General features: G+C 34.6%; 3 protein-coding genes across 5 annotated transcripts; 1 reads left to right on the forward strand and 2 right to left on the reverse strand.

The window, feature by feature from the left end:
• Window positions 1–7,237: 7,237 nt before the first annotated feature.
• LOC127870779 (alpha-tectorin-like) lies at window positions 7,238–44,454 on the reverse strand. 3 transcript variants are annotated; one of them, XM_052413255.1, is made up of 7 exons: window positions 44,343–44,454; window positions 29,360–29,571; window positions 23,805–24,083; window positions 18,280–18,369; window positions 17,221–17,377; window positions 16,715–16,756; window positions 7,238–7,522 (listed from the first exon to the last, which is right to left on the reverse strand). In XM_052413255.1, the coding sequence occupies exons 2-7, from the start codon at window positions 29,552–29,554 to the stop codon at window positions 7,461–7,463; spliced, it is 825 nt and encodes a 274-aa protein (XP_052269215.1). In that variant the 5' UTR covers window positions 29,555–29,571; window positions 44,343–44,454; the 3' UTR covers window positions 7,238–7,460. The 3 variants fall into 3 exon arrangements, with proteins under 3 accessions (XP_052269215.1, XP_052269214.1, XP_052269213.1); XM_052413254.1 differs by lacking the exon at window positions 7,238–7,522 and adding an exon at window positions 8,876–9,158; XM_052413253.1 differs by lacking the exon at window positions 7,238–7,522 and adding an exon at window positions 15,787–16,486.
• A 15,945-nt stretch (window positions 44,455–60,399) lies between these two features.
• LOC127870780 (WD repeat and HMG-box DNA-binding protein 1-like) lies at window positions 60,400–121,039 on the reverse strand. Its single transcript, XM_052413256.1, has 26 exons — window positions 120,890–121,039; window positions 115,639–115,750; window positions 109,332–109,483; window positions 106,202–106,310; window positions 104,966–105,063; window positions 102,877–102,925; window positions 99,373–99,465; window positions 99,078–99,184; window positions 97,280–97,364; window positions 95,973–96,020; window positions 88,555–88,702; window positions 87,487–87,665; window positions 86,954–87,138; window positions 85,383–85,630; window positions 80,404–80,518; window positions 78,852–78,960; window positions 76,858–76,919; window positions 75,405–75,519; window positions 74,191–74,322; window positions 68,334–68,518; window positions 66,697–66,848; window positions 66,304–66,386; window positions 65,670–65,798; window positions 64,740–64,816; window positions 63,969–64,104; window positions 60,400–63,186 (listed from the first exon to the last, which is right to left on the reverse strand). The coding sequence occupies exons 1-26, from the start codon at window positions 120,961–120,963 to the stop codon at window positions 62,971–62,973; spliced, it is 3,198 nt and encodes a 1,065-aa protein (XP_052269216.1). The 5' UTR covers window positions 120,964–121,039; the 3' UTR covers window positions 60,400–62,970.
• Window positions 70,909–77,493, forward strand: LOC127870781 (uncharacterized). The gene is made up of 2 exons (XM_052413257.1): window positions 70,909–71,322; window positions 71,497–77,493. The coding sequence occupies exon 2, from the start codon at window positions 72,357–72,359 to the stop codon at window positions 73,170–73,172; it is 816 nt and encodes a 271-aa protein (XP_052269217.1). The 5' UTR covers window positions 70,909–71,322; window positions 71,497–72,356; the 3' UTR covers window positions 73,173–77,493.
• Window positions 121,040–121,896: the final 857 nt, after the last annotated feature.

The raw sequence follows: 121,896 nt of genomic DNA on the forward strand, positions 1-121,896 counted from the left end.
GAACAAACGTCCGCTCAAATACTCTTTATTGCAGAATGTAATTTTTAAATAATGTAATGATTACGTAAAATATACTTATGCGTTAACAATTGTTTTCGTCTGATATGGAAACAAAAGATTAGGTGTAATATGATTACATTTGAACAATTAACCAGTACATCAAATAAATGACGAAAATAGAAATATATATTCCGGTATGTTTATATCGCGAGGGCTAAATATTATTGAAAGCTGCATGTTTTAAGAGGCGGAAAAGGACACTACGTTCAAACTGCTACGGTGCAAACTGTGAGCGAGCCGAAGATTATAATACTATTAACGTAACTTTTGTATTACATTTTTACAGGAGTAGAACCCGACATTCATATTTATCTCCCTTGGCTGCTGTGCGATTTCATTGATCTTAATGGCGGTAAGCGCGTTCTCTTTTACATACCTGCTTGAGATGTACAAAATCAGCTTCGACAGCGCTGGGCTCTTGCTAGGTGAGTTATGATTCTTCAAGATGAGGTTAAGTATTTCAGTCATATCGTGGCGGTCTGTTCACTAATACTTTCTGTGCCTGCTGCTTTACCAGGCTGAGTGCATGACTCGGATTTTACCTGATTACTAACCGACTTGTATTAGAGGTAAGGTGAGGCCGCGGACATAATTTAAGACCAATAACCACTCAATAATCGAATACCCGGAATCCTCTTATTTGCAGTCCAGCAATTGACTGCATTTTAGCTGGTTGCAGGATGAGAGTTGCGAATACATTACACTGTTCGCACATTTGAAGATAACGATTTTATGCTCATGTGTTAGTTCGTTCGTTTTACTGTTGGAATTTGTCGTGTTTAAAATTATTTCAGTAATTAAAAAAATACACGAATACAAGTATACGAGCACATTCTTGTTCACCGTTCACCTCTACGTATTTCTGCACTCAAGGAGGCTTTATGGGAGTTACTGCAAGCACATTTTACGACAAGTCATTTTAGCCTAGTTAAATCGTACCTGCCCATCCGTGGCTTAAAAGCGCTAGTTAAACTTTGACATACTCAAATATGCATACATGTATATTATGTTTAACGCAAATCTGTCAGTTTTAGATGACAAATTCCAAAGGCAGTCGCTTGAATTAAATTTAAGCTATTGTATTAGACATTCCTCTTTCCTTATTGAGAGAAAAAAGTCATTGCACCATGTACAGTCGTTACACTTTTAGAAGTTTTTAGGAACTCCGAACCTGTAAAGTCGTTATTGGTTTGTACTATTGGTAAACATAATGCATTCTTGCGTGTTTGTATCACATATATAAATGTTGGAAAATATGACGAACAGGCAAATAGGAGTTTGAGTGTCTGAAAACATAGAGCAATTACGCTAATACTCATGGGTTCCATGAATGTGATGTTTAGTGCTGGTCTATTACAGTTCATGGGTTCCATGAATGTGATGTTTAGTGCTGGTCTATTACAGTTCATGGGTTCCATGAATGTGATGTTTAGTGCTGGTCTATTACAGTTATCTTCCGTAAATCTTCCAATTTTCATATTTTTATTCACTTAAAACAAAGCTTGAAATCTATGGAACGACATGTTAGTGTAATGTTCAATTGCTATGTTCTGATCCGAGTTACAGGATGCTTAAGTGGTATAATATGACACTAGTTTGACTTTATACGAGGTGTTTCCTATTTTAAGATCATTATATGATTCTCATTTTTCATTACATTGTTACATTGTGCTAGTTTAACATAAAACACTACTTATGTAAAAAAAACACACGATGCTTATGTTTATATAATGTTAGTTTTCCATTGCATAATGCTACTTGAATGTTATTCGCAGTTTGAAATTATACGCTGCTTGTTTGATACTTCATAATTCTAATTTTCTATCATATGATTCTAGTTTAACATTTTGCTTATGGCCATAAGTTGAAGTTAATTTTTCATAATAAGATGCTCGGTTTTCAGTCTGGTAATGTATCATATAATCACGCTCATTGTCCGCTATACTATATATATGTATGATGCTAGTTTTACATGATATTATTATTATTATATTTATCGTTACATGACCCATGTCTATTTTATGATGCATAGGTATCCATTTTATGATGCTCATTGTCCATTATATGACGCTCATTTTCCATTATATTATAAAAATTGACGCAATACCAACCAAATTATCGCCCTTCTATCTAAGATTGGACAAATTCCGCTCACAGAATAAACATGGTTTTTAGAATTGAATACATATGCGTGAATATCTGCGAGAAATTCGGCATATGACACATTTTCGCATTGCGGGCTCAACCAGAAATCATCTTTTCGACATTTTCTCATTTTTGTCCGTTCATGGCAGTTACGGTATATTTTACGATTTCGTCTGCTTATAAAAAATACATATCCATCCTTATCATTCTACCTGAATCACGCCAACACCAACACCAACCGGAGACATGTGTGTTCATTAATAATACCGTTTTTGAACTAAAATTTAACAAATGCTTATGTTATACATAACCATACAATTAATAAAGAACATTTCAATTTTACAATAGGTGCGTGGATGAAGACATCCGTCCGTTTGCCCTCGGTGTCGGTTAGATACTGCTACGCCTGCTCGGCGTGCTCGTCGGCACCGTATTCGACGGCGCGTGCAAGATGTGTAGCGGTTGGCGGTTATGGGGGCGCCACATTCTGTCTCCTGTACAACAAGAACAAGCTGGTCGTCGGCGTGCTCATCTTGTGGATGGTGTTTGAGGCGGTCGCTGCGCTTCTCTTCTTCATCGCGTCCATTTTCGCGTCGCGGCTCGACCGCGGAAATTATGACGTCAAGGACGATAAGCGGAAGGAAAAGGCGACGTAGTGGTCGAATACATAGGCCTACAGACGATTTCTACAGATTATTTTGATAACACTGGTTTATGTTGCAAACATTTCAATCAAAATTTACCCAATCTGTTATAATCAATCGTATATATTTTTTATCACAGCTCCTGTATTTATATATATATTATATTTATGTATTCCGATTCATTGTATCATTTTGAAAAGGGAATTTATTCAGTGTTTGTAAAGGGGCTTATATTTTCCGTAAAACAAACGCTGTGACGTTATGGATGAAATAAAACAGAGTTCATAACCGTGCATCATTTTTGAAGTGACAACTATTGTGTAGCTTCACTTTCGGGGGTTATCTTCTTATGTTTTCTTCTATTCGTCTCCAGTCGTTTTCCGACGTCCTGTCGACTAAGGCCAAAAATAAGTTTTGGTTCAGGGAACATGGCCAGAAAAATGTAGGAGGGTAGGTAGGTATTTTTTGTTAGTTTTTTTACCAGTCGACTGATTTCAGGGTGAAAAAGGGTCAGTTAATGCACCCATGATTGTTTAAACACTGACAAAATGATTAACATTGCACGTGTGGTGTTTAGTTGTTGTATATTATTCATCATTTCATCTTTATGCACCGTTTGCCTTTTGGTGATATTTGGAACACAGAACATTTAGATTTGACCACCATTGAAATTGTTAAAAGGCGAATTTTAGATAGTAATCACCAAACCTGGCATTTCGAGGTAAATTCATCTTCTAAATTAAAATGTTATTCTCTTGTTAAACAAGAACTCAAATTAGAGTCATATTTGCAAAAAAAATCATGAAAAGAAATAAAGATTTTCTCTGGCTAGATTCAGAACATCCTCGCATAAACTTGCTTTTGAAACCGGCAGATATACGAAAATGCCCGTGAATGAACGAACCTGTCGATCCTGTAACATGAATCAAATTGAAACAGAATACCATTTTTAAAGACTAAATATAAACTCACTTGGGGTACGACCAGATTTAAATTGTTAGGTGTTATTTTCTCGATGTAGATCTTAAACTCCTATCTGAATTAAATTTTTCTGAAAAATTGACTTAAACAAATACTGTTATTAATCAATGGAAAAAAAGAAAACTTACTCCTATTGGTAGAATTACCTTCATCAAATCACTAATTTTAACATTGTTTACGCACTGCTTTTTTTCAATACCCATTCCAAAAATAGACATCCTAGATAAATTAAAAAAAGTGTTGTTTGATTTCGTTTGGGAAAAGAAACCTTATAAAATTAAAAGTTCAACAATCATTCAAAGCTATGACAAGGGTGGACTTCAGATGGTAGATATTTATGCATACTGTAAAAAGATTAAGCTGTATTGGCTGAGAAAATTGTATGTATGTAGCGAAAGTAAATGAATTATTCTTATACGATCTATGATAGATGTCGGTAAACGTTTTAATACCGGAATACAGTATACTGTAAACATTAAAAACTCTATTAAAAATCAATTTTGGAGTGAAGTTTTCTCCTGTTATGAACAACTTTTAGGATCTGTTAACATGCATGATGTAGACAATATTCTTAATATGCCTTTGTTTTATAATGAAAACTTTAAAATAGGTAATGAACCATTCTTTTTGAAAACACTGTACGAAAGAGGTATACGATTTGTGAGGGATATAGCCATCGATTCAAAGTCCTTTTTGAATAAAACACAAATAGAAATGATCACTGGAAAAGCCATAATTTTTATCCTCTATGAAGGACTAGTAAAATCAGTAAAACACTGTTCAATAAATTAAATCTAAATTTTTATAAAAAAAGATGTGCTAATATCTTGTCCATCTCTGTCATGCTATGCAAAATTTATTGTATGCAATGATAGTAAGAACAAGTCGATTTATAACAAACTTATTAGGGATGTTGAGCCTATATGTAAAAGCAAATGGACCGACTTTGTCATTGCAGACGAAGAATGGAAACATATTTTTAGAACAGTATTCAGCATGACAAGGGACAGTTACATACAATGGTTTCAAGTTAGAATTATTTATAATATTCTAGGTACAAGCTCTTTAATGTTCAAAATGAAATTGTTAAATAATAGCAGCTGTACCTTTTGTAAACATTTCGAAGAAACTCGCATGCACCTGTTTTGGAACTGTCAAAAAGTAAAGAGCTTAATTGTTAAAATAAACGAAACATTGTTCACTAAAGGGCTTTCAAATTGTATATTGGAAATATAATGCAAAACATTTATGTTAGGTAGTACCAAACCAGAAAAACTAAGTCTTAACATGTTATGCCTTGAAGTGAAAAGATACATTTTTAAATGTAGAACAGATAATTGTATTCCAAATTACGACGGTCTTTTACACAGTTTAGCTTTCTCATACAAAGGATATAATTCATTTAACATATCGGAAATAATAGCAACATCGTGGTCACTAATACGAAACTTTTATGGACCAAATTTACTTATATAGGCAAGAAATCATAATGTTAGTTTTTTTATAAGTTATACATATCAGAATTCTTATGTATTCCAATTCAGGTCTATGTAACTCTAACTTAAAAAAAAACACTAACCGTATGCACTCTCTCTTATTTTTGTTTATTTTCTATTAATTCTAGTTCAATGTATAAACGTGTCTGTGAACATAATCTTTAAAGTCTCTTTAAAGTACTCAAAAACAGGTTTGTATACACTATATTTACCTACTTTTACTACATGTTTTGTATATGCTTCTTAGACAATAACAATGGAATTCCATTGAAAATTCGCAATATACTATAAGTGCATGTCCACATTGTATCATCCATGTATATGTCTCTGTCTACATATGTCATAATGCACTGCATTGTCCATGTATATTTGATTGATATATTGAAATAAAAAGTTTATACATTGAAAAAAATAAATAAATAATAATACCATTTTTTACTTGTTTGCCCAATATGTTAGGAGCTCAGAATTAAATATTGTTAACCTTATTACTGTCACTGGCCTACCCTAAATAAATTTGAATTGCTTCTAAAATCAACTTTTATTACCAGCTTATATAATATTGCCAAATTTATATATAATGCCGAGAAATTGAGATTAGGCACTGATTAATTATTAATTATAAAGACACCATTTATAAACTTTTTTCACTAGAATGAATCAACCTCACTTTTCATTTACAAATACTTTATGTATAATGCTTTACTTTATGTATAAGACTGAAATCTTCACGGAGTAAAGGGCATCTTCCCTACAAAGTTCATGTACCTCGATATCATAATTCAATAAAACGTATGAAAAAAACATTATTACCGTTCTTGTCGTTACATTATGCATCAAGACTAACTGTCAAGCGCCGTTTGAAACCTTTGTTTACATACATTTCAACTAACTGACATTTCAAACACACGAGTGATTTCATTGGTCCAATGCGGAGGTGTGTCTTTACAACTGGAGATTTCATTCATAAAGACTGCATGATCATTGTCAACTGGGTCATGCGAGTTGTGTATCGTGTTATTTCTTAAAAGTTGACCCAGCATGTGTAAAATATTGCAAGACATATACATTTCCAGAAAGGAAATTCATTTCTGCGTTGAATAAGACCGAGATCGTGAAAATCGCTGCACAATTGATGAAGATATGGCTGTTCAAAGCGATGCACCCCGTTTGGGGTGATTTTGAGTTGCATACCTTGTTATATATATATTTGATAGTGATTTTTTTTTCAGAAAAGTTAATTTTTCGTTATAATATGATTATTTATCATTCAAAATGATGTTTTCACTAATTAATATCATAGCCACACGCTAACCAACTGTGATCCGATCGGGAAATGAAACGTTTCTATCGATAATGTTAAAACGCGCCGGTGCAAAAGTAATTACTTTCGTGAACTATTAGGGCATGTTTGTATACAAACAAATATTGCTATAAACTTCTACCGTTAGGAATGTTAAAAAAGTGTGGTTACCTTCGTATGAAGTCTCCAAATTTGATCTTTTTTTTACAAAACAATTTTAAATAATCATTTACCGAGTTAGACATAAAATACCTTATCAGGAATCTGCCACAAAAATGAATATAATGGATATAACATGTGTTTTTTAAACTGCAATATTTTGAAGAAAGGTCATTTTGACTAGGGAACTACATGTGATGTTGTTTTGGAAATGGAGTCTTACATATTATATATTGTTTGAGTTTGAAATGCCAGTGAATTTTTTTTTGCTTGCCTGCTTCAAATAACAGACACCATTATTTGTGGAAAGAACATTTACATTCACTTGTGCCTATACTTGTATGAATTTTCAAAACAATATCTGAAAAGTAGACCAGTTTGAAAATACCGTGATAACGAGTGAACCACATGAACTTTTAATAAACAAGTAATTTACACAAGCATATTCAGCGCGATTTACTTTATTAAGTAAATTTATTACAATTGAGATAAACACAATACTACTAGACTGAAACAAATTAACAGGTGTTTTAAATGTCGAGAAGAACAAAAATCGAACAGTACAAATAATGTAATGAGCACAAAACAATAACTTAAAGAAAGCATCAACATAACAAGACACCGGTCCCTTACACACTGATTCGTATATGCTCACAAGTGTGGACATTGTTTTTACGCGATCCCTTTGCGTTGTTGGCGTCTTCTTGCGCATGCGCTAAGTCGAGTTGTGGTGGCTTCAAAGAAAACATGTAATAATAGCTTTCATGGCAACCAAGACAGCCATAACATGTTATCTAAGCACCCATCATAACATAGAATTTTAATTGTAGCTTTTGTTGTAAAGAAAACACTGAATAACATGTCATTTATATAGGATGTGTTGTGACAATAAGGCATACAAAATTATTATAAAAGAAGCATATACCCTATTAAATATATTAGCAGATAAATCGTTTGAAGTCTTCTGACAACGGTAAAACATGAAAGTGTCGTGCGTGTAGTTACTTGTACTAACATTGTTTTGTTTTATCTAAACGCATTTTTATTCAATCATTAACATAATGGATATTTTTATCATTTTGGTGTATAATTGAACGTTATATCACGAGTCGTTATAGAAAAAACCCTTTTCACGTGCGGTAGGACCACGAGTGAAAGTATAATTTTTGTAGGACAATGAGTTGAATACAAATTCGATAATTCAACGAAGCCATCATATTTCTTTTTATTTCATGATAAAGTACAATGTATAACAAATACTACGCGAGAAAAGCTTGAACGTCATACGTTGGTGTATTATAATAAATATATATGCCGTCAAATTGCTGTGTGAAATTACGTCATGAATGAATCGCGTATTTTTTAATAAGAATAGTGGAGAAAAGGTATGTGCGCCGTTGTTGCTTATTGTTGTATTGATGTTAATCATGGATATATGGTAAAAACGTGTTTGTGAATGTTCTAAACGCAATTTTTCATGCTGTCGATTACATAATGTAGCGATTATTTTTACAATTTCAAAGATGTGAAAAATATTAAATCTGATATTTTTCAAGGACCTCAGAATTGTCTACACCAATAAAATTCTATATTTCACTGAAAAAATATATAACTACGGCATATCGTTTACGACATATACACAAACATGAACTGAATTATATTTATAAAGAATCGTATTAGAACACATTGGAAAATGGTAGATTATTTTTCTGGTCGTCAAATAATTACCGGCATATACTACATATACACACACATGCACTGATTTTTATTCATAAAGAATCGTATTAGAACACATTGGTAAATAGTAGATTATTTTTCTGTTCGTCAAATAAGTACCAATCTTTAAATCATTAAATTATACATCATGTTTGACATTTTCTTTGAGACAGACACCAAACAACGGTGTTTCGGCTTTGCGAACATTGGGTTGAATTACTGAGGAAGACATAACAAATATGTATTGTAACATATATTTCACAAGCTGAGTTCAAGAACATCTAATATAAATGATAACTGCTGCTATGCTTGACTTAATATATGTATATATATATATATATATATATATATATATATATATATATATATATATATATATATATAGATTATATAAGCAGTTTATAATCTTTTAGTAAAATACATAGAAAGCCCTGACAAAATGAATGAAATTAAAATATACATGATACATATGTATATATATAAATATGGCATGAATACGCCATGCAAATTAACACAAACATCGATACAATAAGACACATATTTTAAGACCCTGATTCATATATATGTACAGCTCTACAAATAGTTTCTAATTCATCCCGCTGCGTTTTCGGCGTCTTCTTTTGCATGCACATGCGCTGAGTCGCGGTGTGGTAGCTTCAGAGAGACATTAAGAATGGTACACGACTATTATTATCCCCACTCATAAGGTTACAGTATACTAAATACTTTTTATGTTCAATGCTATACCCTCTAAAAAATGGAACGTCATTTATTTCAAGACACAAATCTTTGTATGGTCACTTGCCATGACTTTATGTTTGAATATTTCTGTGTGCATGTTGTAGGAAAAACATTGTTGTATACTACAAATGCAGTTTTTTGCTTTTAGGTTGGAGACTACATGAGACTTTGACAGATGGCGGACACCCTCATGGTCACATTACTCCAAAACGGAACTCCTGTTTTTAGGGTTACATGCAGTCAGTTTGATACTTAGCACGCATTGTTCATTGCAATGCTGCATAGGATTGGTAAAATACATTGCAAATGGTTGTTTTTGGTATCAATTTGAAGGTATATTTGTAAGCAATAAGAAAAAAAGCAATTTTTGTGCTCTACTTTTTCTTTTGATGGTTCCCGGCTTTGAAAGTAGGTCATACTATTTGAGCCCAAAATGGTCGCCTCCACATCTGTCAAAACTGGTTTGCCTATTCTGAGGTAAATATTTTGAGTTACAACACATAGAATTTGATGACATGCATTTTTTCAAAAGATTATGCATTTATCTTTCCAATGATGTATGATGATATAGTGCTGAAACGCTTGGTCATGGTAAAAATTGATATCGAACTTAAACTATTTTATATGTAATGCAGAAGGAAATTAATTGCGCATGCGTAACCTCATCAGCTGGAGAGAAGCCGGTAAAAAGTAGGCCTTAAAACAGTGACCTTTGATTCGCACCGAGTTCTTTCTTACATACTGCATGACCTATCTTTTGTATTGCTTAAATAAATTCGGCTTGGAATGCTCTTTAAGAAAAGGCATGGTTATGAGGGTGTCTACGCGCAAAACTTTGACTTTAATTTTTGTTAAAGTTATTGCTTTCACATTGAATTTGTAAAGGAAATCTTTAAGTATATTGTGACCATAATGGCCTCCCTGGGGACACTCCACCCAGACATTATCCCACTAAGACATACCACCCCTCCCACGTACAGTATTATGTAGACATACCCCCCTCCCAAGTATAGTATTATGTAATCTTAAACCAGCGAATTATTATAAAAATATTTTATATTTATATTTATCATCATTAACATATAAAAGCACAGTTCTGTCTCCACTTACAATATTTATCGTCATATGTAATTTATTCCAAATCATTATCAATATATTACAGAAAGTTACATGTCATCTTATATTTCATCGTATATATAATACAAAGTTTATCTAATTCAATTCATGGTTACTATCATATAGCATATACCATTGTTATCTTATTAAATATTAACTCACATTTTTTAACAGTATCCTGTGTGCCATTTTGAACAAGGGATGGGGGCAATTGTGTCCTGGGGAATAACGTTATCGGTACCAGGGTGGGAGACAAGTTCAGAGAGGGGGTATTGTCCGGAAGAGAATTAATTTCTTCATTTGAAGACAACACGTACAGAAAGAATATAAAAGAAGTTTAACTATACGAAATGCTATTATTAATACCACTTATTGACTTAATAGTTTATCAGTCTATGTATCACTTTTCAGTCATTTATACTATGTGAATCAAAAGTTTTTTTTGTAATTTGTGTTAATATTTAATCAAATATACCATAGTCAATCAAAAATAATAGTATATCCTTACTGCCTTTAAACTTAGTATATTACTTCTTCCCAAAATCGTTGTTTTTCTCTGCTATTACTTTGTTTTGAAATTCCAAATATTTCAATATATATTGTATTATTGATTTGGTTACAATTTATATATTCTGACACGTGACATTGCTTTATTTATAATTGTATGTATGAAAGACGATGTGCATATGTAAGTCCGAATAAACTGTCTGTTCTTTTCTGTTCGTAAAGCTCGCTAGCTGTCAATGCACAAATGAACCTGCCCATTCAGCATATAAAAGTAAACGTAATATTAATCTATCAGCCAGATGGGTTGGGGTGTACCACTCAGTGGGGCAAAACAACACCTATCTTACTTGATTGTATACTCAATATAAAGAAACAAAATGTGTGATAACAATCTCTGTTGGGCAGCTATAAGTTATTATTGAGCTGTTTCTATGGCAACCGTCAGGCTTTGACTAAATAGCTAGTTTGGCTAGTATAATTCTCAAATATTTCTTCAAAATTGGTTATAGAAAAAAAGTTTGGTGTTAAAATGAAGATTATGATTATTACCTAGTATGATCTGCAATTAAATATGCAAATTAGTACATTTGCATATCGATGAATATTAATCAGATTGCATGAAAAGTTCCTAAAAACTAGCGAGCCTCCAAAATAGTAGGGTCAATATATGAAAAAAAACCTTCAACCACCAAAAAATTGCTACAAAAGGTATTTTAACTGAACCTGGTAGGGTAGAAGCTTCTTTAAAACATATCAAAAGTTTATCACAATCGGACCTCCTGAGAGTTTTCTTTCAAAATGGCCGCCAATACCTATTAATGATCACAACTATGTAACTATACAATAAAATTTGATGAATTTCGTGTTTATTCCTAAGTTTCAAGAGGCAAAGAACACATAAAGATCATCAGACATTGTTAAAGTGTACAATAGTACTCACAAATCCAACATGGCGTCGAAAATGGCCGCCAATAGGGCCGCCAAAACCTATAAATGATCATAACTATAGAAATATCCACTCAAATTTGATTATTTTTATGGCTATATATGGGTTTCAAGGGGCAACTAACACATTTAGATCATCATACATTGTATAAGTTTATTATATTTCACCCAAATCCAAAATGGCGTCCAAAATGGTCGCCAAGATATCCACCAAAACCTATTAATGATCATAACTATGTTACTATCCACTCAACTAAAGGATTTGGTGTCTATACCTACGTTTCAAGGGGCAAAGAACACATAAAGATCATCAGACATTGTTTAAGCTAACAATAGTACACACAAATCTAACATGGCGTTTTTTGTGGATATGCATAGGTTTCAAAGGGCAAAGAACACATTAAGATTATCCGACATTGTTTAAGTTTACTATATTACACACAAATCCAACATGGCGTCCAAAATTGCCGCCAAGATGGCCACCAAAACCTATTAATGATCATTACTATGTAACTATCCACTCAGATTAGATGATTTTGTTGTTTATACCGAGGTTTCGAGGGGTAAAGAACACATTTCGATTGTCAGATATAGTTTAAGTTTATTATGTTACACAGAAATCTCACATGGCGTCCAATGACAAAATACGAAGGACCGCAAGTCCATTACTTTTAACGTGATGCTTGTTATGTGAAACGCCATAGTTTGGACATGTCGCAATATCTGGATTTTGACAAGAGGATCGATATTTTTCAGCTTCAGGCAACACTGAATTGGCAGGGAATAATGCGTATCTTGCATCAGCAAAGACAGTTCCTCGGCTTCTTGCCTATGATTAATATGTACAATGGGGACAAAGCGTGCATTCTGTCAACATAAGTCTTAGTTTGCAACCTTGCCACAACCTTCACACCATTGTAACGTTTGGCCAACCCTTGTATTGGAAAGCTGCCGAAATCATCATTGATGCGCCACAAAGTAGTTGAAAATGTTTTTCAGAATTTGGGATGTTTCATAAACGTATGAACTTGCGGGGGGGGGGGGGGGGGCAAAGGATCCCTCATGGAAGAAATCGCTCTCAAAACAGTCTGTCTATTGAGAAATGTAATTGTGCACATTGTGACACGAAAATCTGTCCAGAGGGCTTCACGGGACCATCTTATTATTGAAAAGTGCATACACAGCCAGCTTTCAGCAGAAATGACCAAGGAAGATCCAGACATTCAGATGCTGCTGGATCATGCCAAGGATTTGTACTCTTCCCTTTTGAGGGGCAAAACGACGCTAGCAGATGATATGTTATGCGATTTTGATCAAACTCGAGAGGGCTACAGAGAAGTAGACCCATGAAATTGTCCAGACCTCAAAGACAAGCATAGTATGGCTGAATTATTAGCTTGTGATTAACAATTCAAGGGTGTTGACTAAAGCATATCGTACTGGGTGTTGGTTGATGCATTAGGCATTGCCCAAATTGCTATCCATCTTTTCTGCTGCTGTATACATAACCTGCAATCTGCGTATTACTACATATATCTGCAGCAAATAAGCAACCTAGAGGAAACGCACCCGGACGTTTATCGAAAGTTCGGTATTGGTTTTCACGTTGTTTGTAGTAGCCATCAGTGCTGGGCTGGGCTAGGACTTGATCTTGTTATTGAGCAAACATTGATGATGTTTTTATATAGCACATGTGGTCTAACTCGCGACAGTGGAATGACTGAGGAAATGCACACCCCTTGGACCCTATCTGCAACATCCGAGCACAACAGTGCGATGCAGGATTTCACAGACCTGACCTATACTACAAGTCCACAACACAAAGACTCAACTGAAGCGTGCATCAAATGGGATTCTTCTGATCTAGAGAAAATGCAGACACAGATTACAACCTGATCACCATACACAGCTGACCCTACTCTCAGAAATACGGTCAATGAGATAGTGGCTGGGTCACATGTGAATGTTCATGCAATTGAGGCGGTTGGGAAAACGATCATAAGAGATATCATAGGAAAGTTTGTCTTTGCTTATAAATTCACAAGAAATACAGAGCCAAGTCTCTTATGAATATGAATAGTTTGGCTGTTAAGATCGCTTCTGACAGTGCTTTTGATCCTGCTCTTCTGTTCCAGCGTTTCCTGGTGGTGTCAAAATATTGAGATCCTTCCCTGGCAGTCGTATTGTCTTATGAACTGAGCTCCCATCCTGTTGCCTTCTTTGAAGCCAAGAACATACTTTGTACAGCAGATAAGCCTCAGATCGCTCAGGAAATTTGAGAGTTTGCTGTAGACACATCATGTGAGGCTGTGATGAACTGTATTCATGAAACAGATGCATGATGATGGCACTTTGCTGCATCGTTAACCATGGAGAAGAGCGACTCATATAACACAATAGCTGAGTCTTATGTAGATTCATTGAAAGGCATTACGGACAAGCGACAGTGGGGTTTGATGGCTACGAAGACGGTGATTATAACAAAGACAAAACGCACCGGAAACGTGAATCATATTGTGAGTTTCAGCAAAGAAACAGAATGCTCATGTAAAAAAGGAAGACTTTTTGTCGCATGACAGAAACAAGGCCGGCATGATTGCTCTGTCTTCAGAGGATGCAGACGTTCAAATTGTTAAATACATTATAACGATCCCGTCGTAGCACCACAACGTTGGTGGGCGAGGATACAGATTTGCTCATCTTGATCCTGCATTACTCCGAAAGGGACAATAAGACCATCTACTTCCGCTTGTATAAAAATAAATAGTCAAAGGAACGCAATGTGTATAATATTAACCTTTTGAAAGAACTCGTGCTTATTCAGGCTGTAATTAATCTTCAATGATTTTCAGCAACGGTAAAAAATCAAGTCTACAGAAGTTAGTAAAACCTGATCCTATCATGAAGTCATGTGCTGGTTCATTCTCTCTTCCAAATGTCGTAAATTGGATTTTATGATGATTTAATTCCTTAGTGATAACATCAATTCGATTAAAGTGTTTCTTGTCTCCTAAACTATGGCATTTTACATAACAACCATAACGTTTGAGTAACAAGTTATGGACCTGTGGTCCTTCGTATTGTGTTGATGGCCATTTTGGACGCCGTGTTGGATTTCTGTGTAACATAATTAGCTTACATTTTGTCTGATGATATAAATGTGATATTAATGTGTTGTTTGCTCTCTGTAACCTGGGTATATACACCAAATTTATCAAATTTGAGTGGATAGTTACATAGTTATATTTTATAATCATAAATATGTTTTGGTGGCCATCTTGGCGGCCATTTTGGATGCTGTGTTGGATTTGTGTGTAATATAATACACTTAAACAATGTCTGATGATCTAAATGGATTCTTTGCCCCCTGAAAACTATGTATAGACACCAAAATCGTCAAATTTTAGTGGATAGTAACATAGTTATGATGATTTTATAGGTTTTGGCGACCATCTTTGCGGCCATCTTGGCGGCCATTTAGGACGCCATGTTAAATTTCTGTGTGACATAATTAACTTACACTTTGTCTGATGATATTAATGTTTTCTTTGCCCCCTGAAACCTGGGTATAGACAACAAAATCATCAAATTTAAGTTGATATATACATAGTTATGATCATAAATAGGTTTTGGCGGCCATCTTGGCGGTCATTTTCGACGCCATGTTGAGTTTGTGTGTACTAAATTAAACTTTAACAATGTCTGATGATCTTTATGTGTTCTTTGCCCCTTGAAATCTAGGTATAAACACCAAATTCATCAAATCTGATTGGATAGTTACATAGTTATGATCGTTAATAGGTCCCGGCGGCCATCTTGGCGGCCATCTTAAAAAAAAACACTTTCCGGAGGTCCGATTGTGGTAAACTTTTAATATGTTTTTAAGGACCTTCTACCCTACCAGGATCAGTTAAAATACGTTTTGTAGCAATTTTTGGGGAGTCAAAGTGTATATTGACCCTAATTCGGTTCAATTTCTCCCAGTCAATTTATGAAAATTAAGCTGATTGAGGCCCCATCTTCAAAGGAGAAAAGAATAATACCAAAAGCTGCCAGTACCAGACTGTTATCAACCATTTTCATATGCTACTGGCATGCATCTTCCAAGATATATAGGTGTAGTTTTTCCCGCCTTACTGGTACACCCCACCTCAATTTTGGGTACTTGGCTGAAGGGCTATATGTCAGTATACGAAGAATAATATTTTTTGTTATTGCACCGTCACGAATAGAAGAACTCAAGTGTTCAACCGATATATGAATCGTTTAAAATAAGTTATAATAGACGACTGTGCGTTTTACAATAATATATAAATAGACATATGATCACAGATCTGGAAAAAAAACAACTTGTCATGTCTTCTCTTCTACACACACACTGTTTAGATTTGTTCATGCAAATCATTGAAGCATTACATGGGTGTGTATGTTTATACTTTCTTGCAGTATACACGTAAAATATCACGGAGCTCGGGGGGGGGGGTGGTGGGGGGTGGAGACCGCTTTTGTAGAGACCACCATAACTTTGGGTTATATAAGTGTTGTGTGCATGAGTCTGTTTGTTCATGTTAGTTGTCGCACTATAAGTATCAACAAGGCTCCACAAATCATGGTTGTTGCACACGAAGTAAAGGGCAATGTTTGTGAGTTTCTGTCACCACCACCAAGAATCCCTGTACCAAGAGAAAGGTGAAGACGAGGTTAAATAGCATAAAAATTACACAAAGCAAATGAAATATATTACAAATGCTTCAGACAGTTGTAGTTTTCGTGCGAGATCGTATTGTTTGAACGTTTAGTTTGAATAGGATGATGTCAGTCGATCGCTCCCAAGTGATTAGTGCAGGATACATACAATCATATAAACTAGTATATAGCGGAAAACGTGCACTGTAACGTACCCTGGGTGGTACACGCTTCTGGTTGACTCACAGTAACGCAATCTGAAAAATAAAACAACGTGTTAGATACTGATGTGATTCATAATGAAAAATAATTGTATAGGAATACGTTTCATACAAAGTGAGGACCAGTTCATACAATGTGGGGACCAGTGTTCGCGTCCATTCATTCGAACGGAAAACACGTGGTAGCTTTATTATTCAGAAGTTTCACATTAAGTTTATTTTTTATTATAACAATCAACGGGAACTCGATATTTTAGCCACTTTCAAATAGTTGATTTCAACTGCATAAATGAAAATCAATTTCGTGTTAAATCTGATATACAGTTTTAAAATGTTAGTGTACTACGTCATGGAACATTATGATCGACAATCGTCTCATCATTAATATCTTTATTTGAGAAGTCTCCTTTTTATCTCAAAAAAAGAGATGACTCATGAAAAGAACCGCATTTGCGTCGAGCATTTCGAAATTTTTATTAAAGTATGCTGACTTAGCCTACCTGGTCCCCAGATGCCGGTCTGGTCAATGCGGAGAACCACAACGCCGGGATCAACACCACAGGCTGCAATATTTGTCTTCTGCGGCAGCTGCTGCGCTGCTGCGGTATCCGTGTTACACACCCTCTGGACGTTACCATCTCCTGCATTGACACCAGTCTGTGGAGTACGGATATGTATTTAGTTGCCTTGAAAATAGTGAATTAAAAAGAACATATCGCTGAAATAAATCATTAAATCATCCATACTTATTTATTTATATATTTTATGGGACAATACTTAGAAGCATAACATTGAATGGATATGTTTGTTTGGTGTAATAACAGTATTATCATTACCGCCAAGTGGGGCAATGTTCACACAATAAATGTCGTACGTGCAATATTTATTGTCTCCCTTTGAATCATACTTAAACAGATATTGCAGCTACTTGTGTCAAAACGGACTCCCAGCGGTCACATGTTTTAAATAGATTTATACAAGGACAAAACTGTCAACAATCTTTGAAATCAAAATGCCCACAGCTTTTTTATTCGTTATGTGCCATCAGAAAGCGGTCGTCTATAAAGATTGTCCAACTCATGCACATGAGGTTCAAACTGGCACAGCGCATGACCCTATTATCTACATAGAATATTAACATATACCTTGAAATTATATCTTAAAAACTCAAGACTAATAGGTGGAATATTTTTCATGTAAAATCATATAGTGGTCATCTACTTAGCTTGCCTTTGTAATCAAATTCTCTGTGGTTTTGTTGCTTAATTAATTGTTATTGAATTATATTTCACACTTAATTGGAAAAAAAATCCTATGATAACACAAAGCAAACAATTTTGATATTTATTTTGTGACATCAGATAGTTTTTGTCTCAAAAGAATGTTCAAATAATGCTTATGCGTTCGGCATTGACCACGCCCCGTTTCAAAGTTAAAAAATCAATGACCCTATAGTTTTTGTTTTTAACAATCAAACTATCACTAATTCAAAAATAGTTTCAGTATTTTTAAATGTCAGTACACATGATATACATCTGAGTGCTATAGCACAAACTCACCACACCGGGATACCAGGAGATGACATCATATAGGAAAATTGCGTAGCTCTTTGTTCCATCAGTAGTAAGAGTTAGTTGAAAGGTATTTCCCTGAAAAATAAATATTCTTCTGAAACCGATTCTATAAGCTGGAGGACATCAGGGATCAATATTTTTTTAATTTATATAATACGCGTTTTTTAGCATTTATATTACATGTACACTACACGTATATCAGCTTCGCAGGCTCTGTATTCTATGCTTAATATCAATAGAAGATTTTCTATTGTATATCAAACATCAAACGGTTCGTGTTTCAGGGTCCACATAGATTGTAAATCCACTCGGTTAATGTTACGGGAAACAGCTCATATGCATATGAGAGATAATCACGTGACTATAAATAGCGTTGTCCGTGCCGAAACAGGTATTTTTCGCCGTTTTATAGAATTATTACCTTTTTTAAATTCCGCTAAATTTTTAGACATCATTTAAAAAAGATTCGCTTTTTATTTCGACTTTAATTGCTACGAATTTTCTTAACGGGAGCTGTAATTGTGGGCTTCCTCTAAGAAATTTCGTAGCGAGTGAAGTCGAGATAGAGAGCGAATAGAAGTACAAAATAAACTCTTATCACGTTTTTACTGATATGACTGGAAAGTGAGCGGCATTTCAAAAATTAATAAAGGGTATATACACGGAAAAAATACCTGTCTCGGCATGGACGTCGCCATGTTGATGTCACGTGATTACTCCCTCTGTTATACTGGACAGTGTAAATGCTAGTCAAAAATACAAGAGAGATTACTCTGATCGTCATGCCTTGTAATCCACCTGAAATTATCGTTATCTATAATCTTTGCTCTAGGTTGGTAAGTTCAAAAATAATAATGTTAAATAGTGATAAAGGCGCAAAAAATTAATATGACCATAGGTGCTACCCAATTTACGGGCAAAAACCCTTTTTTAAAACGTTTGGAGGGTAATACAAAAAAAAATATACCAAATTCTAAAAAAATGTGTTGTCTGGTACTTGTCAGTTTTTCTGGACAGCTGTCCGGAAGTTTTGGTCAGTTGTTAGCCGCATACCTTATTGTCAATTGTTTGCGACTGAGAGACATTTGTCTGAACGAAGGTTGTTTTCCACTGAGAGTCATTTTGCGTACATGAAATCCAAATTTCATTAAAAGATTTATCTTTACGAAACATGTGCCCAGTATAGACTAAGAAAGTATATTGTTTATTACATTTGTTTTGTAATGATTGAAAGCCTCATGTATTCGGCAACACCTTTTAATCATAATAATTATTTTATGTTTTGTTCATAATGCCAACAAAGTCAAACATTGTACATATATCTTGACTAAGAACAATAACTTTGCTCGTTTTTAAAACTATGTTTGGAAACATTATAGCTAAATTGATCTAACATGAGAGGCATTTTAATGTTGCAGAAAAAGATAGAATAAATAAAAAACACAAATGCATGTCTGCGATTTCGAAATATAATATTACAACCAAATATGCTAAAGTTTACCACATATCAAATTTTGCTATAAACTGGCTTCTATATAATTAAAATATACAAACATTATTGTATCCCTCAAGTGCTAAGATATCTGTAAATTGACAGACATAACCCTTAAACTAAAATATAGAATATGCGAGTATTATGTTAAAACTGAACGAACTGAACTCGCTTTTAAAAAAGATCTTCTCATCTCCGAGCCATTTTTTCTTAGAGCCGTTTCAGCTTCCTCATTAAATAATCATTTACTGGTTGTAACATCAAACAGGATTATATTTAAGGGAAATATATAGAAAATATCGGAGAATTAGGAGTGGACCAGTCTGTATGACTTCATTAAAAATGACAAAAGGAAGATGTGCGAGGTATTCAAATCGCTGTAGGGGGGAAAATGGCGACACAAAACTTTAAATAACATATTTGTATAAATATTTAGTGTAATTAGCACCAAAACAATGGAGTGCTATCAATAATTTTCGGTTTAAATATATATCATCACTTAAAACAGCATCTGCCGGAGTTTTATTTTAATGATATTCATGCATCGCGAAAATAGATGACTTGTGACGAAAAGATTTCTAGAGCGTAGGTTTGTCTTTTTTTATAGTTTTGTCACAAACTGATACAATTAAGCGGTCATCGCTCGCCGCTGCGCGATGGGCTTTTGCTCGTATGAAATGTACATGATAATATGCAACCAAGAAAAAAGAACTTGCTATGTATTGCACAAACTAATTTGTCATTTTGATAATAATGAAAATATGTTATATTTCAATACAAAAGAAAAGGATACTACTAAAACAGTAATGCAAATTTAGCTTAAATTGTCTATAACTGGTATTCAAATATTGGAAAGAATACTCCAAATTTAACATTTGGTACTTTTCATTCCATGTTTTCACATACTTCCTTCAAAAGTTAAATGTTTACATATTTATGTGTGTATTATGCCATTTGAAAGATTTATTAATGTCTAACCATGTTCAAAGCGAAAAAGAAACTAAACGAATTACTCAATAGTAAATACTTATTTTTGACACGTTATTTCGGAGTGTGTTCGTTTTTTCTTAGTATAACATGTTTGCATGTAGTTAATTGTCAGAATGTTTTGCATATTTTAGAAGAGAATTCAAGTATTTTTTACTAAATCGCCGCTCAACATCATATAGTTATCATGTGTTTACTTTTTGTGTGTTATGTGATTTATTGCGTTTCAGTCCAATGTGCACGAAAATCGACTCATTGTTAAGTCTTTAGCAGAAAGTCTGATAATGATATACCGTTGTTAAGTATAAACATGTTAATGTTTATTGTAGTAGGATTATCCTCAAAGTCCACTTTAAAAAGTAATGCAAGACATATCATAATACAAAGAATAGCTTATAAATAATTATCTTATTACGTTTTGTCATTACTACTCATTGGTATTTTATATGTGCTAAAATGTTTCGAAAGTTCTTTGCCTTACAAAATGTACTTATACCCACAAAAGTGATATGTCACTCCCATTCCTGGTTACTGAAATATATCAATTATTTTTATACAATATTTATGAACACATTGGATAACACTTTATCCAGCGGCGAAATAAATATAAGGGTTTCATGCATTGGGTCTTTGAGGTTTTTGTGATTGTTAATTCAAAAATAATCATACTTTGTACAAGGAATTCATATTTATATTGATAGTAGAAAAATATATGCATATTTTTCAAATGTTTTCACTTTCTCACAATAAGCAATGGTATTTCGTATTTCGAAGGATTTGATAAAGAAACATTTAAATATAAAAAAGGACCATGCTTACATATGCATGTATATCAATTAATTTAAGGGATCAACATTCCCAAAATTAGAAACAAGAGGGCCAGAAAGGCCCAAAGTCGCTCACCTGAGATAACAAGATATTATTGGGACAAATCTTCTGACCAAGTTTCACGAAGATCGGAGAATAAATGTGGCCTCTAGAGTGTTAACAAGGTTTAACTATAGCAATATAAGGAAAAATGCCCCGCCTCCTGGCAGCCATGTTTTTCAACCAACCGGCATCATTTTAACTCGTCCAAGATATTATCGGGATGAATCTTCTGACCAAGTTTCTTGAAGATCGGACAGTAAATGTGGCCTCTAGAGTGTTAACAAGTTTTTACTATAGCCATATTTGGAAAAATGCCCCGCCGATTGGAAGCCATTTTTTTCAAGCAAACATAATTATTTTCAAACTCATCCAAGATATCATTGAGACCAATCATCTGACCAAATTTCATGAAGATTGGACAATAAATGTGGCCTCTAGAGTGTTAACAAGGTTTTACTATAGCCATATATAGCCATATAAGGAAAAATGCCCCGCCCCTGGTGGCCATGTTTTTAAAGCAACCAAACCCATTTTTGAACTCATCCAAGATATCATTAGGACAAATCTTCTGACCAAGTTTCATGATGATCGGAAAATAAATGTGACCTCTAGAGTGTTAAAAAGTTTTTACTATATATATAGCCATATTAGGAAAATAGCCCCGTCCCTGGCGGCCATGTTTTTCAACCAACCGGCATCATTTTTGAACTCGTTCAAGATATTATTGGGATGAATCTTCTGAATGAGTTTCATGAAGATCGGACTATAAATGTGGCCTCTAGAGTGTTAACAAGATTTTAATATAGCCTTATATAGCCATATAAGGAAAAATGCCCCGTCCCTTGGCGGCCATGTTTTTCAAGAAAACGTAACTCATCCAAGATATCATTAAGACAAATCTTCTGACCATATTTCATCAAGATTGGACAATAAATGTGGCATCTAGAGTGTTAAAAAGGTTTTACTATATATAGCCATATAAGGAAAAATGCCCCGCCCCTGGCGGCCATGTTTTAACCAACCGGCATCATTTTCGAACTCGTCCAAGATACTATTGGGATGAATCTTCTGACCAGGTTTCATGAAGATTGGACAATAAATGTGGCCTCTAGAGTGTTAACAAGATTTTACTATAGCCATATATAGCCATATAAGGAAAAATACCCCGCCCCTTGGCAGCAATGTTTTTCAAGCAAAGGTTACCATTTTTTTTAACTCATACAAGATATCAGTAGGACAAATCTTCTGAGCAATTTTCATGAAGATTGGAAAATAAATGTGGCCTCTAGAGTGTTAACAAGGTTTTACTATAGCCATATAAGGAAAAATGCCCCGCCCCCTGACGGCCATGTTTTTTCAACCAACCGGCATCATTTTCGAAATCATCCAAGATATTATTGGGATGAATCTTCTAACCAAGTTTTATGAAGATCAGACAATAAATGTGGCCTTTAGAGTGTTAACAAGATTTTAATATAGCCATATATTTTAACCATATAAGGAAAAATGCCCCGCCCCTTGGCAGCCATGTTTTTCAAGCAAACGTAACCATTTTCAAACTCATCCAAGATATCATTAAAACCAATCTTTCGACCAAATTTCATGAAGATTGGACAGTAAATGTGGCCTCTAGAGAGTTAACAAGACAAATGTTGACGCCGCACAACGCACAACGGACGACGGACAAAAAAGGCGATCACAAAAGCTCACCATGAGCACGTTGTGCTCAGTTGAGCTAAAAAGCGTCTTAAGAATTTAGGGATAAAACAGCCAATACCAGTTTCCCTCAATAACGCACACACTCATAACGATTTTAATTATTTTCTTTAAAACAATGAGCTGTAAAATAGCTTGAAGATCATTTGGATCGTAACGTAAACCAATTCAAGCAGCATGTTTCGATGTTCAATTATGCAAAATGACACAAAACATAGTCTAAATGCCACCCACTAACCAGTACACGTGGGAATTTTACTATTATTTTTTGAAAGATTGTTAGAATTATGTGAAATTTGGAACATATATTTAATACCGAAATGCACATGATATGGGATTTAATCAAGTCTCATCATGTATGTCATGTTCGAGGCTTCATTAACTTACCCAGTTTACTTATTACAATGGCTTAAATTAGATAGTAAAGCTTTATTGAAACTCTTACCGTGAAAGAAGAGTCACCAATCATGTCCACATTCTCCCACGTGATCACGTAGGCAGATGTTGGCGAGAAATTTACATCCGGGTACACTTGATTGACGTGCACGTTCACGCCGCTAGGGGGTGGCGTTCCGGGCGCGAGATAGGTGGCGTGCTTGATCTTAGAATTTACGTCGGGAGCGACGTCACCGCCAAACGGAGCTATCCAGATCGAGTTGGTTTTGATTGCATCCGCGAACGTTTCCTTTGTTGCGTCCGTTGTTACTAGCCCGTTGTCTGATATCTTAAAATATAGTATAACTATGATTACGGAAGACAGTTTGATTAAAATCAATTATAAAATTATCTAAACATTATAGGGACTTGCTCACATATTGTCACCCGGTTATGCCTAGTGGACTCTCCCATCCTTCTACATTGGATCAATTTATTTCCAAAATTAAGATACATACATTTATTTCTATTTTTAGAAAATTTCTTACAGAAAGTCATTTAAGTAAAACAGCGTAGACCGTGATGAGACGCCGCATTATGCGGCGTCTCATCAGGGTTTACGCTGTTTGCCAAGGCCTATTTTGTAGACGCTAGGCATAACTAGGTTAAGTCAAAACAATATGAAATGCAATTCAAGTTTTACAACTCAGTATTTGAATACACTTTGCTTTTTCAAATGATTGATGAACATCTATATTATTGTATCGATTTCGATTAGTTATTATCATAGACGCAATTATATTGTAAATATTTGTTAATTCATTAATGTTGATTCGCTCTTTTAAATATAATGTACATTCGTCTTTAAATATATAACCATTTTTTAACTGTCTTTTTTTTAAATCCAACCAGCTTCTTTCATATAGGAAGATATATGAAGATGGCGAATTTAACAATTTTAAAATATGAAGAACCATATTTCCACCATGAAAGAGATTAAACCAGTTAGAATATACTATTAAACTCGACATATACTAAGAGTTCATAGACACTTATTTTTGCCAATTTAAATTTTGAATTTGGGAGTGCACAAGTATTGATGACTTTCAGCCGCCATATATTAACTCGCCCTTGAAACGTACAGGTAAACGGAGCACTTCTATAATTGACCAGTCGCCAACTCCGCCCACATTTTGTCGATCAGCCAATCAGATATCGATTTTTCACACACCCCTCAGCAACGCTTATCTGGCCGCCATTTTGTCCGACAAACAAAGCGTGTTGTACATATGGAATGGACGAATTTTTTAAGAGTTTACACAGATTTTATATCAAATGCATGATCATTACTGTTCGATCATTATTCAAAATTGTAGGTGCTATACATACTTTATAAAAGGTTAATATTTTTATCTTTATTTCTTGAACATAATTATGAACAAGTAATGAGAAAACAAACACAATAAATAGTTTAACCACACCAGGTGTGTGTTCTATAAAACGTGTTATACCGTTTGATGCACAATATTATTAAGCAGTTTGGGCAACATAATAATTGCCACACGTGCTTATTAATCTCAGCGTAATTGTCGATGATTAATAAATAACAGTATGTTGCGTGGATCTCAGAATGAAGGAACATTAAGGCATTGTTAGGTACTGTACACAAGAAAAGAAAACTATTTAATTACTTAAATGATTTCCAATTATATATTTATTTTCTGTGGATCATAAACAAGGGAAATCATTATAAATTGTTAACTTAAATATTGTTTTAACTAAAGTAAAAACAACAAAAAGGTGATTTCAACGCGGCTTAGCCAGCTTAAAGCGACTTCAAGTGTAAAATGTACGGCTTATATTACAACAACAACATTTCTTATACAACATATATTGATTGATACGGGGAGAAATGTGAAAATTGCAATTAACATATAAGGGCCATCTTGTTATAAATAAGCAAATGCATAATATGCTAAATGTATTCAATTCGAATGTTCGTGAACTGCACCGTAATACCAACATTTCATTTTTTGATAGTGAAATGTAACAGGTTCGCATTAAACATAAATGTAATAAAATGCATATTAGACTATCTGATAATGAAACCACGAAATCAGGCCTGTATTAAATTACGGTTACAATCAAAATTTAATTTATATCTAAATAAAAAAAATCGGTGTCTTTTTAAAAATAACACAATAAAACAAAGATCTAAACATTTTTAATAAACAAAAAACCCATCATGATATCGATATGTCATTTGAATTTAATAAAAATATTTTCAAAATTATATATGAATAGCCACCGGGTTCACTGTCAGACGGTTGAATACAAGTTCAAAATCAATATGAAATAAATGCTCATTTTTACAACGGATTTTTCATCACCTCCCTATATAATATGTATAAGAAACGTTTCTGATAGTCAGTCTGCCGTTAACTCATTTATTTTGATTACGCCATTTCTCTCTAAAGTTTTTATGATTGTATTCACGTTTTACAAAGCAGTTTAGTTTAGTGTGCGGCTTTAAAAATTTATTTTAAAGAAAAGAGCATAATACATCATTACAAATATAGAATTTCCCTCACGTAATCCGCTATAATTGCGATCTGCTTGTCGGAGTTTTCTAATCACTAGACCACGTGACTTTGTGGGCGGAGCGATCGATTATTTGGCGACTGGTCAATTAAAAGTCCGTGTTTCAATGACGGGACACAGCTGTTGCAGGCTTTAAATATAAAATCTAGGGATTTTAGTTTTCAGGTATTAAGTGTTTGGTTCCCAGATAATTTTCAGTTTAGTATCCATTGTGTTATTCGCTTCTTAGGTTTATTACATTAAAATAATCACAGATATAGATGTGTGTTTAATTCGCAATTAATGACTTTGTTAATATGTTGTGTGATGTTATTTTCTAAAAACACAACCAATTGCATTGTTATGTTACTGTCTATTCGATCATACAGAAATCTTACTATCCGTATTACTGGGGATGACACAAAATACCCAAATAGCTAATAATTCAGAATCGGTGCTACATATCATTTTGGAAAAATGATTATTTATCGATAAGTCAAAGTAATTAAAACATTTGAAAGAAGCACTATCCGCAGGTATAAACCTGCTAAATATACAATTTAAATGTGAAAAAAATAGTTGATGACATTTTAATTAGATTATTAACTCTTAGTACCGAGGGTAAAGTGTTCGTTATAAAGTTGAAGATTAGTTTCAGCTTCACCCATCATTACAATATACAAAGATATTGTCCCAATCAAGAGCAATATCGACCCAAGGACAAGCAAAGTACCATACTCATGTCACAGTTCATATTACAGCCCCAAAACATAAATATCGAACTTAGTGAGCAAAACCATTTTATGCTTCAATATATATATGAGAATGAAATCAGCCGATAATTGTTACTTATACACATTCTTATTGTTACGTGCACCGGTTTCGTTTACGTTCTTAATATTCGCGACTCGAAACGACTGACGCATGACCGTTGTTTTTAGTTCAAACTTCATGACTTTCGGAGTGAAATATACTGACCGTTGACCGTTATGGACAATTGACCGTTATTCTAAAGTATAATATAGAGTGATTTTCGTCAGGGGGAATCCAGACTGACCACTGTCCGCAATTGAGCGTTAAGATCAAGTAAGGTTTTGACTGTAGTCATAAATTCGCTGTATATTCATTCACATACATTAACAAATGTACATTCACAAAGATATACAAAAACGCTGGTTTGAGTGTTCAAAAGTGCTGTAAAGCTAGGATCTGTTTACAGTGCGCGTAATGACACGCGTTATGACACTTACGGTTTTGAATTTCAAAGACAACTGACACTCATTTAACCTCACGTTACACCTATTTACGCGTGTAGACTATACATAATAAAGCGGATAGTTCTAAATTCATGTTTGAAATAAAACTCTGCATTGTTGTAGAACTAAGATATGATAGCGTACCCCCTTATTTAACTATCTCGTCATCGCATTCCCATTTCAGATCATTTACATTTGGGATTTATAGTGTCGGGTAGAATTTGAATGAAAAATTACACAAATCAAAATCGCTATGGCGCGACAACTTATATTGAGTTTCATTTCAAACATTTTTTTCAATAACTGACATTATGCATTGCCATTTCCAATTTAATTAAATAACTTGAAGGATGTCGAAGAATAAGCTGTTTTGTGATATGCACTTAACCACGTGCTCATATTTGCTTAATATTGTGTGCAACGCCTCCTATAACGAACGTGCAAACATACAATTCACGATGCATGGTTAGATCAAGAAATTAGGCCGATTGACAGAAGAAAATATGATTTTTTGTTCATGCTAGATCGCGAGTCCCTTTAGGAACCTAGTGGCCCGTAAATTAAAGATCAAATCCGATTTATTATTAGAACACATTATATGAAAATATAAAAACGAGACACGCGTTCTTAATTTAAGATATGTTACATGTACAAAAGAGTGTCGAACTTCAGCACAATTATAATACTTCTTGTGTTAACGCCTATGATGTCGGCAGGTTTACAAAACACCAAGTCATTTGTGGGGTTGGTAAGATTCCACATTGAAACATGATGGGTAGCATCGTTTGTGTGTTTATGTTATTATTTGTTCACAGACAAATATGCTTGGCTGTTGATGAATATCATGAGTAATGTAATTATATTTTAATTTTCTTTAAAATACACTTTGCGAATAGTATTGATTGATTGATTGATTGATTGATTGATCGATTGATTGATTGATTGATCGATTGAGTCTGTGAGTGATTGATTGATCGTCCATGGTTTTATGACTAGTGGATTAATGTTAACAATAAGTTGACATATCAAAGCAGCGTCATGTTACTAGTACTGACAAAAGCAGAGGGTATCTATTCTTAAGTGATATAAATGCGATGTGTTGACTTGTAAGAAGGAGACGTACATTTTGAACTGTCTTTATATTTATATTTCTCTTAAATAAATTCAGCTTTACGATGTTCTTGCTAAACAATATAAACAAACAATGCACTGATGTGCAGAATAATTCAGTAAACCAAATGCCTCCGCCAAGAACCGAATGCTATGATATTGCTACTAACACATCGCAAGATGTAGAGAAAACATTTTGTCAAAAATCACACAGCATTTGTGAAACAAGCCTACAACATAGCGCGCATTGTCAATCAACACGTGTATACATTCACGTATAAATTAAAAAAAAAGTATATATATTAAGACAATATATTAAACGAGTTTAAAATCTATTTAATTTAAACTTCAAAGAAAAACACTGAAGTTAGAACATTATCACCCAACTAGATATCTTCACAAAGTAAAAACGAATTAATTTAATTAAAACGAATTTAATTAGATGCATTTAACTTATTTAATTTGAATAGTAAACATACTGGGCGGCTAAATAACATCGGGCTTGATAACATTTGCGCATAGGGTACACATCAAAGACACAAAAGACATCAAATCAGCAACGCAACAATCAAATCGAATAAATCAAACAAATCAAATCAACAATCAAATACTCGACCGTTCAATCACAAAGGGGCATTCAACTGTGACAAGAAAATCAAAACATTCGAAAATAACTTACATAGATGTTGTTGATATCCATGTCTCTAAATTTAATAGGAACAGGAAGATTCAATGGCGTCAACGTGTCGTCATTGATAGATATTACCGTTGCACTTGAATGGTCATATAGGGCTGCGTGCGCATACCTGGCCAAAAGCAATACAAACGACACGCTGGCGAGCCTTGTGGATTTGCAAGCTTTCATGACTTTCATTTTGTTGAAAGAATGACCTGAAGTACGAAGAAAGAAGAATAACTAGCACGATATATATTATAAACGATAATATCATAAGTATAAACAAAAGCTAAACGCGAAAAAATATCGTTTTGTGTATATGTGTATAGTCTTCACTTGGTAGCAAACATGCCTTTAGGTGTTTATATGTATACAGAACATAGCTTTATATTATATAAGAATACAAAAGTGCGTGTCACTTGAAAGAAATCATCCCCAAGCTGTGTATACAGTGCCGAACTATACCAAATGCTGACATGTGGATATTAGCGCCTGCCTGAGCATACTGCTTAACAAAATGGAGATTAGAAAAAAATCGCTTCACACGAAAAATCATTCATCAAAGGATAAAATAGGAATTAAAAATAATAATTAAAAAAAGGACACGATGATGATACTGAGGGTTTTTCTACTATTGATGTTGCTGCAGCTGCTGATTCTGTCCATCCATATACCTCCTTGAGAAATATTAAATGTATGGTTTAATAGATTATTTCACTCTCCACATATTACAGGGCACTTTTACTTTTGCACAGCGGTAAACAGTGGTGAGTTGGGATGGAACTATTGAGACTTACCGCGATACCGTATAGAGATATGGATAACTTGAATAGTTGGTACTGTTAATATAAAATGAAGTTTGTTCAAGATTTAAAATGTAATGTCTGCAGCCTGCAACGTCATTAGTGAAGAAACGTTAAAATGATGTGAAAATTATGCAACCTATTTCAACTTATTGAAATATTAGCCATGACGGCAAAAAGAAAAGCAGCGTTTTATGACTTTGCAATGACAGACATATTTCATTTGCTCGCTCATTGCGTATTGTGCATGCCAATAGGTTAAAATGGGTCAAATTAAGAAAACACATTTAGTTATTCATCTTGAAGAAATACATATAAGGTAATATATACATTAATCAAAGTTAATGTATTTGAGAGATGCTTTAAAGACGCAAAATGTCTGAAAATATAATTAAGATAAACACACGCTGCCGCAATTGTATGCGCAGAAACCATTTCTCAATAAAACATCAATCAACAAAGTTTTATAGCTCTATTTAAAAACTGGCATGTATTGAGCGTCTTAAATGTTTATAATAATTAATACGAGGACACAATTTAAAAATGTAAAATGTTTCAGTAAATAAGAAGACAAGTTGCTCTCCACTGGCCATCAGTGTCTCCTCTGATTTAAGTCACTACGGATGATAAAGATCATTTCGATTGTTTAAGTTATATAATAATTTAAATTAAAAAAACTCTTAAATGAAATAAAAGTGAGAACCTTAGACCATATGTCGCTTACCCGAGACACGAATGAACTGAAAAATACAAAATTTAGAGATCAGCGAGGGCAAATTGGGTAGCAAACCACCATGAGCCTACTATTGTACATGCCTTTTGGCCTGTTTTGTTGTATAATTATACGGAGAGGAGTAGGTTGTGAGCTCTATGGCATTATTTGCAAATACTTGGTAGAGAGCCCCCATGACACTGTACATGTATATAGTATTATCAAACATGCTCGCCTTACGGTTTAAGAGGTGAAGATGTCTCAAGTATATATTATATTTATATATTTGTATATAAATCTATATAAAACATGTGACCTCTGTTCCATTGCGACTGAAGGGGAATGATTCGCACAAACATAGAAGAGGACTTAAAGACGATTTTACTAACCTTAAATTACACTTGTGGTTCCAAGTGCGATTTGGTTAGTATTCATTTTAAACATCTTATTTAAGCTCGTGTGACCCGAATATGAAAAGGTCGTGAAGGAGCAATTTGAAGGATCTTCACCGGAGTATCATTCCTGTAAAATGTCGTCAAAATATGGCTAGAGATTCAGAAGAAGGAGTCGAAAGAAAACAAATTTCAGCGCAAAGACTGACGACCGACGGTAATCACGGCATATGCATGTGTATGTGATTTGGTATATTAAAATATAGACCACCAAGGCGTGGTAGCTTCAACACCATTCATTTTCGACGTGCATATACTACTTATCGTGTTGTATCGAAATTATAATAACTACCGCCTTGGATATGTTTTGAATATCAATATATGTATATAATTCAAGCTATGTAATACGGCGTTTTAAATTCTTCATAACGGCTTCTACCTCACATGCATGACTCAGATCTTGTATTATGTTTTTATAAAACAGCATAAAGCTGATTTCCGAAATTCTGTCAAAAAGAACGGATAAGGCTGACACGTGCAATACTGCAATTCGACGTTTCTCATAAAGGTGTACTTCGTATTTGTGCTACCTTCGAGCATACGAATCTTTGAACATTCCGCATTTATATTGCAATAAAAATATGCAGAATACAGAAATTCGATTTGAATTTGCCGCTAATGTTTTTACATGTATGCTTTGTGATTAATCTTGTGCTTCTTATAATGTTCAGTACGCCTTTGAAAAAGTTTAAATGTCCACTGGTTTGAATTAGCCGTTCATTTGCGGTGACCCAGCTGTAATTACTTATCAACTAAATGCTGTGTTATGGCCAGTATTTTTAAGGCAATCGGTCACGTGCCTTAAATAATATGAGTCTTGTTCTGAGAAAACTGAGCATAATGCATGTGCGTAAAGTGTCGTCCAAGATTAGCCTGTGTAGTCCGCACAGGCTTGGGACGACACTTTCCGCTTAAACTTGATATTCGGTAAGGAGGGACTTTCTTGAAACTAAAAATACCATAAAAGCGGAAAGTGTCGTTCCTGATTAGCCTGTGCGAACTGCACAGGCTAATGTGGGACGACACATTACGCACATGCATTAAGCCAAATATTCTCAGAACAAGACACATATTACTTAAATGAAATAAAGCGGATTGTAAAGAAAATTTATTTCCTAATAATGTTTGTGGAGTTTATTGTGCCTATATCTAGGCAGAAATATAATTATTTCTTACACCAAACGCAGTTATGAAACGAAAGCATAAGTATCATAAAATTATCAGGTATTTGAATACATATTTGAGTTATTTAAGTATTAAAGTATTTACAGATATTATTACACATAGTGAGTTTACTATTTATTTTATGTTCAAGTTTTTCATGATCAGACTCCAAAAATCGTGTCTTATTTTATAAATGAGAAATATCATTTGAGCATGTTTATATACATTTTAATAATACTCAATAATATATGCACACATTTGGTAATTTGCTCACTTGCTATAATTTCATACATAAACCTCACACAATTTCTTTCATTTAAATATTAAAATATAATTGTATTTAATTTTAATTAAAATCATAAAATATGCATCTTACCTACGCGATGTAGCCGAATTGATATGAAATAAATCCAAACACGCCTTACCCGCACTTTATCAACCTAATTATAACACATAAATCACACACGGGTATAACTTCAACTATATTAACACATATTACGTGTTGGAGAATAAAGGAATCCAGTATAAATACGTCCTTAACAATTAATTCACAACAAAACAGAGCTACCCCCAGTGCGAGATATTCTAATATTTAGTCGTACAATATGACACTTGAAAGTTTAAAAACGCTATTGAAACTAAATATCGGCTTGTAACACCCGTTTAGTTTAATTTGACAGAAAAGATGTTGCGGCTGGCTTGATGTTCTGTTCATTGAATAATCGATCAAAATAGTACTTGATCTGCTCAAAATGTAAAATCGTAAAATGTCAAAAATCGTGGGAACGCTTTCTCTTAAAAAGATATTCCATAATCATTTTCCAATTACACAATTGATGACGCTTTCTTGTGGGACCATGCACCAGAAAAATTGCTTGCAAAATATCATCGTGAATTATTCACGAGGATATTATTATTGAGGATCTTCAAAAATTACTTTCATATCTATATGAGATATGTCTTAGTTTAAACCTATTTATTTTAGCCCGATTGCATCGAAAGCCTAAGGCTTATTGGAAGCGCCCTCGGGTCCGTTTCTATGTTACTTGGTCTTAATAAGAGATCTAAATAACGCTCACACTGTCGGGATTCAGCCGTTACCTTTCGATCGCAATGCGCCACGCCACGCCGACATGTTATTGGTCTTAAAGTTACTCTTAAAAGCCTAATTAAATATATATTAACCAGGTTTCTATCCCTAAACGATCCAGTTAGTACCATTGAATATGTTTAAATTTCCGTAAAAGTGTCTAAATTATTCGTTTCATTTCGCAAAAGGGGATGGGGGCATAATTAGACGACACATTTTATAAATAGCTTAGAAACAACAATAACTTATACATGTACCCGTCAACGTGTAACAATTATTGTAAAGATGTAATTCGACCGTGACATATATCAAATAAATATTCTTGTAAGCAGCCTTTATGAAAAGCTGACGTTCATTCTTTACCCAAATTAAATCGTGTTCAAAACTGCCATTTCGTAATTCATTGCAAAATAATCACTATTTGTCAAAGAACAAATCATTATTTTAACGACTCCCCCCCCCCCCCCCCCCCCTGGTATAACTTAAGTTACTTAAATGACCGATTAATCGATCAAACCATGTTCTATATCAATTTGTGAAATTAAGATAACTTCCGTGAACGCGGATTAATGGTACAGTCATGACACCGCTGGTTAATGATATTGCAATCAGACACCTATTGACGGCAATTAAAAACGCATTTTTTAAAGCAGGAGGACGAGTGTGACCTTTATTCGTCCACATGGGTATGCGGGTTACTTTAAAGAAAACATATCGAGGTCAACCTGTCCGAGGTCAAACTTTTAGAGGTACGTAAAACTTAAATAAAAATGTGTTTCCAGGAAATGTGTAGAAAATATTTAAAATCAGTTTAAACGCTCTATGGGTACGTTTTGATGGTAAGAAGGGCCCTATCAATTTATTGTGAATGTATCAAGATAAAATAGGCACGTACAAATATTTCCACCGAGTAGTAGATACACCAATCTTAGAATTGCATAGTCCTGACACTAATTAGGACAATGCAATGGCATAATATCGAAGTCATGCGTCTAGTAAACTTAAGGCGCTCATTTCACAAAGTATTTAAAACCTGCATGATACGAAAAGTTTAATAACATCTGAAAAGGGAATAAATCGATAAACAATTGAATATACTGCAGACTGCTTTCTACTGCTTTCTGCAGACCATATTTGTATGTTAATATTGTCCCATGAAGGCGTCCTCAAAAGGTATTAGAGGAAATGAAGGTTGCATTTTTTTAAGTTTAAACTCTCTATGACATGTGTTTAGTGAAAATTGAGACTTGCATATTTCAAACGCTCGTTCCGCATTGACCACGATTATATATAGTATGAGGAGAAAATATCAAATACATATGAATGTTCAATAAAATACAAATGTGCAGTTCAATTTGTTCAGATTTGGCAAAATTAAATTTATTGTTCCATACTCTCAGCTGGTTAAAACAGTATAGTGCTAGAATTTAACATTTTATCAATGCGAGTAATTAAACACCCAATCGAACGTGTGAGAATTTTAATGAAACTTATCCGATTATTTGTCTGAAGTACAGCACGAGTTTCTCTCCCTGTGATGTCTATGTGGTACTTATTAGCATCTAGTCAACAGTTTTATGAACAAGAGGGCCATGATGGCCCTGTATCGCTCCACTTTTTTTTTATGCGAAAAAAAACGTGCAATGCGCATGGGTTGAAATGTACTCAAGCATGTGACTTTCTCTTTCTATCCCTCGTCCAACTGGGCGCTTAAAGTTGGAAGGGTGAGCATTTTTATATATGGAAAAAGTTTCTACCGTGTTAACTAAACAGACTAAAAAGCCTGGGAATTGTTGCACAGGTCCTTTGCTTATAACATAGGTACATTTATCTCTCCAAAAGATATTGTCGTTCTTTCTATTTCACATATTTTTAGATGCTGAAGATCAAATCTACGCATTTGATTTGAAACAGATTCACAAGACCCATATGAATAAAAAAGCCTTAACCCTTTACCAAACGACACAATTTGAACATTCCCAATTTGAAAGAGGTTGCAGACGACAATTTAATTGTAATGGAATCTAAAGGAAATGATCAGGTAGGGAAGAAATAATTGTGATAAAAGGAGAAATTGCTCATCTTGAGCAATTTCTCCTTTTATCACAATTATTTATAAAGTCGTCAGCTACAAACCTGTAAAATCCTGTTAGTGTTTGGCAAAGGGTTAATAATCTCTGGTTCCTTCTTAAGAGCCTTTCACACATTTATAACAAATACAATAGTAGCATCTTTCTTTGTAAAGAATCATCTCAAAATATAACAAGGGCTGTTTGTAAAACATGCATGCCCCCCATATGGGCTGTCAGTTGTAGTGGCAGCCATTGTATGAATACGTTATTTGGCACTGTGACCTTGACCTTTGACCAAGTGAGCTAAAAATCAATAGGGGTCATCTTAAGTCATGATCAATGTACCAATGAAGTTTCATGATCCTAGGCGTATTAGCTTTCTTGAGTTTTCATCCGGAAACCATTTTACTGTGTTAAGTCACCGTGACCTTGACCTTTGACCTAGTGACCTGAACGTCAATAGGGGTCATCTGCGAGTTATGATCAATGTACCTATTTAATTTCATGATCCTAGGTGTAAGCCTTCTTGAGTTATCATCCGGAAACCATTTTTCTAAGTTGAGTCACCGTGACCTTGACCTTTGACCTAGTGACCTGAAAATCAATAGGGGTCATCTGCGAGCTATGATCAATGTACCTATGAAGTTTCATGATCCAAGACATAAGCATTCTTGAGTTATCATCCAGAAATCATTTTACTATTTCGGGTCACCGTGACCTTGATTTTTGACCTAGTGACCTAAAAATCAATAGGGGTCATCTGCGAGTCATGATCAATGTACATATGAAGTTTCATGATCCTAGGCATAAGCGTTCTTGAGTTAACATCCGGAAACCATTTTACAATTTGGGTCACCGTGACCTTGACCTTTGACCTAGTGACCTGAAAATCAATAGGGGTCATCTGCGAGTTATGATCAATGTACCTATGAAGTTTCATGATCAAGCGTTCTTGAGATATCATCCGGAAACCATTTTACTATTTCGGGTCACCGTGACCTTGACCTTTGACCTAGTGACCTGAAAATCAATAGGGGGTCATCTGCGAGTCTTGATTTGGTAGAGGACTATTAAATATCACTACATACCAAATTTAATAGCCCTAGGCTCTATAATTATGAACAAGAAGATTTTTAAAGTTTGCACAAAATAGGCCTTATTTAAGCATAGTTTCATTTGTGTGACCCCCGGGGCAGGGTCATATTTGTCCCCAGGGGCATAATTTGAACAAACTAAGTAGAGATCTATTAGATGTCACTACATACCGAATTTGGTAGAAATGGACCCAATAGTTATGGACAAGAAGATTTTTAAAGTTTGCACAAAATGGACCCAATATAAGCATATGTTCAATTTTGTGACCACTAGGGAACGGTCAAATTTGATCCCAGGGGCTTAATTTGGACAAACTTGGTAGAGGACTATTAGATGTCATTACATACCAAATTTGGAAGCCCTATACCATACGGTTATGGACACGAAGATTTTTAAAGTTTGCACAAAACAGGCCTTATATAAGCAAATTTTCAATTTTTTGACCCCCCGGGGCAGGGTCAAATTTGACTCCAGGGGCATAATTTGAAGAAACTAGGTAGAGGACTATAAGATGTCACTACATACCAAATTTGGTAGCCCTAGGCCAAATGGTTATGGACAAGAAGATTTTTAAAGTTTTCACAAAATAGGCCTTATATAAGCAAATTTTCAACTTTTTGACCCCACAGGGCAGGGTCAAATTTGATCCCAGGGGAAAAATTTGAAGAAACTTGGAAGAGAACTATAAGATGTCACTACATACCAAATTTGGTAGCCCTAGGCCCTATGGTTATGGACAAAAAATTTCTAAAGTTTTCACAAAATAGGCCTTATATAAGCAAATTTTCAACTTTTTGACCCCCCGGGGCAGGGTCAAATTTGATCCCAGGGGCATAATTTGAAGAAACTAGGTAGAGGACTATAAGATGTCACTACATACCAAATTTGGTAGCCCTAGGCCCTAAGATTATGGACAAAAAGATTTCTAAAGTTTTCACAAAATAGGCCTTATATAAGCAAATTTTCAATTTTTTGACCCCCCGGGGCAGGGTCAAATTTGACTACAGGGGCATAATTTGAAGAAACTAGGTAGAGGACTATAAGATGTCACTACATACCAAATTTGGTAGCCCTAGGCCCAATGGTTATGGACAAGAAGATTTTTAAAGTTTTCACAAAATAGGCCCAATATAAGCAAATATTCAATTTTTTGACCCCCCGGGGCAGGGTCGAATTTGACCCCAGGGGCATAATTTGAAGAAACTTGGTAGAGAACTATAAGATGTCACTACATACCAAATTTGGTAGCCCTAGGCCCAATGGTTATGGACAAGAAGATTTTTAAAGTTTTCACAAAATAGGCCTTATATAAGCAAATTTTCAATTTTTTTACCCCCGGGGCAGGGTAAAATTTGAACCCAGGGGCAAATTTGAAGAAACATGGTAGACAACTATAAGATGTCACTACATACCAAATTTGGTAGCCCTAGGTTCAATGGTTATGGACGAGAAGATTTTTAAAGTTTTCACAAAATAGGCCTTATATAAGCAAATTTTCAATTTTTGACCCTCCAGGGCAGGGTCAAATTTGACCCCAGGAGCATAATTTGAATAATTTTTGGAAGAGGTTCACCCCAGGAACATTCCTGAGAAATTTCATCAGAATTGGACCAGTAGTTTAGGAGAAGAAGATGTTTAAAGAAAAAGTTAACGCACGGACGTACGTACACACACACACACACACGACGGACACAGGACCATGACATAAGCCCCGCTGGCCTCTGGCCAGTGGAGCTAAAAATGGGGGTTAAAGAACAATATTTGAAACGTGTTCATATATATTTGTTTATCATTAGCGATCACACTTTCGCAATATTTAAAACAAAATTAAATTACGTCGCTGTTAAGCTGAGATTGCATGACTCAACATTAAATAATTGAGTTTATTTGCGTATGTGGTTCTGATGAAATTGAAAACAAATATTGATAAAAAGATCAAGGTATCAGATCAAATATGAATTAAAATCTAAAGTCTCATTTTATGTACAACGCATTCATTAACAAATTCATGAAATAAATAGTGGATTTTCAATTAAAACGTTTAGATAAAAAATGGCAACATTTTTATATATGAGGAATTAAAATATGTAAATAAATTTCATGAACACTTTTTGGCTAATTCGTATGTAAATTGCCTTGCTGTAAAATCTTACACAGTTATGACATCATTCATTAACATTTTGTGAACATGTAAACTTACAAAATAATATAAAATATCACTTATTATTTATAACATATTAAATATTTAAAAACTTAAATTAATAAAAAAATAAATAATAGTTCCCGACTTTTGGAACCAAAGTGATTACTGAAAACCGGGCTTAAACAATATGTATCAACTCAATACTAATTTATACTTAATTAAATCATATAACGTTGCGGAGAAGTCATGTTAATCTGTCAAACATACTAATTTGCCACAAATTAAAGCTGCATCCAACGTGAGTCATTCAATCATTACGTGTGTACTTATTTTTGCTGCCGAAGTGAAGTGAAACTTATTAACGACCATCAACAACTGTGTATGATGTACTGATTGCACGTGTTTAGCTTTTTATCATAAGAGACGCGTGGGTTGTTTAATGTATTATATAAAATATTTGAGATTTAGATATGATCGCATCAATCTCTTGCACGACGGTCACATTGTATGTGATAGCAAGGAACGACAACTCTGCGTGGAGATTGATGATCGCATGCGTCAAAGCCTGCACCACCTAAACACTGTTTTTATAAAGAATTTAAAGCGACTTTTCCACAAATTAGGCTTTTTCTCCACCGGTATAGTTTTTTTTTCTCAATCGTTTGGATCATGTACAGAATATTTCCTTTAATGTATACACATAAAAACATCGGATTTCTTTATGTTAGTTTTTACGGAATAAGGCTAACAAGTTTAACCTATATATCAAACACATAAGAAATCTTTGACTTTTGTTTGATGGCCTTCTTTATTTGATTCCCAAACCCACACCCCAAACATCAGCGCCTAGCTGCTTAATGAGTTGGCATAAGCTAGATGGCCCTGTATAATTACAACTCATTAAGGCAAAACATGCATTGAAACTGAATTGTAGTCACCATACCCAAAGGGAAGCTTTTCATACCGAATTTTATATTTGTATTCAAAATATTTGTATCCTGAATATTTGTATTCTGAATATTCGTATTCAGTATTTGTGTTTTATGTATACAATCTGAGAACAAATCAACACTATATTGAACATGCAATTGTTTTGGTCGGTCTTCAATTAAGTAGGCTTCTTGTATTACATATATCAATATGTATATGTAAGGTATGAATTGAGAAGATCCGCTTATGACATATTACAATAGGTTCTAAACCCCAGATTTCTCTTGTTTTTAAAAAAAAGATAAATGTAAAAACAACAAAAGCTGTCACCATAGGATGACATATGCTCCACAAAAAAGCTTTTTCGAAACCTAAACGCAGATTTCGGAACCTAAACGCGGACCTTAAGTTCAAGTTCAAGGTCAAAGGGGTCAAACTTTGAATGCGTTTTGAAAAGGCCTTGTCCATATACACATGCATACGAAATATGAAGGTTACATCTGAATGACAAAGAAGTTATGAGCATTTTTCGAAACCTAAACGAAAAGTGTGGCGGACAGACAGACAGACAAACGGACGGACGGACAGACGGACAGACGGACGGACGGATGGACATGCGATCACTTATGCCCACCTTCGGGGGCATAAAAACACTATCATCAATGTTTTCAAAACACATCAGAACGCATTTTTTTGTTTATTTTACTTGAAAACATTCATTCATATTTTTTTCCTATATTCGTCTCAAATTTATATCAAGAAGAATACAACTATTCATTTTAGTGTGTTTCATGTAAAAATGTAAAATATGGGTCAAACGTTGAACATGTGTAAAATAATGAATGCCAATTTAAAATATATTTGTGACATTTTTTTCTGACAATATAAACTCTATGTTGTTAAGAACATTTAAGAGTATTTGTGAAGACAAAAGATGTACGGATTGTGGTTTAGACAAACACTCCAATGGCGTGAACAAAAAGTTATAAACTCGCTTCTGTGGGAAAAACAACGAAAACGTTCCATGTGTCTTTCCGCCCTTTTAAAACATGTACTGTTGTATAGACGCACTCAAACTACTCAATGAACGAAATAAATCTAATAATATACCCCCATCATGTAAAAATATCGAATTAACGCTAAACGACATTTAACAACATGTAAATTTCAAATTTTGATCGCATTTGAATAAGTTCTTTATATTAACATCAGAGTTTATTTTGTGGACATCCGTAATTTAGTAATATTACAAAAATGTTACCTCAAAAGTGTATTTAGTTTAACAACTAAGGTTTCGTAAACAGGGTAAACGATCAGGGAAGTCAACAAATGTATTCTTTACTAGAATGCATCATAAATAGAGTAATACAAACTTACCTTGAAAAAAATGAACAGACTGCTGCATACAGGGGGATTTATTTTGTTGTACAGTCAAATTGCGCAATGTCCGATGAACGTTTCCCCATATGGATATTAGTTTAATAAAAAATACACATAATCTATTAAGTAAATTCAAGTCTCAATGCATCTCGTAATGCTATTTGTACAATAAGAACAAAATGAAAAGTGATAATGAAACCAAAGAGCAGGGGCAGACCCAGAATTTCTGGTTAGGGGTGGGGCGGGATATTGAAAGATTTGCTATGAGTCTAGCGGGCCGCTATGGCCCCTGGTGGATGCATGGCAAAGCCCTGCTAGGGGTCCAGGGGGCGAAGCCCCCCGTAAGCTCCACGATTTTAGTGATTTTGAAGGCTTTAACAACCACTTCTCGAGCATGTCACGCCTTATATACTTTCATCAAAGTACCTTCTTATAATGCCAACAAAGTGCATAGTTTATCGTTTAGGGGGTCCAGGGGAGCGAAGCCCCCCGGAAGCGTCACGATTTTAATTATTTTGAAGGCTTTGACAACCACTTCTCGAGCATGTCACGTCTTATATACTTTCATCAATGTACTTTCTTAGAATGCCAAAAAAGTGCATAGTTTATAGTTTTGGGGGTTCAGGGGGGGGGCGTGAAGGCTTTGACAAGTTTAAATAGGTGATTTAGATCTAGTTAAGTGTAAAACATGAAATGAATTGACTTTACTTTGGCGATTTTAGGGGGCGTACGCCGCGTCCGCCCCCCCCCCCCACTCTCTGGATCCGCCTATGATAGAGGAGACTATATGAAACTCACACTAGATGTACCTTAGTTTGATAAACAACCTCATAAATTCAGAACATTAAACATGTAGTCAATCAAAATGAAAACATTAACATCGGAAATGGCACATTACAAGTAATTGTTCACACTGGACATTTTGGACGGAGTAAACTGGTTTTGAAACGGTATAAAAGTAAATATGACATTACTACATGAACCCGAATAAATGATCCATAACACATCAACAGCGTATCTCAGGACATAAACATGTCGTGTGATAGATTTTATCAATAAATATACGACAATTCAACTGAATACACATTGAACATTATATGTGCGGGGTCTTTGTTACACTATGTTACATTTAGATGATGAAAATTTATCATACGTATACATAAAAATGAAAAATACATTTATGTATTATGGATTTTATCCTATATGGAAATGGCATGATTTTAACAACTTGGTTGTGGACCATACCATGTTACATGAAAAATACTTAACCTCTGGACAAAATGATATCAAATTTTTTAAATTAAAGTTTCCTTGATATGCATGTCATGAAAACAAGAACCGGCGGGACAAAGTTGACTTCATGGATATGATTTATATTGTTTGGTAGTAGACTACTGTGTAATGATACAAACTAAATACCGAAGGTTTGATTCTTGTGATTTTAGATGAGAAGATTCTGTTAAGTGTTCAATTTATACATAGAGGGTCACATGTAACCCGTAGTGAGAGGCCACCTTTTTATAAGGGTCATGCTTTAAACAAACTTGTTAGTGAACCACAACACAATGTTTCATGCCAAATAAAGCCCCTCTGTGAATTCTTGTTTTAAAGAACGTTGTTGAGTACATTTGAAATATAAATCTATATAAAACACGTGACCTCTGTGTCGCAGTCAATTGCGACTGAAGGGGAATGAATTTCACATACATAGTTGAGGACCTAAAGACGATGTTACCAACCTTAAATTAAACTCGTTACACTTGTGTTTCCAAAGGAGCTTTGGTTAGTATTCATTTTTTTAACATCTTATTTAAGCTCTTGTGACACGAATATGCAAAGGTCACAATAGAGCAATTTTGAAGGATCCTCGCCCGATTATTATTCCTGTAAAATGTCGTCAAAATGTGGCTAGATATTCTGAAGAAAGGGTCAAAAGAAGACACGGTCAACGCACAGACTGACGGCCGACGGTCATCACGGCAACATGTATGTGTATGTGACTTTGTATATTGAAATAGAGACCACCAAGGCGTGGTAGATTCAACAACATTCATTTGCGACCTGCATATACTACTTATCGTGTTATATCGAAATTATAATAACTACGCATATTAATATTTATACATACATTCAAGCTATGTAATAAGGCATTTTAAATTCTTCATAACGGCTTCTTCCTCACATGCATGTCTCAGATCTTGTAGTATGTTTTAACAAAACCAGCATAACGCTGATTTCCGAAATTATGTCAACAAGAATGGATCTAGCTGGTATGCTGTAATTCGACGTTTCTCATAAAGGTGTTCTTTGTATTTGTGTTGCCTTCGAGCATACGAATCTGTGACCATCCCGCATTTGAATTGAAAAAATAATATGCAGAATAAAGAAATTCGATATTAATTTGAATTACAATGCTGTGTTGTTACTGTTTTTACAAGTATGTTTTGTGATTAATTCTGGACTTCTTATAATGTTCGGTCCGCCTTTGAGCCAGTTTAAATGTCCACTGGTTTGAATTAGCCGTTCATACGCGGTGACCACGCTTTAATTACTTTTCTATTGAATGCTGTGTTTTGTCCAGTATTGTTAATGCAATCGGTCACGTGCCTAAAATAATATTACTTAAATGAAATAAAGCGGATTGTAAAAAAAAGTTATGTCCTAATAACGTTTGTGGAGTTTATTGTGCCTATATCTAGGCAGAAATATAATTATTTGTTACACCAAACACTGCATGAAACGAAAGCATTAGTATCATAAAATTATCAGGTATTTGAATAAATATTTGAGTTATTTAAGTATTACAGTATTTACAGATATTTAAACACATAGTGAGTTGACTATTTATTTTATGTTCAAGTTTTTCATTAACAGATTCCGAAAATCGTGTCTTATTTTATAAATGAGAAATATCATTTGAACGTGCATATTTTAAATGTAATAATACGCAATAATATATGCACAGACTTGTAAATTTGCTCACTTGCAATATTTAATATAAATACCTCACACAATTTCTTTCATTTAAATATTAAAATATATTTGTATATATATATATATATATATATATATATATATATATATATATATATATATATATACATAATTTTAATTAAAATAATAAATTATGCAGCTTGCTTCTTACCTACGTGATGTGGCCGAACTGATATGAAATAAATCCAAGCACGCCTTATCCGCACTTTTTCAACCTAATTATAACACATAATTCACACACGGATATAACTTAAACTATATTAAAACATATTACGTTTTGAAGAATAAAGGAATCCAGTATAAATACGTCCTAAACAATTAATTCACGACAAAACAGAACTACCCCCAGTGCGAGATATTCTAATGTTTAGTCGTACAATATTACACTTGAAAGTTTAAATGCCCTATTGAAACTTAATATCGGCTTGTAACGCCCGTTAAGTTAAATTTGACAGAAAAGATGTTGCAGCTGGCTTGATGTTCTGTTCATTGAATAATCGATCATAATAGTACTTGATCTACTCAAAATGTTAAAGCGTAAAATGTCATAAATCATCGCTATGGGAACGCTTTCTCTAAAAAAAAGATATTTCAGAATCATTTTCCACTTTATTGTGAGACCATGAACCAGAAAAAATGCTAGCAAAATATCATCATGCATTATCAAGGATATTATTATTGATGATTTTCAAAAATTACTTGTTTAGCTTTATGAAATTAGTCTTAGTTTAAAATCTTTTTATTTTAGCTGGATTGCATCGAAAGCCTAAGGCTTATTGGAAACGCTCTCGAGTCCGTTTCCTGGTTACTTGTTCTCTGTGGGAGATCTAAAGAACGCTCACAAAGTCGGGATACGAACCCGTTACCTTTCGATCACTAAGCGGAAACAATATCCACTACGCCACGGTGACATGGTATTTGTCTTAAAGTTAATCTTAAAAGTCTTATTAAATATATATTTACCAGGTTTCTATTCCTAAACGATCCAGTTAGTACGATATTATAGTGTTTAAATTTTTGTAAATGTGATTAAACCATTCGTTTCATTTCGCAAAAGGGAATGGGGGCATAATTAAACGACAAATGTTATAAATAGCTTAGAACCAACAATAACGTATACATGTATCTTTCAACGTTTAACAATCATTGTAAAAATGTACTTGACCGTGAAATATATCAAATACATGTTCTTGTAACCAGCCTTTATGAAAAGCTCTCCTAAGGCTTATTGGAAACGCTCTCGAGTCCGTTTCCTGGTTACTTGTTCTCTGTGGGAGATCTAAAGAACGCTCACAAAGTCGGGATACGAACCCGTTACCTTTCGATCACTAAGCGGAGACAATATCCACTATGCCACGGTGACATGGTATATGTCTTAAAGTTAATCTTAAAAGTCTTATTAAATATATATTTACCAGGTTTCTATCCCTAAACGATCCAGTTAGTACGATATTATAGTGTTTACATTTTTGTAAATGTGATTAAACCATTCGTCTCATTTCGCAAAAGGGAATGGGGGCATAATTAAACGACAAATGTTATAAATAGCTTAGAACCAACAATAACGTATACATGCATCTTTCAACGTGTAACAATCATTGTAAAAATGTACTTGACCGTGAAATATATCAAATACATGTTCTTGTAACCAGCCTTTATGAAAAGCTCTTGTTCATCCTTTACCCAAATTAAACCGTGTTTAAAACTTTCATTTCGTAATTCACTATTTGTCAATGATCAAATCATTATTTTAACGACTCCCCCCTGGGTATAACGTAAGTTACTTAAATGACCGATTAATCGATCAAACCATGTTCTATATTAATTTGTGAAATTAAGATAACTTCCGTGAACGCGGATTAAAGGTACAGTCATGACACCGCTGGTAAATAATATTGAAATCAGACACCTATTGACGGCAATTAAAAACGCATTTTTTTTTTAAAGCAGGAGGACGAGTGTGACCTTATTTCGTCCACATGGGTATGCGGGATCTTTTAAGAAAACATATCGAGGTCAACCTGTCCGAGGTCAACCGTGTAAAGGTACATTAAACTTACAAAAACGTGTTTCAAGGAAATGTGTAAAAAAATATTTAAAATCAGTTTAAACGCTCTGTGGGTAAGTTTAAATGGTAAGCCCTATCAATTTATGATCAATAAATCAAGATAAAATAGTCACGTAAAATATTTCCACCGAATTCAGATACACCAATCTTAGATCTGCATAATATTGAAACTAAATAGAACAATGCAATGGCATAATATCGAAGTTATGCGTCTAGTACACATAACGCGTTCATTCCACAAAGTATTTAAAAACAACACGATACGAAAAGTTGAATAACATCTTAAAAGGGACTAAATCTATAAAGAATTGAATATACTGCAGCGCTTTCTGCAGACAATATTTGCATGTTTAAATTGTCCCATGAAGGCGTCCTCAAAAGGTATTAAAGGAAATGAAGGTTGCATTTTTTTTTAAGTTAAGAATCTCTATGACAAATGTGTAGTGAAAATTGGGTATTGCATATTTCAAACGCTCGTGACTCATTGACCACGATTATATATAGTATGAAGGAAAAATATAGAATACGAATTTGCAGTTCCATTCGTTCAGATTTGGCAAAATTGAATTTATTGTTCCATACTCTCAGCTGTTTAAAATAAGTATACTGCTAGCATGTAATATGTTATCAATACGAGTAATATAACACACAATCAAACGTGTAAGAATTTTAATGAAACTTATCTGATTATTTGTCTGAAGTTCAGCACGAGTTTCTCTCCCTGTGATGTCTATGTGGTACTTATTAGCATCTAGTCAACAGTTTTATGAAAAATGGGGATTAAAGAACAATATTTGAAACGTGTTCGTATATATTTGTTTATCGTTAGTGATCACACTTTCGCAATATTTAAAACAAAATTAAATTACGTCGCTGTTAAACTGAGATGACTCAACATTAAATAATTGAGTTTATTTGTGGTTCTGATGACATTGAAAACAAATATTGATAAAAAGATCAAGGATATCAGATTAAATATGAATTAAAATCTAAAGTCTCATTTTATGTACAAAGCATTCATTAACAAATTCATTAAATAAATAGTGGATTTTCAATAAAAACGTTTGGATAAAGAATGGCAATATTTTTCTACATAAGGAATAAAACTATGTAAATAAATTACATACACACTTTTTGTCTAATTTCGTATGTAAATTACCTTGCTGTAAAATCTTACAAAGATATGACAGCAATCATAAACATTTTGCGAACATGTAAACTTAAAAAAAATAATATAAAATGTCACTTATTATTTATTACATATTAAATGTTTAAAAAAATAAATAAATAATAGTTCGCGACTTTTTTAAATAAAGCAATTAATGAAAACCGGGCTAAAACAATATGTATCAACCCAATACTAATTTATACTTAATAAAATCATATAACGTTGCGGAGAAGTCAGGTAAATCTGTCAAACATATTAATATACAACAAACTAGAGCTGCACCCAACGTGAGTCGTTCAATCATTACGTGTGTTATTATTTTCGCTGCCGAAGAGAAGTGAAACTTATTACCGACCACCAACAACTGTGTATGATGTACTGAGTACAAGTGTTTAGCTTTTTATCATAAGAGATGCGTGGGTTGTTTAATGTATTTTATAAAATACTTTAGATTTAGATATGTTCTTATACGTCAAAGCCTTCACCACATAAAACACTGTTTTTATTAAGAATTTAAAGCGACTTTTCCACAAATCAGGCATTTTCTCCAACGGGATATTTTTTTTTCAATCGTTTGGATCGTGGTCTGAAATATTTCCAGTTAAGTATTCTCATACAAACATCAGATTTATTTATGTTAGTGTTTAAGGAATAAGGCTAATAAGTTTTACCTATATATTAACAACTTAAGACATCTTTGAAAATTGTTTAAAGGCCTTCTTAATTTGATTGCCAAACACAAACCCTCAAACATCAACGACAAGCGGCTTACTGAGTTGGCATTAGCTAGATGGCCCTGTATAATTACAACTCATAATGGCAAAACAAGCATTGAAATCGAATTGTAGTCAAAATACCCGAAGGGAAGCTTTTGATACCATTTTTATATTCGTATTCAAAATATTCGTATTCTGAATATTCGTATTATGAAAATTAGTTTTCAGTATTTATGTTTTATGCATAAAATCTGAAAACAAATCAACACTATATTTTACATGCAATTGTTTTGGTCGGTCTTAAATAAAGTATGCTTCTGGTCTTACATATATGTTAGGTTTGAAATGGGAAGATCCGCAGGTTTGAATTGAGAAGATCCGCTTATGGCATATTACAACAGGTTTTAAACGCCAGATTCCTCCTGTTGTAAATAGAAAAAGACAAATGTAAAAACAACAAGAGCTGTCACCATTGGATGACATATGCCCCCGAAAACGCTTTTTCGAAACCTAAACGCAGATTTCAAACCTAAACGCGGACCCTAAGTTCAAGGTCAAAGTCAAAGGGTCAACATTTGTGTGCGTATGGAAAGGCCCTGTCCATATACAAATGCATACCAAATATGAAGGCTACATCTGAAGCGACATAGAAGTTATGAGCATTTTTCGAAACCTAAACGCAAAGTGTGGCGGACAGACAGACAGACAGACAGACAGACAGACAGACAGACAGACAGACAGACAGACAGACAGACAGACAGACAGACAGACAGACAGACAGACAGACAGACAGACAGACAGACAGACAGACAGACAGACAGACAGACAGACAGACGGACGGACGGACAGACAGACGGATGGACATGCGATCACTATATGCCCACCTTCGGGGGCATATAAACACTGACATAAATGTTTACAAAACACGGAACAGTCAGAACGCTTTTTTTTTTACTTGAAAACATTATTTCATCGATTTCTTCCTATATTCGTCTCAAATTCATATCAAGAGGAATACGACTATTCATTTCAGTGTGTTTAAAGTAAAAATGTAAAATATGGCTCAAACGTTGAACATGTGTAAAATAATAAATGCAAATTTATTAAAACATTTACTGTTGTATAGACGCAATCAAACTACTCAATGAACGAAGCAAATCTAATAATATACCCATAATCCAGTGGAAAATATCATATTAACGCTTAACATTATTTAACAATATGTAAATTACACATTTTGATCGCATTCGAATAAGTTCTTTATATTAAAATCAGATTCGTGTCTTTGTGGATAACCGTGATTTAGTAATATTAAAAAAATGTTACCTCAAACGTGTTAAACTTTAACAATTAAGGTTTCTTAAAAAAGGTAAACATTCAGGGTAGTCAACAAATGTATGCTTTACTAGAATGCATTATAAGAATGATAATAAAACCTTACCTTGAAAATAATGAACAGACTGCTGCATACAGAGGATTTAATTTTGTATACAGTTAAATTGCGCAATGTCCGATGAACGTTTCACCATATTGATATTAGTTTAATCAAAATACACATACTCTATGAAGTAAATTAAAGTCGCAAGGCAGCTCGTAATGCTATTTGTACAATAAGAACAAAATGAAAAGTGATCGGAACTCATAGAGGAAACTATATATATAACACACACTAGATGTACCTCAGTTTTATAAACAGCCTCATAAATTCAGAACATTAAAAAAGTATTCGATCAAAATGACAACATTAATATCGGAAATGGCACATTAAAAGTAATGTTCACACTGGACATTTTACGAAACGGAGTAAACTGGTTTTGAAACTGTATAAAAGTAAATATGTTTTGCCTGGTTCGCTTTCGTGTTAGTAACTCGTACCTAGATCCCATGAAAAAGTAGCTTTAGATAATTTGTAAAATATGCAAAATATTATATAAATCATCATTAACAAGATTTTCTTAAATTTACATAAACAGATAAAATACAAATTGCGTCCTTTCAAATCAGTAAATTAATGTCGAACGCCCAAGTCGTGCGCATCTAGTTTTACCAAAAAAAACTCTACATCAAACTGGATATCTTTTATTCGAAAATGGGTATACTTGAAGTAATTTATGATGAGGATGCTATCAGTAAAATCAAATCGTGAAAATTAGATTGAAATGAAATCGGTATATGATAAAGACATTTAAGATTTCTCGCAGTCGCCTGTGTACACGATTATATGAAATGAGTTAATTCGAGCGTACAAGCCACACACGATCTGTATTCTCAAAAACGACCGTTTACAAACTTTAAGGTAAGTTTGTATGCTCATGCAATAGGAGGGAAAATACATACGGTAGCCTATTAGTCGAACTCAAGATTACATTAGCCATAAACGGAAAGCGAAAAATGGAATGATGAAAGATTCCCTTCTTATTATAGTTTGTTATTGCTGTTTGGTTTCATTGACGGTATATTGGCTAACTGATACCGGTTGTCTAATGTTAAAACCAATCGTAACTTCTCAGCCCATTTTGTCATGCGGATGAAGCTAAAATTGAATACCACCGAGGTGTTCCGATTGGTTAAAACCGTCGGGTAATACAAACCACGTTTGCAGTAACTGTACTACCTAATTTTATCGTCAAAAATGTCACGTGTCTGCGATACACTGTTAAAACCATGCAACTGAAAACATAAACTAATTTATCCAATATGAAGCAACCATTTTTGACAGATCGGCTTGGTAACTAAAATACATGTATGATATATTTTGACATACGATATCCATTTCTAAAAAAAGCACCTTTTTCCGTGAGGTATGCATATTCGACAAAAGTGAAATGTAAATATACACGAACAAATATATATCGGTCACTAAAACACTTATTTTTCATGACGCTCTTTAATTAACGTACGTCTATTTCACGGCCGTAAATCATTGGCGCTTCTTCTTTGTGGAGATTCATTAAAGAACAAGCAAATTATAGTTTACATATTATCCTTTAGATTTCTCCATTGTTTTTAATCCGTCTACGATGATTTTTTAAGAAAAATACCGTTTGAACAAAACTAGTATACTGTATAATAAAAACAATATTAGATATTGAACGCGACATTATATGGGAGATCGCCTATAATGGAACAATGAAAAGGCCGCCGTGGTGTAGTGGATATGGTGTCCGATAGCGACCCGGAGATCACGGGTTCAGTCCCCACTGGAAGCGTACCTTCGATCTCCCGGAAAGACACCAAGTTCTGGTTCTAGACCCTGGAAACGGAATCGAGAGCGTTTCATCAATGCAATCGAGCTAAAATACATGGGATTAAGCTAGAATTGGAACAAATACTCAAAATGTCAAAAATGTGTCGTTCCCAAAGGTTTCTTGCAATAAATGGTTTACAACAGACTATTTTAATGTTTCTCTCATGTTGGTGCAGCTAACCTTTACTTTGTTTATATATGTACCAAACAGTATTGTGTTTATTCTGGTCGGGACAAAATGTTATTAAAATATACGAGATTTGTATTTAAATTTCAATTAATAAATTTAAAAAAAATACAATAAATTGCTGACATCTTACTGAAAACGAAGAATTCACCTAAAAGCACACACATTAAGGCAGTATTTTATCCACTTCACAAACGGTTTAAGTATTCTGCACTTCGTCAACCAAAATGAACTTCTGTTCATTCTCGTCCGGTTTTAATTTAGACCGTGTTGAAAGAGATTACGTTGCGAGGAGAAAAGAACAGGCCACAAAACTGTCAAAAGCAATTTATGTACAATAAATATGGGTTATTCGAGGCGTACGCAACTCTATTTTGAAGTCGTACAATGTAACATTCTATAATAGGTTATTACGTTTGAGGCGCTATAGAAACTTTCTATCAACTATCATCTATCCTACCATTATTGACGAACATATTACAACCGTTAAAAATTCATTTGACATAATAGATTTTATTTGAAGTTTTTGTCCATTGATAAATCACAAATTCAAGGGGTCGCTGTACTTGTTTTGAGCTGGGGAGCATCAGTTTTGTTGCTAGTTTATCCAAACGCAGAAAAGTTGTTTTTTTCGGAAAAACATTTTTGTTTGGATTTTGTCTTGACCATTAGCAAAAATTTGAAACACCATTTGAAAAAAGGCAAAAGCCAAAAGGCAATTACAGTGAGATACCAAGATTATATGTTGAATTGGTCAGCGTGAATGTGTAATTAAATAATTGTATGTGAGACAAAAAAATAATAACATTACAAGTTATGTCATACTAGTAAATATTAAAGTCCCTTACACTCAGCTGTAAAGATCATGACTCGATCATTATTTCTTCCTCACTCTCAACCAATGCGAAAGACGCAAAAATCTTGTCGGACACGAGGTCCGATAACTTTTAAAATTTGTCGGACCTCGCCAGATTTTATCGGACCTCGTTTTTCGTCCGTGCCGAGACAAGTATGTTTCGCCGTTTTATTAAAAGTTGTTAAATTTTAAATGCCGCTCACTTTCCAGCCATATCATGATATCAGTAAGAAAGTGATTAGCGTTTATTTTGTATTAATATTAGTTTCATATCTCGACTTGACTCGCTACGAATTTTATTCGCGGGAGCTGTAATTTTGTGATCCAGCTAAGAAATTCCGTAGCAAGTAAAGTCGATATATAGAGCGAATATTAGTACGAATTAAACGCTAATCACTTTCTTGCTGATATGGCTGAGAAGTGAGCGGCATACACAAATTACAAAAAGTAATAAAGGGTATAACACGGCAAAAATTGCTTGTCTCGGCACGGACGTCGCCATCTTGACTTCCTTTGACTTATACTGTTCACACAAGATAAAAATATAAATTGAGAATGTAAAAACTGTTTATTGAGTCTATTGGCAATGAACAAAACAACATCACCACACATTGAAATAAAAACGTTTAATGCATGTTGATTCCATCCTGTGAATCGCCGTCGGATTGATACTCTGAATCTGTGTCACGAAACAATGTGCAATATTTAACTGGTTCTAAGAATCGCGCTTGGAGTTTGTTACGTCACCAGCAAAGACAGCCAGTTCGACTGGTTGGAAAATTGATTTTAAAGTTAAATAATCTATCGAAGTAAAATAAACATGAATTAGACCTTTTTTTAATATTCCTAGTTTCGTGTTCATTTTTAATCAAAGTTTTACATATTGTTTTTTTTTTTTTTCTTGTCGGACACGAGGTCCGACAATTTGGGAAATATTATCGGACCTCGTCGAATTTTATCGGATTTGTCCGAGGTCCGATGTCTTTCGCATTGGTTGCTCACTCTGAAGACATAACTCATATAGGCATTGAATACTAGTACTTGAAATAAAGTTTAAATGAGTAAAATGTTAATAAGTGAAGAGATATGAAGACACAACCCCGATAAAATCTGTACACACTCGACAAATAAGAGAAAGAATTCATGCAGCCCAGATTAAAATCAGGAACGCATATCAATCGCTGCAACGTCCAAATTTTGCTTTATCCGTGTGAATTTCTCATCACAATCAGAAACCTTTTTCATTGACTGGCCAATCAATATGCCTTTAATACCAAATAAATAATAAAGACATTACATTTAAAATGTTCATGAAAATAGTATTTTCAATTTGTGTCAGTAATAACTACCATTTTTTTCTTTACCGTTTTTATCAACATTACCTTCAATGTTGTTGTTTTACAGAAAAACAAAATCACTTCATTCCTGATGCAAATATTCGGCATTGTATGCATTTGATCGAGTTGATTCATTTACGGAATCATTTTGTATTCCGTCTTATAATTAAGATAATACTTTAAATAATCAGCCTTCACGTTAAACTCATTTTTAAACATTTATTTTTATCAAATACATAGTTGAATGCTCATTTTTGTTAATAAACGATCGAATCATTTAATTAAAACAACACGAAAAGAAGTTAACATGATAGTGTACTACATGTAACTTCTTTTTATGAAATAACTATAAATAAATACAGCTAATTCGTTTCATATGAAGTTTCGAGGTGCAGGCACATGTTGCAGCGTTCAATCGACACCTCGTGGAATCAAACCGTATTAATATATTTGTAACAAATATGCGACATTAAGTTTAGCCATTTTTTAACCATTGTTAAATTAAATGTTGTCCCAATTTATGATGAACAATGCGCACAGCTGTTTGTAGAATTTAAACATCTGATATAGTTTGTTTATTTATTTTCACGTTTCTGTTAAGGCCTTCCTCGATATACTATAACTATATATAAAATTTAATTTGCATCGAAATTCAAAAGAACTAAACACAGTTTTAAAATCTTTGCGGGTTTAATATCTTGCAGTTCAAGCGGCAGCGTGACATAACAATAGCAATCCGTAAATTAAAATTGAAGTATCTATGTTCTGTGACTGTTAAAATTTACTTTAAACCGCGTTAGCATAGTTGAACTTCTCTGCTTGAATTACCAATAAATCGCTAAAATCATGTTCATTGTTATTTTAATTGAAACATATTCTTCGCTAACTGGGGTTTTATTGGCATAGTCATAAACAGATGAAAGAAAGTAATTATTTGATATTCAAACACTATGCTAAAAAGGCAAATCGTTCATGTGCATCGTTATGTTACGTGAAACAGACAGCATGGTTTTGTTATTGGCATAGTCATAGAACGGATGACAAAATTAATTATTGGCGTCGCACTCAAGTGCGGAGACTAGTATGTAATACGTTTTCTTTCGCTTATGAGAGGAGAAGTTATTTTACGGATCAATGTATATATTTTTGTTGTCAGAATATCTTGCATAGTGGTGATTTTTTGTGTAAATGAGTGTAAATAAGTACTGCATTTGTGCCTATTAGATTTACTACAACATTTATTGCCAATAATGCAAAGCTAATTCTTTTAATTGATAACTGATCACAGGGACTGGGCAATAATAAAAGATCACAGGAACTGGGCAAATACGCGAACCGGTGAAACTTTCTGGTTTTGTATAAAAACAACTTTTTTGTTCCACTATCCTAGCAACCACCTAGTTACTAATAAAGGCGCTATAGAGCGCGAAGCGTGACACGTATTATTAATTGTAATAATGAGGCTTGATAAAGGAAGCAACCGCTTATCAATGAGGAGCACCATCACAGCACCCCAGTCTCATTACTACCAAGTCCTCCTACAGGTTTTTTTCAAGAACCACATATAGAAGGCCGAAGGCCTGACCCGTATCTTGCCAGTGGTATGGACCCTTTGGTATGGACCTTTAACCCCGCTCACTATCCAGCGTTTAAACTTCATTTACATTTAAACCGACTATTAATAGCTTATTTGATATTCAAACGCTATGCTTAAGAGGCAAATCATTCATATGCATCGTTATGTTAAGTGAAACAGACATCATGCTAAGTGGTTTTGTCATTGGCATAGTCATCGAACAGATGACAAAATTAATTATATGGAAATCAAACACCATGCTGAAAAGCACACACTATATTTAGTCAAGCTTGAATAGCAAAGTAATACATATCAATATATACAAGTACACGGCCCTTAATCACGGGCGCCATTTCATTTTGGGATGCATTAACAAATGAGCCAATGCTACTTCCGAGGTGGCGCAAACGACCGGATTTTTTTTTAATTTCAAGGATAATTCTTCAGGGTGTGAGACTTGAACGCTCTTTCCCACATATTTCGCATTATTAGAAAAAATCGGGTAATTGAGTGCGATTCAGTGAATATTTATTTATTTATCTACACATGTACAGAAACATAAAATCACAATCCATTTGGAAACGTGAGGACCTTAATAAGTGGTGGCATGATTGATTATTTTAAAGCCATTTGATGTCTTTTGTCTGTGTGACGAGCAAAATTCTACCCGAGAAATTCGCTAACGACATCAAACGATTGTTCAACATACACTAGTTGCTGCATACATAAAGCATTGGCTTTTTGTAGATCTAATATATATTCTTGTATTTTTCCAAAAGAGATTGAGCCAATGCCAAGGAGGTGGCGCGTAGTACAGGAGGTGGCGCTTAGTACAGGAAGCGGCGCCAATCCACGATGTATCACATGACTTTGATACTCTTCCTTTTTCGTGATATTTTTAACGCAAATACGTTAACCCAAATCTATACAGAATATATATACATTCTTAAATAACCAAGAAGTAAACATATAAGTAACGATCTCAATTAAAAAGTCAGCAATCTGAATAAAACATGTAACGCTCCATAAAGAAATCCAATAACTAAATTCTCACTATTATCAAAATATGTATTCTACAACAAACGTTTAATTCAGTAAGATAATTCACGAACTTATAAAATGATGTTACGTCTCGTTTAAACAATACGTTTTGTTCCCTAATCCAAATGCTTAATTCACTTAAATGTAAATGTCGACCAGTCTTAATTAGGCTAAAAATGTCCCCAATAACATCTACAAAAAAGTAAAGCTCCGTCTTTAATCGATAACCTTTTTTATTATGATGGAGTTACTTTCCAGATTTCTAGTATATTGAATTGCGGAAATATGTTTCCACTAACATTTCCAAAAATCAAAGTACTGACAGTACTCATGTGACGATGCTTTTGAAGAGGATGGATATAAAAGCATCAATTTAAGTTTATCTACATCACCAAAATTGTGTATGTGGGTACGAAAATTTTGGGCACGAAACAAAAATGGGTACGAACATTGTGGGTACAAAATTATGCCAAACAAAAATGGGTAAAAAAATGGGTAGGAAAAAAGTGGGTACGAAAAAAATTGGGTACGAAAAATTTTGGGTAAGAATTTTTTTTGGGGGTACGGGGAAGAAGTACCCGTGGGGAACTTAACCCATTCAGCGAAACTGGGAGGCGGGTTACATTCTCGATCAAATATAACAAGACATATCTTTAAAAAGATAATCGACGTGTATTTTCTGTACCACTTATCTTAAAAAACGTTGTTACAGTAGAAGTTTGTGGGTTATAACTAGGGCTGTCACGATTCACCGGTATACCGGTATATCGCGGTGCATGTCGTGAAAAAAATCGCACCGCGGTACGGCGTTGCCGCACCGGTTTTTTTAATATTATTATATTAGCACAGATATAAATACATTACATAATTATTTTGATATAGATATCGTTTTGAAAACTGTAGAAGCGATTCAAAAGGGCTAAATAAATAATCCGTTAATATCCAGGTCAAGCAAGCGCTTCCACTGGTAGATGTTTAACTTTCACGTTTAAAATACGGCGATGTATGGGTCCGTACCTTTTTTGGAATTTGGGACAGATTTCCTTTGCAAATAAATTCATAATTATCCAAAAGATGTTTACTCTATTTTTTATTTTCTTTCTTTTGTATATCGATCGTTCAAAGCATGCCACTTCCGAATCATGTTATCTTAAGATTATGAATAAGTCGAGGAAGAGTCAGAACGCTGCGGATTTTCAATACTGGGCCTGCTGACTCCGCATTTTAAACATGCCCTTGAAGCGTTGGATTTACATAGATTGTAGTCACAGCTATTGTAGACAACATGGCGGACATTTTAGAAAAAGACGCGAATAACAATAACAATGACTACTTCTATCAAGTTTATTACAGTTTCTTTTACAGTTTCTAGTCAAACTATGATACCAGTGTTTTCTGATTATCGAGTTTAATAAAGTTTGTAAAACTTGTTATTCTGCTGTTTTCTTCACAGATACATATTCTGTAAAATATCGCGGTACGTACCGCGATACAGTGTTACCGTACCACGATATACCGCGGTACGCTCATGGCGTATCGTGACAGCCCTAGTTATAACATTACATTTCAGCAGATATATTCCAAACTTGACATGATCTTTAATTACACCATGCTCTTTAATTTCACATGTATATCATACCAAACTCTATATTTCGTTGTTTTCTTTCCTAAGTTAATGATGTCTTGTGTACGAACGTGATTTCCCATAATTTTTCTCTTTTGATTATTGTGTTTTTCTCTAATTCAATAAGCTTGGGCATGTTTGTTCGTTAAGTTAGGCAATAATTTCATGAAGATTCCCGAAAGTAGGTATGAGCACATAGTCGTAAGAGTACTTGAATACGTGAGTTCGCCCATGAACACATGGTAAGGTTGACTAAATCTCCGCGATATGACCTAATATGTGTTTAAAACAGCAAACAATATCCAACAAACGAATGAATTATCAAACTAAGTATGTGCACTGATGTGGCTCTGTAATTTCTGTTTGAAAAGTTTATTAAATATGCAAAATGAGAAAGCACGAATAAAAGCGAGTTTCATAGATAGTATACGGCTATTATGCTGTTTATATACCATATCATAATATGAGACTGATAACTTAGACGAGCTGCTTCGCAGCATCGTCAATAAGGGTAGCTTCGTTTGTAATCGTTATTTTTTGTATTATACTAAAGTTACTTTCCAGATCATTTATAGTGTATTAAATTACAGAAATCTTCGAATGTCTTTGCAATACATGCATCGAAAATCAAAATAGCTACAAACGTGCATTGGCGCCACCTCCTTGGCAATGACTACATCTCCTTTGCAAGAGTGCAAAATTATCTATCAGATCGACAAAGAGCCAGTGTTCTGCATGCAATACACTGTACATGTCAAAGCAATGTTTTAAAGTCGTTCGCGATTTCATTGGTTGGAAATTCGCTCGTCAAACGGGCATGTGTGTATTTTTTTTTATTCAACATACCACAACTAACAATGGTCATTACGTTTTCAAATGAGTTGTTTTTATAATTATGTTTCTGTACATTTGTGGATGAATAAATCATCGCCGAATCGCACTACATTGCCCATTTTTTAATTATGCGAAATATGTTGGAAAAAAACGTAGAAACTTTCTTACCCTGAAGAATTATCCGTGAAATTAAAAAAAAAAACATCCGTTTCATAGCGTCACCTCGGAAGTAGCATTGGCTCATTTATTAATGCACCGCAAAGAGATGGAGCCCGTGATTAACGGCCGTGAAGTACATTTTGTATTAGATTCGAAATGAACACATCAAAATTGATTTATGGCACAATAAGGGCAATCATAAAGAGGTTTCACACGAAAGCAGGTAATTAAGTAGCATTTGAATGTCAAAATGAGGTGTTAAATTTACAAATAGCAGGACTTGTCGATGGGCAAAATGTTTCAAATCAACCACGATATTGATATTATATTGTTTCAGAAGGATGCATAGTAATAACCATATAAATTATTTGTATTAAAATAAGCAGTTTTAGTAGCAGCAACAATAGTATTCGCAGCAGTAAAATCAGTATTCGCAACAGCAGTAGTAGTAGAAGTCGTAGAGGCTTGTCTCCATAGTAGCATAAGTAGTAGTTGTGGCAGAAATTAGTAGAAGTGGTAGTAGATGTAGTAGAACTGGTAAAAGTTCTAGGATTAGTAAAAGTAGCAAAAGTAGTAGCAGTGACAATAGTAGTAGAGGTAATTGCCATAAAATGTAGTAGTAGTAGTAGTAATTTTAATAGAAGTGTGTAAAATTCTTTGTATTTTGGGCCAACGGCTTTTATGCACTTAAGCAACTGGGTTGATTGGAATAGTAGAAGTAGTAGTAGTGGTGGTGGTAGTAATAGTAGTAGTGTAAAATACTGTGTATTTTGGGGCAACGGACTTTATTTACTTAATAAACTGAGATGAGTTGAGAAGTAGAAGTAGTGGTGGTAGTAGTAGTAATAGACTTAGTAGTAACAGTAGTTGTAGAAGTAGCAGTATCAGAATAAGTAGTATTAGTATTAGCGGTAGTAGTTGTAACACATTACTTTAAGCAATGTTAACAATTTTCATATGGGAGTTTAAATGAAAAAACAGCTCCTTTTATAATCAAGCTTTCCTGTCAATCAATAAAAAAGCAAATAAAGGAAGAATCAAGTTATCTTTCTAAAAATGTGTTGTTTGCTGTTTATTTCTATTTATAATAAGTTATTTCACATTTTATAAAAAATGTCCAGATTTGGGTACATGAGTCATTATATGATTACACATACACGCTTCTCTTACTTTTAGCAAGTTTTCAGTAATATTTCCAAAAACTATTTTAATATAAAACCCCAAAAGTGATGTTTATATTTTTGTTTGAGGCAAACAAAAATCTTAACATCTTAAGACATTAGTAAAAACACTAGAAAAGTTCCAGATTCAAGTACTTGGTTAGTATGAATGAACATTTTATTTAGGGCATTAAGGTATTTGATGTGAGAACAAAAATAACATAATTTACACTCATACATATTTAATATTTATTGTGTACAAGACAAAAACTGATAACTGATACATAGTTAACTTTTCATGTATATCGATAGATAAATAATAGATCATTGCCTGAATTCTGTATTAAAACATCAGCATAAACCAGTAAGCAAACAACAAAACATCGTGTATATTTCGAAAAGAAACATGCATAGCAGATTATTTAATTAGTTATGAACAATAAATTTGCGTCTGAAACCCCCATTTACAAACTAGCTGAGCAATTTTCTTTGATAAAAGAAAGGCACAAAATAGCTAGCTCGATTATTCTTCCATATAAATAGCATATGTAACACAAGGACATATTTAAAGTTAAATATCTGAAGTAGTTTGAAAGAATGTGTAAACTTACAACTGAAAAATTATAAATAACAACAAGAAATGTGACCATGCAAAAAACTTAGATTTTCAACTTTTTATCAATACATTTAGTTAAATTAAGTAAGCAACCTCTGGATATAAGCTACTTACACACACAATTACTGCAAACTACGTCCATTCACACTCAATTTATTGAGCAGAAATCATTTTTTTAGTAACAATTTACTTCACCCCACTTTCACTTGACGAAAATGCTATTCTACCTTAAGTCTGCATGTAAGCTTCTTACAAACAAAATCACTTTAACTCCTTCCAAATATGTTATCAAGCAGACATGTTTTTGATAACACTGACCTTCACCCAACTTGCCCCAAATGCAATCCATCGCTAGATCAGCCTCCACATAATAATTTCAGCACAATGCCTCCATTGTAACGGAAGTTATTGAAAGCAAACATTTTAAGCAACAGTGAAAATAACCCAACTTGCCAAATATGAAACCACAAGTTACGGCTGCATGCAACTTTGAGATAGGAATGGTTGTACGCGAAGGTTTACCTGAAGAACAAAAAAAACATAATATGGGGCATAATTATGGGCCTTGGCAAGTGACCAAGCATGATAATCCAACAGTCACGTATGAAGTTTAAATTGAACACCCATAGAAAAAGCAGTGACATGGAGATGTTGCCCGTTTACTTTACATATTTCAAAGTAGAAAAAACGGGCATAATTCTGCTAAATTGTAGGCCAGAGTTATGGAACTTGGTCAGCAACCTCGCATAATGACAAGTGGGAAGCACTATAGCTCAGACTATTCTAGTAAAACTCAAGAGTCTTTCCTTAACATGTTAGTGCAATATTACAAGGAGTCTTTTAGTCAGATCTAAATACTGAAAATGTCAAATGACAGCTAAATAATTTTTTTTTTAAATATGCACAAACATTTCTTCAGCAAAATTGCAGTCTGTTCATAGTCCAAAAAAATTACAAAAATCTTCATATTTCAGTTGGTGTTCTTTCTCATCCATTTAGATATCTGTTGATGTTATTTTTTCACTTTCACTTTCTGCAATTGTAGTCCAAACAAGATGCGTTTGTGAAACACAATGTCCCCCTATATGACGTTTGAACTTGAAGGATGACCTTGACCTTGACCCTTCACCACTCAAAATGTGCAGCTCCATGAGATACACATGCATTTCAAATATAAAATTGCTAGCTTCAATATTGCAGAAGTGACATTACATGAGCAATTTTGACCCATATATTTGACCTTGAAGGATGACCTTGACCTTTCACCACTCAAAATGTGCAGCTCCATGAGATACACATGCATGCCAAATATCAAGTTGCTATCTTCAATATTGCAAAAGTATTCATAAAATAAGCGATTTGGGCCACATATATTTGACCTCTGACCTTGAAGGATGACCTTGACCTTTCACCACTCAAATTGTGCAGCTCCATGAGATACACATGCATGCCAAATATCAAGTTGCTATCTTCAATATTTCAAAAGTATTCATAAAATAAGCGATTTGGGCCATATATATTTGACCTCTGACCTCGAAGGATGACCTTGACCTTTCACCACTCAAAATGGGCAGCTCCATGAGATACACATGCATGCCAAATATCAAGTTGCTATCTTCAATATTGCAAAAGTATTCATAAAATGAGCGATTTTGGCCACATATATTTGACCTCTGACCTTGATTCTTGAAGGATGACCTTGACTTTTCACCAATCAAAATGTGCAGCTCCATGAGATACACATGCATGCCAAATATCAAGTTGCTATATTCAATATAGCAAAAATTATTGTAAAATGTTAAAGTTGGCGCAAACCAACCAACCAACAGACAGGGCAAAAGAAATATGTCCCCCACTACTATAGTGGGGGACATAAAAATTAATTAAATGAATACATGTGTTCAATGGCACTTAGAACTGTGAATATATTTTTTAATATACTGCTCATAACTAACCAACCATTTTCTTAGCACAAACATATCACCACCTTAAGAAAAATTGTAATTATGATTTTGGGAGCACCTCAAGGCAAACAATACCATAACCCCCTTAACTACACTCACAAAAACTCATCACTTTCTAAAGTTTGATTGAACTAGACAAGTTATTGAATATCTCTAAAGCAACATAAACAAAAGTCTCACAATTAAAATATCTTTGCACAAAGTTCAACCAAAGTGAACTAGCTGCTCAGCTTCCCCCACCAAAAGCAAACCCAGAGAGTTTAGAATTGGCAGTGTGTCCCAGAGGTTTCTTAGCTAAGTTCCCACCCTCCCCTGAGTCCCTCAATTTCTTTTCAACCACACTGTCATCTTCCTCATCTCTTTTCCTTTTCTTGTTATCACCATCTGCAGACACATTTTCTTTGCTCTTTGTGTTTGCTTCTTTTGACTTTGTCAGCCAGATCTGAAATAGTATGTTAACAGTATTTTTTTAAATTTGTTTTGTGATGAAAATTTGAAATGTAATAATAATAAGGTAGTTTAGGAATAGTTCCTGATTATAATATATGCATAGTTACAATTGTTTACTTTCAAGGACATGTATTTGTTAGTTTTAAGCAGGTTGTTCACAAGGTTTCACAGGTTTAGCTGGCAGCTAACCACAATCATTTTTGAACTCCAGATATGATAAAACCACAATGTTTTGAACACTCTAAGCAACATTTATGATCAGTAAGTTAAATATGTGATTTCTAGAGTGTTCACATGATTTGACTATTGCAAGATAAGGAACCTACACAATCCCCCTCATTGAAAGCCATGTTTTTCAATTGACTAGTATCATATCAGCTTGGCGAAGAAATCATTACAACACAAGTTCTGACAAACTTTCATGAAGATTGGGCCATAAATATGGGATTTAAAATGTTTTATATGGGATTAAGTGTTTTCAATCTTTTCCTTTCATTTGACCAACCTTAACCAGTTTTACACTCAGTTGAGATATCATTGGGACAAATACTCTGAGCAAGTTTCATGAATATTGGGCAATAAATGTGGCCTCTATAATATAAACAAGGCAAATGTTGATGCCAGACGATGCAAAAAAAAACACAGACAAGAGCACGTTGCGTATTAAAAGATACGTTTCCAGATTGAGAATACATGTAGTGTCAAAAACTGTATCAATCAAGCCCAAAAGAGCCATCATCACTTTTAGCAATCACTCTTATCAGATGATCAAACCTGCTTTTCATCCCTAGGCAGCAGACGAAATTGTTCTGCAGCCTTTTTGCTGAATTCCTCCTCATCTAGATCAGCATGTTCCTCTCTCAGACATGCCCCATGATCCTCCAGCCACAGGTCAAATGGGGTCGTGTTTCTATAGCAACATAAAGTTGTGTTTTAATTTAAATTATTTGAGATATTTTCTTGTTTTTCTTAAATATATAGGTTAAGATGGGCTCCCATTCCAGAATTAATTCCCTACAACTAATAGCAGCTTAATAATTCAACAATTTTTTTAAATGTAAAAAGTCAAATTTTAAAGTTGATAATTTTTAAGAAGTAAAACGTCTGATTACCAGTAGTATCATTTTTTATCACATGCCATACCCCGTTTCCCATGTAATAAAACCATTACGAATATTTTTATCTTACACATGTGTAATATACTTATTGAGCATTTTCATTGGCTTAGTTTTCGATTATTGATCAATCGCATTTTGTTATTTTGCTAAAATGATGTTGCAACGTCAAATGACGTCACGAAATGTAAACAACATTCAGGATTTATCATTATGTTTGCGTAAATATTTATTTAATTTGCTCATTTAAAAGCAGTTGATAAAAAGGATCTGACACTCGTTGTCATACCTTACCATATTTTATTAAACTTGTCCAGGAAATTTGTTATTAAGCTTGCCGAAGGCTCGCTTACTAACAAAATTCCTGAAATTGTTTAATAAAATATGATATGATATGACCACTTGTGTCAGATCCTATATTTATACTTACTTAGGAGTGGCTTTGGTTTCTGTTTTGTCAGCTTTAGTATCTGCCTTTTTCTTCAATAAGAGTTTTTGTTGAGAGCCCTAAAATAATATAATCCTTGAAAGTAAGAGTTATATTTTATCGAGTCTATCCCATAACAAGTAGATATACTTAGAGCAATCACTAAAAGAGATGACACACGCATACCTCTTTGGAAAAGATTTAACTAGATTGTAATCACAAGCGCTAATTAAAACACACTGTTTGTCAGCTAAGTTTAAGCGCAAATAACTCGAACATGTGTGGACAGTAGATGGAAAGTGTCTTATCAGTGCTATACATAATGGGGATGAGATATTTCAACTGTCAATTAGAGAATGGTGGAAGCAGTAGGCTCCAAAAATACAGACCGACGACCCAATCGAATAAATACTAAAGGCAAGAGTGACTCCTATATACCCCCCTCCCCTTGGTCCAAGCACATAACAAAAGGTTTTACACTTAAAACGCTGGGTTTAGAACTTCAAAGTCAAAGTATCACTTTGACCCTAAGAGTAGTAGTGGATGATATTGGCCCTTTTGAAAATTATCAGAGAAAAACTATGTCAAGTTATATGACTTCTAACAATATAGCATGAGAAATGTCATCATTATGAAGCATAACTTGAAAGAATATTTGAAATGATAAGAAATGCAAACAGATGGTAGATTGATCATCGTAGATTTCAGACAAATTGACAGACCAATCGTTATGACAACTCGATTGTACAACTCGAGTACAATCCCCTTCAAACTGTGTGTGTTGAGGTATTGAAGAATAAACATAAACATTTAAAATGATCTCAAAATAAAAATTACTATACCATAGCCTGTTTGTGAAATGCTTGAACTGATAAAATATTTGCTAAAGATGCTGAAGGAAACAGAATATAGATCAAACATTTCTGTGTATACCTTTTTAGTTGTCTTTAATTTAGTGTCCTGGCTAAAGAGACCAACACTTTTCTCCTTTTTCTTAGCAAGACCGTCAAATATCTGTGTTCCCTTGGTGACACTGGGACTCTGGGAAGGTGTGGAGGAAACCTGGGAAACAATCGTAGGATTAAATTCATTGAGTAACAACATAACATATATACTAGCAACAAATATTTCTCACATTTTATTGCAATACATTTTAAAGTTTTTTTTTATTACTTATCTTTCATATTTTGTTCGTATTAATTATTAACACATCATTTTTTGTTCCCTTATGTAAATAATAGGTCTACTCATTAAATCTCTAATCAGTCAGTAGAAGTCAATGTTAACACATTTGCCGTCTTATTATTTAATCAATTTTGTTTGCAATATTAAAACATAAATGACGGCTATTATCAAGCAGTTCTTGCTTCATTCATTACTTGTTTGAAATGTTTCCAACAAACTTACAAGTATTTGCATGTTTTATCATAAATAAACATATTAATAGACATAACATTGTGATGATTATACTAGAGTATATTCCTTACTTATTGTAGTTTGTTATTTGTTAAATGAAAAATTCTTTTTTATGATACACTAAATACCTATAATTTTACATATATCATACCTTGAAAGGGTTAGAGCGTGCTTGAAATGGGTTATTAACCTTTTCAGATCTGTCCTCCCTTATTTTGGTTTCAAGGAGAGGTCCTGAAAAAGTAGACACATTTTATTGCAAACTATAGGCAACTTTTCTGGGAAAAGGGGAGAGGGGCACTTTTTTTTAAGTTTAATTTTTGTAGTAGAACATCAATTACTCGTTAACTATAAAAAATTGAATGAAAAGTTACCTAAATTGCTTTAAAAGTCTGTCTTCATAATTTTCTCTATCTTGTACACTTGGATACCACTTTGGCCATTTTATCCACAAAGCACCACCATTCTGATATGAATTTTAAGTACTGGTATTTTCCTAAAACAATGACATTTTCTTTGTCATATTAGACGTGATACTTTGTACCTGAGGGTTGGTCTGCCTCTGTCTCCATATCACCCTCCTCCTCTACCCCGTCCTGTGTTGCCTCCTCCTCCTCCCTCTCTGCCTCGTTACCATAGCTACGAACCCCAGATGAACGACCAGCACTTCCTGTCCCATAGTCATCTTCAGTTTGGCTGAAAGATAGCCATGTATAAACATTAGCAGATCACATTTCTCTTGTGAAATATCCATCATTTTTCTAGCTAAGATATGTAAAATATACATGTATTAAATTATGGCCATGCAGAAAAAAATATTATATTATAGAGCAATACCTCTTGTGGTAAAGAGCTCATTAATACCCATAATTGAAAAAACTGACTGAAATTAGACAATGGACAGTTAACATTTTGTTGTTTTTTTTACTGATACAAGCATTACCTTTTAAATATACTGCATTTCCTTATTATAAAAGGCAATAATGAAAAGTAATAAAGATATAATAATAGATATTTCAAATGTGACCAATTGTAGCCAACCTCTGGTGATGAATTAGCAAAACTGTTTTTCTTAGCGATGTATAGCTGTTGGGCTATATACCAAATGGCAAAATACTTTATTTCAATTCAAAATCAAGTCCCAAAATACACACTTGATGGTTTAGGATTATAGGTGTGCAGTGAACAAAGAAATTATGTTTAAGTTGTAATATCAATTATAAAGTGGTTTTCATTCAGATTCATTTCAAGTTAGTTTTAACTAGCAACCTGAAAATCAATAGGGGTCATCTGCGAGTCACGATCAATGTACCTATGAAGTGTCATGATCCTAGGCCAAAGCGTTCTTGAGTTATCATCCGAAAATCATTTTACTATTTCGGGTCACCGTGACCTTGACCTTTGACCTTAAAATCAATAGGGGTCATCTACGAGTCATGATCAATCTACCTGTGAAGTTTCATGATCCTAGGTATATGCGTTCTTGAGTTATCATCCGAAAACCATTTTAATATTTCGGGTCACCGTGACCTTGACCTTTGACCTCAAAATCAATAGGGGTCATCTGCGAGTCATGATCAATCTACCCATGAAGTTTCATGATCCTAGGCGTATGCATTCTTGAGTTATCATCCGGAAACCATTTTAATATTTCGGGTCACCGTGACCTTGACCTTTGACCTAGTGACCTCAAAATCAATAGGGGTCATCTGCAAGTCATGATCAATCTACCCATGAAGTTTCATGATCCTAGGCGTATGGGTTCTTGAGTTATCATTCAAAAACCATTTTACAATTTTGGGTCACCGTGACCTTGACCTTTGACCTCAAAATCAATAGGGGTCATCTGCGAGTCATGATCAATGTACCTATGAAGTTTCATGATCCTAGGCCCAAGCGTTCTTGAGTTATCGTCTGACAACCACCTGGTGGACGGACCAACCGACCGACCGACATGAGCAAAGCAATATACCCCCTCTTCTTCGAAGGGGGGCATAATTATTAAAATGTTATTATTCAAACAAGTATACATTTTCACAAAGTAAAGCAAAATTAACTGTGGACAAAATGCCCAATTTGACACGAAAAGGTTATATTCCCTGTGAATAAAACAAAAAGCTAGTCCCAACTGCTTAAAATGAACAAAATACATGTGATACACAAGATACTAATTCCACCGACCTCTGAGCGTAAGCCTTAGCCTGCTCCTCCTCAGCCTTCCTCACTGCCATCTCACTGATCCTCTGGGCCAGCTGCATGTAGCGCATACGGCTGCTGTACTTGATGGCCAGCTGTAGGGTGTGCTGGTCTGACATCATCTCACAGACCTCCAGGGCGCGAAACTCGCGCTCAGACCGGGCGGACAACTGAACAGGGATACAGAAAATGTGGGGCATCATTTTCTCTCAAATCTCCAGATCGTACCCAGTGTTTTTTCTCTCATCACTTGGGGAATGGGGCCTGGTCCATTTATATTGGGAAAAATCACATAATTCTAATAAAATTGGGAAATTATTAATTTTGTGTGTGTGCTGTTTTCAACATTGCATTTACTTAAGTTAAACTTTTAGAGCTGGATGGGAGATAAACTGTTGATATTTATTTATTCTATTTTGTTGTTGTTTTGAGGAAATCTTCCATAGGGAATATCGAGTTGACATTTCCTCTAAAAAATGCATATTTTTTCCATGGGGATTGGGTCCTGAATTTAAACAGAAAAGTGTCTTATAGTCAGCTGTACAAAATTTTAATTGAAAAATAAACAAACGGCAACATCTAAAAATACAAGGTTGCAAGACACTATCTGCACACCCTAGGCTACCTCTTAAAGGATAATTATTACTGACATTACGTTTTGTTTTGTATTGTTATACCCCCCCCCCCCCCCCCCCCCCACTTATATTGGTTTAAAGTTTTCTGATTTATCGCATCCAGGATAGGATTTCTTGTCCAGAGCATATATTCAAAATACTAGATTAACCTTTAAACGTCTTATTTAGCTAGATTTTTGTGCGTGTTTTTGCAATGCCAGGGACCATAACAAGGAGCAATCCTGCGAAGTTTTGTCACATTCTGAAGATGTCTTTTGAAGAAAGTTGACACTACACATACAGATGGACAATGATCATCAGAGTATACCGTTACTTTACCATTAGCTTAGGTGCGCTAAAAAAGAAACCCCAAGGCTAGGGTACATTTTGAACCCAGGTGAATAATTTGAACAATGTTGGTAGAAGACCAATAGTTGGGAACATAACAAATACAAGCATCTTGGCCTTGAAGTAATATTTCTTAGTTTTTATTATATACATGTATAAGGGAAAACTATCCCCAAGGTATGGATTGCAGACAGAGTATATATACAGTATTTCAAATTTTCAATATCTCCCCATACACGCATAGTGCTCAGATGAGATGTAAAACAATTGTTTCTAGTTCATTTCCCTTGGCTTACCTCAGTACCTAAACTTTGGTTAAACTTATATAATATTAACATAGGGCCACTAGCTATGCAAATAATTTGAGTGATTTGTTTGATTAATGTTGATCAGGAACAGTCTGGGTGTTATCTTTTTCATTTATGAAAATGCTTGTTGTATTGTTTTAGTAAAATTATTTTGCAGAAAAAAAAAACGACAGAAATTTTAAACCAACTTCAAAAGTATTGTTAGGATTAAATAATTATTAACAAGAGTGCCATTATCACAATGATACATCCGCTCTTTTTTCTCATAGAATGTCAATATAAATAATTTAATAGAATCCCCACAAATGTTATGCGCATGAATGATATTTATTCCAACGTCACAATTGAAAGACCAGGATTCAATTGAGTGGCACAGCACAGTTATGAGTTAGACTGTTAATAGAAACACATTTTAACAAGGTCTTCTGTATTTAAATAATCACTTAAAAAGTGTTGGCTAGCAATGCACATTTTTGGAGATCTTGGTTTTATATTGTAATTAGTATGCTCAACCAAAACATTTTTCAGCAAGGGAAAAGTTAAAGTATTGGTACTTAACCAATAATAAAAACTCCATGCATAAAATAACACTCAGTGAATTCAACTTTGTTGTATGTATAACTTACAAATTACAATAAACATGTGCAGGACAAGGTTTGTACTTCTTGAGTTAATAGCCTTACAAGATAAACTTTTCTAAATTCAACTCTAATCTTCAATTCACCATATAATTCAGTTTCCCCTTATATGTTATCACCTGACAATGCAAAAAAGGGACATCAAACCATTAATGATTGGGTCAATACTGGGTAAGTGACAATTATCTAACAACAGGTGAGTACTGAAAAGAGTTCTCAAAGTAAAGGATATATTTTGTACAGATATCAGTTGCATTTACAATGATAATCACTTAAACAAACATCAGGAAATTGTACAACATATTACAGGAATTAATGGATTCAAAGCTGCAAATCAATATATTTTTTTAATGCCTTTGAGACACAGTCAAGGGCAGAAAACACAGCTGTGGCAAATACAACATAATTGTTCTGATTGTTTACTCTTACTTCTCACACAGAACAGACTAAATGTACTCCAATACATGTTTAAAAGTCATCACTGTGGGTACTCCAATACATGTTCTTTTTCATCACTGTGGGTGACATGATAGCAGTTTTTATCTTACCTTGTTACATTTGTGTATACTTTCCTATCAGTTTAATTTAGTGATAATATACTGAAAATGTACCTATATACATGTGCGTAAATCTAAATAATCATGTTAGTGTAAGTCAGGTGATACTGGTTCATAAATCAGAACTTCATTTTATCCACTAACACAAAAGTAAATATATTTCAATAACTAAAATGGCTTCAAATTTTGAGAGTTCAATCCATAGAGGATCAGATTTTTTTTTCTGACTTTTCTTGTTTCACTTGCCTGGGAAATGACAGAAACACAGAGGCTGAATTTTACTGCAAGGACTGTTCTAAGGTTTATTGTGGCAAATGTTTGGAGTACCATAAATTTCTATACCAGAAGCATGCAACTTTGGACAAGAAAAACATCAGCAAGTGGCCTGTTTCCAATGCAAAATATGATGTACTAGAGCAATGTCAGCTGCACAAGGACAAGAAATTGGAAACATTCTGTGAGGACCACAGCGAGCTGATGTGCACTGTCTGTCATGTCTACAATCATAAGTAAGTACCTTTTCAAAGTACTAGCTACCTACTTAACATTGTATGCACAGAGCCTTCCAAATTTCAAATTGTGAAATTTTCAAGTTGCACCTTATTTTAGTTCATTGAAAAATAATAATTAAAATGCTGATTTCTTTAAAATACTGAAACATATTGAGGGGACTTTCTTTGCAGGAAATGCAGCCATGTTGTACTCATAGCTGATAAAGTGAAAAACCTGCACCAGAGAGGGGAGTTCAAGCAGTTGTCAGCAACTCTCGGTATTCTACATGAACAGTTGATTAAGAAGAAAGATGACTTTGAAGAAAGTTTGCAGTACTTGGAGAAATCCTACACGAAAATTCTGGAAGAAATAAATGCTTTACGCAAGACAATCAATGACTCTTTGGATCAACTGGAGAGGAACACCATGAAGGAATTAGACACTCTTCTGGCTAGACTGAGGACATTTATTCAAACTGATAATGAAAACTGCAATGAGTCTTTAAAAAAGATGACAACTGCGAAAGAAGATCGGCTAAACATAAAAGGCAAAAGTGAAGCAATCCAAATGAATTGTTACAGAAAATGCCTGGACTTGTCTGTCAAGACAAATTCATTTTTTTAAAGAAATGACAGTAAAAAATGATATGACACTGAGCTTTACTCCTGATACAACGATCCAACAAACCCTGTCCACAATTTCAGGACTGGGACAAATACTCATCCAATAAAACAGAGTAACCATAGTGACAAAATTTTAAGCATGTTACACACTACCAAGCCAAAATGATCGTGAAAATCAAACAAATGATAACACGCAAGGTTTGGTTTCTAGTCCAGTATCAGGAACACCCAGACAAGCTGACATAGCTAACATAACTAACGTTCTTAACAAGCCAGATCCGACTTCCAATCAAATACCAGTAGTACCTAAACATGGTGATGTTGCATACCAAACAACTGCTGTTCACAAGCCAGATCATGTTTCCTATCCAATATCCAATTCATCTACACAACCTAACATTACAAGTGATGTGAACAAGCCAGGTCAGATGTCTGATACAGTAACAAGTTCATCACCCCAGTATCTCCATGCATATCAACCAAGTGAATTCAGAGAGCCTGATCCTAACCAAGTCATCAGAGTGAAAAGTAGTAAGATGTATAGAGTGAAGATTGAGACGGATTCATACACGTGCTCGATATCAGGTATCTGTGTGACAGCTTCTGGAGAACTCATCATCGCAGACAAGGATAACAAAAAAGTTAAGCTGCTGGATCAGACCTACAAGGCGGTGGCCCACTGTGACTTGTCTAATGTACCATACTCCATGTGCAGCATTGACTCCAGTCAGGTGGCTGTTGCTCTATATAATAGCGTTCACTTCATCAGAGTGACCAATGGTAAGCTGGTGCAGGAAAGGACACTGAAGCCCCAACATGCCTGCAAGGGTATTGCCCATCACCAGGGCAACTTGTACTTTACGTCAGGCACAGCCCTGTACCACTACAATGTGGATGGAACACTGGTGAGCGAGATGTATGAAGGTACAACACCCCGTCTTAACTCCCGTACCACAGTAACATCCTGTGCAGTGAGTCCAGATGGAGACAGGATATATGTGCTCAACTGGGAAAGTGGCCAACTGGTCACACTGTCCAGGGATGGCAAAGTGATATCTAAACTCACTGACCCTGCACTGACTATTGGAAGGATATCCATTTTATATATAAGTATCTCATCTTGCCTCCATGTGCATACTCTGGACAAGTTTTGGTATGTGGAGCCTATACAGATACAATCCTTCAGGTGGACAGAGATGGGAGACAGAGACTTGCAGAAGTGGTCACACAGAATGATGGTGTGATAAGACCAGAATCTGTCTACTACAGTCAAAAGACTGGAATTCTCATTGTGGGAATACAAAATGACATTATGGTGTTTAGCACACATTGACACATTGAATTGTTGATACATAAAATTTTTAATGTATATTTTATACATCAGTCATTTTGAATTAGGATAACAGGCATATTGACTGTTTGGTATCAGGAAAATATTAATATGATTGCCATAAAAATAAGTTTTTTGTTACAATATAATACTGAAGTTTTAAAATAGAATATGCTCACATACTAATTTGGTTAAGAGAAGCTTTGTTTGATGTTTGTTTTTTAGTTGTGTAATATGATGGCAGCAAGTAAACCAATTCACATTCTCCTGGGTAAGCAGCTTTACCATTTCTAAGTTCACATGCCTATGCTGCTAACAGACAACTGCCCTTCTTGAATCAGAGGTAGAGGGAGAATGGCCATAGAAAAGATTTCATGACAAATCCTCTAACTAGTTATGTGACCTTGCTAAAGTTTGACCCAACCACCCAAGCACAAATATCGGAATAGTGCAGCGGAGAAAAATGTGGACATTTTACTTAAATTTGAAAATTGTTGTTGTTTATATAAAAAGTGTTACACATTAATTATATTTACTAAGATCAACTAATACAGCTGCATAAGGAGAGGTTAAGATTTAATATTTTTTAATTTATTATTTTCTTTTCTTCTTTTTTTTTGAACCTTCATTTGGGCAAGTCATTTGTAAAAACATATGTACTTTTCAAGACTTAAAATGGGGCCAAATTTCGGAAAAAAAATGACCCAAACAAAACCAACACTGACTTTTCAATATTTACAATAAATTTTATACATGGAAATGCCTGTCTATATATCTCAAAGATTTGTGTGAATTACTAGACAAATAGAGAAGGTAGAGTTCAGTTGAACTTCTGATGACAAAGCCAACAACTATATCTTATTAATTAAAATTATCAAACTAATAATGTTGTTGTCGTTCTTCTACCAATAGATCTTGTTTACATTACTTACAGCAAACAGTTTCATGAGAGCCTCCTGTGAAGGTTTCCTGGTCTCTGCTTTCTGTGAGTCATCCACCTCATATCCCTGCTTGGCCCACTGGTCAAAATGTGCCGTTAACAGGCCTGTACGCCATAGCAACTCCTGTACAGGCATCAAGTTTGCAGAGTTAAGAGCATACATTATTTCTTAACATACATTTTTAAGAATATATCTAAAATAATGAGTATATATATATTTTTCTGCTCAAACTTAACTCTCATTGTTTTTTTTAAAGCTCAGTTGTTTAAACTTACCACCTCATAACTTTAATCATGCTCATATGAATCTCATAGAACTTCCACATGTAATAAACACAAACATACAGACATACATACTTCAGTTCTCACCAATTTAATCTGTGTTCACCAAATATTGACTCTTCCATGTACAGTTCACACTAACCTCATATTGACTATTTTCTGTGTTCAGTTCACACTCCCCTCATATTGACTCTTTTCTGTGTTCAGTTAGCATTCACCTCATACTGACTTTTTTCTGTGTTCAACCTCATATTTACTCTTTTCTGTGTTCAGTTCACATTCAGCTCATACTGACTCTTTACTGTGTTTGGTACACTCTCACCTCATACTGACTCTTAACTTTTCTGTGTTCAGTTAACACACACCTCATACTGACGCTTTTCTGTGTTCAGTTCACACTCAACTCATACCGACTCTTTTCTGTGTTCAGTTCACACTCACCTCATACTGACTCTTCCGTATTCAGTTTACACTAACCTCATACCGACTCTTTTCCGTATTCAGTTCACAGTAACCTCATACTAACTCTGTTCTGTGTTCAGATCACAATCACCTCATACTGACTCTTTTCTGTGTTCAGATCACACTCACCTCATACCGACTCTTTTCCGTATTCAGTTCACACTAACCTCATACTAACTCTTTTTTGTGTTCAGATCACACCTCATACTGACTCTTTTCTGTGTTCAGGTCACACTAACCTCATACTAACTCTGTTCTGTGTTCAGATCACATTCACCTCATACTGACTCTTTTCTGTGTTCAGATCACACTAACCTCATACTTACTCTTTTCTGTGTTCAGTTCACACAAACCTCATACTGACTCATTTCTGTGTTCAGTTCACTCTCATCTCATACATACACTTTTCTGTGTTCAGTTCACACTCACCTCATACTGACTCTTTTTTGCGTTCACACTCACCTCATATTGACTCTTTTCTGTGTTCAGTTCACACAGGGGCACTTGGAAGGGAAGCACCACTGGGGCAGGGCGGGGCAAGGTCGCAGGGTAGCGGGAGCCTTTGCAGGGGATGCATCTATGATCAACATCCATGAATTTAATCATTTACTACTCAAATACAAAGATTGGCCTGTTTGTAGTCACTTAGAAAATCAAATTTAAATTAAGGCATTTTTTACTTGATTGAAGTTTTAAAGGCTTTAATTCCAAACCTAAGATACTGATGAGAAGCAAACAGCATAAAACCTGAACAGACTGCAAGTTTCTCTGTTAGGCTGTTCTGGTTTTATTCTATTTTGTTATAGCAATTTTCACTTTGCTTCTGAGTTGGAAAGGGTTAAGATAAATAATAATTCCTTGTTCCTACATACTTTCAGTTATGAACAATAGCCAACAAGAGCTTGGCTGTATTACCAAAATAGCTTTTTGTGAATTCTGTTTGTATTTAACAATATGTTTGTTTAATTAATAATGATTGGTTGAATACTATTGTAAATACTTATAAAATAATTTCCAAAAATTATAATGACGAAAAACCATTTGTTATTACTGCAATAACCTTACCAACACCTTGACACAAATTATTTTGGTTCTACCACAAATGTATATACAATTTGCATGTAAAATAGCAGAAATATTTCAATCTATGCGCTTCCTATTTTCTTAAAAAATACAAATTGTACTTACCACTTTCTTGAAACTTCTTTCATAGGGCTGAATAAACTACATTAATTTCTTTATTTGTCTAAAGAAAACTAGTTGCAGGTTTCGGTAGATTAGCATACATACATTAAAATAAGAACTAAAATAAGCATCTTTATTCAAGACTACCACTCAATAAATAAATGGAATAAAGTCAAGTCACTATGCCCTGAGGTAAATGTGTATATGTATACTAAAAGACATATCTAACAAAGTCAATTGTGAGACTTGGAGAGCACTTCATTTTTTTGATTTGTTGGGGATTTTTATGTATGTTTTACCTGATTTGTGGGGGATTTTCATGTATGTTTTACCTGATTTGTTGGGGATTTTCATGTAAGTTTTACCTGATTCGTCGGTGATTTTCATGTATGTTTTACCTGATATGTTGGGAATTTTCCTGTATATTTTACCTGATTTGTTCGGGATTTGCATGTATGTTTTACCTGATTTGTTGAGGATTTTCATGCATGTTTAACCTGATTTGTTGGGGATTTTCATGTATGTTTTACCTGATTTGTTGGGGATTTTCATGCATGTTGTACCTGATTTGTTGGGGATTTTCATGTATGTTTTACCCAATTTGTTGGGGATTTTCATCTATGTTTTACGTAATTTGTTTGGATTTTTCATGTATGTTTTACCTGATTTGTTGGGGGATTGTCATGTATGTTTTACCTGATTTGTTGGGGGATTGTCATGTATGTTTTACCTGATTTGTTGGGGATTTTCATGCATGCTGACAATCCAGTAATGGTCAGACTTTCCTTTTGCCTACAAAAACAGAAGCAAAACTATTTAAAAATATGTTTACAATTTGTTAAGTTGAAACAAGATATGTGTTTGTCAGAAACACTATGTCCCCTTTTGCACCGCTTTGAAGCTATATATTTGACCTTTGACCTTGAAGGATGACCTTGACCTTTCATCACTCAAAATGTGCAGCTCCATGAGATACACATGCATGCCAAATATCAAGTTGCTATCTTCAATATAGCAAAAGTATTCATTAAATGAGCGATTTTGACCTATATATTTGACCTTTGACCGTGAAGGATGACCTTTACCTTTCACCACTCAAATTGTGCAGCTCCATGAGATACACATGCATGCCAAATATCAAGTTGCTATCTTGAATATTGCAAAAGGTATTACAAATGTTAAAGTTGGGGCAAACAAACACACAAACCAACAGACAGGGCAAAAACAATAATTATCTCCCCCACAAAAGTGGTGGGGGACATACAAATGATTTTAAAATGTTTCATTTTGAGTTAACTATTTATTAGTATTTTCATAAACAATTACCCATTTCATTATCTTGAAATAAACAATTTATAAAGCTTAATCTTATGAGTCAGACTACTACTGCATAATTTAATACTCGATTATACATCTACTAGTGTATGCTTCTTACTCTCAAAATAAGTTTAAAGTATAAATAGCATTAAATAGGAAATATAACGTGATTGTTGTGTTCTGTTGGGTGGTATTGCACAATTTAATTGTATGATGTATTCCATGAGCCCGCACGGCGAGCATAATGCAACTAAGCACAATCAATGAGTACTGTATACTTCCAGTATATTTACAAAAAACAAAACAACAAAAATAACACATTATAAAATGAAGCACATGAATACATCATACAATGTTAACAATTCAGAAAGTGCATTGTAAGCCTCTTAAAACTGGACATTTATGGCAACATATCCAGGGGTTCTGAAATATGCTGTCCGAGTTGTCAGAGTCGTCAATTTCCCCTTCTGGACAAGCAGTTTTTGAAAGCTGGCTTGTCCGGGGACAAGTAAAATTTCCGTGGTAAACGTTTTGACAACGAAACTACTCCATTTTCCGAAAATCAAAAACGACAGTTTATATAAATAGCTAATGATTAATCTGCGGACTGGCACACATTTTCAACTGGAGGTATAGGTTATTTTCTGATAATAATGATTTAATATAGTAAACCAGTCCAGGCGTATATAGCAAAAGCCAATCACGCATTAGATAACATTTTTAGTAGAGAAACCAGCGCACATGTGTATAGCAACAGCTAATCACGCATAAGAAAACAATTTTAGTAAATTGCAAATGGCCGCATACATGTTCTACCGACCTGCAGCAAACATTATATTTTTTTAAACAAAAACACTTCCACATCAAGCCATGACGCGAATCAGACCAATGATAAAATCAGTTCATCTTGCTTGTATTTTTTGTTTATGAGAATTTTCTAGTTAACTATGTATACAAGTTAAAATAGAAGTTAACAAAAGTGTATGTTTGTATTATTTGCCTAATTAGTAATGATCTTTTACTTTATCTATCTTAACAGTACGGACAAGTACTTCTTTGGTACGGACAAGTGAATTTGTGGGTCCAACTTGTCTGTGGACAAGTTGACTCTTAAAATATTTCAGAACCCCTGATATCTTGGAATATTATGAATATTTACAATACATTACACATAAAAGAAATCTGCTTTCCTAACAGTTGAATATGCAAAACAAGATTCCACATTGTGAAATACAGAATTCTAATCCATTAGATTGTATTTCAAAGTATACCTTATCATTTACATCTCTATAAAATAAAATCCTATACTTATTGGCGAACAAAACAATAATTTGTGAAAATACTAAAGAAAACAATTATTGATAGATTTTCTTTTTTGGCAAAAACATGACTTCAAGGTCCACGTACATGAGTTCTGGTGTTTGCGATCTGGGTCCATGATTTGCCTGCAGCACGGTTGAACATCCTGATGATCCCTGTAGAGTCCATAAAGAATGGAGTGCCTTCAGCAGAAAACCTGAAATAGCAGACAAACATGCATCCCTTTATTTTCTAATTGTGCCACATGCTTTTGAGGTATGTTCTACACATAATATATGTTAAACCATCAACAAAGGGCAATAAATCTAAAACATGGGAATAAGAGGAATGGTTTTTGTGCAAAGGTCGCCGTGGTGTAATGGATATGGTGTCGGCCTAGCGATTGGGAGGTCACGGGTTCGATCCACGCTGTGGGAGCATTCTTTAGATCTCCCCCAAAGACACCAAGTACTTGTTCTAGGCCCAGGAAACGGACTCGAGAGCGTTTTAATAAGCCTGAGGCTTTTGATGCAATCAAGCTAAAATAAATAGGTTTAAACTAAAGGGCAATAAATCTAAAACATGGGAGTAAGAGGAATGGTTTTTGTGCACTGCATATTCCTAAAATGACATCAATCTACATAAATTCAGTTAATGCCTCTTTTCGTTTTCAAAATATGCTCTCAACAAAATGTAAACAGCAAAAGGACAACTCTAACAAGCGATGTGTTTGTGAAACACTATGTCCCCATATATTTGACCTTTGACCTTGACCTTTCACCATTTACAATGTGCAGCTCCATGAGATACACATGCATGCCAAATATCAAGCTGCTATCTTCAATACTGCAAAAGTGTACATTAAATTAGCGATTTTGACCCATATATTTGACCTTTGACATTGAAGGATGACCTTGACCTTTCACCACTCAAAATGTGCAGCTCTATGAGATACACATGCATGCCAAATATGAAGTTGCTATCTTCAATATTGCAAAAGTTATTGCAAATGTTTAAGTTTGCACAAACAAACACACAAACCAACCAATCAACCAACCAACAAACCAACCAAAAGACAGGGCAAAAACAATATTAAACTTCTTACTCTCAAAATAAGGGGGGGGGGACTTAAAATAGAGCAAAGTTGGTGACAATAAGATGAAAACTGGTCCAGTGAGAGTGCACTAACCAAATAGTCAAGACAAAGTGACAGACAGTTTGAAACAAAAAGATTTTCAAAGTAGCCAGTGACAAAGCACTGAAATAGGGTCTTTTGCACCGTTGTTAATAGCAGGCGCCTAGATGATTATTAGCCCAGAGAACACTGCTTGGAACCGTAAGGTCCTGAATCCAATCAGAATCTCCCCAAATATACCAAGAACTGGGTAACACACTCACAAATGCCATTGAATATATAAGCCAAAACTTAAGCTTTGTTCTATTAAAGTATATGTCAGAGTTATCAGGGATAGAAATAAGCAGAGGCAAACTCGCAAATGGCACCTAAAATTTATGAGCCCCTAGATTTTCTAAGAAATCTTATTGCCATGTGTATCAGAAGAAATGGAAGAACAAGGCTGGTCAACCAATGGTAATCTTTTAGTGTCTTACTGCGGTATACCGCAAGAACAAGCATATATCTTTATTTTGTGCAACTCACCCAGCCCAGTTCAGTGTTGCAGTGGGAGACAGAGGTAGTGGTTCACAATGGACTTCCCTTCTCCAGTCCCGCACATCCAGATAGGTCACACCCAGACATTGTTCACCTGGTACCCCTGTGAACAAGTTGGAAACTATTCAAAATACATACATAATTTTTGCTCTTTCCAGTATGTTTGTTATCTTTGAAGGATGTTTCCTTAAAATGAAATTCTGTGTAATCAACCATAATCAAACCCCCAAAATATACAACATTATTTTGGTCTGAAAACTCCTGAAAACGATAAATTATAAAATAGCACTGCGAGTTATGGTTTATCATCATACTTGGCAGATATTAGATGTTATAATTAAACCTAAAAACATTTATTATTTTGGTGAAGTGATAAATTATTATCCTGTTGAAAAGACAGCAACAAATTATGCAAGATAATTAAATGGCACATAACACTGTTTGACAAAGCTTTTATGGCCACAATGATGTCCATGGTATTTCTGGAAGATTGGAGCCATCGCTCCAGTATGCTAGAGCCAAGCATCAAGAACATTCTTTTTTGTGTGCTGAACTTAGATGGGATTTGAGTATCCACGCAGCTCAGTATTTAGAATGTCTGTCAGCTCACGAACAATTTGAAATCTCAGCTCAGTGTTTTTTTAACGTTTTGAAAATGCAACCTGGTCTCCTTGCATTTGGAAAATTGCATCGTTTTGACTACGTTTTGACTTGGTAGTAATGGGAAATTAGTGTTGTTGGTGTGTTGCTTAAAATTGAGAATAAATTTGATTTGAATATTATATTTACCATGGTTCAATTTATAGAGCTAGATTTGAGATAAATTGAATGTCAGAGCTACAGATTAAAATTTAGTCTAAAGGGTATTTCACCCCTGATATTGTTGTTAAAGCGTATTTTACTCCTTTGGTTCAGACATAAAGGGTATTTAGGAATATTTAGGCGTATTTTCCATTTCCATAGAAAACTGACAAAGTAAATGGCGCGTTTGGTTTAAACATATTTATTCTAGAATGTGTGTACAAGATATTTTACAAACATCTTAAGTTTATAGGATTGGAACGGTAGCAAAGCTAGTAGGGTTCCTTTCCCCAGTAATATATTAACATACATAGTGACCATAATTTGCATTTTAAACACAAAACAATGAATAATGATTCGAGGTTAAACAAGTATGTAAGTATCATTTGAATCAAAATTGTTGTTTTGTTTAAATATTGAAACAGTTTATTTAAGAAAACAAAGTAGAATCAAAGAAATAATTGTTAAGAAAAGAAAATGTAAAAAAAATAGAGAACCGATAGTTATATCATCCCGAACCTTCCCCAGCCTTTGATGAAACTATGGACAGCATCAAACACAGCTAAATTATCTATAAAGGAAAGATTATCATCGCCATTCAATAATGTGCGCAATGATATATCCGTGTATTGTTCTATAGTTCTCACTAAAATTAATCTTCAATTTGCATGTTAAGGACAGATCAGAAAAAAGTGAGTAGTGTCTTCTATTTTTCCGCATTGACAAAGCGGCGATGGAACTAGATTTCTATCATATAAATGTTTGCTTAGAGAACTACAATTAGTTCTTAGACGTGTGTGCAACACTTGTTGACTTCGCTTACCATAATAAAACAATGGATTACTACGAGGTTTATTAATATCAAGTGCCATTTAAAAATCAGATATGTTATCAACAAGCTTTGCTTCGTCTGGAAGTGAATTCCAAGCAGAAATTGTTGAGGGCAAGAAGGAATTTTGGTACAAAGAAGTCCTAGACCGAACACCATCTAAGTGGAATGAATTACGTAACGATCTTGTAGATCGCTCACCAACTGATTGTGGGGTCAGTGAGGACAAATATTCTGGATTAAGACCTTTGACCATTTTGAAGAAAAGAATGAGTTTATGTTTTGACCTTCTTGTGCGGAGAGTTTCCCAACAAACTTCGTTAAAAAGTAACCTTGAAGACACAAGTCTGGTACAGCCGGAAAAAATACGGGCAGCTTCAGTTTGAATTAGGTCTAACTCATTTTTTTCATACATCGTACAATTATCCCATACAACATCGGCATATTCAAGAATTGGTCGAATAAACGTAAAGTAACATATTTCAAGAGATCTTCGATCAATGCGGAAGCGGAGCTTTTTTTAAATGTTGATGCATGACCAGGCCTTTAATTTAATATACTCAATTTGTTGATGAAAGCTTCCATCATTTGACAGAACAACGCCTAAATGTGTGTAACTATTGACTGAGGGAGTTGGAGTATCATACATATGGAGGCAAATGATGGGGTTTGTCCCTCTTACGCGATATAATAAGTGATTCCGACTTCAGTGGGTTAAATTGAACTAACCATGTATCGGCCCATCTTGCAATTTTGTCTATATCGCTTTCTAAAACGCAGGGGTGGTGAAATCAAATGTCCGAGTTGCCCAAGTCGTACATTTGCTTGTCTGGGCAACTGACTTTTTTCAATTAAGTTGTCCGTGGACAACAATTTTTTTAAAAGTCGCGTCCAGGTATACAAAAATACATTGTATTAAAGCTGTAATTAAGTTTTACAAAACCGGATGTTGACATGCGATTACATTGTCAGTGCTATTTGCGGAGTAATAAAGCTAAAATACGTGCACTTTCCTGCGCAGTGATCTCCCTTATTCTATAAGAGACCGGGAGCATGCCGCATTTTCAACTTTCGGCCCGACTGTTAGACAGTGTACAGACTGGTTTCTTTATTTTTACAATCAGACGGAAATAAAAAGTATCAATCTAAGATAATCAAAACACTGTCTACCTTGTTATTTAAGACGACTTTAATGGTAAAGATGAAACTTTTTTTTTAATCTTCAACAACGGAGCAGAAACCCGAAGCTTTGAGCAGCCCACCTCCCAAAAATTAAGAAAGATTATGATAAAAAATATGATCTAAGTAAACGCACCAGAACTTTTCAAGAAACTTGGCTAACAGATTTTCAATGGTTACCAGTTTAAAAAATCAAAATGCTACCAGTAGCGGAGCCTCAGTCTGATGAGGTCCACATATTGGACAAGTATAATTTGTTAAGATTACAATGTACTTATGTTCAGCACATGTTTTAATAACACTAGCTTCACAAGATTTAAAGTTTGACAGAGTCTTTATATTGTTTATAATATACTGCTATAATGAATGTACCATTGAAATACAATTATAAACAAAACAAGCAAATCATACTCATTTTGATATATTCCACATTATTTAACATTAATCAATAAATGCGTTTATAATTTATATAAACATTAACGGACAAGTGTAGTTCAGCAATGGGCAAGTTAAATTTCCTAAATTGTTGTCCGTGGACAAGTATAGTTTTTTTAGATTTCGCCACCCCTGAGGTTATTTTGATTTATTTACTTTTGATTCAAATGTTAACTTACACTAAACAAGGGCTGTTTGTAAACATGCATGCCCCCCATATGGGCTGTCCGTTGTACTGGCAGCCATTGTGTGAATACGACTTTTGTCACTGTGACCTTGACCTTTGACCTAGTGACCTGAAAATCAAAAGGGGTCATCTGCAAGTCACGATCAATGTACCTATGAAGTGTCATGATCCTAGGCAAAAGTGTTCTTGAGTAATCATCCGAAAATCATTTTACTATTTCGGGTCACCGTGACCTTGACCTTTGACCTTGTGACCTCAAAATCAATAGGGGTCATCTGCGAGTCATGATCAATCTACCTATGAAGTTTCATGATCCTAGGCATATGCGTTCTTGAGTTATCATCCGAAAATCATTTTACTATTTCGGGTCACCGTGACCTTGACCTTTGACCTAGTGACCTGAAAATCAATAGGGGTCATCTGCGAGTCATGATCAATCTACCTATAAAGTTTCATGATCCTAGGCATATGCGTTCTTGAATTATCATCCGAAAATCATTTTACTATTTCGGGTCACCATGACCTTGACCTTTGACCTAGTGACCTCGAAATCAATAGGGGTCATCTGCGAGTCATGATCAATCTACCCATAAAGTTTCATGATCCTAGGCGTATGCGTTCTTGAGTTATCATAGGGAAACCATTTTACTATTTCAGGTCACCGTGACCTTGACCTTTGACCTAGTGACCTCAAAATCAATAGGGGTCATCTGCGAGTCATGATCAATCTACCCATGAAGTTTCATGATCCTAGGCGTAAGCGTTCTTGAGTTATCATCCGGAAACCATTTTACTATATCGGGTCACCGTGACCTTGACCTTTGACCTAGTGACCTCAAAATCAATAGGGGTCATCTGCAAGTCATGATCAATGTACCTATGAAGTTTCATGATCCTAGGCCCAAGCGTTCTTGAGTTATCGTATGACAACCACCTGGTGGACGGACGGACCGACGGACCGACCGACATGAGCAAAGCAATATACCCCCTCTTCTTCGAAGGGGGGCATAAAAATCAACTGGATAATTGGTTTAACCGGTAACGCACTTTTATCGGTTTAAAATACGTATCAAGACTTGTATTGCGTTTTGTTGCGTACTGGGCCGATTTTTAATGCGTTTTTATATTTTTTCAATGCGTAATTAAGCAGATATGCTTCTTATCTGGAGCTCTGGAATGTTGAGACTTATTAAAACAAAAATATATTCTTTGGAAACCTTTAATTGGGAACTTTTATGTCCCATTTGGAAAAAAAACACTTTTTTCCATTGGGTATGGAACCCCTTCCAGACCCAAATTTGAATGAAACAAAAACACAGTGGCTAGTAGAATATGCACACACTCCACCTAAAACTCGGGTTTGAGTCTGACTCAATATTTTAAAAAAGCTCTAATGAACACCTAAGTGAGCATGATGGTCTAGCGCATCTCATAACTGGAAATAATAGTGAATGTAGAGTCAGAATATTGACTTTAAGTATCTTAATGATACTAGGCCCAGGAATGAGTTAGCTATTGATCCTATGAAACACATACCCATTCCTCTATGATAGATGATCAGCAGTTGGCTAGTGTGACCGCACATACACACCACTGGTCCCGGGATGGTAAACACCTCCTTCTGCACCCCTGCAACTGAGAACAGGCGAACGTTCCTCTGACTGGTTGCCACTGCCAACCAGCCCTCCCCCAAGGTTACACACTGTACTACCTCTTCCTCTGGCATGGTTACACTCCACTCTTTGTTGTTGTCCCAGGAGGAGAAATGCATGCAGGTCAGCTTGCTGCAATGTGGAATGTAACCATAGAAGTCTCTATAACCAATTCTTATAAAAAACAGTGATCAAAATAAGCATCATATGCAATATAGCAAACAATCAAAATCATGCAAGCCCTGTACTCGTAACTGGTTTTCCTCAGTTTAGTTTCCGATATAGTAGGGGCCTTTTAAATGAGTTATCCCTTCTGAAACATTATAATCATAATAATGCACTTCTTAACAAAAATTCTCTTTTTAATCTTGTAACAGAACTTTATTAACCATGCTAAAAAAGTATCACCCCTTATCGAAGAAATGAGGATACTGTCCACAATATCAGGGCTAAGAAGTAAAAAGCAAGCAAATTCACTGAATTGATTTCCCACCCCAAATAAATTGTGTTTATGGATGGGTGCAAACCCCTTGATTTAAAGGTATAATCACAAAAAATAATTAAGCGTAATGTAATTGTTTTGAGGAATTGCAATTCTCCTAATTGATATCTATACACACATAAATCAAGGGTGTGATTGAGGTGAAGTTTGAGGGGAGGAAAATTCTGTAGACTGATTTTGACTACGCCAATCTACCAGTATTTTATGCCGAAAGGTTTCGCGGGCCGCAGATTTTTGGGCTGCTTATGAAATACTCACGCAGAATCGGTCATTCCCCTTCCCCCATTCTTTATAAAATTTACCTAAATCGTGGAAATGACCCCAGGACAACCCGATTCGCTGAAATCAGCAGAAAAATTGCACCCCTGAATTAAAGTTTCATGTTGAAATCTTGTAGCATATCTGAGATATGGCCTTGAAAAGATCATCATACAAAAACAGCAATGGAACTTCTCCTATATCTATACACCCATGAAGTTTCATGTTGATATCTTATATTATAAAGTTTCTGAGATATAGCTCTAACAGGCTTTGTGACAGACTGAAGGACGGACAGACTTACGGATGGACGGACAATGCCTAATCCAGATAAAAACTGTTGCATAAGCTAACTCAAGAATAATGCAGGTAATTCTACCCAACCGGCAGTAACTACTTTATGGCATCTTGTGTGCAATACTGAAGATTCAATTATTTTTGTTGACATGAAATTTCGTGGATTGATGAAATCTTGCATTTTTGTTTATCCTGCATATTTATATAATGTATTATATAAAATATTTTAGACTTCAGCATTTAATTTTATGGTTTAGAGAACCAACGAAAGACCACACAAATTAGTGTCCAACGTAAAATTTGGTATCACAGTAGTACATAAACTCACCAATACCTAGAAGTTTACAAATCTCACCCAACCATTAATATTGGTTTATTGGTACGTAAACAAATACTACCTAGGAGTGTCAGAATCTCCCTCCGTAGCCAACAGGGCAGCCTCCATTGAAAGGTCAGCGATGGTGAAGTTGGAGCCGTTGATCAGGTGCATCGCGTGGTGGATTGACGTATCATGGAACTCAATGTCGATGGAGTTTTCTTCCTCGCTATTGTACTGTCGGATGATTCCCACTGCATTCCAGATCTGGGATTACATGCAAAGCTCGTTTATATTGTTTTATTTTGTAAGGGAAAAATAAAATGTAAATGCAATTATTTCAATTGTTATCTTGATTTTAAATTATGAACTTATAATATCATAAAAGAACAGAATTTGTTGAAATAATAAGTTATACCACTGAATGTAAAAAACAATATTTCTTGTACAGTTTATTTCCTCTGCAAAAGAAAACACGAACATTTGGAAAAATACCACAACTATAGGAAAACATGATGCAAAGAGCAGAGCTTAAAACTGTGTAATTAACTTTCAGTATGCTCAAAGCTTTTGCTTTTTTATCTATTAAGTATAGATTCCTCAAGTTCTTCGCACCATGAACCTGCTGGTGAGATGTTCAGGGGTGGAGCCAGACTGGAAGGGGCGTTGCAGGGGGGTGGGTCTGAACCCCTCGATGACTCTGGGTTCTGGGCGTGGCGGTTCTGACTTCTCGGACGTCACGCTTGAGGCGTCGTCCTCATTGCCAGGCTTCACAGGGAACTCAGGCATGCTGTCTGTGACAAAATGACAAGAAGTTAAACTATAGCACAGCTGCAGTCGTTTTTTTCCATTGACATTTTCACTTAAAAAATTGGGGTTTACTTGCTTTGCATATGTTTCTCGGTTGGATCGTTGGTAGACATTTCCTTATCAGGTATAGAGAAAGCTTTCAGCAAACATCAGGCAAATTTTTATGATGGTCTTTTTTGGTGGAAAGAAAGACCCCTATTGATTTTAAGATCTTGTTTTTTCTAGGAATTTTGAGTTTTTATTGTATATATTTTTGTCACTTTCATTTATCAAGGGGAATAATGCTATTATGAACAAGACTATTGCCAAGAAATAAAATTCCCCTACCAGTGAAACTCCACCATTGTCAGCCATATTTCTAGTCTATTTGTTGCCATAGGAACTAGAATTCTTGACGTAGGAAAAACATGAAATGACGTGCATAATCTCCATATTGCCATCTGTCCATTTTGTAAATTTCATGAAAAAATATGAAGAACTTTAAAGTTATCGCAGGATCCAGAAAAGTGTGACAGACTGACACACAGGGCGCAAAACCATGAGTCCCCTCCGGTTTTACTGGTAGGGGACTAACAAAATAAGAACATTAACATGAAGCCATCAGTATATTCATTATGAACAAAATAAGAACATTCCAATGAAGCCTTCAGTAAATTCATTAGTTGATGTACTAGTAACCTAATACTAAAATACTAATAAATCTCCTATGTTGTTCAAACCAACTTACTTCCTTAAATTGTAAAATACTAAAACTTATAAAAACCAAGCTACAAAGCTATTGTTTAACCAATAGGTTCTGCATATTTGAAAGGTAAAACCTAATCAAGAATATCTTGCACCTGTGTCTTTGTAATTTTGGCACAAAATCATTACCGTCATCTGAGAATATGGCCTTCGGTTTAGCAATTTTGACGCCATCATCTTCGCTGATGTTCCCGTCTTCTGCCGCAGCCACCAGAAAGTCATCATCATCATCAAACACTCCGGCCTCCACAGTTTTGTCCCCTGAAGGCTCTACATCCTGAAGATTTGTTTATATGTTCTTTATATCTTGTAAAATCCATCTGTAGTTGAGTCATATCAAGGGGAACAATGATCAGCTCACACATTTCCTGGGTAAGGTTGTTTAGCAGTACTTATTTATAATACTTATGCTGATAAATAACAGTTCTACTATTGGGTCAGCAGGTGTTCCTTCTCAACTACTCAGGGTGTTTATTTGTATTGTATGATGGGCACTACATAAGAACTATATTTAATGTTGTGACAACCTCTTCATTACATGCTTCTGCTAAACATTTGCAAAATAACTAAACTGTACATTGTACATTGGTTGGACGTAACTATGTCCATATGTTGACTCTGTGGGTCATTTGAACTGTACATTGTACATTGGTTGGACGTTACTATGTCCATATGTTGACTCTGTGGGTCATTTAAACAATTTAAAATTCTTAATCAATCTGCTTTGATATAGAAACAATCATTTTCATCTCATCTGTATATCCTTGTAAATGTATCCAGCAGGAAATTTCCAACACCATCATAACGCATGTACACACATTTTGCTTCACATACATGTATAAAAACACTATAGTGTATGAAGTTTAAAGTTGTCAAGTTAAACACCTTTTTTTTACAAAAATGTAAGAAATTATGTTATTTTTAAATAATTTCATTCTTCGGCCGGCCATAGAGTATGCAGATACAGTTGTAGGACTAGGGTAAAGGATAGAATCAAATCTGATTGTGAATTGCTGCAGAACAAATTGCCCATCACAAGAATGCTGCAGTGTCAGCTTACTATCTTATTATGAGCCAATAAATCTCTGATAAGCCCAATGTAGCCCAAGGATCAAGAAAATTATTTCTGGCTGAAGATATTGTATTGTTTTCTCTCTTGTTTAGAAAGAAACACTGCATGATTATAATCACTGTTATTTTATGCATTTTGAATGTGTGTATGTTCAGATATAAAGGATGTAATCCTACAATATATATTTGCCAATTATGATTATTGTGGTGACATAAAATGAATTTAATAAAAAGTAAATTGTAAGCTTTCTTTGCAACTGTATGATTTTCATTTGTGATAAATAGTACACAGTGATAAAGAAATAACTTGAAACTTTGTCAAAAAAGTCCAACATAAAAAGGAGTGTGAACACTTGTATTAGCGCGGTTTATGTAAATACCTTGGACTTACCATATGATAGATCATTTCAATAAAAAAGTCGATCATACCCGTTTTACTTGTCATTAAAATGCAATTACTCCGTATGACTATGTATGTCTATGACTATATTACAGAAAGCTACACACTAATACAAATTGTCACAAAGCATGGCCTCCTTGAATATGTGACGGTGACATAACACTGGGCATAATGTGCATAACCATTAAATCTTGTGTAATAAGTCAAATGGTAACAAATGCATTCTTTTTTTAGATGTCAGATGAATGACAAACCTACACTAACAAGTCTCAATGACCTACCCTTTATAAAAATAAATGAAAGTTGCTGGATTGAATGTGAAAGACTATCAACATTTCTTCAAAATCGTAAGAGTGAAAATGAACCAAACGTCAATTATAGTAACATACTTCGTGACTTTAGGAGTTACATAGCCGGGATTTCTGAATTTAAAGGGAATAAGATTGTCAGTGCTTCGTCTGTATTGAAATATTTAATCAAATTGTCTGACAAATACTCAGTGTGTGAAACTGTTCTCAGTGAATTAACAGACATAGTATTCAACATTCAACAAGAAACCGTGGGAGACGGGTGATGCTCCATAAAGTGTTTTTGTCACAATATTGCAATTTATATTCAGATAAAAGGAAACGTCTTGAGGGGCATAACTTTGGACACAATAGTACGATGGAAAGTTTAGCAACCTAAAAATTTCAAAGGGCCATAACTCTCTAAATAAATCATCTAACCAGAACCCATAAATAACATGCGCATCTCCTCAAGGTAGTTAAGCTTCCATAAAGCTTCATTGAATTTCAGTCAGTAGTTGGGGAGAAATAGCCCGGACAAGAATTGCACTATATGTACAGTTTATAGAAAATTTCAAAGGGCCATAACTCTATGAAAAAATCATACGACCATAACCGGCTGATAATATTATTTTTTTTATTCAATATCATACATACAATGTAAACATGTATATGATCATACAACATAGAGATTGTACAAAGCAATTAAGTTCAGACATGTTATACAAGATATGCTAATATATATTTATTTTTTTAGAGAGAAAAGAAAAGAACAATAGAGGAATAGTTATGAAAAATGATGAGTTGTATAAAGTCGGACGAAAGCATACTGGACTTGTGTGTTTTGTTGTATGTTCACAATGATCTTGTCAGATTGGAAAAAAAATAAATAAACAAAACTATTTTAGAGAGATAAACTTACATTAGAGTGAAATGTATATAAGTGGACAAAACATTATGGGGATTTTTTTCGATTCCATTTTTGTTCAAAGATTTGTAATGTGTCATTACTGAGGGCTATTTCTTTCTCAATCTGTATTTTTAGTTTAAGACTATGGACAAAACAATTAAAATTTTGAACTTGTTTTTTGTACTTCATGATTAAGATAAAATATTTCATCAATATAACCATAAAATTCACAATATTATTACAGTCTATTGATTTCAATGAGTTAATTCCGAAACTTACATTTAAGAATGATAGTTTAACGTTTAGTTGATGTTGTTCAAGAAAGGATATTAATTGATTCCAAATAGGCTGGATGTGTTTGCACTCCCAAAAAAGATGTTCTATAGTTTCAATGTTTTCACTGCAGAAGTCACACAGATTTGAGTTAGATAATTTGCATTTAAAGAGATATTTATTTGTAGCTATAATTCTATGGATGTATTTATATTGAAAATTTCTCAGTGTGCTTTCAATAGTTGCTTTATATGGCATGGTAAATATGTGTTTCCAATTAAGCTCATTTTCTCCAAAAAAGACTTGCCATTAATTTGGATTTTGGAGTTTTCTGTAGGGTTTTTAATTTGTAGTGTGTAGAATATTTTATTTGTTTTGTTTTTTCTTCCAAGTATGTTTTCTACAAATGTTGTTTGAGTACATGGTGTATTATTTGTATTGATTTCAGATTTAATATGTATGGGTATGCTTTTGATTAGTGTGTAGTACTTCAGAAAATTATTTGAAGGTATTCCGTATATGTAGCATATATTATCAAAAGAGTAGAAATCCTTAATTCTGTAGTCATATAATTGGTCGACATATTTAATGCTTCGTTCAAACCAGTCTTTATAGAAAAACGTCTTATTGTTTGAAGTTATGTTTTTATTGTTCCATAAAATTGTTTTACTGCTGGTTTGGGTTTCTAAGTTATGAGTGACATCACTCCACGCTGATAGAACATCAGACAGAAATATGTTTTCGTTTGCAATTTCATGTAAGATAGTATTGCTGATGTTACATTCAAAGAGTAAGGAGTCACCATATTTTTTTAGGATTTTCTGGTAGAATAATTTCCATTTACTCGTATTGGTATTATCTAGGTATCGTTTAACCCAGCTGCATTTGACTGCATTCAAGAATGAGTCAATGTTCGTTAATTGGATACCTCCATTTTCTACAGATTGAATTAAATGAGTTCTTTTTATTTTATCAGGCTTACCGTCCCATGTGAAATTAAATATTGCTGATTTTATATCGTTAATAACATCATTTGGTGGGTTTGGGAGAACTGTTAATACATATATTAATTTAGGAAGTGCAAACGTTTTCAATACTGTGTTTTTTCCGATTAGTGTAAGTTTACGATGATGCCATGATTTTAAGCAGTTTTTAAAATTCTGTAATTTAGGTAGTATGTTTTTAAGAACTGTATCCTTTTCATTATTTGTGAATGTAATTCCTAACGTTGAGGCTTCATCGGATGTCCAATTAAATTTTATTTCTTTTTTATATTGAACATTACTGTGTTTTAATTTACCTACTCGTAGCACAGTACATTTACTTTTGTTTAGTTTAAGACCCGATGTCATTCCGTAAAGGGTTAGCGACTCTATAAGGTTATGGAAAGAATTGTAATTGTTATTTAAAAAATAAGTTGCATCGTCAGCAAATAGGGATTGTTTGATTTCTTCGTCGGGTTCTAGTGATATGCCTTTTATGTGTTTATTTGATTGGATGTGATGTGATAGATACTCGATGCAAATAATAAATAGCGATGATGAGAGTGGACATCCTTGTCGAACCCCTCGTTCGATGTTAAAACTGTTTGAAAAGAAGCCATTGTTAATGATTATACTGTTAATATCGGTATAGAATAGTTTGACCCATTGAATGAGACTTTCACCAAAGTTCATATTTTCTAAGCAAGAGAACATAAATGAATGATCAAGCGAATCGAATGCCTTTTCAAAGTCTGCAAAGAATATTAGACCAGGATTTTTTGAATTGTTGAAATAGTTTATGCATTCTTGGATAAGACGAACGTTTTCACCAATGTAACATCCTTTTATGAAACCAGATTGAGATTTTGAAATGATTGATGGTAATATTTTTTTAATTCTGTTTGCTATACTTTTAGTTGCAATTTTATAATCATTGTTTAGTAAAAACTAATCGGGCGCCAGTTTGATAAGGATTCTAAGTTTTTTCCAGGTTTTGGAATAAGTGATATAATACCTTGTTTTTGTAGCGTAGTTAAGTTTTCGTTGTTAAATGAATAGTTAAGTGAATTAATTAGATGTGTTTTTATATCATTCGGCTGATAATATGCACATCTCCTGTTGGTAGTGAAGCTTCCAATAAAGTTTCACTGAATTCCTGTAATAAGTTGCTGAGAAATAGCTCGGACAAGAATTGCACTATGTGTACAATGGAAATTTTCAAAGGGCCATAACTCTGTGAAAAATCATCCGACGAGAACCGGCTGTTAATATGCACATCTCCTCTTGGAAGTGAAGCTTCCCATAAAGTTTCATTGAATTTCAGTCATTAGTTGCTGAGAAATCGCCCAGACAAGAATTGCACTATATGTACAGTTAATGGAAAATTTCAAAGGGCCATAAGTCTGTGAAAAATCATCCGACGAGAACCGGCTGATTATATGCACATCTCCTCTTGGTAGTGAAGCTTTCATAAAGTTTAATTGAATTCCGGTCATTAATTGCTGAGAAATAGCCCAGACAAAAATTGTGCACGGACGGACGGACACACGGACAGACGAATCGGCGGCTATATGCTCCCCCAAACAATTTTGGGGGTGCATAACAAAAAGAAAATAGGAATATATTCAATGTTGTTAATTTATAAATGGTGTATACTATTAAGAAAGCATGGATATTACAAACATGTGATAAATTGTGTTTCGAAGGAAAGAAACAATGGATACTACACAATTGTGATAGATTGTTCTTTGATGGATACATCGGATAAAGGATGTTTAATTACTATTAAGAAACTAAAGATCTTATGAAAATGTGTTTTAAACAGGCTGGGTTCAATCACTAAATAATTCCGATCGGGCTATAGCAGTATTTCTTTAAAATGTACATTTTTGTTAGTGTAGTTTTCAATAATGATTCCACTTAAAAGCTATTTGACCATAAAACTGACACCATCTGATCAGTTTGAAAATAGAAGGGCACTTTAAAAGGGTGAAAAAACATCTGCCCAATGTTGGATTCGAACCCATGTGGCATCAGGTATTGACGGACAATTGTTAAGCTAACTTAAATGTTAGAACACGTTTCTATCAATATTTCACAAAAATAATGTTATAATAGTCTTAATGGAACAAGATATGGATAATCTAGCGGTTAATGTATAGATCTAAATTGTGGAAAATCTAGAGCTAAATGTGCAAAAAAAATAAAAACAAAAGTAGTGTATACGCTGCAAGCAGATCAAAAACTATAATTTTTATTTTTTAAAAAGGTTACGTATTCCGTAAGGTTCTGATTTTGAAATTATTGTAGTGAATACATAATAATATACCAGTGAATAATAAAATTAGACACCGACGGAATGCGCAAACTTCGTTTTTTCCATAAAGATAATATTTCTTTGCCCATTCAACTTTTGAGATATTAAAATAAATGATTGAACCCCAGACTGTTTAAACTATTACTCTTATATAAAAGACAGTGTATTTTTTCAAACTGTCATTGCTCTGAATATGAGACCGGTTGTATTTACCATTTTTATACTTTTTCTGTACATATTGTATCCTATAACAGAAGGGAATAGTAACATTATATACTGTGAACTCATTACAATCCAATATTGAGAAAGGAGATTATTCATGTCAATGTCTATTCATATCTATGTTTTCAGTAAAATAAATTCATAACTATGTTTTCAGTAAAATATAAACTGGAAAAGTGGCTCCTTTTAAAGTCTCGTTATCAATTAATTAATGCTGTTATTTTTCAGTCAGATTCAAATTGTATGCTTTATTCATAAATACATGTGCATATAATTATCATAATCTAAAACTGCAAATATATGTATTCAATTATTGATTATTAATTCATATGTAGCTAAATTGTATTTTACAGAATAAAAAGAATTATGACCTGATTATTTTCAACATTTTGTGCAAGAAGATTATCCTTTAACATGTAATTTGTTTCATTCTCATCAGATTATTTGCAAATTGATTATAATTATCATGATCTCAGAAAATTAAAACACTGGAGCACATTTCATCTTTCTTATCAGTTGTAATCATCCCACAGTGCTGGCTGGTGGCAAGCAGATATCAAATTACCCTGCTCCCCAGTGTTTAATTGTCAAGCAATTGATTATGGATTTCACCCTTCATGATAAGGTGTTTGGTAAAAATTCTGCCTTACCCTTGTCCTATAACTGGATACAGATGTGTGCAAATTAGGCAGCGACATCACATCTACAGTAATAGAAAGCCAGCCCTACTTGATTTAGAGGTAGGACGAGAAGGACCATAGCAAGGCTTTCTTGACAAACACCAAAACAAGTTATGAGGCTGGGCTAGGAATCAAATCAGCAATCTTTCCTTAATGGCATTTTAATATCAAGGTTTTACTGGTAAAAGAGTATGTCAAACAAGAAAGACATCTACATCAAGGTCTTCCTCACTGCTTTAAAAGTAGATCAATGAAAACACCATAAGCGTATTGTGATATCAAAAGCCTGACTGTTATAATGGGTTTCTATTTTAAGCAAGAAAAATATGCAATAGGCTTGCAACCAAAAGGTGATAAGAAAAGCAGCAACTACATGTAGCCTCTCCCAAAACACTTTTTATTACCTTATTTTCCACACTGGTTGATATATCTGTCAGCTGGCCAAGTTGACCCTATAAATCAAAACTAATTATAATTATAGTCTAAGGCATCTTATACACAAAATCATTAAAATTTATATAATCCAATGTATTTTTTTTTCATAAATCAACTTAAATGTATATAATGAAAGGCTATTTAAGACAGGGGTGGCGAAATCTCAAAAAACTATACTTGTCCACGGACAACCATTTAGGAAATTTAACTTGTCCGTTGCTGAACTACACTTGTCCGTTAATGTTCATATAAATTATAAACGCATTTATTGATTAATGTTAAAAAGTGTGGAATATATCAAAATGAGTATGATTTGCTTGTTTTTGTTTATACTTGTATTTCAATGGTACATTCATTATAGCAGTATATTATAAACAATATAAAGACTTTCTCAAACTTTAAATCTTGCGAAGCTAGTGTTATTAAAACATGTGCTGAACATAAGTACATTGTAATCTTAACAAATTAAACTAGTCCAATATGTGGACCTCTTCAGACTGAGGCTCGGCTACTGGTAGCAATTTGATTATAAAAACTGGTAACCATTGAAAATCTGTTAGCCAAGTTTCTTGAAAAGTTCTGGTGCGTTTACTTAGATCATATTTTTTATCATAATCTTTCTTAGTTTTTTTGGGAGGTGGGCTTTTTAAAGCTTCAGGTTTCTGCTCCGTTGTTGAAGATTAAAAAAAAAAGTTTCATCTTTACCATTAAAGTCGTCTTAAATAACAAGGTAGACCGTGTTTTGAATATCTTAGATTGATACTTTTTATTTCCGTCTGATTGTAAAAATAAAGAAACCAATCTGTACACTGTCTAACAGTCGGGCCGAATGTTGAAAATGCGGCATGCTCCCGGTCTCTTATAGAATAAGGGAGATCACTGCGCAGGAAAGTGCACGTATTTTAGCTTGATTGCTCCGCAAATAGCACTGACAATGTAATCGCGTGTCAACATCCGGTTTTGTAAAACTTAATTACGGCTTTAATACAATGTAATTTTGTATACCTGGACGCGACTTTTAAAAAACTTGTTGTCCACGGACAACTTAATTGAAAAAAATCAGTTGCCCAGACAAGCAAATGTACGACTCGGGCAACTCGGACATTTGATTTCACAAACCCCTGTAAGATATGCGTAACTTTGTATGCAAGGAAACACAGAGAAAACCTATGCAAATCAAGAAATGGTTAACTTAACCAATTAAGTTTAATACATTTATGTACACAAATTAATCAGATATATTAAATACAAAAACAGCCCGAGAATAAATACCAACCTGGTTGTCACAGAATACCAGCTGCATGTTATTTTTGGGGTTCCAAGCCATGGCAGTGATAGACAGACCTTTCTCATTCCGATGCCTTCATGAAGAGGAATATAAACATGTCAATACTGTCAAACTGTGAACACTACATTCCGATGCCTTGATGAAAAGGAATATAAACATGTCAATACTGCCAAACTGTGAACATTACATTCCGATGCCTTCATGAAAAGGAATATAAACATGTCAATACTGTCAAACTGTGAACACTACATTCCGATGCCTTGATGAAACGGAATATAAACATGTCAATACTGTCAAACTGTGAACATTACATTCCGATGCCTTGATGAAAAGGAATATAAACATGTCAATACTGTCAAACTGTGAACACTACATTCCGATGCCTTGATGAAGAGGAATATAAACATGTCAATACTGTCAAACTGTGAACACTACATTCCGATGCCTTGATGAAGAGGAATATAAACATGTCCATACTGTCAAACTGTGAACACTACATTCCGATGCCTTGATAAAGAGGAATATAAACATATCAATACTGTCAAACTGTGAACACTACATTCCGATGCCTTGATGAAGAGGAATATAAACATGTCAATACTGTCAAACTGTGAACACTACATTCCGATGCCTTGATGAAGAGGAATATAAACATGTCAATACTGTCAAACTGTGAACACTACATTCCGATGCCTTGATGAAGATGAATATAAACATGTCAATACTGTCAAACTGTGAACACTACATTCCGATGCCTTGATGAAGAGGAATATAAACATGTCAATACTGTCAAACTGTGAACACTACATTCCGATGCCTTGATGAAAAGGAATATAAACATGTGAATTCTGTCAAACTGTGAACATTACTATATGTATGAGACACATTAAAGCATATCCTTGAGCCTCATTCTGGCAAAACTGGGTTTAATGCATGCGCGTCAAGTGTCTACCCAGATGAGCCTATGCAGTCCGCGCAAGCTTCTCAGGGACAACATTTCCCATTAAGTTGGATAATTGTCTTAATTTAACCAAACAACAATTAAAACATCAGGACAGCCATCATGCATGAGGCCCAATTTTCCAAGAGCACAATTATGCTTTCATGCACAAGCCTTTATATTGAACTAGAATAAATAACCTCTAAAGAATGTTCTAAATTGTCAGTATTTGAATCTGCTGTTAAGTAAATTGAGAGCATCACACAAATGTCTAACTTAAAGGATGAATTTGAATAGCATCTGCAGTCATGCGAAATTACAGCAGAAATACCAACAATGACATCGTCTTTGTCTGAAGACTTTTTTGTCTCCTACATTTGGTCCCTGAATAAACATCTACGGGTATTAATGATTAATCATTATGTTTAAAAGTGCTTGCTGTAATATTATATTGCCCCCTGGGTGCAAAAAGGTATCAAGTGACATTGAAATTAGAAGGCACATGGTACCTTTTTGCATCAATGGGGCAAAATTTATTAACCTTGCTCTACTTTTTTATTGTATTTTATCAGCCTCTTCTTAGCCTAAATTCACTTAAGGCGCAAAGTGCTTTGACTGATTAGACTGAGCAGACTGCACAGGCTAATCTGGGACAATGATTTAATGTCAAGCATTAAACCCCATTTTCCCAGAATGAGGATCATATGCTTTACTGTATGCTTATATTTTACTTACATTATTTACACTTGAAGCATCGCCAGCCTATCACATGAACAAGACTTAACAACCAATTATTACTGAATCCTTTTATTTATGGAATGATTTCGTTATGTGTTTTGCACTTACTTGTCTACACAAGACTTGGCCTTCAAATCAAACACAGCTATCCAGCCATCATATCCCCCGGCAGCGAGGTACTTCCCATCAGGACTGACAGCCACCACAGACACATGCTACACAGAACACATGACAACATGACTGTGATGGAATTGAGCATAAGTCAGCAAGCCCCAAGTTCTAAACTAGAAACTCTAATTTTCAATTTCATATAATGGGCTCATAACATTTTTATTATGAGATAAAAATATATTTAATTAAAATAATGAAATGTTCATAAAAGAACACACAAGCCATAATTTACCTCTGTGAAACATGGATCAGTGATTGAAGTTAACTTCTTCCAAGATTGTCTCTCTAACACCACGACTTCCTTGTGCCCAGGTACATAAAGAACCTTCAACATTACCATCAGAACAAAAAAATGTTGCTTGTAAATGTAACAAAAGCAGTAAAATCAAATATAGCCGGACTAAATGTCGAATAACTTGTGTGTTTTCATAGTAACAGTCTGGCAAATTGCCAAACAAATTATTTTGCAGTTGTCAATGCCTATGTTTTCCTTAGAAGTCATATCATTTTCTGGGTACAGTCATCTCATTTTGTAAAAGATGTCTATTTTTAAATGCAGCACATTTTAGATAAGTTTATTATAAAAGTGATGTGTGAAAAGTAGTTAAAATCTCATTTAAATACACCAATTCATCCAAGCAAATGTTTAAATACGTTTTGTTCTTAGAAACATTACTACTCAAAACAAGGGCTGTTTGTAAAACATGCATGCCCCCCATATGGGCTGTCAGTTGTAGTGGAATCCATTGTAAGAATACGTTCGTTCTTGTCACTGTGACCTTGACCTTTGACCTAGTGACCTGAAAATCAATAGGGGTCATCTGCCAGTCATGATCAATGCACCTATCGTCATTATATTATCATCATCCCTATGATGATTTTGTAACAAAACACAATCTTAATACATGGAACATCTAGTATATCAATCACTGTTTATCCGAATACTATACATGTCCGAAATAGGTACACTTAAGAATGCCTTACCTGTTACTTTAATAATCCAAATTTTCCTTGTTGTTATCTGGTTTAATAAACCTTATCAAAAGTTTGTTAAATCCAGTTAATGCTTTCTCCATTATTGAATCCCCATTACTAGTAATTTGAATTGCCAGCTTTGTTGTTGAATCTAATTATGGCGTCGTTGTCGCCTATGGTCTCGTTGTGCTTTGACGACTGTTGAAGTCGTTTTCATCTATGTACAAAAATTTCTCTTGTTGCATTTTCACTTGATACTTTTTTACATTTTATGTCATTTACATCTAAAGTCTGTTTGTTTCCATGATGAATTTGCCAAATGAATTGAACAGTTCTTCTTTTGCATGTAAAGTAATGTCCGGTATCTCTCCAACTAAAGTTGCCAGTGTAATATCAGAACATGATATATTATTTCTATGTAATATTTCTTCAGTTCTGTATTAAAGACTTGATCTTTCTTGTGAGTATTTTGAACAGTCAAATATGAAGTGTTTTATACTTTCTGGTGTTCTACATGCTTCACACTCCACATCTTCGCTTTGAATTTAACGCGGGTTAAATGTTACAATAGGTCCGCCATTTGCAATGTCGAAGGTCATGACGTAGCAATTTAATTCTACTCGGATAATTTATATCTAATCGAGGAAATGTGTTTTCTCAATATTTATGTGTAGTATTATGACTTGTTAGTTTAAAAAATGAACTGTGATTCCAGTTTATATAAGATGTGTGTTACTCGTACATGTATCGGTGGATTAACAAACTGACAAAACTCGCTGGACTGTAAAGTGGATCTACGTAATTAATAGACCTTAGATCAACTTTGTTTTTCTTTCATTATTTTTGCAGACTTTCTTCAACCGTGCAGTCTGCCAAAACCCGCAATTATCGGAGGGTCAATCAATTATCACGTAATCATTAGACAACTTACGGCACGCGCGAATAGGCACGAGTGTGTTGTTATAGCAACCAATATTAAGGGACTGCCTTGTCTTGGTCAATTAACGATCCGTGCGGGGGGGGGGGGGACCTTGACCTTTGACCTAGTGACCTGAAAATCGTTAGGGGTCATCTGCCAGTCATGATCAATGTACATATGAAGTTTCATGATCCTTGGTACATGTATAAGCAGTCATGAGTTATCATCCGGAAACCATTTTACTATTTCGAGTCACTGTGACCTTGACCTTTGACCTAGTGACCTGAAAATCATCCGGAAACCATCTGGTGGACGGACCTACCGACATGAGCAAAACAATATACCCCCTCTTCTTCGAAGGGGGGCATAAAAAGATGTATCGATAATTCTGCAATAATGAGAACATTTAAATGTTACAGTCTGAAATAAACTTACCATTAAATCTTAAAAACCTTAAAATGATATCTCTTAACATTACAAGGTCATTTTTCTACAATCGACACAATATAAATATAATTTAAAACAACACCTAATCGATCTTTCCTTTTTCCAATGGCCAACTATAATAGAACAAGAAACCATCGGAGACGGGTGATGCTCCCCAAAGGTTTTTTTTGTCACAATATTGCACTATATATTCAGAGAAAAGGAAACGTCTTGAGGGGCATAACTTTGGACAAAATAATACGATGGATGGTTTAGCAATTTAAAAATTTCAAAGGGCCATAACTCTCTAAATAAATCATCTAACCAGAACCCACAATTAACATGCGCATCTCCTCAAGGTAGTTAAGCTTCCCATAAAGCTTCATTGAATTCCATTCAGTAGTTGGGGAGAAATAGCCCAGACAAGAATTGAACTATATGTACAGTTTATAGAAAATTTCAAAGGGCCATAACTCTGTGAAAAATCATCCGACGAGAACCGGCTGATAATATGCACATCTCCTGTTGGTAGTGCAGCTTCCCATAAAGTTTCATTGAATTCCCGTAATAAGTTGCTGAGAAATAGCTCAGACAAGAATTGAACTCTATGTACAATGGAAAAATTCAAAGGGCCATAACGCTGTGAAAAATCATCCGACGAGAACCGGCTGATAATATGCACATCTCCTGTTGGTAGTGAAGCTTCTCACAAAGTTTATTGAATTCAGGTCATTAGTTGCTGAGAAATAGCCGGGACAAGAATTGCACTATATGTACAATGGAAAATTTCAAAGAGCCATTACTCTGTGAAAAATCATCCGACCAGAACCCGCTGATAATATGAACACTCCTCTTGGTAGTGAAGCTTCCTATAAAGTTTCACTGAATACTGGTCATTAGTTGCTGAGAAATAGCCTGGACAAGAATTGCACTATATGTACAGTTAATGGAAAATTTCAAAGGGCCATAACTCTGTGAAACATCATCCGACCAGAACCCGCTGATAATATGCGCATCTCCTCTTGGTAGTGAAGCTTCCCATAAAGTTTCATTAATTCCGGTCATTAGTTGCTGAGAAATAGCCCGGACAAAAATTGCACTATTTGTACAGTTAATGGAAAATTTCAAAGGGCCATAACTCTGTGAAAAATCATCCAACCAGAACCCGCTGATAATATGCACATCTCCTTTTGGTAGTGAAGCTTCCCATAAAGTTTCATTGAATTCCAGTCATAGTTGCGAGAAATAGCCCGGACAAAAATTGTGCACAGACGGACGGACGGACACACGGAAACACAGACACACGGACAGATGAAGCGGTGACTATTTAAAAACACACACTATGTTTAAAGAAGTTAGGTGTTATAAATATTCAATTAAACTCTTATTAAGATGCATGCTTTTTTAAGTCATCACCTTTCCTTTCGTGGGCTCCCAACACAATCTGCACAGGGTTTTTGATAAACTGTAAAAAAAAAAACAACATGAAAACTACAGATTTCTGAGATATACACTAATATATACTAATAACCACCAACATAAAATAAAAAGAAAAAGAACAGATGGATTCACTTCTATTTTCAGAAAAAGACCTAAAACTTTGCCTTAAAAAATGACAATAAAATAAGAAAATAAAATAAATTGTTTGATTCACAGTACTTATTCCAACATCTCTTTCAACTGAGTTCCATGCCACCTTTCTTATAACAAACTTTTCTTCCCAAGACTACACAATTGTAATTGATCCTTTGTTTCTTACTATGTTTAAAAAACACTAGCAGTCAATCATAGTCTAAAATAGTTATATAGAGTACCCCCTTAGGTTGCACTACTTCTTCCTAATGCATGCAATTTTAAGTAAAGCACTTTGCAAAAGTAAGATAATGTTATTGCTTGTCAGCTATTGTTTTCCTTTTTGATAAAGTACCAGAAAACAGCACTTTCCCAATAGGTAAACTAGAAATGGCGCGGCAGAGGCCGACGCGTATCCCCACGCCGAATGTTTGACCTAGGTGTGCCCCAGGGTTGGTAATGGGGCCATGCATAGCTGAGATTGACAGTATTGTCATAAGAGAAGTTCATCATCAATTAGAAGTGAATTGGTGTAGAAATGAAGAAGTTATAGTAAAAGGCAATTTTGGGTGGGTGTGACATATGTGGGCAGGGCGCCCCAGGGTTGGTAATTGTGCCATGCATAGTTGAGATTGACCGTATTGTCATAAGAGAAGTTCAGTATCAATTTAAAGTGAATCGGTGTAGAAAAGAAGAAATTATAGTAAAAGGCAATTTTGGGTGGGTGTGGTCTATGTGGGCGGGCCCCAGGGTTGGTAATGGGGCCATGCATAGTTGAGATTGACCGTATTGTCATAAGAGAGGTTCAGTATCAATTTGAAGTGAATCGGTGTAGAAATGAAGAAATTATAGTAAAAGGCAATTTTGGGTGGGTGTGGTCTATGTAAGCGGGGCGCCCCAGGGTTGGTAATGGGGCCATGCATAGTTGAGATTGACTGTATTGTCATAAGAGAAGTTCAATATCAATTTGAAGTGAATCGGTGTAGAAATGAAGAAATTATAGTAAAGGCAATTTTGGGTGGGTGTGGTCTATGTGGGCAGGGCCCCAGGGTTGGTTATGGGGCCATGCATAGTTGAGATTGACCCTAATGTCATAAGAGAAGTTCAGTATCAATTTGAAGTGAATCCGTGTAGAAATGAAAAAATTAAAGTAAATGGAATTTTTTGGTGGCTGTGGCCTATGTGGGCGGGCGCCCCAGGGTTGGGATTGGGGCCATGCATAGTTGAGATTGACCCTAATGTCATAACAAAAGTTCAGTATCAATTTGAAGTGAATCCGTGTAGAAATGAAAAAATTATAGTAAATGGAAATTTTTGGTGGGTGTGGCCTATGTGGGCGGGATGCCCCAGGGTTGGGAATGGGGCCATGCATGGTTGAGATTGACCGTATTGTCATAAGAGAGGTCCAGTATCAATTTGAAGTGAATCGGTGTAGAAATAAAGAAGTAAATGTAAAATAACCTAAAAAAAATGAGTGATAATTTCTGACGCGGCCCCACCCCAACCGCTATAACTTTTGACCCAGGGGTCAGATCAAAATTCCAAATAGTGCAGGGTCGCACATATGCTCATAGCTACCATGTGTGTAAGTTTCAAGGTTCTAGTGCTTTTAGTGTAGGAGGAGATAGTGGTCAGGACGGTCGGACAGACAGACGGACGGACGGACGGCGGAGATAACCACAATATCCCCACCTTTTTTTCAAAAAGCGTGGGGATAAAAACTAAAAATTGCCCATTGCGGTCCCAAAAAATTCCAATTAACAGTTTCAAAACAATTTCTTTATTTGTAAATAAAATGCAACATTTAGTTAATTTCCCTATGGCTTGAACCTTAGTTGATATAATACTGACAACTTGAAAACAATTGCAATCAATTTGTGAGTATTTGTTAGCAACATATCAAAACACCATTTTTCCAATGTGACTTATCTACCTGACATCACTGCACTTGGACAGCATGTTTGTGCTATGTATCACAGTGCGGTCTGCCACCTTCCATATCTTCACTGTACCATCACAGCTTGAGGAGGCCTTAGGGAGGAACAGTAAGGAGTTAAGCCACGTTCTTGGAAAACTGGGCTTAATGCATACGTGTAAAGTGTCATCTCAGATTAGCCTATTCAGTGTGCACATGCTAATCAGAGATGACACTTTTCACCTTCAAAGAAGTTTTGTTCAGTAGAGACTCCCTTTGAAAGAAAATCCTATAACAGCGGAAAGTGTCGTCCCTGATTAGCCTGTACGCACATGCAATACGCCTTGAGCATGGCTCTTATATTTCCCACTTCAGCATAGTATAGCAGGCATATCGATAACACTTCATGTTGATAAGCATGAACAACTATGGAGTATCTAAAAGTTGCCAAACCAGTGATTATTTTTGCTAAAAATTACTGATTTTCGGCTGCTTCCCTATCGCAAAAATCAACCATTTTTTCCCAAAAAGCTGACCAAAATTTCCCCAAAAAAGCCCAATTTGCAAAAAATATTTTTTTTTGAAAGAAGTCTCTAATGTCTAATGATTTCTTAACTCTAGAACTCTAGATCTCACTTTTTTTTTTAAACATCCTAAAAAATATATAACTTTAATTTAGTCCTTTTTGTGTTGATAAATAATTTCCAAATTTGCCACTTTTATCAATTCAAAAAATCCCTATTTGACCAGACTCCTTTTCCCAAAAAGACTAGAAAAACCCCTGGACATGCACTTAAAAACAATTTTAATTCTGTTACTGATAATCATATTTATAATGCTTTATTTTTCCCTATTTCATGGTTTATCGCACTATTTTCCCCTATTTCATGGTTTATCGTGCTAATTTTCCCAATGCAAATGGCACAGGCTGTAACAAATAAAAGCAAAAAAATCACTGCAACTTCAACGGCACAAACATCTGCATATTTTATCTAGACATAACAGAAAATATAAACAATCATGCACTTCCAAATAGTTTTTAAAAGTAGAAAGTTTTATGTTGATAGACAGAAAAATGAAGGACTAGTTCGCAACACAAAATACACCTGCGCAGCATGTAGATCAACCAACCTACAGAGTGATTATAGGATTCCTCCCAAATTTCGTTTGCTGGGTTATAACAACACTACTGGTACTTTAATTTAAGGGATTGGGAACATTCTTAGTAACTTAGCAGGGCCATGTATTTCCTACCAAGTATTCTTCATTTGGGTCTAGAGCAACACTAAGGACAGGGGCTTCATGACCCTGATATGTCTTTGTACTGCAGTTGTCTACTTCCACAATCTTGATGGCAAAGTCACTGAAAATCAAACAAAGTATAACAGAGCAACACTTACAGATAAGATAAAGAATTCTGACATAATTTAGCGTATTAATTGTTTTTCATATGTTTTAACGGAGTGGTATAATGAGCACTTGAAATTATTTTACAATATGAATTAAACTGAGGCTGCATTTCATGTGGACCTGTGTTCCAGCACATCTACGTGATTAACATACTAGAATCATGAGTTGGGGCAAATTTGTAACTATAGCTGCAATTTCCATCTGTTTTGTTGTTACTGAAAGACTTTCAAATTTGGTGTTGTCTTGTATTGTGGGGGGAAACCAGATTACCCAGAGGAAGCCCCACCTGTCTGGTATGGTGACCACCGACCTATCTCACATACTTCCAGGAAAAGGGATTAAACGAGGATCTTTAATGTTTAAGCACATGCGTAACTGAGGCCCGTAATGCAATTTTTCCTTTTCATTTATTCTGGCCAGCAAATATTCACTGTCCTTAGCCCATACATGCCAGACGCGTCCAGATCTCCCGCTTTGGGGTGTGTGAAGTAATGAGACCATTTGTTCCGACATTCTACATATGTAGAAGTTTACAATAAAATTCCTTATTCATTGTTCAAGCTATGTCTGGCTAAAACTAACAAACCCTAATCCCTTGATTGCTGCCTTTTAGTTTAAACCTATTTATTTTAGCTTGATTGCATCCAAAGCCTAAGGCTTATATAAACGCTCTCGAGTCCGTTTCCTGGGCCTAGAACCAGTACTTGGTGTCTTTGGGGGAGATCTAAAGAATGCTCCCACGGTGGGGATCGAACCAGTGACCCCGTTACACCACGGTGACTGCCTATTAACAACCTCAGTGCCTTCCCCAGGAATTTGTTCAGGCGCCCCGGGGCCTAGCGGGGGTGGGTTCGGGTGGGGTGTCCCCTCCCGACGTTGATTCACGTTCTGTGGTGCGTTATAACTCAAAGAAAAACAGCGTCAAAAGACGTCATTTGGTGCGCTATGACTCTTCAAAAAAATCCCCCAGTCATTTAAAAATATATTTTTTTTATATTGTTTAATTGTTTTAAAACTTTTCCGCACAGATAGTAAAATCCAGACTCGAACGATTCACCAATACATCCGTTTCAACCCGACTCTATTACTGTATACTTACTTTTTTCAAGTTTCTATTTATTACCCGATAATCCCGTTTACTCCGTTTTTATCAATCTCTTTCTGGTAAATATTTACGATAAAAGCTTTCAGTTATTTCTTTAACACAAACCTTGCCATTTTTTAAGTGACTATCTATAGATTTGATGAAATATTGCCTCTGAATATGCGTCAATCCCCTGACCTGTTGTGCGCTTGTTAAAACGCTCAATACACGCCATTTGTATGCAATAGACGAGACGTTGTACATGCTGCATAATTTTTGCGCTCTTTTTAATTGAGAAAAAGATTCGACACAAAATAAATTTGCACTGCTAATTTGAAGCAAAAATATTTAACGTTGCGGTAACATTTACATTCGGAAGTGTGTTTCGGATTAAAAACGCGTTAACATCGACTGACGGGAATGGGTTTAGGATTACAAATTTAATTATTCAACAAATATTAACCGTTGCGTTATAAATTCAACGATAATTTGTTTAAACACTTTACGAGTCGAATAAATGTATTGACGGAATTATGCATGAAATTCACGTTGTCCACCAGGATCACGGCTGGTTGCCATCATCAGTCTTCTAACTATCGATTATCGGACGAAACATTTACAAGTGTGCGTAATTAATTCAACGAAAATTTGTTAAAGCGCATAACGTGTCGAATAAATGTCAGAAAAACGACGTGAATCAGTTCTATAAATGGACATGTTGAAATATACATGTACTGGAATTAAATCAATTGTTATCACATAATTGTAACCGGGAGTCATTTGCACAACCTACTCGCTATAATAATTAATTGTTTACCACTTGCAATAAATTTCTCGTATTAATTATGAGTCATAGGTAACACTTGTTTACAGTAAAAAGGTGTGATGATGATGCCCGAAACCGTCTTTAATGTTCTGTACTGTACTAATTACCGGTTTTATATTACTCAAATGGTACAACTTCTTGCTAATCAAGCTGCGATAAACTCTTAACGGTACTTCATGCCCGACGTCAATCAAAAATAATGGTCGATAGTTAACCCCGCCCTCATAAGCATTCGCGTAACCGATTGGACGATGAACTTCACAGTTTGACGACTGGAAAGTTACCAGATACATCCTTTTCAGCATTTAAATGACCGTGTAATGTGGCTAGAATAATCGATACGCGCGTTATGCTGTTCTCTTATGAGTGGATTATCCATTACCCCATGTGGCGTTTATGGCGATTACTTGTGAAAGAAGGTACCGAGTGCTCTTTTAAAACAGGGGAATATTGATACACTGATAGGGAAACCTTGATTTTTCTGGACAATCTCCACTTTCTTTTACTGAAGAATACACTGATCGGAAAATTTCAAGCGCCCCGGGGACTCTGATTTCGAAATGGCCTGGGGAAGACCCTGCAACCTGTTTTCTAAATTCTACTACTCATGTGCACCTGTGTAGTTTTTGACACCTTATCAAATTATTGATTTTATCAGGCATTCACACCATGGTGTTTTTATGATAGGGATCGCTTATTGCTATCAATAGATGTATCTTACTGAAATATAAGCCAACTGGGTTAGAATTGAATGGCCCAATGAAGTTGCAAGATACTTTTATCCTGTGTATTATACCACCTGTTCATGAAAGTTTTAAACACATTTATTGTTGATACTGGCCAGAAATGTAGAAATTTTTATAAGAATCTACTGTAAAGGTGAAATCATTAATTGTTTAAAGTCAAAAGTGTCCCAGCGGGAAAGTCCCACTTTTTGGTCAAATCTACTGACATTTTTTGTGGAATGTCCCAATTTGGACTTAAAAAATCATGACATGTATGCCTTCACCATGTCTGATAATGAGAACAAATTGGTGAATGATATAAATGTATCATGTATGTACCTTGCACCAGCTACCAATATCTTGCCAGTTTTGTTGAGCACAATGTGATTAGCTGGGGCTGTGAACCTTGTAAGAATCCCATCAGGTGTCCCCTCGGGAAAGTTGTATGCCTGAATTGTGTTTGTGTCTGTTGCAGCAAAATAGCGACTTCCCTGCAGAAAATGAAATTTTGATAATAGAAACGCTAGCCAAGATATGCTTTTGATTATAAACATATAATTATTTAAAAATCCTCCGGTAACCGCATTTCAAGTGGTTTAAGAATAGAGTAACAGAATCTCTGAATGAATGCAACAATAAATGATAAACCTTAATTTTGTTCTTTAATTTTTGAAATGCAATTATAGTTGTTTTTTCCTCATAATGGTTGTTTGTATTTAATTTCTAGAGAAGTAATGTGGTGGTGAAACAAAATAATTGGAGCGCATGAGTGTGAACTCACCACAATAGCTTATTTCTTAATGTAAACAAAATGATCCAAACCAAGAGACACTCGATATGTAGTTGCAATAATTCAACAACTTTATAACCCACATGGTTGCTGAGAGTTGCAATGCGCTGTGTATTGTCCTATATTGCAAAATTTGATTACCCCTGCGAGGGCTAAGGAACACTGATTCTGCAAAAACGTATCAACGTTTAGGCAAGCATTTTTTTTTATTTGTTCTACGGGAGCGCCCGACCCTATTTTTCGACAAATACAAATAAAAATAAAAGTCACTTTCGTTTTTTTTATTTACATTTCACCCGCCGACCTGGTATTTTATCCAAAACTAGAAAAAAAATGTGCAGATTGCAGAAAGTGTTGTTCAAAATTTGTTTTAATACGGGTTGTTTCGTTGTGTCAAGTCGACTTGTAAAGCGTCAGCAATTTTTATTGTCTATTGCAGCCAATACCAAACGCTATTAGCCAATTGGTGAGTATTTAACAAATGATTTTCATATTGCATTTCCGAAATGGTGGACATTAACAACAACGAGACAAATGTAGCATATTTTAAAATCAAATTAATTAAAAACGGAGCAGACACAATTTCAGTTAGAAAAGTTAATCTTCAGAACACCATTGTTGACATCATGCCCATATTATGTGATACGAAATTCAAAATAATAATGAGTTTTTGCAGATGATGCAGATGTGTCACCAATGATAACTTTTGGTGTGTTAAAAAGTTTTGGGTAGGTTTAATAACTATGCATATTTATTAAAATGTAGATCCTGAAATATTTTTATAGATAAAAATCAACATCCCGAAAATGTCCAAGAAGTACTTCTTTGCGTTTCTTTATAATGAACATGAGGACTGAACCTATTCCCCACTCACCCATATATATTATTTATTTAGAAAAAAAGTATGCAACACAGCTTCTGAAGAAAATAACATTGGGTCCGGATGTTCGTATGTCCGTCAAAGTCACAAGAAAGTTTAATTATTTTTCTTGACACAGTAGCAAATTAACATGCTTATTATTCTTCATTAACTTAAAACAAAACATTTTTTCCATATATTAAACTGTATAACTATTTTTATATCAACATTTAAACCATTTATCTGGTACCTTTTGACCAAGTTACATCCCTTTGTTTGGATCAGTTCATTGTATTGAATTTCTACAGAGGAAACCAAAGTTTTGACTTCCAAAATGTCATGAAAAAGTAAATGGAATTTATTTCTTAATTATTTGATCAGTTTTGTAAATCATAAATACATCTAAATGTATTTTTCAACAAGAGCACCGCATAACGGGTGCCACTAAAAATTTATCATTTGGCAGGGGGGGTGGTGGGTGGGGGGTGAGGGTCTCACAGTCAATTAATTATGACCATGTCAGACATCACTGACAACCCAGGCCTGTGGTTTAAAAGAGATCATAGCCAGAGTTGATAATGTATCTATGGACACAAGTCCACAGGTATGTAATGAACATCAAAGAAATTATATCATTAAAAAAAAAAACTTTGACAAATCAATCATTTGGGTTATAAATAATCAAAATAATAAATCTGTACAGTACCTGTGAAAAGAACTTCAATTCTTGGTAAGAAAATATATAATATGAGATTTATAATTATATAAATTATTTCCCTTGAAAATAATTGTCTGTAACAAATGTCTATTTTTAGTAGCAAATAATTAAAAGCCACTACCGTGAAAGTAGATTCACCACTCAAAATGTACAGTTCCATGAGATACACATGCATGCCAAATATATAAAGTGGCTATGATCAATATTGAATAATTTTCTCCCTTTTTAAAGCTTATTACTTCCCTTAAATCTGTATTTTTTACCGTAGACCGTAAAGGATGACCTAGACCTTGACCTATAACCACAATGCGTTTGTCAGAAACACAATGCCGCCTACTGCGCCGCTTTCATTTATTTAACAACAAGATGTGTTTGTGAAACACAATGTCCTCCTATATGATGTTTGACCTTGTAGGATGACCTTGACCTTGACCCTTCACCACTCGAAATGTGCAGCTCCTTGAGATACACACGCATTTCAAATATAAAATTGCTAGCTTCAATATTGCAGAAGTGACATTACATGCGCAATTTTGACCCATATATTTGACCTTAAAGGATGACCTTGACTTTGACCTTTCACCACTCAAAATGTGCAGCTCCATGAGATACACATGCATGCCAAATATCAAGTTGCTATCTTCAATGTCGCAAAAGTATTTATAAAATAAGCGATTTGGGCCACATATATTTGACCTCTGACCTTGAAGGATGACCTTGACCTTTCACCACTCAAAATGTGCAGCTCCATGAGATACACATGCTTGCCATATATCAAATTGCTATCTTCAATATTGCAAAAGTATTCATAAAATGAGCGGTTTTGGCCACATATATTTGACCTCTGACCTTGAAGGATGACCTTGACCTTTCACCACTCAAAATGTGCAGCTTCATGAGATACACATGCATGCCAAATATGAAGTTGCTATCTTCAATATAGCAAAAGTTATTGCAAAATGTTAAAGTTGGCGCAAACAGACAGACAGACAGACAGACAGACAGACAGACAGACAGACCAACCAACCAACCAACCAAACAACCAACAGACAGGGCAAAAACAATATGTCCCCCACTACTATAGTGGGGGACATAAAAATATATACGTGGGCAGGTCAGATGTTTTTTCGACCCTAGACCATGAAGGATGATGTTCACCTTATAATTTTACCACTCAAAATGTGCAGCTCCATGAGATACACATGCATGCCAAATATCAAGGTGCTATCTTCAATATTTAAAAAGTTATGGCCAATGTTAAGGTTTTAGCACGACGCCTACGGCGAACGGCGAGCTGGCTATGACAATAGCTTGGGTTTTCTCCGAAAACAGCCTCGCTAAATATGAGTTATTATTTAGCCGAAAAATGATGTTCTATCAACTGTACATAATGTTTTCATACTGCAGGATTTGTACTGCAAGGAATGCAAGTAAATTTATCACACCTCTGGCTCTGTTGATAAATGTGCTCAATTGGCTCTATGTATTTGTTCCAAGGGTTATTATTATCTTCATATAGCTCTCTCTATCCAAGAAAATGGCATTGCTGTTTCTCCTTAAAATAATAGACAACACATTCCATAGAAAATTTCATTTAAACTTATAACTGTGAATAAGAGAGGAATAAAATAATATGTGCAAAAGTTTACACCATTTTATTTTGACAATACTGTGAGTATTTTACGAAATTATTAAAATAAAATACTATTTTAAAAATATACAACTACATAGTTCAAAAGTTGTTTACTATATATAATTAATCTTGCGAGTAAATTATATACAGTCAGCAGAGTAATTCTACTAGAACAATTTAAATCCTTCCTACATGTACTATATAATTCTTTATATGGCTTTCACTTCAGAAAATGTTCAATGAAATAAATCTAGGTTTCTAGGTATATTGTGTCTTTTACCTCAATATTTTGTTGGGGCTAATGTGAAACCAATGGACATGATACAAAAACTATGAAGATTACTTCCATACAATGTCACATACAAAATAATTATCACCTAACCCATGCGTTTTGAGAGAATAAGATTGTTTAAGCTCTTTATTATATAAGTAAATATTAATCATGTGAAACAAGGACGGGTTATTGTTTACTCCAAATGTATGATTTGATCACACCTAGAAGAAGAAAACACTAACATGTTACACACCAAATATTGAACCCCTGACCCTTGCGGTTTCTGTGTTGTTAGGGATTATCAAATACATTAATCTATATAAATCAGTTGACCCCTGAAGCGCAAACAGTTTTGACCACAGAGACATGCTTTGAGGAAACTTAGCAAAGAACCACTATATGGTTGGCATGCAATGTAACAAACCAATGGGCTTTGCGGTTTCAGAGAATGATTCTATTATTTATAAGCAAAACAGTAACCCCTAGGGAGGGCAAATTTTCTGCATAATTTGAACAAACTTCAAAGAGAACCTCATAACGATGTTACACACCAAATATTGTAGTCATGCCCCTTGTGTTCACTTTACATACATAAACACTATAACTCTCTCTGAATATAAAATGAAATGCAGCACATATTTTTATAAGTCTATAGCTCTCGGTTTCTTAAATGAAATATTCACATTTTACGTACTAGAACTTTCACTACACAAAGTTTGGATCAAGATCAATTCAGGCGCAGTCTGATCAGGATCCAAAGAGTTCGCTTAACATCTTTAGAAGTACTGACTGAATGACAATTATGTTGAACATTTTGGATCCTGATCAGACTGCTCTTTTGGAGCCAAAATGGTCGCAATCGCCCTATGGTCCAATTTCCTGTTACGTGGCTCATTTTTTTCTCATGATTGATACAAATTATCATGATATAAAGCAAGTATGTTGAATATTAAAGAGTATTTTTTAGTGTGCATATTCCACCCATGGATGAAAGTTACAAAGTTGGTTGTTATTTAAAGCTATTAAATAATGTAAAAAGTTTTCAAGTTTTTTTTATTATAAAGATACATATGATATACACTCAACAAAAGTTTAACGATCACTATAATAAACGACACACCTGGCGTGTTTAATAGTCTCTATTGAAGCAATATAGTATAATACATGCGAAAGGTGCTTTTACCTATAAATATATATAAAAATATGTTAACTATTTTTATAAAAAGCTTCTACAACAGTGTAATCAGATATATAAAACACTTAAAGGTAAATGCAAGTATACATAAGGTTAAATTTGCTAAATTTTAAATTTTCAAAAATAAAAAAAATAATCGATTAAGACAGTTTTTGTTCTAGTTTTTGTTTGTGGACTGCTCACTTTTCATGCTTTTATTTTTATTTTTATTTATCCCCCCCCCCCCGACTCAATTTAAAAAAAAAAAATTCCCGTAAAACAAATAAAATAAAAATGCTGGCCTTACCTGTATTCAGCACAAACTCATGCAAATGGTACCATTAAAGCAAGAAACAAGACTATTGCCAATCAATATAAATCCCCTACCGGTGAAACTCCACCATTTTCAGATTATTTTTTTAAATATTTGTTTCCATAGCAACCAGAATTCTTGACGTAGGAACACAATGAAATGACATGCATAATGTCCATATTGCCATCTGTCCATGTTTCAAGTTTCATGAAAAAATATGACCAACTTTTAAAGTTATCGCAGGATCCAGACATGTGTGATGGACTGACAGACACAAAGAGCATAAACCATAAGTCCCCTCCGGTTTCACCGGTAGGGGACAATAATTGCTTTTTATTTACTTTGTTATCTATCGTACGCTCTATCCACCATATTAGAAAACTGTCGTAATGTTGCTGACTTAAATTGTCGCTATCGGTTAGGTCCCAGTACACCAATCTTTTGCACATTGTGATGTTTGATGTAGCCTTAGTCAATAACAATGTCTAACAGATGTCAAGTATTTACACTGTTTCAAATTTCAACATAAAAATGTCAGCATGAATAGTGTTTTAAAACATCGTCGTGTTTTTTAGGTGGCATGCAAAGGATAACAAAAGTAAACTGACATTCAGGTAAATTTAATATGTTTTTGAAGTTTATTAATAGCTCTCCTTAATTGGTTTAGTGTTGCGCACTAAATCGCTGCGCAGAACTGCAGTTGTGTAGCTTTATGAAGGGGTGCATAGAGCCTTTTATCATTTTTGCTATGACGGCTCTGGTAGACCGTTTATATGGACTACTCTATACATGTATGAGGGAATTGTACAATACATAATTTTTATATTTGACAACCAGACAATGAACTGGTTCAGACATCATTTCAACTGCAAGATAAACTTTTACCTTGATGGCAATCGAAAATGTCTTGTCACCACATCTGTGGGAAATAGCGTCATCATCGTCAATTCCATCCCAAATACGAATATCGCCGTCAGAACCACCAGTCAGTATGTACCTGAATTCAACATAAAAACAATGCATCACATTTGCATGGAATCCGGATAGTTGCAATAATTCAACTCTCAGCTTTATAACCCAAAGGGTTGCAATGCACTGTCTATTGTCCAAAGGTGCAAAATTGTAACCCCGCTGCAAAGGCTAAGAAACACTGACACTGTAACCTCAAAAACTTATCAACATTTATCTGTCTAACAGACATGGCGAAAGACCGTCACAATTTACAGGCCAGACTGGCCTACCAGGAGAAAAAATTCACAGGCCAGTTTAAATTTTAACAAGCCTCAATTTTAAGCGTTTGACTAACATAGAGCCATTAGTCTCCACAAGGCAAAGTAAATTCACAAAAGGGCAAACATAAGCATGAACACCTGATTTGGAATTAATGAAGCGTATTAGTTTCAGTTTGTTGATATATTTACGCTTTACACATATATACACACATATATATGAGTGTTGTCAATGTATTTAGCTAAGAGCAATTAATATATTAAATAAGTTTACCTTTAAATATCCATTTCACTAACATGCCATTACAGCCAACTATAGTGTTGCAAACATAATAAAGCAGAATATGCACATGAATCTGATTAAACACAGATCCATTTACATATTAATCGAATCATGTTTGCCTTTTTTTGCATTTTTGAACGATCAGTGATTTTTTTGCTTTTATTTGTTACAGCCTGTGCCATTTGAATAGGGAAAATTAGCGCGATAAACCGGTAAATTGGGAAAAATAGTGCCATAAACCATGAAATTGGGAAAAATTAAGCATTATAAATATGATTATAAGTCACGGAATTAAAATTGTTTTTAAGTGCATGTTCAGGGTTTTTTCTAGCCATTTTGGGAAAAGGAGTCTGGTCAAATTGGGATAGTTTTAATTGATAAAAGTGGCAATTTGGGAATTATTTATCGACAAAAAGGACTTAATAAAAGTTATATATTTTGTAGTATGTTTAAATAAAAATTTGAGATCTAGAGTTAAGAAATCATAAGTCATGAGAGACTTCTTTCTTCAAAAAAATATTTATTTTTTTTTGGGGGGGGGGGGGGGGGGGGAATTGGGCTTTTTGGAGGATTTTGGTCAGCTTTTTGGGAAAAAACATTGATTTTTGCAATTGGGAAGCAGCCGAAAATCGGCTGTAATTTTTAGCAAAAAAAATCACTGACGATAATCCTGTAACTCTTAAATGTATTTGTCTTCGCGAGTAGACTGCATTCCAATTTTCAAACACTTGTTCTGTGACATTCAGAACATTTCCAAAAAGGTGTCTAAAATGTATGCTCTGTTGTAGAATAACACGCGCTTTTAATTAATCCATACGTATTATGGGACATCTGCATTAATTCGATTGTTATTGTCCTTTTCGCTGAGCATCGTTATTTCTTTCTATTGTCCGCCATCTTGGATCACGTTAACAACATGTGTGCAACGAACGTTTCTCGTATATGTCCGACTACTTTCGCGAACCAATAGATGTCGTTCGGCGAGACGTTTCGTTGACGTTTTGAAACACTTTGAGAATTTATTGATGCAGATTGTTACAAAATTCAACGTATTATGTCCGGAAATATCATGACTTTGTAATCATGAAATAATGTAGTTGTGAAAACTGCAAGAGGGTTACACTCTCTTGAAGCAAAAATTTTTGCATTTCACCGTCGGCCTTTATTGAATGTTCGTCGGCAATGGCCCCATGTCCAGGGGTTCTGAAATATGCTGTCCGAGTTGTCCGAGTCGTCTATTTCCCCTTCCGGGCAAGCAGCTTTTGAAAGCTGGCTTGTCCGGGGACAAGTAAAATTTCCGTGGTAAATTTTGTTTCGAGAACGAAACTTCAATATTTTCCGAAAATAAAAAACGAACTAGCACACTTTTTTAACTGGACGTAGGTTATTTTCCGATAATAATTATTTAATGTAGTAAACAAGTCCACGCGTATATAGCAAAAGCCAATCACGCATAAGGTAACATTTATAGTAGAGAAACCAGCGCACGTGTACAGCAACAGCCAATCACGCATTAGATTACATGTTTCGTAAATTGCAAATGGCCGCAAACATGCGTTACCGACCTGCATTCGATTTTTTAAAAATAAAACCACTTTAACGTCCAGCCATGACGCTAACAGACCAATGATAAAATCAGTTCGGCTTCGGAAAAGAAGAGAAAAGCCGAGTATGAATATGATAAATCATACGACGCCAAGCGAAAACAAGAATTTGTTGAGTCTTGGCTAATTGAATTTCCTTGGATGGAAAACGTTACCGGTGTGTGTAAATGTAAACTTTGTAAGGAGTTTCCTTTATAAGCGGATAATTATATACTTATATTTAGCGGAGATTATTGTATTTCAATTGAATTTTCTAGTCATGTTGAGATTATTAAATATCCGAGATGGTATCATGTGTGACTTAAACGTGTTCTTAATGTTTGCACATCTTGCTTGTATTTTCTAGTTAACTATGAATATAATCTTGCTTGTATTTTCTAGTTAACTATGAATATAATCAAAAATAGAACTTAACAAAAGTGTATGTTTGTATTATTTGCTTAATTAGTAATGATGTTTTCCTTTATTTATATTAAAAGTACAGACAAGTACTTCTTTGGTACGGACAAGTGAATTTGTGGGTCCAACATGTCCATGGACAAGTAGACTCATAAAATATTTCAGAACCCCTGATGTCTGGTCTAAAGCAGGGACTACCCTAAGGGCGACTAGAGTGATAATTTCACTCTAACGCCGTGATATCGCCCTACGAGCCCAGAAAAGCGAAGATCAAGTAACCCAATTTTTTTTAGTAAACAAGACCGGAAAAGCAAATATCAAGCCGCCTGATTATTATTGCCAAGGCGTGCTACCGCCCGCAGGCAATTAGCAAGTTTATTGTTTATCTAACGGTTACACAATTTACTACCCCCCCTCCCGCATGGATTGTAAATTGACCGTGCTACGTCATGACCTTCGACATTGCAAATGGCGGACGTATTTTTACACTCAAGCCGCTTTCAATTCAAAGCTGGCAATTCAAATTACAAGTAATGGTGATTAAATAATGGAGAAAGCATTAAATGGATTTAACAAACATTTGCTAAGGTTTGTTAAACCAGATAACAACAAGGAAAATTTGGATTATTAAAGTTACTGTAATGGTACCATTACAGCAAGAAACTAATGCTTTTTATTTAATTTATTATTCTTTGGTACGCCCTAGTCACCATTTTGGAAAACTGTTGTAATGTTTCCGACTTAATGTGTCACTATTGGTTAAGTGGCAATACACCAATCTTTTGGACATCGTGATATATGATGTAGCTTAAGTCAATAACTATGTCAAATATTTACACAGTTCCAAATTTCAACATAAAAATGTCATCAAGAATGGTGTTTTGAAACATCGTCTTGATTTTTAGGTGGCATGCAAAGGATAATGTCTGTCGGCTGCAATTCAGGTAGACAGTTAAGTTAATGTGTTTGTGAAGTTAATTAGTGGCTTTCCTTAAGGCAATAGAAAATAAATTCCTAGATTCTCATCTCGCCCGCCCATCGAAAATTATCCCGCCCGAACGGTTTTCATTTTGAAAAAAAATCTGTAAAAAAAATAGCCGCAAAATACTGAGGACGAAACGGCTGAATGAGTACGAAAATTGCGAAGTGCGAATCGGCAACTCAATGTCTCCAAGACAATTATTGATTTTTAACGGCGCACGAGCTTCGTCTGAAATTTAAGTGATCAAGCGAAAACAACAACAAAATGTTTTTTATTTTATTTGTCAATAAGCTGATTGCGGTATTTGGTCACCATACAATTAGTGTTATGTCGCCTTTCACGTGCACGTTTGTTCGAGTTGCGACCCTTGACAGATCTTTACTTGGGGACGCGATACAGAAACGCCGAAACATGTCACCAAAAGTTATTTCATTTGTTTGTCTTTTAATTTGTGTGCTGTGCTTTCAGCACTGCTCGGCAACGGAAAAGACCGAAAATGTCGAAGAAAAAAAGGAAGAAAAGATTGGTACTGGGTGTCAAAATGTGCAGAAACTTTAACTCTCGCGGACCTGTACGATGAGTTCATTTGTGGTTCATATGATCAAGCCCCATCGTTGAAAGTTGACCACCCGAAAATCGTCTGTGCCCAAGTCGGCCGAAATAAATTAGATTTGACACAGATGTCAAATTTTTAGGTTCTATTTGGGAATGGGTCCCCTACCGCCGTACCTAGTTGCAATAATTCAACTCTAAGCTTTATTGCCCAATGGGCTGCTTAGAGTTGCTATGCGCTCTCTTTTGTCCATGGGTGCAAAATGTTATCAACAATGCAAGGGTTAAGAAACACTGAAACTGCAACTACTTATTAAAGTTTACCTATTTAAACCACAAACTCATTCAAATGGTACCATTAAAGCAAGAAATAATTGATTTTATTGACATGGTTTTGTTTTGTACGCTGTATCCGCCATATTGGAAAATTGACCCAATATTGGTTAGGTCGCAGAACACCAATATTTTGCACATCGGGTTATGAGCTCCAGCCTTTAAAGTCGATAACGATGTGGTATTTGATACAGATTACACTGTTTCAAATTTAAACATAAACATGTCAGCGAGAAAAGTGTGTTGAAACATCGTCGTTTTTTTATAGGGTGCATGCAAAGGATAACATCAGTAGGTTGCCATTCAGGTAAATTTAACATGTTTATGAAGTTAATTCATTATTTTCCTCAATTTGTCTCAAACAACGTCTGTTAAGTGAAGCGCACAGATTCTGTGCGCTGAACTGCACCCATGTATAAGAAGGGGTGCATATGGACTCCTAGAGCTGCCCGCCATAGCAAAAATTATCAAAGGCTCTGGGAGTCCGTTTATATGGACTACCGCCGTACCGGACCATATTTAAACGGAAAAAAACACCGACGTCTGTTTAATGATGAACACAGAATGGCTGCGCAGAACGGCGGTTATGTTTATGAAGGGGTGCATATGGAATCCCATAGCCGCCAAAGCAAACAATATAAATGCCCATGGGTGTACGCTTATAAAGTTATATCAATTATCATTTTAAATATTATAATCTCAATGAGTGCCACCATTTAAAACTTAAGGGTCATTGAATTACATAAGTGATTACCTTCCATTTTCATCAAAACAAACATCTGTCAACCCATCACTGTGGGCATATCGCATAGGATTCACTGTTGGCATTTTATTTTTTCCGCTTTGTTTATGGCGCTCTTTCAACAAGCGCCACAGTGACTCGGACTACACAAGGTTACATTGCAACATATTGGCTTGAATAATGGATTTCTAAAAATTACAGAGGGGCGGGGCGTAAACGTTTTATTGTTTAATTATAAAGTTATGGTGACAGACATACATGAATGAAAATTATGTAAAAAAAGAGACAGTTGGGAACATACATGAAACGCAATTATTATATTGCTTTCATCTTGGATATGATGGTAATATCAGTACTAATAATAGCAGATGCCAATAATAATAATAATAATAATAATAATAATATAATAATAATATAATAATAATAATAATAATAATGATGATGATGATGATGATGATGATGATGATGATGATGATGATGTGATGATGATGATGATGATGATGATGATGATGATGATGATGATGATGATGATGATGATGATATGATGATGATGATTATGATTATGATTATGATGATGATGATGATGATGATGATGATGATGATGATGATGATGATGATGATGACGATGACGATGACGATGATGATGATGATGATGATGATGATGATGATGATGATGATGATGATGATGATGATGATGATGATGATGATGACGATGATGACGATGATGATGATGACGATGATGATAATAATAAAAATTAATAATAATAATAATAATAATAATAATAATTATAATAATAATAATAATAATAATAATAATAATAATAATAATAATAATAATAATGTCAATAACAATACTATAATGATAATCACAATAACAATAACAATAAATTAAAAAATAGTCAATGCACATCATATCATCATCTCTTCTTGTTGTTCTCCTTTATAATGTATATTTTTTACGAAAGTGAAAGAGAGAGGTAAGGTGGCATAAAGGAAATGTTTTATTCAACGGTCTCTAT

This window comes from Dreissena polymorpha, chromosome 3, assembly GCF_020536995.1.
Source record: "Dreissena polymorpha isolate Duluth1 chromosome 3, UMN_Dpol_1.0, whole genome shotgun sequence".
NCBI lineage: Eukaryota > Metazoa > Mollusca > Bivalvia > Myida > Dreissenidae > Dreissena > Dreissena polymorpha.

Coding starts and splice junctions, on each gene's coding strand:
- LOC127870779 (XM_052413253.1), bottom strand. CDS start 29,554: ATGAAAGTCATGAAAGCTTGCAAATCCACAAGGCTCGCCAGCGTGTCG. Junction 24,084..29,359: donor TGGATATCAACAACATCTAT/GTAAGTTATTTT, acceptor CTATATTTTAAG/ATATCAGACAACGGGCTAGT. Junction 16,487..16,714: donor AGAAGCGTGTACCACCCAGG/GTACGTTACAGT, acceptor CTCTTGGTACAG/GGATTCTTGGTGGTGGTGAC.
- LOC127870781 (XM_052413257.1), top strand. CDS start 72,357: ATGTCTGATACAGTAACAAGTTCATCACCCCAGTATCTCCATGCATAT.
- LOC127870780 (XM_052413256.1), bottom strand. CDS start 120,963: ATGCCAACAGTGAATCCTATGCGATATGCCCACAGTGATGGGTTGACA. Junction 97,365..99,077: donor GCCAAGTCTTGTGTAGACAA/GTAAGTGCAAAA, acceptor CTCTTCATGAAG/GCATCGGAATGAGAAAGGTC. Junction 68,519..74,190: donor CTCTCATGAAACTGTTTGCT/GTAAGTAATGTA, acceptor ATCCCTGTTCAG/TTGTCCGCCCGGTCTGAGCG.